Source organism: Saccostrea cucullata, unplaced genomic scaffold (genome assembly GCF_032062105.1).
Source record: "Saccostrea cucullata isolate Sc308-1 unplaced genomic scaffold, CSIRO_AGI_Scuc_v1 ctg427, whole genome shotgun sequence".
Lineage (NCBI taxonomy): Eukaryota > Metazoa > Mollusca > Bivalvia > Ostreida > Ostreidae > Saccostrea > Saccostrea cuccullata.
The window spans coordinates 32,379-154,274 of NW_026927029.1; the positions used below are offsets into that span (position 1 = coordinate 32,379).

The following is a 121,896-nucleotide window of genomic DNA, read 5'->3' on the forward strand; positions in this document are numbered from 1 at the left end:
TGAAAATCGATTTCAGTGCCACAACTGTGACAGAAGTTATGCTTTTATCGAGAGCTTGAAGACTCATGAATCTCGAATGCATGGGTATGTTGACTCCTCTCCTAAAATTAGTAAAAAGACTGAAAACAAAGATGAACTTTACGAATATGTTGTTCATTTGTTTAAATTAGGTGCCCTTCACAAGAACTTAGACACCGCAGTGGATATGGGTGACGGTCACCGATCTGTAAGGAGTGCCAAGTACGAATTACCGATCTATAACAAAACCAACAAAACCAAGTATCTTATAGGTAGCATACATTTGACTGCGTTGGTCTCTGGCACACTACCACCAAACAAACAAGAACAATTAATAACTAACAGATTTGTAAACCTAAGTGGTGGTGTCAACAACAACATGGCATTGGATGAATATGTGGAGCTCTTAAACAGAGACACAAAGCAGGCATGCAGTGGACATCAAACCAAAACAAGCATACTTAAGCATTCCAAGGAATATCCTCATCTCATAGATGCCATCAAACAAATTGACATGATAAATGAAATCAAAAGCAGGAAAGGATTTCATAAACACCCAAGTTACAAGAAAGATGTTTTGAAAGCAGCAAATGAATTAATTGAAATTTCTGCTTTCACTGAAATACCAGGTAGAACATTGACTTGTCGAACTATTGTTTGTCCCAGAAATCCATTCGTAGATGCATACAAAAAACTTCCAACAATGATTTTTAGACATTTACCAACATTGCCCTTCTGTCGCTTGAGAAACAAACATATCTAAGAAAAACTGCATTCTTGTGAATTAAATTTTTGTTAAATGGAGAGAATTGAACTTGATAAAAACATTAAATGAGACAAAGATACACTCTAAATTAATTGTAATTTAAATTTCAATGTATATCATAATAAAATTCATTAACATGAAAAATGTTTAATATAAATTTATTAGCAATCATCATTATCTGAAAAGTTAAAAAATTGTTCAGAGTTTGATTCATAAAAGTATGAAATTGTTTCACTGTCACTACTGTTATTTCCATCTTCAGCTTGGTCCTCTGAGGTGAAACAATTCAAAAGTTTTTCAATTGGTAATGAAATACATTGTCCACAGGTACACAATTTAGAACAAATGTCACAACAGTGGTGTTGATTTAAAGACTTTTTCACTGTTTCCATTTCAGCACCGGAATGGAAATTTTCCATAAGGGTTTGTCGCCTGCAAACATCTGTTCGTAAAAAAGTCTTAACCTCTGTATCTAAAAGTTTACATTGGTAGGAATTATACAACACAACTGCTACAGATGGTAACCCATCTCTACCTATTCGTCCCATCTCTTGAACAAGGTCTGTTATGTTCTAATTCGTTTCACTCAAACGAACATAAATTATTTACAATCAAAACAAGAACACTTGTCTACGTAGGAAATGGAAGCGCTTGCTTGCCAATATTTATTAGACGTATACATTTACAAAAAACAAGTCTTCAATGGTACCGATTCTCTACCTTCCTTCTACAATATATCAAAAATATAATTAATCACACATAACAGTACAAAATGCATTTTTAACACAATGCTTTTATATGTCCTCACTTCGCTGATTAAATGTGCTATTTTTTATAACGTAATATAATGCATGTATGAACACAATTATGCTTCCCTCGCCGCCCAGGAAAAACCATAGATAAAAAACAACATCGATTTATGTTGAAAAAACTATGGAAACCTGTAAGTCCGCAGCAATTGCGAGGTAAACAAAATGAATGGCGGACTCATTCTCACAAACTTACGTACGTATCATATATTATAATGTACAATTAATCGACTAGTTTAAGTAAAACCTATGCAAAATGAATACAAGTTAGAACTATCTGTAAACACATTTCGACTATATGTAGTTAATATGTACCCTTACACAACAATCTTACATTTATATCAAATTTTACATAAAATTATCTAGAGCGACTAAGCAAATTGTTTCCCATCTTTGACAATTAATCTGTTGTGTACAAAACTTTTAATTTTCTTGAAATGAAAACAATTACTTTCTTTATTAAACAAAATACTAGTAAAGGGTTGAAGTAAGAGGGTGGGTGGGTGGGTGTGAATGTCGCAAAGCAAAGCCTTCGAATGAGTTAAAATCGTGATTAAAGTGAATACCTGTTCACCCGTTCTACAGGTATCGACCTTTAAATACTGACCAATAGCTACTGTCGCTATTATTAGCACATAATAAACAAAAGCACGTGTTCCTAGTACATATGATAAATAAATTTATGTTCTAATTCGTTTCACTCAAACGAACATAAATTATTTACAATCAAAACAAGAACACTTGTCTACGTAGGAAATGGAAGCGCTTGCTTGCCAATATTTCGAACATAAAGAAAGAGGGCTCTGGTTTTTCTACAAGCTCAAGAAACAGTTAAAATTAATGTTCATTTATATAAGGAATCTTTGCTAAACATTTTTGTAAATGTTGATCTTTATTGCACTTTCTTGATCATACGTGTGTTTAACAATTTCTGGTGGAAACTTTATTTATTTATCTATTTTTAAGTAAAACTAGGTATGCAATCTTAACTATATTTGTCCAAATAAATATAAAGCATTCAAAATGTTTATCCGATTCTTGTGTTGAATATATGTTTGGAACAATGATCCTTTTTAAACAAACTTTTGCAACAAAGCAACCATAGTTTTGACGCTGATACTGGAAATAAAAAACTAGATCGTACTCACTTTGTTCAGGTCCGTTTTGTTATTTCTATAAATGATAAAGAATAAGTATCATAAAATAAAATCGAATCTCCAAACATTATTCGTTCAATTAACTCAATCATCCATCTTAAGCTATCAAACATAAGAAACTAAACAAATCATATCTTATATAGTGTTTTATATTATTGATATGGATTTCACCATTAGCAAGATTTCAACGCATAGATATATTTCTTTCATAAAAGTATAAGTCTTTAAGATTTCATTTTTCAGACATGACAGATGTTATCAGATGTAAATCATCATAATATGCGCTGTTAATACAGTTGTATTTTCCTTCAATTCACTTAATTGCCTATTAAAATTGACCGTTCAAAAAAAAAAAACTTCAGTATATTCTTTTAAGTATATAGAACCATACAACTTATGTCTTATTCTTTTTGGGTGTAGACTTTGATTTTACCATTTGCTAGACTGAACGCAAACATGTATTTCTCCTATACATTTAGGAATTTTAAATAAAACATCTTTACATTCCAAACAAAACAAATGACGATTGTTTATCTTAAGTAATCATCATAATTTTCGCCGTAAAGCATTTTCCTTCAATTTGCTTGCCGAAAGTAAATAAGTTCTGTAAATCAATTAAAATTTGCAACAATCCTTTTAGAATACATGTATATCAAATTTGTATCGCTGTAAATTATTTGCTGGCTGCATCATTCCGTGCACAAGAAATCATCATGATTACATCACTGACAACATACTATTCGACCAGACTTTAACAAGCTACGACGTGCTACACACCAGAAAAATGTTTAGAACTACACTGGCTGCGTCAATACGCACCAGGACTTCCACTGGCTACAACATGCTATGCACCAGGACTTCTACTGGCTGCAACATGCTATGCACCAGGACTTCCACTGACTGCAACATGCTATGCACCAAGATTTCCACTGGCTACAACATGCTATGCACCAGGACTTCCACTGGCTGCAACATGCTATGCACCAGGACTTTCACTGGCTATAATGTGCTATGCACCGGGACTTCCACTGGCTGCAACGTGCTATGCACCAGGACTTCCACTGGATGCATCGTGCTGTACACCAGACACACCCTGAAAACTCTACTTGCGTCACATACGCAGCAACATCAACTTACTAACTTCACTGGCTGCAACGTGCTATGCACCAAGAACATAATTATAAATCTACTAAATGAGGCATACTAAGCACCAGGATTACTAAAAAGATCACTGTGCATTAAATGTATCTTATATACTGAATCTTCATGTGCAGTAAAACCAAAACTTCATAACTGTGCAAAAATATAACTATTTTATAAACTTCTATTACGAAATACAATTAAGTACTGTTTTTCCATTATACTATATAAAGAATTTTTCACATGTAATTATTTAACGACTTTTAGATCACTATTCATTTTATATTCTGCGACAGTGTGCATGGATATTATTTTTATAACATTTTAAATTTCTTACGCCTTTAAAGCGGCATTTCCATGTACATCTGATTTTCTAATTTTAAACGAAGCAGTATTATATTTAACACAGATAAAGTATAATCACAACCGTTCAATGTTCAATGTAGATACAAATACAGGGTCTTGAGCCTTTAGAGCGGCATTTCCATGTACATCCGATTTTCTAATTTTTAACGAAGCAGTATCATATATACAAAGTAACACAGATAAATTATAATCACAACCGTTCAATGTTCAATATAGATTCAAATACAGGGATATAAAAACGTCCCTCATTCAAAATTTATAATTCATTACGATTATTTCAAAATAAAACCTAAAATAATAATAGTTAAGATATTCCTATTTAAGACGTTCTGGTATTCCAAAAAAAAAAATTATATATACAATTTTATGCTTGTGTGTTCTTGAAAACTTAGACTGCTATCTATACACTAAGCTAAATCAAAAAGCTCCTCGACACGTAACAACTTCAACCGACGTTTACTTGTTTTCAAATATCGCATATCTTTTGAAAACAAACTGCAAATTAAATTTTATTTGCGTCGTAGTGCTGATGAGTGAAATCTAGTTTGTTCAAGTCGTGTCCAAAACAATATGATATGGCTAATTATAAATATCAATACGTTCACAGTTGAATCAAAATTTGACTGTGAAAACCTGAACACAATCAATCGTATTCCATATAACCTCATTATAATATTTTACTGAAATATATAGTATACTCGGATATTTATCATTAGACCAGAAAAGAAAGTCAACAATATAAAATAAAATTTCTTAACTGTTTGAAAGCTTTTTAAAAAATTTCAAAGAGATAAAATTAATCCAGAGCTTTTCCCTTCTATCTTTCATTTAATAACGAGAAAATGAAATGATTTCATTTACAAGCAATAGGCTTTTGTATTTTTGATTGATAGTATTTAAAATACATCTATCTTATATCTAGAGGTTTTATCTAGAGTTTGTTGTTTTCCATGTGAAGCTGAGTGTGTTGCAAAGAGAATCTGTAAAAATTAAGCTGAATTATAATCTCCCGACCTAATTTAACTTAGTTGAGATATCAAATCCAAATCAGTCTTTAAGGGTTTGTTAAATAAGCATACATGTACATATGTACAAATGCATTCATACAGTATATCGAAGCCTGCTGTAGATTCTAGCTACCCTCTCATAATCATAAGCGAAATCATTTATCGAAGTGGTACATATTCTGTTCGTTTAAATGAATGTCATACTGCCCTATAAACAATTAAAAAATGGTTTGTATATTCTCCATCATCATGATACTGATTGTATAATTATTATGCTGACTGTTAAAAAGAAAAAATACCTGCGTTATGCTTTACTGTTTACAAGTTATAAATTTATATTGTATACAATAAAATGTTTCACGTAATAAAGTGACTTGAATTCAATTGTATTCAAAACGTTTTCATTATAAATAACTTAAGTATTATCGAAAATACTTATCTTTTACTTCAATGACCATTATGTACTCTCTGCTTATGGATGTAAAATCTGTTGAACTGTTCAGGCGATTCTGGACCTTTGTCTTCCGATGAGCAGTGGAAAATTCTAAGAAGATAGACATAGGTGAAATAACTTATCGAAAAGGTATCTTGTCTGTGTTTACTTTCATTATGTACTTTTATTTTTACAATAATAAACGGGGGATAAATTAATGCCGCGTTCTTGAACTTGAACCTTAATTATCACCAAAAACTGAAAACATTATTTTTAAAAACTTATCTTCCGCTTCAATGGCCTTTTTTTACTCTGTTTATGACTGTGAAATCTCCTTTGACTGTTGATGTAACGAATGCTGGACTTCTCGTCTTTTGTTGAGCCGTGAAAATCATAACTTCAGGTATACATGTACGTATCTAAGGTTTGAGGATTCTCGGTCTGCATGCGCTATTCTGGATACTTCACCACGAGAACTGTGTTTAATGAACCGTCTCTGTATTTTCGATGGTAAACTGAATGTTTGAAGAGAATAGATGTCTTTGTCGAATGCAATGCCATATAAAATTTGTAGACTGGTTGTATAGAATCGACTTTCCAAACAGGGATGGGCCCGTCTCCGTACAATTTTTGTCATTAGGAAGTGTACGTCTGAATGTCGCAAAGCAAAGCCTTCGAATGAGTTAAAATCGTGATTAAAGTGAATACCTGTTCACCCGTTCTACAGGTATCGACCTTTAAATACTGACCAATAGCTACTGTCGCTATTATTAGCACATAATAAACAAAAGCACGTGTTCCTAGTACATATGATAAATAAATCAACATTTACTGGGGGTCCATAAATTATCACACTGTTGCAGTTTTTAATGTCAATACCCATGCCAAGGGCATTAGTTGCTATTACTATTCGAAGGGAGTTGTCATTACAAAGTTTGTCTATTATTTCTGATTTGCAGTGGGATGGAGTTTCGGAATGAAACATTTCCACAAAGTTAGCACTATCAGGAATTTCACTGGTTAGAAAGTTATACATCAATGAGACATCTTTGATTGTGTTGCAGTAAATAATACACCTTGGAAACTTAACTTTCAGGTTATTTAAAGCTTCCATAACCCAAAACATAGCGGATTCCATAGAATTTGGAATCTTGTTGACAATGAATTTAATATTTTCCTTATTTGGTGACAGTCTAATAGATTTTATAGTTTTTTTATCAATACCCAATACATTAAGCACTCTTTTTTCAATAATTTTTGTGCAGGTAGCACTTAATGCTAATAATACAGCATTTGGAAACATGGAGCGCAATTCTCCTAAGTGCCGAAACCATTTCCGAAAAGCTTCCTCTTCATTTCCCATTCCTCCCCTGAAAATAATCCAATTCTCTCTTTGTAATATATTTTAAGTTTCTTTGTCGTTTATTTACATAGGCACATTTAAGGACAGATGATACAAACAAAAAAAGGATGCCTGGATTGGAATAATTATATTTTTAGCTCACCTGAGCCAAAGGCCCAAGTGAGCTTTTCTAACATGAAACAAGTTGTTATTTTCAAATTCTTTGACAAAAATTTGTTCGTATAATCTGTCCTTATTGTTAAATGTAATATAATATTAAACAATCTTTTTCGTAGTGCAAGTTTTTCAAAAAATGTATTTAATTTTCTTCTAAAATATGATTGATACCACACAGTCTTTAAATTCATCTTTATTTTACACATAATCACACTTCATAAAAAACATACCATGTGGCAATAGTATGGAATTCATCAATAACAATAAGACTGACATCAAGTTTCTGAATGATTTCCCTCCTTTGCACATTTCCAACGAGCAACTCTGGTGACCCATAAATAAGATCCACATCACAATTTGATATTGCAGAATCAGCTTCAGGAGAACTACCTAATAAAATATTTATTGAAAGGATTTAATATGCCTACCTGTAGTGCTAAAATTCATTGAGGTAAGTTAATGATCCTAGAAAATGTATAATATTCTGTGAGTGTAAGGTGATTTGTAATTCTTGTTAAATCTTCAAAAAATATATATCCATTGTGACAAAATTCAATGCAGATTTACCTTCTTTTTTGGAAAAAAAAATCATTTATTTAACAATTTAAATTTACATCCCATTAGGAATATTAGATCCCAAATGGGCTGTCATAACCCATTTTGGCAATGGATGCTAAACTTTTGCACATGACATCAAATCAAATGCAAACAGACAAACAAAAAAAACCTTCACTTGTAAACTGTACTTTGACACTAAGATATGTCCGACCAACCCAGTCTAGTAAATGACTGTTCCATGCCATTGGCACAGGCGGATTTAGATGGGACTTTTTATGTCAATACATAAGATTTATTAAATCAGGTTTTGGGGGGAGCGCCCCCCCCCCCCCGGATCCGTCACTGCATGCATTTACATGTACATAAATAGTAAAATGTAGGTTATCTTGGGTCATTGGTCGAATTGAGAAAATAAAACTATTAAATGAAATCACATTTTCAGTCTTGTAAAGTTAGTGTCAAACCCTGCTAAGTACTTTTAATTAATTAATTAAAAACATACCTAAATATTCTGCAGAAACAAGTGTTGTTTGTTTCAATTTATTCACTTGGTCCTCCATTATGGACGTTAATGGGCAACAAACTATGACTTTGCTGTTCTTCTTTTTACTCCAATCATCACCAAGAGCCCGAATTACTGGTAAATAAAGTTGATATGGGAGAGATTTTCCATACCCGGTAGGTAAAATAGCGAGGCAATTGTTATTATTCAGAATAGTCTCCAATATTTCGACTTGTTTTTCTTTAAGACTGTTTATTTTTGTTTCTTTCAAGACGACATGGAAAGCACGTTGATAATCCGCCATTTTCATTCTAATACCGACCGTTTTCTAATACGTGTTATCTGATTGGTCAATATTTTCTTATGAATATGCAGACTCAAAGTTCACTCAGAGATTGACCCTTATGAGAGTTCTTCAGACCCTACTAACGAAGTGATATAGTAGGGGCTGGCTTTAGTCAGACTGCAAGGGGCCAGAATGTCACATCGTTGACGCTTTATATCTCGAAAAGGGGGATATTTTGATAAGTAATATTGAACAAAAGATGGTCAGAATAATGTTTTAAACAATATGCACACTTTGAATTTTTGTAAAACGGCCCCATTAAGGACTTGTAGGAGTGGCCCCTAAATATTTCCATTTAGCATGTCTCCACAACGAATAGAAATCTCTGAATAATTGTTGAACAAAAAATCTTCAAAATCACAAGACCTTTCATTTGATATCAAGAAAAAGGGGCTGAACCCTCAAATTAGGGGCTCAGAGGGGCCAATATTCTTTTATCTATAACTGTAATGATCAATATTTTTTTTATACATTACTGGGGCAAAAGTATTCATCTTAACGATTTGCAACAAATTATGATAATATTTTTATCATATTTAACGTAATTAGGGGTCGCAAGGGACCAAAATGCTATATTTTTTATCCTTTATGTCTCGAAAAGGGGGAGTATTCTCATAAGCCTTATCAAACAAAAGAAGTTCAGAATATCGTGATAAAAATGAGAAACTTTAACTTTATAACTAGGGAAAACTCAATGTCATTCTCTTTAAACAAATATCTCAGTCAAAATCACATCTCATCTTATCGAGAAATTCAACGGAAGACCTACTCGTTGCTTGCAACGAGATCTCATCTAGTTATTATTATTATCCTTTTTACTTTTGTACAAGTTTGAGAAAAAAGACCTTTGTTCATCCAGAATGGCAGACCGGTCTGCAATATGATTACCATCTGAGTTAATTAATTCAGATATTGTTTTATTTACATAATTTCTTCTTTCTAATTTACAAAAGTATTCAGAATTTTTTTCACCCATTTCATACCAGGTAGCTTTTGAGCGTAACATTAAAGCCTCTATATAGTTCGACCTAGAATTTTGTAAAGTTTGTTTTTTTTCTTCAAGTATCAAAATATCTTCTTCTTTTCCTGAAATATTGACTTTTTCTTCCAAATCTAAGATTTCTTTTTCTAATTTTTTCCTCTCTAGTTTTTGTTTTTTGGACCTTATGGAAGAATATTCTATTGTTAAGGATCTGATTTTCATTTTCAAGACTTCCCAGAAAAATTAATTACTTATACTAAATTGAATACTCTCCCTTTGTTCAATATCTCCTGATATCATATATTCTTTCCCAACCGATATTGTTTTTACTCTGTTTCTTATTATTATTATTATTATTAAGGTCTTCTGTCTTCACGGAATTATTAAGGTCTTCCGTCTTCACGGAAGACCTTATAGTGATTCTACTGTTTCTTATTATTATTAAGGTCTTCCGTCTTCACGGAAGACCTTCTAGTGATTCTACTGTTTCTTATTAAGGTCTTCCGTTTCCAACGGAAGACCTTATTGTTTTCGTTCGGTTTCTTTTTCCCTATTATTATTATTATTATTTTTTTTCTTACCGATTTTTGTGCAAGCCAGTTCTCGGAAACGGCTGGGTCGATTTTCACGAAACTTTCAGATCTGATAGATATTGGTCTGAACCTTATTGGAAATTTTTTATAAGTACGTCGTCACTTCCGGTCGTGAGATATGGACGATTTACTGATTTTAAGAGGGTCAGCTTGTCCGGGCAATCACTAAAAAACGAATGAAGATATTGAATTGAAATTTTCAGTGAAGATAGAGGAAGGATTGGTAAATTGCTTTTTTGAGTCTATATCTTTCCAGCGCAAAAGGCGTTGAAGCTCGCTTGAGCTCGTTATAATTATTATTTTTCTGACCATCAAATTTTGTGCGCGTGATTTCTCGAAGACTACTGGATTGATTTTTATGAAATTTGCTGGAACAATGTGTTGCTATCTGCAGTTATTATATCCTGGAAATTTTTTGGAAATTCCTCTCTGGTGCCAAGTTACGGACAATTTTCTGATTTTAAATTGACATCTTGTTCGCGGATTATCTAAAGAACGGTAAAAGATATCACTGTGAAACTTTCAGGGATTATAGATCGTGATAAGTACTATCGAAGACGCGATCTTTTGTACGTCGTCTCTACTTCCTGTCGTAACGGCATGCAAAGAAAAAAGTCAAATTTTTGAACTTTTTTGTTTTTCAATATTTTCAAATCATATTTGTATGGTTGATAAAAACATTTCTCATTAGGCTGAATATATAATTTGTTTGTAAATTGATGAATTCGAACCCGAGATATTAACATTCAAAAGTCTGAAGCGGGATCTTAATGGCGGCGGTCTCTGTCAATTCCGACATTTCGCAATAGGGGTTTACAGAGGCAGCCGAGCGTTTGCTTGAACGAAAGTAACATAAGGAGCAATGAAATGTGTAGGGATACTTGGATTGTCACGTCGTAGGTTCGTTGCAATTCGGTGTCAAACTACATTTACTATCCAAGGTCTACTTACAAGTCTTCTTTAATTGGTTTTGGTTGTTTCTCAAAGTAGAAATAGAAAAGAGTTAATGTGCAAATGAAGTACAATATCTGTATCTTTTGTTTTGCATCACGGTAACACATAGCTTAAATCATAGTTATAATAAATAGTTTTTCAAGAATGTAGTAAGTAAAAAACGTGACTACTGTTTTCTAATGCACACTTGTGTCATATTAAATCAATAGGAAGGACAACTGTTACAATAAGAAAATATTTTATTTTTAAAGATAACAATTTTTCAAAGACTGTTTAATTGACCTATATAAACATTTAATTTTCTCAATGCAAATTATTGAACATAATGGAATCTTATTTCTTGACCCTCGTAAGGGGATCGAGGCATTTTTTCGGTGAAAATTACCACCTTTTTCATGAAAGTGTAAGTAATCGGAATAGTCAACTTTCGTGATTGAAAATTGAAAAATTAACCATTCATAGCTGTTTCACTGCTTTAGTGTTATTTGCCTATATACGATTGATTGATTGATTGTATACTGTTTAACGTCCCTCTCCAGAATATTTCACTGATATGGAGACGGCACCATTGGCGGTGAAGGGCTGCAAATTTAGGCCTATGCTCGGCACTCAGGGCCATTGAGCAGGGAGGGATCTTTATCCTGCCACACCTGCTGTGATACGGGGCCTCGGTCTATACCGTCTCATCCGAAGGACCATGAACATTCCAAGAGAAATTCGCTAAGATTTACTCGTTGCGTTTGGCGCGAAATTATGAATAGTGACCCTTCTTTCATAATTCCAAGACAGATTAACTGTTGCAGAATTATATGTACATACAAGTGAAGTAAGAGTAGTTGTTCAAATAGCGTAATCGATAAGCGTATTGGATTTACACGCTAGTGACCCGTTTTAATTACCAGTGTGTCCAAAATATGTTTAATCCATTTTCAGCTCGATTTTATGGGTTATTTTTCGGAATCGGACGGAAGACCTACTCGTTGCTTGCAACGAGATCGTTTCTAGTTATTATTATTATTATTATTATTTTTTTCCCCAAAATTTTGTGCAGGCGATTTCTCGAAAACTGTTCGGTGGTTTTCTATGAAACTTTCAGGAATTATGCGTCATTATATGAACTTTGTTCATCAGAAGGAAAATTTGGAATACTCACCTTCGGTTCCAAGTTATTGACAGTTTTCTGATTTTAAAATGGATTTTTGTCCCCCCTTTTTTACGAAAACGGTCTAAGATATAAACTGGAGACTTGTTAGAGATAATAGATGATGACTTTTAGATATGTGAAATCACCTTTTCGTGTGTCGTTAGTACTTCCGGTCGCTAGCGGAAGCGAATTTAAAAAGTCCGTATTTTCTAACTTTTTTGTTTTTCAATATTTTTCATTTATTTTTGGAATGTTAATAGAAACCGTTCTTATAATGCTAACTATATAATTTGTTTGAACATTCATAAATCCTAACTCTAGATATTAACATTTAAAAATCTGAAGCGGGTCCAATATGGCGGCTGCCTATGTCAACTCCGACATTTCGCAATAGGGGTTTTCAGAGGCAGCCAAGCGTTTGCTTGAACGAAAGTAAATAAGGATAAATGAAATGTAAAGGAATACTGGGATTATCACGATGTAGTTACGTTGCAATTCTGTGTCAATCTAAGTTTAAATCGATGGTCGTCTCAAACGTCTTCTACAATTGGTTTTGGCTGGTTCTCAAAGAAGAAAAAGAAAAGATTAAATGTGCAAATGAAAAACATACCTACTATCATTTGTTTTGTGGAAAAACAGATCTTAAATCATAGTTACAAATAATAGTTTTAAGAAACAATATCGATGTATATAGTAAGTATTAAACGTATCCACTGTTTTGCTCATGCACACTTGAGTCAAATTAAACTATTAGGAAAGACAAACATAGTAAAACTATTTTTTTTAGAAGAATTGAGTTTATATTAATATTCTTGTCTCAAAGATGGATTTAAGTTATTGAACATAAATGGTATCTGATTCCTTGGCCGTCTTAGGGCGACACGTGCTTTTCGGCGAAACATTTCAACCTTTTCATGAAAGTTTAACTAAAAGGGACAGTTCAGTATGGGGATAAACAGAAAATTTTTAAAAGTAAAAAAATTATAGCAGTTTCGCTGATTTGGTGTTACTTATCTATTTATGCATAGAATTTGTAAATGTGTTGAAAACAATTTCTTTACCTTGAAATTTTAGCTATTAGAACGTTCTTTTTTATTTCCATTGAAGCTATCACACCTATTTAATTGGACATTCCAAAGAAAAGGCGCGAAGATTTACTTGCGGCATTTGGAGCAAAATTATTAATAGTGACCGCCTTTCATTATTCTAAGACAGATGTACTGTTTCAGAAGTATATAAAAGTAGATTTAGAGCTGTGGTCCCAATAGCGTGATAGTAAGCGCTTTGGATTTTCATGCTGGCGACCCGGGTTCAATCCCCTTTGTTTCCATGAAAGTTTCATCACTTTTTCAGCTCGATTTTGCGGGGTTTTTTTTCAGAATCGGACGGAAGACCTCTCGTTGCTCGCAACGAGTTTCTTTTCTAGTTATTATTATTCTTATTATTATTCTTTTTTTGACAAAATTTTGTGCAGGCGATTTCTCGAAAACTATTCAGCGGTTTTTCATGAAACTTTCACAAAATATGAGTTATAATATGAAGTTGTTACTTTCGATGCAAAATTTGGAAAATTCGCTTCTGGTGCCAAGTAATGGACAATTTCCTGATTTTAAAATGCAATTTTGTCTCCCCTTTTTATCGAAAATGGTTTAGGATATGAACTGGAGACTTCTTGGAGATGATAGATCATGACTTTGTGGTTTGCAGAATCAGCTTTTCGTGCGTCGTCAGTACTTCCGGTCGTTACGAGATGCAAATTTAAAAAAATCATATTTTCTAACTTTTTTGTTTTTCAGTATTTTTCATTTATTTTCGGCTTGTTTATAGAAACCCTTCTAATAATGCTTACTATATAATTTGTTTGAATGGTGATAAGTCTAAACTCTAGATATTAGCATTCAAAAATCTGAAGCGGGTCCAAAATGGCGGCTGTCTCCGTCAACATTTCGCAATAGGTGTTTACGGAGGCAGCCGAGCGTTTGTTTGAACGAAAGTAACATAAGAATAAATGAAAGGCAAAGGAATACTTGGATTGTCACGTCGTATTTATGTTGCAGTTCTGTGTCAAACTAACGTCTTCTATAATTGGTTTTGGCTGGTTTTCAAAGTAGAAAAAGAAAAGACTAAATGTGCACATGAAATTCGATATCTAATATCTCTTGTGCATCGCCGAAAAACAGATCTTATACTCATAAGTAATGCTTTCTCAGAAAAGAATATCAATTAATTTTGTCAATATAAATATTAATATTAACCACTGTTTTTCCTATGCACACTTGTGTCATATTAAACTAATAAATTCGACAAAAATAAGAAAACGTTTTTTTTAAAGATCGCTTCATGGAGTTTATTTTAGCATTCTTGTCTCAAAGACCTGATTCAAGTTATTGAGCATAAACGATATCGGATTCCTGACAGTCGTAGGGCGAGCCATGTTTTCCGGCGAAACTTTTCAACCTTTTTCGATTAACTATTCGGGATAGTTCACTTTGAGGATAAACAGGAAATTGAAAAAAATTCATAACCGTTTCACCGCTTTAGTGTTACATGCATATGTACAATATGGAATTTGTGAAATGTGTTAAACATACTTTCTAAACTTCGAATCTTAGGCTATAAGAACGTTCTTTTCTTTTAATTTCATTAAAGCTATCACTCCTATTTAATAGAACATTCCAAAGAAAAGGGGCGAAGATTAACTCATGGCGTTTGGCGCTAAAATTTGAATAGTGACCCGCCTTTCATAATTTTAAGAGAGGAGCACTGTATCATTGATATATACAAGTAGATTTAGAGTAGTCCCAATAGCGTAATATTTAGTGCGTTGGAATTTCATGTGGCGACTTTGGTTCAATCCCCCTTGTGTGCAAATCTTTTTTTTTACTTTTCAAATCGATTTTACGTTTTCTTTCCGGAATCGGACGGAAGACCTCTCGTTGCTCGCAACGAGTTTCATCTAGTTAGGGTCTTCCGTCTTCAGCGGAAGACCCTTCTATTATTCTTCGGTTTCTTTTTTACCTTTATTATTATTATTATTTTTATTCTTTTTTCTTCTTACAAAATTTGTGCAGACGATTTCTCGGAGATGGCTCGTTCGATTTGCTTCAAATTTTCACAGTCGATGCGTTGTCATCTGAAGTTAATTCCGGCAAATTATTTTTTGGAAATTCACTTCCGGTCGGGAGTTATCGCCCTTTGATCAAAATTTGGAGGACCTCCTTGTCTGTGATGGAACTCAAAAACGGCTCAAGCTAGAAAGCTGAAATTTTTAGTGAGGATAGAGGACATGTTGCCATGTTGCAACATGGTCAGGATATTTTCCGGAAGTGCCTAGTATGGAAGCTCGGTAGGGGTCAAAATTTAGGACACGTTTTATGAGTGATTTTTTGAGACATTTTGTATCATATCTTTTAAAATATAAATATTTTGTTAAAACATACAGAACAACATTTGTGCAAAATATTAAGATCTTTAATATGATACCAAGAAAAATGTGCTGACTCATCAAATTAAGGACTGAAAGGGGCCAACAGTTTTTATTCAATAACTCTTTTAAAGTCAATATTTTGTTATACATTACTGAAGCAAAGATCTTTATCTCAACCATCTACAACTATATATTATGGTTTTTATGTCGTATGGTACATAATTAGGGGCCACAAGGGGCCAGAATGCTAAATCTTTGATGCTTTGTATCTCGAAAGGGAGACATATTTTGATAAGCAATATTGAACAAAAGTTGTTCAAAATAATATTCTGAACAATATGCAGCCTTTCATTTTTTGCTAAACGTCCCATTAAGGAGTTGAAGGGTTGGCCCCTAAAAATTTCTTTTTCTAATATCTCAAAAACGAAAAAGAATTTCTGAACAATTGTTGAACACAAAATGTTAAAAATCTGAAGTGCTTTAAGATGAGATCCCGAAAAAGGGGCTGGGCACTCGAATTAGGGGCCAAGAGGGGCCAAAAGTCTTCAATTGATAACTCTTTATCAGTTAATATTTTGTAATACATTACTGAAGCAAAGATGTTCATCTCAACCATGTACAATTATATATTATGATTTTCATGTCGCATGGTACATAATTAGGGGCCACAAGGGGCCAGAATGCTAAATCTTTGATGCTTTATATCTCGAAAGGGAGAAATATTTTGATAAGCAATATTGAACAAAAGTTGTTCAAAATAATGTTTTGAACAATATGCAGCCTTTCATTTTTTGCTAAACGTCCCCGTTAAGGAGTTGAAGGGTTGCCCCTAAAAATTTCTTTTTCTAATATCTCAAAAACGAAAAAGAATTTCTGAACAATTGTTGAACACAAAATGTTAAAAATCTGAAGTGCTTTAAGATGAGATCCCGAAAAAGGGGCTGGGCACTCGAATTAGGGGTCAAGAGGGGCCAAAAGTCTTCAATTGATAACTCTTTATCAGTTGATATTTTGTAGTACATTACTGAAGCAAAGATGTTCATCTTAACCATGTACAACTATATATTATGATTTTCATGTCGCATGGTACATAATTAGGGGCCACGAGGGGCCAGAATGCAAAATCTTTGATGCTTTATATCTCGAAAGGGAGAAATATTTTGATAAGCAATATTGAACAAAAGATGTTCAAAATAATGTTCTGAACAATATGCAACCTTTCATTTTTTGCTTAAGGTCCCCATTAGGGAGTTGAAGGATTGCCCCTTAAATATTTTTTTTTCTAATATCTCAAAAACGAAAAAGAATTTCTGAATAGTTGTTGAACAAAAAATCTTCAAAATCTGAAGAGCTTTAAGATGATATGAAAAAAGAGGGCCGATTCCAAAAATTAGGGTCCGTTAGGGGCAAAAGGCCGATTTTTTAAAGTCTTTAATGACAGATTGTGGTAAATCATTATTTTAGAATGAAAATCGCAATCAAAATCTTATCTCATCTCATCAAGAATTGGACGGAAGACCCACTCGTTGCTCGCAACGAGATCTCATCTAGTATTCTTACTATTTTCGTATTGACCAACTTTTGGAAATGACCTTTGTCCGGTCCATTTCTCCAGAACAGCTGAAGATATGAAAGTTTACTGTGTCAGATATCATAGATCTGGACTTGAAGATGTGTCGAACAACATTTTTTCCGTCGTCAATTCTTCCGGTCGTCACAGAAAAGGGGATTAAAAGTCGATTTTTTAAATTTCTTTGTCTTTCTTTCTATCTTTTTCTGTGATATTCATGGCATAAGTAAAGGCCCCTATTTGCTGATTTTACGTATAACCAGTTTCTTGATTTGATAAAGAAGGAATTAAATTCTTTGAATGTCTAAGAACTTTTGCAAACGTAGGTTCAACGTTTCCTTAAACACTAAAAAAATATTTTTTTTTCCCTCATAAATAGACTTCGCGGGGGAAAACCCATTGTGCAATACCCAAGTGTGCAGGTAAAGTCTTTGACGTCGCGATGGCGAAAGGACCGGTAGAAAAACTTCCATGGTTCAATTGAGACGAGATTTTAGTAAATAAAGTGTGTATATTATATATATCATATGTGTTCATCTTATCCCCCCCCCCCCCATTTCTTTTTTGTGAACTGTAAAAGACCTATCTCCCACCTTTCTCACATATTGAAATGAATGCCAATTCGGCTTTAATTTTTTACATTCTACATAAACTGACCTTGACATTTACATAACAAGACACTCTTCTTAAAGTAAAGAAAATGATAGGGCTTAATTCTTTTAACAAAATAATGGTAATTTACAAGTCTATATTCAAGACCCCCCCCCCCTTCCCGGAAGCGCGCAGACAGGTAGACTTCGCAGATGTAACATCTACAACGTACAAGTAACGTTTTAAAAGTTTCATTCATAAAAATCAGTTCCCCTGATGTCATCTGATAACGTGCCATCATTCATTCTTCCTATGTTTTGTTTGTAGAATTTATAATTATTTAATTTATTTTTTTTTATCTTGAGAAAATAAAGATTTTCAGCTGCATTTATTAGCATTCCGCGTTTTCTTGTATATATCTATTACTTGCAAATGAATAATGTCATTAAATAATACAGAACAAATCAAACTTTATTTCCATCTTTTTTTATTTATTCAAAGATTCCTAGATCCGCTCCAATAGTTGCGCGATGCCCTCACCGCTACTGTAAACAAAACATTCATAACGCCGAAAATGTCCATGATTCCGCTGAACTAAGAAAGTTTACACGTGGTTTATCATCTCACAACAAACATCAGATCTATCTAATGCAGGATTGCTCGAGTTAAAGAGGAAAATTCAGGAATTATTTTGCGTCATCCATATTTTGCCGTGAACCTATGCGACATTTTGTAATTAAGGTCTTCCGTCTCCAACGGAAGACCTTCTTGTTATTCTTCGGTTTCTTTTTCCCTATTATTATTATTATTAAGGTCTTCCGTCTCCAACGGAAGACCTTCTTGTTATTCTTCGGTTTCTTTTTCCCTATTATTATTATTATTATTATTCTTACCGATTTTGTGCACGCGATTTCTCGTAAACTACTGGACCGATTCTCATGAAACTTTCACATCTGATAAGTAATGATCTGATCCTTATTGGAAATTTTTCTCGTCGATGACGTCACTTCCGGTCGTGAGATATGGACAATTTTCTGATTTTAAAATGCAATTTTGTCTTGATTACTTAGCGAAAACTGTTTAAGATATGAAGCTAAGATTAATTGGAGATGATAGTTCATGATTTATAGCGTTGCAGAATCGCCTTTTTGTGCGTCGTCAATACTTCCGGTCGAAACTGGAAGCGAATTTAAAAAACGCAATTTTTCAACTTTTCTTTTTTAATATTTTTGTATCAGAATTGAATTAAGACCCCTTTTCTGAATCCAAATATGTAATTTGTTTGAAAATCGACCGAGCCAATCTCGAGATATTTGCATTTGAAAACGCGAAGCGGCGATCCCGATGGCTGAATGGTTAGCGCGTTGGATTGTCACGCGGGCGACCCGGGTTCGATCCCGCTTGTGACCAAAAAAATTTATCACTTTTTCTGCTCGATTTTTCGATTTTTATTAATTTTAGACTATTTGCAAAAACATATTTTCAACTTTTAAGTATATCTTACGTAATAAGGGGTCACAAGGGGCCAGAATGCTAAATCTTTGACACTTCATATCTTGAAAAAAGGGAATATTTTGATAAGCAATATTGAACAAAAGTTGGTCAGAATAATGATCTAAACAATATGCATACTTTGAATTTTTGTAAAATGGCCCCATTAAGTACTTGTAGGGGTGGCCCCTAAATATTCATATTAAGTATATCTTCTAAACAAAAAGAAATCTCTGAATAGTTGTAGAACAAAAAGTCTTTGAAATCACAAGACCTTACGTTTGATATCAAGAAAAAGGGGCTGACTCCTCAAATTAGGGGCTCAGAGGGGCCAGAAGTCTTTCATCTTTAACTCTTTAATGATCAATATTTTGTGATACATTACAGAAGCAAAGTTGTTCATATTAACGATTTGCAACAATATATTACAATATTTTAGTCATATGTTACGTAATTAGGGGTCACGGGGGGCCAGAATGCTAAATCTTTGACGCTTCATATCTCGAAAAGGGGGAAAATTTTGATAAGCAATATTGAACAAAAGATGGTCAGAATAATGATCTAAACAATATGCATACTTTGAATTTCTGTAAAATGGCCCCATTAGGGACTTGTAGGGGTGGCCCCTAAATATTAATATTAAGTATATCTTCTAAACAAAAAGAAATCTCTGAATAGTTGTAGAACAAAAAGTCTTTGAAATCACAAGACCTTTCGTTTGATATCAAGAAAAAGGGGCTGACTCCTCAAATAAGGGGCTCAGAGGGACCAGAAGTCTTTCATCTTTAACTCTTTAATGATCAATATTTTGTGATACATTACAGAAGCAAAGTTGTTCATATTAACGATTTGCAACAATATATTACAATATTTTAGTCATATGTTACGTAATTAGGGGTCACGAGGGGCCAGAATGCTAAATCTTTGACGCTTCATATCTCAAAAAGGGGGAAAATTTTGATAAGCAATATTGAACAAAAGATGGTCAGAATAATGATCTAAACAATATGCATTCTTTGAATTTCTGTAAAATGGCCCCATTAGGGACTTGTAGGGGTGGCCCCTAAATATTAATATTAAGTATATCTTCTAAACAAAAAGAAATCTCTGAATAGTTGTAGAACAAAAAGTCTTTGAAATCACAAGACCTTTCGTTTGATATCAAGAAAAAGGGGCTGACTCCTCAAATAAGGGGCTCAGAGGGGCCAGAAGTCTTTCATCTTTAACTCTTTAATGATCAATATTTTGTGATACATTACAGAAGCAAAGTTGTTCATATTAACGATTTGCAACAATATATTACAATATTTTAGTCATATGTTACGTAATTAGGGGTCACGAGGGGCCAGAATGCTAAATCTTTGACGCTTCATATCTCAAAAAGGGGGAAAATTTTGATAAGCAATATTGAACAAAAGATGGTCAGAATAATGATCTAAACAATATGCATTCTTTGAATTTCTGTAAAATGGCCCCATTAGGGACTTGTAGGGGTGGCCCCTAAATATTAATATTAAGTATATCTTCTAAACAAAAAGAAATCTCTGAATAGCTGTAGAACAAAAAGTCTTTGAAATCACAAGACCTTTCGTTTGATATCAAGAAAAAGGGGCTGACTCCTCAAATTTGGGGCTCAGAGGGGCCAGAAGTCTTTCATCTTTAACTCTTTAATGATCAATATTTTGTGATACATTACAGAAGTAAAGTTGCTCATATTAATGATTTGCAACAATATATTACAATATTTGGGTCATATGTTACGTAATTAGGGGTCACAAGGGGCCAGAATGCTAATTCTTTGATGCTTCATATCTCGAAAAGGGGGAAAAATTTGATAAGAAATATTGAACAAAAGATGGTCAGAATAATGATCTAAACCATACGCAAACTTAGAATTTTTGTAAAATGGCCCCATTAAGGACCTGTAGGGGTGGCCCCTAAATATTTATATAAAGCACATCTCCTAAACGAAAAGAAATCTCTGAATAGTTGTAGAACAAAAAGTCTTTGAAATCACAAGACCTTTCGTTTGATATCAAGAAAAAGGGCCTGGCCCCTCAAGTTAGGGGCTCAGGGGGGCCAAAAGTCTTTTATCTATAACTCTCTAATGATCAATATCCTGTTAAACATTACTGAAGCAAAAGCATTTATCTTTAAATATTTGCAACAATATATGATAAAATTTTGATATGTTATGTAATTATGGGGTCAGAAGGGGCCAGAATGTAAAATCTTTGATGCTTTATATCTCAAAAAGCGGAAATATTTTGATAAGCAATATTGAAAAAAAGATGGCAAGAATAATGTTCTAAGCAATATGTATACTTTGACTTTGTGTAAAACGGCCCCATTGAGGACTTGTAGGAGTGACCCTTAAAAACATTTTTATTTAACATATCTCCACAACAAATAGAAGATTCTGAATAAGTCCTGAACAAAAAATCTTCAAAATCACAAGACCTTTCATTTGATCTGAAGAAAAAGGGGCTGACTTCTTAAATTAGGGGCTTAGAGGGGTCAAAAGTATTTCATCTTCAACTCTTTCATGATCGATGTTTTTTTTTTATAAGTATCCATTATGAGAAGCAAAGATATTCATCTTAATGATTTGCAACAATACATTATAAAGTTTTGATCATATGTTACGTAATAAGTGGTTGCAAAATGCTACATCTTTCATGCTTTATATCTCGAAAAGAGGGGGTATTTTTATAAGCCATACTGAACAAAAGATGTTCAGAATATTGTGATAAAAATCAGAAACTTAAAAAGAAATGAAGGAAGACTTTATGTCATTCTCTTTTCACGAATATCTCAGTCAAAATCACATCTCATCTTATCGAGAAATTCAACGGAAGACCTACTCGTTGCTCGCAACGAGATCTCATCTAGTTATTATTATTATTAAGGTCTTCCGTCTTCAGCGGAAGACCTTCTTGTTATTCTTTGGTTTCTTTTTCACTTTTATTAAGGTCTTCCGTCTTCAGCGGAAGACCTTCTTGTTATTCTTAGGTTTCTTTTCCACTTTTATTAGGGTCTTCCGTCTCCAGCGGAAGACCCTTCTATTATTCTATTGTTTCTTTTTCACTTTTATTATTATTATTTTTTTCTTTACACATTTTTGTGCAGACGATTTCTCAGAGATGCTTGGGTGGATTGACTTGAAATTTTCAGGAAAGATGTATCATGAACTAAACCTTATTCATTTTTTTTATTTTTCGGAAAATCACTTCCGGTCGGAAGTTATCGCCCTTTAATCGAATTTTAGTGACCATTTTGTCCGGACAAAAACTCAAAAACGACAAAAGCTAGAATGTTGTCCTTTTCAGGACTAATAGAAGACATATTGTAGTTTTGCACCTGTACTTTCAAATCTTCCGGAAGTGCCTAGTATGGAAGCTCGGTAGGGGTCGAAATCTAGGACACGAATTATGAGTGATTTTTTGAGACATTTTGCATCATATCTCTTAAAGTATAAATATTTTGTGAAAACATACTGAACAATATTTGTGAAGAATGACAAGATCTTTCACACGATATCAAGAAAAAAGTGCTGACTCATCACACTAGGGGCCAAGAAAGGCCAACAGTTTTTAATCGATTACTCTTTATCAGTCAATATTTTGTTATACATTTCTGAAGCAAAAATGTTTATCTCAACATTTTACAACTATATATTATGATTTTAATGTCGTATAATACATGATAAGGGGCCAAAAGGATGCTAAATCTTTGACGCTTTATATCTCGAAAGTGAGAAATATTTTGATAAGTAATATTGAACAAAAGATGTTCAAAATAATGTTCTAAACAATATGCAACCTTTCATTTATCGCTAAACGTCCCCGTTAAGGAGTTGAAGGGTTGGCCCCTAAATATTTCTTTTGCAAATAACTCGAAAACGAAAAAGAATCTCTGAATAGTTGTTGAACAAAAAGTGTTCAAAATTATAAGAGCTTGAAGACGAAATCAAGAAAAAGGGGCTGGGCACTCAAATTTGGGGCAAAAAGGGGCCAAACGTTTTCAATCAATAACTCTTTATCAGGTAATATTTTGTAATACATTACTGTAGCAAAGATGTTTATCTCAACAATCTACAACTATATATTACGATTTTTATGTCGTATGTTACATAATTAGGGGCTACAAGGGGCCAGAATGCTAAATCTTTGACACTTTATATCTCGAAAGGGAAAAATATCTTGATAAGCAATATTGAACAAAAGATGTTAAAAATAATGTTCTAAACAATATGCAACCTTTCATTTTTTGCTAAACGTCCCCATTAAGGAGTTGAAGGGTTGGCCCCTAAATATTTCTTTTGCTAATAGCTCAAAACCGAAAAAGAATTTCTGTAAAGTGTTGAACAAAAAATGTTTAAAATCTTAAGATCTTTAAGATGAGATCCTTAAAAACGGGCTGGGCACTCAAATTAGGGGCCAAGAGGGGCCAAAAGATTTCAATCGATAACTCTTTATCAGTTAATATTTTGTAATACATTTCTGAAGCAAAGATGTTTATCTCAACCATCTACAATTATGTATTATGATATTTATGTCGTTTGTTACATAATTAGGGGCCACAAGGGGCCAAAATGCTAAATCTTTGATGCTTTATATCTCGAAAGGCAGAAATATTTTGATAAGCAATATTGAACAAAAGATGTTCAAAATAATGTTCTAAATAATATGCAACCTTTTTTTTTGCTAAACGTCCCCATTAAGGAGTTGAAGGGTTGGCCCCATAATATTTCTTTTGCTAATAGCTCAAAAAAGAAAAGAATTTCTTAACAATTGTTGAACAAAAAGTGATCAAAATCTTTAGAAATTTAAGATGATATGAAGAAAAAGGGCTGATTCCTAAAATTAAGGGCCGTTAGGGGCCAAAAGCCGATTTTTAAAGTCTTTAATGTTCAATGTCTTTTTACACACACAGATTGTGGTAAATTATTATTTTTGAATGAAAATCTCAATCAAAATCTTTTCTCATCTTATCAAGAATTGGACGGAAGACCCACTCGTTGCTCGCAACGAGATCGTATCTAGTTATTATTATTATTATTCTTATTTTTTAGACAAATTTTGTGCACGCGATATCTCAAGAACTATTCATCGGTTTTTCATCAAACTTTCAGGGATAATGCGCTCTTATATGCCATTATTAATTTTGGTAAAATTTTGGAACAAGTAGCTTCCGGTTCCAAGTTATGGCCATTTTTCTGATTTTAAAATGAAATTTTGTCAGTTCGAGATCTAAAGAACTACTAATGATATGAACTGGAGACTTGTTAGAGAACATAGGGCATGACTTCTAGATTTGCGGAATGTCCTTTTCATGTGTCGTCAGTACTTCCGGTCTCTACCGGAAGCGAATTAAAAAAATTAAAATTTTCAACTTTTTTGTTTTTCATTATTTTTCTGTGATTTTTATAGGGTTAATAGAGACTCTTAAATGAATGCGAAATGTGTAATTTGTTTTAGAATTAAAAAAGCCAATTTTGAGAAATTCGCATTTAAAAATTTGAAGCGGTGTTCCCGATAGCGTAATGGTTAGCGCGTTGGATTTTCACGCGGGCGACCCGGGTTCGATCCCCCGTGTGACCGATATTTTTTTACGACTTTTTCAGCTAGATTTTTCGTTTTTTATTTCAGAATCGGACGGAAGACCTCTCGTTGCTCGCAACGAGATCTTTCTAGTTATTATTATTTTTCTTCCTGGGAAAATTTTGTACTTGAGTGATCTTGTAAACTACACATCTGACTAAGGTAAAATGTTTTTAGGGTTAGTAGATATGTTATGTAGATTTGCCGAACAAAGGTCATTTTGCGCGCACGTGCTTGCAAGAGCGTGCACGTGCAACACTTGAAATGACCGATTTAATTGATATAGGCATAACTTTTCACATTTTTGATGAAATGCTTTGAAACTCATATTATAAGGATATATGTGTGGCATAGACAATATGACATGGTCAAAATAGCAAGATCTCACGCGCATGCACGTGCGCTTCGCTCTGATTGGCTGAAACTAAAGTCTCTATATCTTTCTTGTTTTTTGACGAAATCCATTGAAATTTTGAACATAGCCATGAATTAAGATTTCCTACAACAGGATATATAGCAATTATCATGAAAACACGTGCATGCACGTGCGCTGCAATCTGATTGGCTGAAACTTTAAATAGCTATAACTCCCTTGGTTTTCAACCAAACAGGATGGGATTTGGCACATAGATATAATGAACTTCTACTAGAAGGTATGGTCACCATGCACATGCATACTCGTGCGTGTACGTGCGCTGCAATCTGATTGGCTGAAATTTTAAACAGGTATAACTCCCTTGGTTTTCAACCAAACGGGATGGGATTTGGAACATAGACAGATGTAATGGACTTCTACAAGAAGGTATGGTCACCATGCTCATGTATGCACGTGCGTGCACGTGAAATGGGTAAAATCATAAATACACTTGAATGAGCTTTTTTTTTTATACTTTTGGATTTAATATTTAAAATTTAGCATATTAAAATATATAGATTGTGTAAACAATATCATATGTCATTACGCAAATGCATTCACATGCGCAAGTGTGCAATGATAAAATTTGAATGAACATGGTACGCTTCTGGGTAAACGTTGTTAAAGTCTCAAATGCATAGAGTTTGTCTTATTTAATTACGCTTACAGGGAATATGACTATAAAAGGGAGTTGGGGAGCGTTTGGGGAACATCTGTAACGGTCCCCGTTACAATTAGCACTAGTTGTTTCTGAAATACATTGCTTTACTTTTTCTATAAACTCCTTTTCATGTAATAATTGACAATTAAATTTTCAATAACCTCTTCCTCTATTACTGTCATTTGTTTTGAATTTTAATACAATTGCTGAATGATCTGTTCTATACCCTGGGATTATTTTGGTATCTAATACTCTACTAAAAATAATCAGAAACAAGAAAATAGTCAATTCTACTTTGAATAACTGGATTTGATCTTCTCCATGTGTATTGTCTAACTTCTTCATTCCAGATTCTCCATGGATCATAAATTTCAAGTTCGCTTTTTATATTCTTTATTACTTCATTTGCCTTTGGATTATTAAGATTTTTAACATTGAAAGTGTCAAGTTCTTTATTTTGGACCACATTCCAATCCCCACACATGAGGATTGACATGATTTCTAATTTTGTAATTTCTTCATAAATATTTTGAAAAAATTCTGGATTATCATTATTTGGACCATACAAATTTACCAAAGTAAATCTCAAATTATTTGCTGAAATATCCATTATGATATATCTACCTGAAGAGTCACATTTAACTGAATGGATATCTAATTCAAAGTTATTTTTGAAAAGTATTGCGACACCAGCTGAGCTGCTTGTATAACTACTAAAATAGGATTTGTAGCCCCACTCTGATTCCCATAACCTTGAAGTCTCATGAGTACTATGTGTTTCTTGAAAACAAACAATAGAGATATTTTTTCTAACCCAATTAAACACATCCCGACGTTTTTGGCTGTTAGCTAGAAGAGAAACCTCTTACATTCATACTCAATATACCTAACATTTCTACTTTGTTGGTCATTTTAGTTGTCACATCACATGTCATAAAAGTTTTCATTCTTATTAAACATTCTTATTTCTTACCCAGTTAAATACATCCCTACATTTTTGACAATTTGATGAAAGTCCTCTAACATTCATACTTAAAATATTTATGCTCACAACCTTTGACATGTGTAACCAGTTAGTCCCTACATTCTAAATCAAGTAAAGAACTGATATATTTGAAAGACATTGAGAACTCAGATAAACTGTCAACACTAATATTCTGATTAATTACATCTATTAATGGAAAGTGCACACACAAACATACACACACACTCAAACATAGAAAACTTATACAAAAAGGTAATAACTTTTTACATGTTTTAGGCATACCTCGCCTTTAGGCAAATGTCACCCTTGTCCTCCTCCGAGCTCCTCCTGTTTGTGGACCATTCAAATAATATATTTATCTTCCAAGAAGTTTTTTGTCAATATCATCTGTCACATCCATCCTGTGTTGATTCCCCTGTAAGTCCAACACATATATATATGTCCATTATAATACCACACACTATCCACGAAATGCTGTCTCTTTTCTGCCCTCAGTTTTCTCAGCAGCTGCGCGTTCATGTTGGTTATGTGATCCAGCATTATAAAGTCCTCTTTTAGCTGTTCTCTCTTTACAATCACTGATCTCCTCACCTCACTACTTATGAATTTTATGATGACAGGTCTTGGGTGATTCGTGTCATTCGAAGGAATTCTGTGGATTGCCAGAATGTCTCCTGGATCCAAAGTGACTCCTCCCTTTTCTGCCACCAGCGCACATAATTCCTCCTTTAACTTCTGTCCCTTTCGTTCTGGCCAATTCAAAATTTTGATGTTATTTTTCATGGAGTATTGTTGGTTCATATTTGCCATACTGATGGCTGTACTGGCTACTCCATTTATTTCTTTCATCGGTTTTTCCAGGGTAGTGATCCTGTTTTTCAATTGAGAAACATTATCCATGTTAGTGTCATTATCCATCATTAAGCTGTCAACCTTGTCAGAGAGCTGTTTTCTCATCTTAGAGAGTTCCTGGCCATGGCTATTCTTATTTTCTTCCAGATCCTGACTCATCTCTGTTTTAAGTTCCTTTAGCATCTCCTCCTTAATTTCCTCTTTGGTCTCCTCCTTTAGCTCTTCCTTCATCTCCTTCTTTAGCTCCTCTTTTACCTCCACAATAGCACTTTTGACAAGATCTTTTATGTCATCCTTGGTCACTTGTTTCTTAAGGGTTTCTTGTATAGAGGTAAGAGTACATTTGATGTTCTCCATTTCTGAATGATCATCCTCTCCTGCTGATGAAATTCTTCTCTGTTTTGTGGCTGGCTTTGTGGACACTATCTGGCCTTTGACCTCAGCTGGGACTGATGATAGTGACAATGAAGATCTGCTTTTGTCCATTATCTGTTTGGTGATTGATCTTCCAGCTTTTGTGTCCTTTATTTCCTTTGTGGCCATTTTAAGGGTCCTCCACACCATGTGACCTGTGACGTATATAGAGAAAAAATACTTTTACTTCCGCCTTTATTGAGAAAATACATGAACGAATTGTCCTACCACCGTTTGTAAACAATAAACACATGGCATGATGATCACGGAGTTACCGATGAAAAGGATTGCGGTATTTTTTTTAATAAAAGAACAGCAGACGTCCTGGATTATGTTAATAAAGATATTAATTCCTAGACAACAGGTACCGGTGGGTATGACGAGAAACGTATAGGTTATTTTACACTTTCAGGCTAATCAACCGAGTCTGTTTTTGATAGTTGAACATGTTGAAATTTCGGCACACTAATTTGTACGTTTCAATAATACATTATCGCATTGTGTGTTTAAAAATATTGATAAAATAGTGTGCGGTTCTAGTTTTCCTCTTTTATTTTTGTCCAGATCAGTGGCAAGTATATTACTAAATAATAGTATGGTGACGTAAGCGGAGACTTGCCAAAGTTTTTGAGTTCCGAGCAACAGGAAAGATAACTCCAAAAAGGAACTTTGATACCAGAGATTTTGAAAATGTTTTTTATACATCAGTGCATTTAATTTCAATTCAATTTTTGATGTAATCTAATTCATTAATGTTTCTTCTCTACAAAAGGAGTCCTTGTTGATTTTTCTCGTGATGTAGTTCAGAGAAAATGAGTTTTATGTACCTTTTATAAATAAAATAAATTTCTGTAAAAAATGTGTTGATCGATAAAATTAAGTTTTTATGGTTATTCTGTGAGCTTAAAAATATACGAAAGGGTAAGACAATTTTTTTGTGCTAGGTATAAAAACGCCTTGGGAAAAATTTCTTGAAACTTGTGAAATAATTATTTTAAAAAATCAGTTTAAATTACATTTTAATCCCTGGACAGTTTTTAGCTCACCTGAGCCGAAGGCTCAAGTGAGCTTTTCTGATCACATTTTGTCCGTCGTCCGTCTGTCCGTCTGTCTGTCCGTCTGTAAACTTTTCACATTTTCGACTTCTTCTCAAGAACCACTGGGCCAATTTTGACCAAACTTGGTACAAAGCATCCTTGGGTGAAGGGAAATTTAAATTGTTAAAATGAAGGGACATATCCCCTCGCAAGGGGAGATAATCAAGAAAAGACAAAAATAGGGTTGGGTCATTAAAAAATCTTCTTCTCAAGAACCACTGGGCCAGTAAAGCTGAAACTTAGGTGAAAGCATCCTGGGGTAGTGTAGATTCTAAATTGTTCAAATCATGACCCCCGGGGGAAGGGCGGGGCCACAATGGGGAATCAAAGTTTTATATAGAATTATATAGGAAAAATCTTTGAAAATCTTCTTCTCAAGAACCACTGGGCCAGAATAGCTGAAACTTATGTGGAAGCATCCTGGTATAGTGTAGATTCTAAATTGTTCAAATAATGACCCCTGGGGGAAGGGTGGGACCAAAATGGCCGACCAAACTTTTACATAGATATATATATAGGAAAATTCTTTAAAAATCTTCTTCTCAAGAACCACTGGGCCAGTAAAGCTGAAACTTATGTGAAAGCATCCTGGTATAGTGTAGATTCTAAATTGTTCAAATCATGACCCCTGGGGGAAGGGTGGGGCCACAATGGGGAATCAAAGTTTTATATAGAATTATATAGGAAAAATCTTTGAAAATCTTTTTCTCAAGAACCACTGGGCCAGAATAGCTGAAACTTATGTGGAAGCATCCTGGTATAGTGTAGATTCTAAATTGTTCAAATAATGACCCCTGGGGGAAGGGCGGGACCAAAATGGCCGACCAAACTTTTACATAGATATATATATAGGAAAATTCTTTAAAAATCTTCTTCTCAAGAACCACTGGGCCAGTAAAGCTGAAACGTATGTGAAAGCATCCTGGTATAGTGAAGATTCTAAATTGTTCAAATCATGACCCCCGGGGGAAGGGTGGGGCCACAATGGGGTATCAAAGTTTTATATAGAAATATATAGGAAAAATCTTTGAAAATCTTCTTCTCAAGAACCACTGGGCCAGAATAGCTGAAACTTATGTGGAAGCATCCTGGTATAGTGTAGATTCTAAATTGTTCAAATCATGACCTCCGGGGGAAGGGCGGGGCCACAATGGGGTATCAAAGTTTTATATAGAAATATATAGGAAAAATCTTTGAAAATCTTCTTCTCAAGATCCACTGGGCCAGAAAAGCTGAAACTTATATGGAAGCATCCTGGTATAGTGTAGATTTTAAATTATTCAAATCGTGACCCCCGGGGGAAGGACGGGGCCATTATAGGGAATCAAAGTTTTACATAGAAATATATAGGAAAAATCTTTGAAAATCTTCTTCTCAGGAACCACTGGGCCAAAAAAGCTGAAACATATGTGCCCATGGAAGGATCATGGGGTAGTGTAGATTTCAAAATGTCTAAATTATGATCAGTGGGGTAGGGTGGGGATACATTATGTATAACAAGGGGGAAATCTGGTAAAGAACAGAATGGTCAAAGCTTCTCAGGTGAGCGATGTGGCCCATGGGCCTCTTGTTAAAGGTTGATATGCTTGTTAAAAGTAATGCTCAATAATATGAGAAAATAAGCTGTGGGTGTGTGGAGGACCCTTAATGCTCCAGTAAAACAGGTGTACAGGTGAACACAGGTAGAACACAGGTAGACCAGGTTAACACCAGCAATGAGATGAATACTACTCAAACACTACTCAGGACCTTTTTTCAATTTTGAAAAAAGGTAAAGCAAACACTTATTTCACTATTTTTTGGCAATTAATTTATTCTCTTGTCTAACACAAACAAGTCAGAAACATCTGTGACAATTTTCACATCATAAATATCACTGGAAATATCTTAATTCCACAAAAAACAGGAGAGCTCTGAAACACACCTCCTCACTCAACAAGCATGACCTTGACCTCCCCTGTTGTCAACTTTAACCTTCACCAAAACTTTTGAACCGTAAGAGATAGAGACTTCATATGTGGTATGCATACTCCTCTAATAAAGTTCTTTCAAATGACATCAAGGTCAATGACCTTGTGACCTTGACTGTGACCTGTATGCTAAAAATAGCTTTTTCAACTGTTTGTCATAACTTTTGAACCATAAGAGATAGAGACTTCATATTTAGTATGCATACTCCACTAATAAAGTTCTTTCAAATGACATCAAGGTCAATGACCTTGTGACCTTGACTGTGACCTATATGCTAAAAATAGTTTTTTCAACTGTTTGTCATAACTTTTGAACCATTAGAGATAGAAACTTCATATTTAGTATGCATACTCAAATAATAAAGTTTCTTCAAATGACAACAAGGTCAATGACCTTGTGACCTTGACTGTGACCTACGGTATATGCTAAAAATAGCTTTTTCCACTTTTTGCCATAACTTTTGAACCATAGGAGATAGGGACTTCATATTTAGTATGCATACTCCACTAATAAAGTTCTTACAAACAACACCAAGGTCAATGACCATGTGACCTTGACTGAGACCTATATGCTAAAAATAGCTTTTTCCACTTTTTGCCATAACTTTTGAACCATAGGAGATAGGGACATCATATTTAGTATGCATACCCCACTAATTAAGTTCTTACAAACAACACCAAGGTCGATGACCTTGTTACCTTGACTTTGACCTATATACAAAAAATAGCTTTTTCGAACTTTGTTGACGCCGGGCGCATAGTGTTTCACAAACACATCTTGTTAGCTCACCTGAGCCAAAGGCTCAAGTGAGCTTTTCTGATCACAATTTGTCCGTTGTCTGTCGTTGTCGTTGTTGTTGTTGTCGTCGTCGTCGTTGTTCTTGTAAACTTTTCACATTTTCGACTTCTTCTCAAGAATCACTGGGCCAATTTCAACCAAACTTGCCACAAAGCATCCTTGGGTGAAGGGGATTCAAGTTTGTTCAAATGAAGGGCCACGCCCTTTTACAAGGGGAGATAATTATGAATTAGAGAAAAATTAATGGCATTTTTAAAAAATCTTCTTCTCAAGAACCACTGGGCCAGGAAAGATGAAACTCATGTGGAATCATCCTCAGGTAGTGTAGATTCAAGTTTGTTCAAATCATGACCCCCGGGGCTAGGGTGGGGCCAAAATGGCCGACCCAAGTTTTACATAGGAATATATAGGAAAAATCTTTAAAAATCTTCTTCTCAAGAACCACTGGGCCAGGAAAGATGAAACTCATGTGGAATCATCCTCAGGTAGTGTAGATTCAAGTTTGTTCAAATCATGACCCCCGGGGCTAGGGTGGGGCCAAAATGGCCGACCCAAGTTTTACATAGGAATATATAGGAAAAATCTTTAAAAATCTTCTTCTCAAGAACCACTGGGCCAGGAAAGATGAAACTCATGTGGAATCATCCTCAGGTAGTGTAGATTCAAGTTTGTTCAAATCATGACCCCCGGGGCTAGGGTGGGGCCAAAATGGCCGACCCAAGTTTTACATAGGAATATATAGGAAAAATCTTTAAAAATCTTCTTCTCCAGAACCACTGGGCCAGGAAAGATGAAACTCATGTGGAATCATCCTCAGGTAGTGTAGATTCAAGTTTATTCAAATCATGACCCCCGGGGCTAGGGTGGGGCCAAAATGGCCGACCCAAGTTTTACATAGGAATATATAGGAAAAATCTTTAAAAGTCTTCTTCTCAAGAACCACTGGGCCAGGAAAGATGAAACTCATGTGGAATCATCCTCAGGTAGTGTAGATTCAAGTTTGTTCAAATCATGACCCCCGGGGCTAGGGTGGGGCCAAAATGGCCGACCCAAGTTTTACATAGGAATATATAGGAAAAATCTTTAAAAATCTTCTTCTCAAGAACCACTGGGCCAGGAAAGATGAAACTCATGTGGAATCATCGTCAGATAGTGTAGATTCAAGTTTGTTCAAATCATGACCCCCGGGGCTAGGGTGGAGCCAAAATGGCCGTCCCAAGTTTTACATAGGGATTTATAGGGAAACCTTTTAAAATCATATTTTCAAGTACTTCAAAGCTATGATTAGTGATATTAATATGGAATCATCTTCAGGTACTGTGGATTCAAGTTTGTTAAAATTCAAGCCCCCCCCCTGTAAACTTTCAGTTCTGATATGTGCTTTTTCCTAGCCAATGTGCTCAGGTGAGCGCTGTGGCCCCTGGGCCTCTTGTTTTTTTCTTCTGATGACAAGGTCAAGATGATTCAGGTGAACATTTTGGTACAAGGTCTCCTTCATTATTTTCAATGATCTTTAGATTTTTCTTTGTTAACAGGCAGACGATGAGACTGACCTCAACTTGTTAACAAGACTGGAGATTTATAAAGGACTAACTACTGTCTAACCTGAAATCTTTGGTAAGTCAGTTGTATGTCAAGCTTGAGACCTTGTGTTATGTGAATTAAATGAGATTATGACACTCTTGAATTTCTAGTTTCTTTTTTTGTTAATTGGTAGGGGTTTATGCTGGCATTGATCCTGTTTCCAGAAGCAGCTTGCCATGTTTCTGTGAGAGTCCAAAGAGATCAGCTATAACCTGAAAATAAAGGTAAGATACAAGCTCTGCAAACTCCTTCTAATCTGTGAAAATATGTTAGCCTTTTTCATTTATTAAGATTTTATCAATATTTTTTTTGATCCCTCGTGATTTGTTATCTTTACAGACAGACTGCCATCAATTTTGTTTCTTTGACAGCAGACAAATATGCTTCAACAATAGTGCAGAGATTAAGGTATCTCACAGAATTCAATGGACTGTGCTGAGTACATTGTTATCAGAAAGTGATGGACACATTAAACAGCTTACCTCACAGAATTCAATGAACTGTGCCGAGTACATTGTTATAATAAAGTGATGGACAGCTGTACACAATAAATATCTTAACTTGTAGGATTCAGTGCACTGTGCTGAGTAACTCTTATCAACACAGTGATGGACACACTTAACAGCTTAACTCACAGAATTTAATGGATATTGTCTGGGTACGTTGTTATTACAAAATGATGGACACAGTAAATAGCTTGACTCCAGAATTCAGTGGACCGTGCTGAGTACATAACTCATAAAGGATAACTGTCCTGACATATTCACAGCAGATCACTTAAAGTTAACTTTGTTAAATTTGTAATAAGGCATTTGGAGAATGCTCAGAGTGCTACTACATTATTGTCCATCTTTTCATATACTAAGTTATTTTTTCTGAATGTTTTCTGTATCTGAATATTATATTTTTAAATTAAAAAAAAATTCTTATTAGACTGGATTTTAAAGCAAAAATATCAAGAGAGGTAAATCAGAGATTGTTGGAATATCTAAGCTTAAGAGAAAGGGAGGTAATTTTTAGCTCACCTGAGCCAAAGGCTCAAGTGAGCTTTTCTGATCACATTTTGTCCGTTGTCTGTCCGTCCGTCAGTCTGTAAACTTTTCAGATTTTCGACTTCTCAACAAGAACCACTGGGCCAATTTTGACCAAACTTCGTACAAAGCATCCTTGGGTGAAGGGAAATATAAATTGTTAAAATGAAAGGCCATGTCCTCTCAAAAGGGGAGATAATCAAGAAAATATAAAAATAGGGTTGGGTCATTAAAAAGGCTTCTTCTCAAGAACCACTGGGCCACTAAAGCTGAAACTTATGTGGAAGCATCCTGGGGTAGTGTAGATTCTAAATTGTTCAAATCATGAACCCCCGGTGTAGGGCGGGGCCACAATGGGGAATCAAAGTTTTACATAGAAATATATAGGAAAAATCTTTAAAAATCTTCTTCTGAAGAACCACTGGGTTAGTAAAGCTGAAACTTGTGTGGAAGCATACTGGAGTAGTGTAGATTCTAAATTGTTCAAATCATGACCCCCGAGGGTAGGGTGGGCCACGATGGGGAATCGATGTTAAACATAGAAATATATAGGAAAAATCTTTAAAAATCTTCTCAAAAACCACTGGGCCAGAAAAACTGAAACTTATGTGAAAGCATCCTGGGATAGTGTAGATTCTAAATTGTTCAAATCATGACCCCCGGGGATTGGGCGGGGCCACAATGTGGAATCAAAGTTTAGCAAAGAAATATATAGGAAAAATCTTTGAAAATCTTCTTCTCAAGAACCACTGGTTCAGATAAGCTGAAACTTATGTGGAAGCATCCTGGGGTAGTGTAGATTCTAAATTGTTCTAATCATGACCCCCAGGAGTAGGGCGGGGCCACAATGGGGAATCAAATATAAAGAAATATATAGGAACAATTTTTGAAAATCTTCTAATCAAGAACCACTGGGACAAAAAAGCTGAAACTTATGTGGAAGCATACTGGGCTAGTGTAGATTTCAAATTGTCTTAATTATGATCAGTGGGGTAGGGTGGGGTCACAATATGTATTACAAGGGGGAAATCGAGTAAAGAACAGAATGGCCAAAGCTTCTCAGGTGAGCAATTTGGCCCATGGGCCTCTTGTTTAAAATCATAGGATTTGCAAGTGAAGTGAGGGCAAGTGTGTTTGGGGAGGGGGCACTATCTAAATGAAAATCCTATAGGCAGCAAAACAAGAGGCCCAGGGGCCACAGCGCTCACCTGAGCACATCTGGCTTGAATTTATCCCCCCCCCCCCTCCAGGCGTTCATCATTTGAACAAATTAGAATCTACACTACCTGAGGATGATTCCATATAAATATCACTAATCATAGTTTTGAAGTACTTGAAAAAAAGATTTTGAAAGGTTTCCCTATATATCCCTATGTAAAACTTGAGTCGGCCATTTTGGCCCCACCCTAGCCCCGGGGGTCATGATTTGAACAAACTTGAATCTACACTACCTGAGGATGATTCCACATGAGTTTCATCTTTCCTGGCCCAGTGGTTCTGGAGAAGAAGATTTTTAAAGATTTTTCCTATATATTCCTATGTAAAACTTGGGTCGGCCATTTTGGCCCCACCCTAGCCCCTGGGGTCATGATTTGAACAAACTTGAATCTACACTACCTGAGGATGATTCCACATGAGTTTCATCATTCCTGGCCCCGTGGTTCTGGAGAAGAAGATTTTTAAAGATTTTTCCTATATATTCCTATGTAAAACTTGGGTCGGCCATTTTGGCCCCACCCTTGCCCCAAGGGTCATGATTTGAATAAACTTGAATCTACACTACCTAAGCATGATTCCAGTGTCCTGAGTTTCATCTTTCTTGGCCCAGTGGTTCTGGAGAAGAAGATTTTTAAAGATTTTTCCTATATATTCCTATGTAAAACTTGGGTCGGCCATTTTGGCCCCACCCTTGCCCCGGGGGTTATGATTTGAACAAACTTGAATCTACACTACCTGAGGATGCTTCCACATAAGTTTCATCTTTCCTTGCCCAGCGGTTCTGGAGAAGAAGATTTTTGAAAAATGCCATTAATTTTTAACAAATTCATGATTATCTCCCCTTGGAAAAGGACGTGGCCCTTCATTTGAACAAACTTGATTCCCCTTTACCCAAGGATACTTTGTGGCAAGTTTGGTTGAAATCGGCTCAGTGGTTCTTGAGGAGAAGATGAAAACGTGAAAAGTTTACGACAACGGCAATGCCAACGACAACAACGACAACGACGACAGACGACGGACAAATTTTGATCAGAAAAGCTCACTTGAGCCTTCGGCTCAGGTGAGCTGAAAAGGTAGGGGCAGGGTGTCCTACATTGATGCAGTGCAGAATGTTCATAAACTTGTTATATTTATCATGATAAAACACAAATGACACCTCTTGCAAATACAAATCCTATTTTAAAACATAGGTAATCAAAGATTACGAAGCTCACCTCGACGAATGTTACCAGTTTAAGTAATGCAAATCTCACATAATATTTTCTTAACATTTAGTATTCATCCCAACAACAATATTCTTGCAAGTTGTATTTAACCCCTTACATGGCATATACACATTTCTACGCGTGTAGCGTGAAAAACATATATAGTGTAAATAAATATTCATAACTGTTAATACTGCAGATATCAAGGACTTCAAGTTCATTCGAATTGATCTGTTTCCAAAACTTTGAGCTGGTCTCTTGTATGGAAAATAAAGGTCAGAGCCAGCATCCGAAGCAAGTCTGATAGTGTCCATCCTTAGATACAACATCCATGCAAGTTTGGTTCAGGTAGAGCTTATAGTTACTTGGGAATGATAATGTAGGTCAGATCCAGCATCCGAAGCTAGTCTGGTAGTGTACATCCCTAGATACATCATCCATGCAAGTTTGGTTCAGGTAGAGGCGTATAGTTCCTGTGGAATGGACCTGCTCCATAAACTTTTACCTGGTCACTCATCTGGAAAATGTAGGTCAGATCCAGCATCCGAAGCTAGTCTGGTAGTGTCCATCCGTAGATGCATCGTCCATGCAAGTTTGGTCCAAATAGGGCTTATAGTTACTTGGGAATGGAAATGTAGGTCAGATCCAGCATCCGAAGCTAGTCTGGTAGTGTACATCCCTAGATACATCGTCCATGCAAGTTTGGTTCAGGTAGGGCTTATAGTTCCTGTGGAATGGACCTGCTCCATAAACTTTTACCTGGTCACTCATCTGGAAAATGTAGGTCAGATCCAGCATCCGAAGCTAGTCTGGTAGTGTACATCCAAAGATGCATCATCTATGCAAGTTTGGTCCGGGTAGGGATTATAGTTCCTTGGGAATAGACCTGCTCCAAAAACTTTAACCTGGTAACTCATCTGGAAAATGTAGGTCAGATCCAGCATCCGAAGCAAATCTGGTAGTGTACATCATTAGAAGCATCATCTATGCAAGTTTGGTCTGGGTAGGGCTTATAGTTCCTTGGGAATAGATCTGCTCCAAAAACTTTAACCTGGTCACTCATCTGGAAAATGTAGGTCAGATCCAGCATCCAAAGCAAGTCTGGTAGTGTACATTCCTAGATGCATCATCCATGCAAGTTTGGTTCAGGTAAGGCTTATAGTTACTTGGGAATGGACTTGCTCCTAAAACTTTAACCTGGGATGCCAATGCCAGGGGTATAGCATTAGCTCATCTCGACTTTGTCGAGGTGAGCTAAAAAATTAACATCCAGTAATGTTAATACATTTGTGCATGGATATCGACTTCATATTTTAGATTTATTTACCGGTACTTCGAAAATTCAAGAGGGGAAGGTGAGGAGGGCTAAGATTGACAAGCCAAAATCATGAACTTCATGTGAACTCAGTGAGTACATAATGTAGTATACTTTTTGTTTTGTCTGTTTAAAGTTTATCCTCTGAAAAAAAAAATACACACACAAAAAAATGCATCTGTTAATTTGAATTTTATTCACAATTCATTTACAGGCTGGATGAATAAAATTTTCTCAAATTAAAAAAATTCAAGATTAAAAAATGTTTTAATACAAGACTCTTCAACATAAATTGTTTATTAAATATCAATTTGACTTACACTGAAATTTCAAATAAATAGCAATTTTCAAAGGGGAAAAATACAGATGGTATCAAAAAACTCTTAAAACCCATTAAGGTAATTTTCTTTCATTAAGCTGATGGCCACTCTTAGTCAACATTTGGTTTCCTTAACTGCATCAATTGTAAATTCCTAAAAAAGTCATTCCACATAAAATATTTTAATATACATGTACTTAATTTACATAATACATTGTACAAATAGCCATTATTGACATGTAAAACTAAAACATCAAATGCCAGATTTCAAACTGTCACTGTCTGTTCATCTTTAGATCAAAGCTGCATTCAGTCTCCAACTAAAAATTTCTGTGCTTCACATTTCTATTCATCAACATTCACAAATCTTCCAACAATGGTTGTACACTGATGGTTACTTCCAGGTACAATCTGTACTTTACTCTTTACTTAACAATAGATGTACACTCCAGAGTACATGCAGTTATAATTTGTACTCCCCACTTAAAGCATCCAGCTTTTGTAAGAGAAGTTGAGCTCCTCTGAATGTCATTTTCTTCAATGAACTTCTGATTCCAGACAGCTGACTAATTACTGTGTCTGTTATTTCCGGATGATCCACTTCTAACAAGCTATTAAAAAAAATTCTCATTAATACTATTCTGAGGAACATATTTATTTACATGGAGAAATCAAAGTACAGTTAATTCTCGATAAACCGCCACCTTTTGTAATTTAGAAATCATGGCGGTATAATTTGGAAATGAATTGAATTCCCAATTTTTCAGGACACAAGAAGTAGAGTTTCTGTTCTTAGAAATACCATTTAGCGTTTCTGTTCTTATAATTATATGTACATGTATATAAACATATTTCTAAATTTGAAAATACAAGTAATTTTTTAAGTACAATTTCATTAAAACAAAATGTGCAGTTATGAAATAAAGACAAATACATTTGTATGCATGTAAATCGGCACGCCTGATATCAAAAAAAAAAAAACATGCTGTGTTGATCGTCGAGATATATTGCTGACAGTACGTAAAATGATTTCTTGAATTAATTCATTGTTTATGACATCATTCTTAATGAAACGTTCACAATTTATACCTTATAATTATTTTTTAAGCAAACTTTGCATTGTTTAAAGCAGAGATCATCAAAATATTATCGTATTCGGCGTACTTTAACATCTACCACGAAGTCGTGCCTAAATGATTTTTATTAAACAGAGAAAAAAAATTATTAAAACAGTTCATATTAAAATTATTGTTTATTTAATTCTTATTTAATTGCATGTACTTTGTCTGGCTTTGCATGCTTTACAACAGGGATAGCGTCAACCAATTAGCCGCGCTTCACTGACCGCATGCGTCTGTGGCGGTATATCGAGATAATTGACACTTAAAAATGGATGTTTGTTGTGAAAACAGGGTGGCGGATGGCGGTATGCGAATTTGGCGTTATAAAGAGAATTTTACGAGGGTTGATCCAAAAGTTTGTGGAATTTCTTTCTAATATTTTATTGCGATTTGAAGAAAGCAAACAACGTGCATATTTATAATAAAGAGTCATAGTGCAGCAATATTGGAAAGTTTCACTACATTCCAATCACCACTGAGGTCACACGAGCTTTCTGAAAATGGATAGTTGTGAAACCCGGGGGAGACTTCGACGTAACGTCAAGTTAGATATGTCATGTCACGTTACAGAAGCATCTCACCTTAATGTCAGATACGAATATGTAATTTTACAAAATACTGCCCTCTTCATCATTTTTATTTCTAAAGTAAAGCCTGGCTATCCTTTCGCTCCAAGTTTTCTTCATTTTATCACTCTTATTTCAAAATACTGCTCATCTTTCCATATGATGTTCCAAAATTAGTAGCATTGTCAAGAACGGATCGTCAGCCGACAACCTCCATTAACGCTTTTCATTTGTCTAGGGAGATAAAGACTTAAAACAGAGCCTCCAGAAGGTAGCCACACCTTTAATCAACGTCCAAGGAAGTTATATTTTTCTTAAATTTCTTATGCCACTGAAAAAACCAGTAACTTAATGCATTTTCCCCAGCCAATGTCAATAACATACGCATTTAAGATAGAGTGAACCCGGGATTTTCACAAAACTTATGACTTGACCGAAATTTGACGTTGTCTAACGACTTAAAGATGAACAATAAATCATCAACTAATACACTAAATATCAAGTAAAATCAGTACAACTCTCACACAAAGGTTTATTAAAGATCAAGCAATCGAAATAATGGCATAATTTTCGTTTTATATACCACACAGGTCGGTTTTATTCTCGTTTCACTTATCAAGAATTAAATTGATAATAAACGCGTTAATGTCTCCCCCGCATTTCCAAACAACCGTTTCTATGGCAACTGCCATGGAGTTACTATCATAAATATTTAAAACTTTATTTCATTTAAAATATTCAATAAGTGTCTATATTCTCATTTGTAATTTTCAACCATTTTCACTTATAAATAAATAAATTATGAAGAAATTCCACGAACTTTTGGATCAACCCTCGTATATAGTAGGAAAAACGTTCTTAGGAAATCATGGCGGTATTGCGAAAATGGCGATGAATCGAATGGCAATAATTCGAGAATTGACTGTATTTTAAACATATTTGTTCATGTACCTTCAAAGTTAGTTTTGATGTTCTCATAGATAGCATAGAAATACATGTACAAATAACATGAGAATTAAACTCACAATAGAAGTGTAAAGCAGCCTCTGTTACATGCGGCCCAGGACTTCAATGATCCCTCCTTAAGTGTTCTCAGTAAAACCTGAGAGAACAGCACTGAAAATACAGGAGAATAGCTACAGACAAGGTGTATAAAAAGTAGCATGAAGGATACAATGCATGCCAGAACATCAGACTTACAACTGCTTTTCAGTGATATTTTAAAGTGTGTAAAGCCACTGAATACTCATAAATCACATTAATCATAGATAATAATGAATGTCAAAAAATTAACTAAACAAAGATATTTTAAATCTAGGTAATCAGGAAATAAAAATGTTAGTTTCAAAGAAAATTTAAAAAAAATTATTTATCTAATAGAAAATAAGAAAATGCCCAATTAGGGATGTCATCCTATCCCTGTTTATATTAAATGTTTCAGTGTCATGTGACACCTACCTGGCTGTCCTGCATGTATCCTATCCCTGTCTCTCTGTATTAAATGTTTCAATGTCATGTGACATACCTGACTGTCCTGCATGCATCCTATCCCTGTCAGTATTATATGTTTCAATGTCATGTGACATACCTGACTGTCCTGCATGTATCCTATCCCTGTCTCTCTGTATTAAATGTTTCAATGTCATGTGACATACCTGACTGTCCTGCATGTATCCTATCCTGTCTGTATTATATGTTTCAATGTCATGTGACATACCTGACTGTCCTGCATGTATCCTATCCCTGTCACGCTGTATTAAATGTTTCAATGTCATGTGACATACCTGACTGTCCTGCATGTATCCTATCCCTGTCTGTATTAAATGTTTCAGTGTCATGTGGCATACCTGACTGTCCTGCATGTATCCTATCCTGTCTGTATTAAATGTTTCAATGTCATGTGACATACCTGACTGTCCTGCATGTATCCTATCCTGTCTGTATTATATGTTTCAATGTCATGTGACATACCTAACTGTCCTGCATGTATCCCATCCCTGTCAGGCTGTATTAAATGTTTCAGTGTCATGTGACATACCTGACTGTCCTGCATGTATCCTATCCCTGTCTGTATTAAATGTTTCAATGTCATGTGACATACCTGATTGTCCTGCATGTATCCTATCCCTGTCTGTATTATATGTTTCAGTGTCAGTGACACTTACATAACTGTCCTGCATGTATCCTATCCCTGTCTGTATTATATGTTTCAGTGTCATGTGACATACCTGGCTGTCCTGCATGTATCCTACCCCTGTCTGTATTAAATGTTTCAGTGTCATGTGACATACCTGACTGTCCTGCATGTATCCTATCCCTGTCTGTATTAAATGTTTCAGTGTCATGTGGCATACCTGACTGTCCTGCATGCATCCTATCCTGTCTGTATTAAATGTTTCAGTGTCATGTGACATACCTAACTGTCCTGCATGTATCCCATCCCTGTCACGCTGTATTAAATGTTTCGATGTCATGTGACACCTACCTGGCTGTCCTGCATGTATCCTATCCTGTCTGTATTATATGTTTCAGTGTCATGTGACACCTAACTGACTGTCCTGCATGTATCCTATCCCTGTCACGCTGTATTAAATGTTTCAGTGTCATGTGACATACCTAACTGTCCTGCATGTATCCTATCCTGTCTGTATTATATGTTTCAATGTCATGTGACACCTACCTGACTGTCCTGCATGTATCCCATCCCTGTCACGCTGTATTAAATGTTTCAATGTCATGTGACATTCCTGGCTGTCCTGCATGTATCCTATCCCTGTCTGTATTAAATGTTTCAGTGTCATGTGACATACCTGACTGTCCTGCATGTATCCTATCCCTGTCTGTATTAAATGTTTCAGTGTCATGTGACATACCTAACTGTCCTGCATGTATCTTATCCCTGTCACGCTGTATTAAATGTTTCAGTGTCATGTGACACCTACCTGACTGTCCTGCATGTATCCTATCCCTGTCTCTCTGTATTAAATGTTTCAGTGTCATATGACCAGCAGGATGCTCTACAATGTGCTGGTTTTCTAAGCTGCCTGCTACAAATGGTTCTGCAGCAATTTCAGCCACTGCTCTCATGGCATCACTTGGGTCACCTGAAGAATTTTACAGAAGATTGATTTGATATACAAATTAAATCTGCAGATTAATAACATACACTGTATAGGCTTGAAGATTTGACATGTTATAAAGAGACATAGAGAATTATTAAGGTATTCCAGAAACTTTTTTCTCTAATACACAATTTTTGACAAAATTCAGAAGAATTTGGAATTTTTTTTTTTTTTAAAATTCTGCTGTAGGGGAAAAAACAGCAATGCAGTTCATTTTGTGATATGTATTTTCTCTGCTTTACTTGAAGAAACTTACCCAGAGAATAGTTGAGAATAGACAAGATCAGCAGTAGTGAGCCATTCTCCAAAACAAGATCTCGAGCATGGTCTACAATGAACTGTAGAAAAGGCTGAGACACCATCGTCAGCAACTCTCTGTATCTCAGAGCAGAATCTTTCTTACTGAAAAGAAAGGTAAATCATTTACAATAGGTTCAAGTAAATTGATTCTTTATTGTCACCTTGCAGAGTGCTGATCTTCCAATTCAGAATGTCACATACATGTACTTCCTACACAAAGATATCATATGCAGCACTTCCATAAAAGTCAACGAAAGAGTCATTCTGAAACTCTATGCATGAAAAAGAAATTAAATTAGACATTATTTACTTTTAGAGGGTAAAAAAATATGTAAAAACTGTTGGCAATAGTGAATCTTATACAAGGTATTAAATGACATGGAAGCAAAATATAATTTCCATAAATTCTTAAGCTTTTTATATGCAAGTTCCATGTTTGCTACCTTCCTCAAACACTTAAAATATAGTTAAAATTCACACCTCATAGATATTATATTATACATCTGATCTACATACCCCATAGAAACCATGACATCCCCTCCCCCTTGATTCCTGCTACTAGGCTAGATATATAATGCCTACTGAATGCATTTTATAAGTTCTGTTACCTCAAAGCTAGTACATTGTTCAAGATTGTAGGTCTATGTTGTAGCTACATCAGTGGACACAACCCGAGAGGTCAAGTGAAATTCAGGCATTTAATAACATATTATCCTTGATTTTAGTGGTTTATCTTTATGGAAATATATCCCTGATATTTTGGACTTAGGACTCTTGTCTCTTACCTGTGTGGATTGCTGTCCCCCTCTTTTAAAACTCGTACAATGTCTGGTTGGAAGAAATGGGGGTCTCTGGGACACAATAAATACTGGAGAACCTTCCTGCCATGTTGGTTCTGACCAATGTCATGTAAATTCTTGAATATTTCCTGCAAAATCAAAAGTATACTATACTTATTACGAAATTCTTCAGAGTCATTTCATGCCTTAATCACCACAACCTCCTACAAATATTTCATGCATTGAAGCCTAAAACACACACACAAATACATGTACTTATATTTTAAAATCAGAAAAGAACATGATTGAACTACTCAACAATTGGCATAATTACAAGGTACATAAAGAATTCACTATTAAAATACTGATGGATTCAGATTTCCTACCTTTCTCTATTTTTTTTTTTAAAATAGTATCAGAGGGAAATTTGTTATGTATCAATTCATCTTTGTTATGTGGCTAACGTTATTTCTACCTACCTCCAAGATGATTTTGCCCACCAGTTTGGTATCATCCACCACATCAAATAAAGCTATCAGCACCAAATACCCATACTCATCCTTACAAATCTTGGCAACATGTGTTTTGAAGCTCTTCATAATCACTTTCCTGTCCTGAAAAATGAACATTTAGATACTGTCATTAAATGATATACAAGTCTGATTTTTCCCTGTATAAAAAAAAAGTCATTTTATTAAATTGACATTGTATGTGAAGGATTTATACTACACTGCAATTTTAAACTTTTTTTTCATGTTATGGTAGATATGTGCAAAATATCTAGTATCCTGTTCCATTACAAACATGAAATGATTGGGGGGGGAGGGTATTGTGTTGTTGTAGACATACCTTACTGGTCCCATACCACAAGCAACACATGGCTGCTCTAGCTCCCTCCCTGGTGTGGATCATGTGTACAAGGTGTTCTCTTAATGACTCAATCATATCCTGTAAAGCAGATAAGAAATCATTAATAAATTACAAATAAGAATAACAATTTTATCTACTTAGTAAAGATTGTCATTATTAAACCCACATAAATTTGTACCAAACAAGCAAAGCTTACCGATTTCATTTTCTCCTTAGCATGAACAAAGAATTCATGGAAGATCTTGTGAACCATGGAATGCCCTAGTATTGTTCTAGAGGAAAAAAAGTATGTAATTGAATATAACTGGTCAACAACTAATGTGATGGAACTTGTACATCATAATGTATATTCACTAACCTTCTGAACATATCAGGCATGCATAAAATTCAACATGTCTACATCGTCCAAATTTTTAACTCACTGTATGTGTACATGCTATCGTACAAATTGTCTGTTCATTTTTAAAAGTTTTCACTCACTTATCAATCAATGGCAGCAGTGCTTCCTTCATGTTACTCAGAATCATCTCTTTTTTGTCAGGCTGGACTAGTAACAACTGATCTAAAGACTTGATGTCAGGTGTCTGTAAATATCAAATTGAAAAAAAAAAATTTTTTTATACGCACAACAGTTTCAATAATATCTAAATGGATGTTAATTAATGCAGAACTCACCCTAGTAAAAGAGAATTTAACAAATTAGATATAAGATGTAAATTTGAGTAACTACAAGCCTACCTTAAAAAGGGTAAAACTAGGGCCATAAAAGTCTTCTAGAAGAGAAAGTCTCTGACTAGCATTGGCGTAATCATTATATGCCAACTCTACCACCTCAGAGGCCTCCTGCAATATACATGTATATACAATATATGCTGATGTTTTAAAAGGAAGGGCTATTACTTGTATGCATGAAATTGACAAATAAAACATCAACATGCTTGACTTTCATAGAAACAATACAATTCTACTTGATACAATTAATTGTTACAGATATGAAAAAAAGTCATTCCTGATGGATAGACTTATTTTTGTTTTCTATTTTAACCAAATATTTCATTTCTAATAGAGACTTGGTTTCTTTTTTACTTAATATTGTCCATCTAAATTACATGTATTCATTCCTTGACTAGACAATATGGACTTACAGCATGTCTAACTAGCTTTCTAACACTCCCATGAAAACTTTTGATTACTGCATTTTTCATTGGCTTTGACCTAAAAAAAAAATAAATGAAAGAATTATCTCATTAAAATTTGCTGCCTTTGCATGCAAAAAAAAAAAAAAAATTGAATGAGCCAAATGTTTCTGGTCTGTTTGAATCACTTCTCACAGACTCTTCGCCTTCTATTGCAATTTAGAAGCGAGAAATTGTTGATATTCTAAATAAAATACACACATAATGCAACCGACAAAATAAAAGATATTTCAATGCTGAACTATTGAAAATTGTTTACTGTGCAAATGTCAGGCAATAAATATTTATTGGGCTGTTACCCAAACACTGTGTAGAGAACTGTCATATTATTATCTTGTTGATTGTCGATCATTGTTTACGTAATTCAGGGATCAACACTAACTGTTGTCCGATTGCCCAGGACAAGTTAATTCTCAGTTTTGCATTTGGACAAGTCAAAACTGTAGTTCACTTGCCTGAAAGACAAGTGAATATAAAAGTTAATGTCTATCCCTGTAATTTTTTTTTCTCTCCAGAACACAGTTAATAGACATCCTATAGCTTTTGCCTTTAATTTCACATAAGACTATTACCATAATTTCGGGAATATAGGTCGATACTTTTTTTCTCAGAACCGCTGGGGTCGACCAATATTCAGAATCCGACCTATTTAAGGCTCAAGTTTACGAAAAATGCCCCCAATTCAGTAAAATTTACGCCAATTTCCAAGCAAATCTGTGCCACTTTCGTAATTTTTTTGATTATTTTCACAAAAAAATTAATGCTCCAGTAAACAATAAAATATTTATTCTATAGCTTTCTTACAAAATAAGTTCCATTAATTATCTGTTGATGACAAAGGAAAACAACGTTGCTATATCTATTAAATACTTCCTCAACGTATTATCCATTAACATCATGCGGTATCCATCTTGTGAAGTTAGGAAGTCGCGATCGTGTACTAAAAGTAAAACCGCAACCGTATCAAAATTTAAAATACGGAAAATTTTCACGATCACAACTGTTGTGTTTTTACCATTTATTAGTAGCGATAAATTGAAATAGTATATCAAATATTTTTTATTGTCTTATGTTTATTTAAATGTAAAACGAGTGAAATAATCAATTCAATTCCTAAATTTAATTAAAAAAAAGAAGTCATTACGGTTTTTTTTAAATATTAATTAATTATTTACCGGTATACACAGATTGGCTTCTAACAGAATTTTAATTGTCTGACAGATAAAGGGAGTTACCGTACACTGTGTACACAAAGGTGTTTAACACCTGTGTTCACTGTTGGTTGAGGCAGCCAGTTTAATGCCTGCGGGGCATGATGGCAGAGGCATGTTCATCATAAGAAACCCACGTGCCATTATAGGGTATTAGTGTTGGACATCATTGAACAAACAATGTCGTGAAATTCATGTTGAAAGTCAAATTGTGAATGTACTCTCAATTAAAATTTATAAATTAAACTTATAGAGTGTTAATATGATTTCAATTCTTTACTGTTGCTTGATATATACATTCAGTGGTCATTTGCGTGTTTTAGCAAATCCCTGGAGAAGAAAAATAAAAATGGCGGACATCGAAGTAATTGTCGTCCACCGGTAAATAATGTTTGAGTAAAATTTATTAGGAATGTGTCCAAGTTGTTCTGAAATCGGAATTACTATTCTTTGGTCTCGGGTATCTCCCGATTTATAGCTGTAAAATAATAACGTATTTACGTGTTATTTATGCCTCTGATTTAACAACTGTGTGAAACTACGGAGGCATTGAACAGGCAAGTTGGAGAAAAATAAGTAGTTACACAATTCAAAGAAGTTTTAACTACATTTTTTTTACAAAACAGTATTTAATTGCTGTACTCATTAAAATACCTGTTTATTTTCTTGATACGTTCATGTCACGGAATAACCGATAATTTTAGGGGTTTACCTGTTCTGATACGTTGTATCTGCGTTAAAATCTGAAGAAAACGGGAAACAAAGCCTCGTCCTATATAGTAAGTTCGACCTATCTTAGGATTTTTCAAAATTTAAGGCTGAAAATGAGCCTTTCGACCTATATACCCCATCGACCTATATTCCCGAAATTACGGTAAGAGCTATAATTAATGATAAAAATACCGAGTAATTCATTTAAAGTTCTGTTTCTTTTTACCAAAGGGTAATGCATATTTCAAATTCTTTATCAAATTACTTACCCATAGATGAGAAATTTTTTCACAAGAAACTTTGCATACTTTGACTTGGACATTAAGACTATTTGATCTGAAAATAGAGGCAAAAATCAAAATATTTCAAATTTAACTTTGATTGAACGAGAAACATTCTGATGCTTGGAACTTTGAATATCATATGATTTATATATTAAATGATATATGTATGATATACATACATATGTATTCATTTTAATGTTTAAACAAAGTTGTTGGCATCTTAATACAGAATCTAAGAGGGAAATGATGATACATGTAGCTGTTGAATTCAAAGTCCCCCTCCTTTTAAACTGAGGAGAATTGGAATGACAGTGCATACCTTTGATCTCCTGAAAAACAATTTCTCTCTGTTCTGGTGATCCGTACTGTATTAAACACTGGAGGACACGGGCTGTGTCATGGGCAAAGGCAAACTGGTAAAATGGTCGAGAAAAATTCTTAGTTCAATACATGTATGTGAAACATGCCTTATCAATAACTGGGTAAAACGTGAATATTTTAGAAGTAAATTAATTTTTTTTTGGATTAAGATACATCTTTACTTAATCAAAGAATTTGAAAGCCTTTGATCAGTTTTAAAGAAGATCCAATAAAAAGACTTCTATTGAAAATTGATTTTGTATACAGTCACTGAACATGTGTACAAGCTCTTAAGGATGAAACTGAATTAAAAAAAGACTCATTTACACAGTTTCAAAATATTTTCGCACTTAATTAAGCCCTACCTCTTTCATGTTGCCTTTGACCATTTCAAGTAATTCATTACACATAGCCACCTTCTCCTTTTCAGGAACATCTTGTCTAAAAAATAGCAATAATTTGGAAAATGACAAATACATTTAAACTTCAAATCTTAAACAGTCCGAACCACTTTTCCTTTTAGTATTTCAACCTGGATATCTAGAGTATCTTGGAGTATCCCCCCTAAAAATTTTTCTGTCTTAATAAATTTCAAGATAAAGAGATTTGACACTTATATATCCTTTAACTTATATATTTTTATTTTGAAGATGATTTTCAGCTTTTTTAATGGAGAGTTACATGTTTAAGTGAGAATGACTTCCACATAAAAACAAACCTTCGTAGATTTTCCCAGATTTTCTTGGATCTTTGAATTGCTTCAAAATTGTTCTTGAGCATTTTCCTAACTTTCTTCCTTTCTTTAAATGGCAATTCTTTTAATTTTGTCTTTCTTGATTCTGAAATGTAAGCAATAAATAATATGAATTACTTTTCATAGCTGTAAATGTTATATGATACTGTGCAAAACATGGGTGCACCACTTTCTTGACATTTAACATGCTTACAAGTACATGTATGTGTCAAATTCAAAGTTACAATTTGGAAACAAGTTCCAAAAACTTGTATAGTCCTCTCTCATGCTGGGTATGTTCAGTATTACCTGATTTTTCTTCCATTTGGGATTCATCAAGTCTTTTTTTCCTGGCTCCAAGTGTAGTACGACTCTCATGAAGTTGTTTCTTTGTTTTCAAAGTCCGAAGTTTTCCAGCTGCATTACTGGCTGCTCTCTTAATCTTTACCTGATAAATCAGAACATCTTCACAAATTGTTGATAAGGAAAAAAAAACAACAAGAAATTGAACTGTATGTTAAATATTGGATATTTTATGTAAATAATCAATCTGGGAGAAAGCATTGAAAGAAAATTTTTTTAACAAGTTTCCACCCAAAGGAGTACCTTCATTGATTTTCTCCTCTCCAGTGGCTGGGGCTCTTCCTCTGGTATATTGGCTACAGCTGGAATGTTTTCTACCGACTTGTCAGACTCTACTCCTTCTGCTACTTCTCTGATGACTTCTGGTCGGTTTTGAAGCACGAGCTTACTGCTTTTCTTCCTATTGAACGACCTTTCTGCACCATCAGGCTGACCTCTGGCTTTCTGTACTGCCTTCTCCCACGTCATGTCATGTCGACCTCTCGGATTCCTGAACGTTGTCATCATGGACACGTCTGACACTGGTGCAATGGCACTGATCTGGCTTAGTGTGTCTGGTGTATCAGTAACGTCCAAAGAGGACAAATCTGTATCACTATACATGGATTTCTTTTTCTTCACCATGTGCTTTTTCTCAATAACTTCAATATTATCTTGCTCCACTTTTTTCTTCCGTTTTCTTGGTGACTGGGCCTCGAAAGAGTCATCATTGTCTGTGTTGGGAGGGGCTCTTATCTTGGTTGGGGGTTTATGATACAGACTGTCCCCTTCTGGGTTGCCCCTCATGCTAGTCTGTTTTCTATTTTTACTTCGTGGAGGACGTCTCTTTGTTCGGGTTGGCTCTTCTTCAAATGACGAATCTTCCATTTTGTATTGCATATGTCTATTAAAAATATTTTTATTAGGCCTATTTAACATGTATTATTATAATGAATCTGATTTTCAATATTTGAAAAACAGATTGTCAGAATATTATGAGAATATTTAAACTGAAGACCAGTGATTGAGAGAGTTAAACATGTTTACCGTCGTAAAAACAGAATTATCAAAGATAAAAAATACTTAAAAGCTTGCAAATTAAATGAATAACAAGGAACAAAGACATAAAATACAATGAAACAGCCGTTGTACCTTCTTTGGCTTGGTCTGTTTTCAAAAGCCCTTTCCCTCGTGTGCGTGTTTTGAATCTGTAGTCGTAAAACAACTGGAAAAAGTCATGGAGTTATAAAACCGTTTTGATAGGTAAAACTTACAAAATTTGACTAATTCTTACACAGTTTTATCAATAATATTTTTTCAATTATTCAAATATTATTTGAAATATTTTGCGACAACCAACCTTATTATTAGATAATGTGTACATTTAAACTTCGCGTCCTTTAATAAAATATCTAAATATCTTGAAACATATAAAAAATTAAATAATCAACATGAAAAAAGTTCAATAAATAAATTTGTATTTTTTTTATTCTAATGACTATAATATTGCATACTGGTGACAACCTTCATCTTGGAATGAGTTAATGCTTTATTTTCACTTTCACTTTATCTGTCACGTTAGAGTTGTATGAAATTTTTGTTCAGCTTCTACCTAATAATTTCAACGGTACAAGTAACGATGATTTCAAAAACATTAAGAACAATAATTATGGGACCTCCAGGTTCTGGAAAAGGCACAATATCTTCTAGAATCGTGAATGATTTCAACCTGAAACACTTATCAAGTGGTGACCTTTTGCGATCCCAGATTCATAACAAAACAAGTAAGCATTGTTTACATACGAATGTTTTATCAAACTGTGGTGGGTATGTTTCATGGGTAACTCAAAGAACAGGGGAATATCATTGTTTTCATGATGGATAATTCCTATCCCAGTCCTCGAATTTACAAGTTATAGTAACTGTAAATGCAAATTGTATATGTATTTGAATATTTATTTTTGTTATTTTTTTTTTTTAAAGAGGAAGGCTTAGAAGCTAAAACATTCATTGATAAAGGTCAATTAGTTCCTGATAATGTTATGGTTCAGCTAATTCTGAATGAACTGCAGAAACTGAAACATGATAGTTGGCTTCTTGATGGTAAGTGAATTTCAACAAAATTAACAATTTCACCTTTAAACATGTCAAAAATGGATATTAGTGTTATAAATAATTACATTTATCAACAACTGTTTATATTAGAAACATTTAAGAAATTTTAATTAAAAAGTGGTTAAAATTAAGGTGGTAAATGATTGCACTTGTCAATGACAGCCTCTTACATCTACATTTTAGCATTGCATATTGTTTAACCAAGTATTGTGTGTTGAAGGTTTTCCAAGGACTGTGCCCCAGGCTGAGGCTCTTCACTCCAAGGAACCAGCTGATGTTGTTATTAATCTTAATGTTCCGTTTGAAATCATAATGCAGAGATTAACGGTCAGATGGACACATGCTCCTAGTGGCAGGATCTATAATACAGAATTTAATCCTCCAAAAGTTCCAGTATGTATTTAAAAGTATTGAAATATTCTTATATTGCTTAGTAAACATTCTTTATTATTGATATTTTTAGTGAAAGAAATTTTTTAAGCAATTTCCCCTTTTCTCCCTAAAATTCTTATAAAGATTTCAAACTATTTTATTTCCCTAGTAGAAAGGTCCATTTGTTCATATTCATGAGTGACCTAAAGTGCAAGGTTTCAATGAATTGATCTGAGTATGTGGTATTTTACTATATAGCAATATTTCTAAATTAGGAGTAACTGATGGACTTATTTGTTTGTGTTTGCAGTAATATTAGATGAACCCTATTAATGTCAAAGAGACCAATTTTTTAAAAACTGAACAATTCTTTTCCCTAGGGTAAAGATGATGTGACAGGTGAAGATTTAATACAAAGGGAGGATGATAAACCAGAAACTGTAAGGAAGAGGCTGGAAACATATCAGAATCACACAGAACCAGTGCTTAACTATTATAGGTAAATAGTAACCAACTACTATAGGTAAACAGTACTTAACTACTATAGGTAAACAGTACTTAACTACTTTAGGTATACAGGACTTAACTAGGTATTCACTGAACGTAACTAAAAGGTAATTTGAGCAAGTTCAAAAAAAATACCCACCCACCACCCTGCAGATGCATTTTTAAGTGCCTATTCACAAATGAGTGAATGTAGAAATTTTAAAAAATGTATAAATTTAACTTCTGTGTTTTATATATTTGTACACAAATATATGAAAAATATAAATCCTTGTTATTCTGCCAAAAAAGGAAATATGTGCCCATAGATCTATTTTCAAAATGTCTAAATTACCCTCATGTATTCCCTATCAATTTGACTAAAAAAATGTTCTTCTGAAAGTCTATAAAAATTTCCAACACCACTTTTATTAGCCTTGCTCATGGATCATTTACCATATTCAATTAGAAAAATATTTTAATTTTTTTTTGCGTGTGAAGATTACCATGTAGAACATGAACTTAATTCTGTCACTACCGGCATGATTTTCATGAAAAAGTTTAATTTTAGCGCTTCAGCCTGTAGATTTTAATTTGCCGTCGTGAAAGGGTTGTTAGTTCATGTATTTTACCTCATGAATTTGTTTGTCTTCAGTAAAAATGAAATTTATTTCTTATATTTAAATTATTTTCTAGGGTAAAGATGAGTTTCCACAAATTATGCCATTCAACTGTCATTTTTAAAGCAAAACAGTTTGCACTATAGTTTTGACGTCAAGTGAGGTATTTATAGGTAACCAGTACTTAACAGTGGTAAACAGATATTCATGCTCATCCATGGTAGCAGCTTGTTCATGAGAAAATGAACAAAATTCTAATTTGTAAGGAATGTTAAAGACAAATAAATGGAAATGTAAATATTCTAAAATATGTGTACAAACCTACCAGTATACTGTGCATATATCAATGACCTCATTTTCAAGTTATGCAATTATAAACTTTACTTTAACAATTCTTTTAGTATTATATATTTACGCCTAGTCTGTTATTCATATTTGAATATCTCAATCTAATAGTTATATATGTGTATTTTTAAAAAAAATATTTCAATAGGAACCTCGGAATCCTGGAGGAATTCACAGGAAAATATTCCAACGAAATATGGCCAAAGGTACACAAATTCCTATCAACAAAGATTGAACCACTTCAGTATACTGTTTACAAGTAACTCCTCTATATACCTCTCTACACTGCTTTTAATTTTATTGCCTGATTTTGTTTGTTGTTGATTGTTTATGATTCAATATATGGCTGTGCCATTATGATTATATTCATTATTACTAAAAATTTTGACATATTTACTTTTATATTTGAATTGCATTTGCACCTTAGCGATTCATAAGCATGAGTTTTTCCATTTAGATAAAATTTGAAATATTTGTAATATTAAGTTTTTCTAAAGATGAAAATATTATGTACAAAATGTACATAACAAACATGTATACATTTTTTGTAATTTCACATTTCCAATATATACAACTCATATGCAATTCATTTTCTTTTTGTTAAAAGTTTGTTTTAATATACAATATACAGTAAAATACATTTATAGAAAATGCCAGGGATAACTCATTTCGATTTGCTATTTCCTGTAAATATAACACATTATTCTTTAAGTAAATTGCATGTTTTTAAATTTCAAAAAATAAAATCACTTGGCTGAAAATGTAAATTCATTATGAGCTTCTTTGCTGTAACTGTGTTTTACATTTAATGTATAATTTTGGCAAGTGTAAAAAATATTCTGATCGAAAAATGTTAACACATTTCAATATCTTTGAGCATTACATTTTGTCTGTTAATCAGCTTTTCTTTATGTTTACTATGATATTATTATGGTACTATTCTCTATACAGACTTACACCAATTGTTTATATGATGAAATGATTTTAATATAATTCCTTGTTATTCTAGTCAATTTGTAAGATTAAAACTATTATTGCTGACAACACTGTGTCATTGCTGCTGGTATCTTTTTTCTGTCTGAAAGTTGTGATTCCTCCCATAAACATGTATATGGTCATACTAAATGAAAGAAAGATTGCATGCTGAAAGACACACACACATCCACAGACACAATTCATAAATTATTATCACAAAATTTATATTCTTTCTAGACAAAGTGAAGACATTCAGCTAGAAGTGATTGAACAGAGTCAGAGTGTGTGTAGATCTTTTTAATTGGAGGTAGAAAAATGAATAATGGATGAGTTCATGAGTGTGAACATCCTTTAGGGTCCTTGCACAAAGACATTGATTTTCTGATTGATGTACATGTATATCTCTTCTGTAAGAGTGTAATTATGAGTTCAATTTATTTTTTGTTCAGTCTGCATCTCTTTTTTTAGAGCAGAGACATATATACCAAGTACACTTAGTAAATACAGCCTTGGTTTGTAGAACTTTCTGTTTTATACAAAGAGGTTGAATGGCACATCATGTGAATATTAAATATTAAGGAATTAATGCTGTTAATGAGGAACGGGATTCATTATTAAAGTAGTCTCCATTATATGCACATAAAAACACACAGTTATATTTTAAAACTCTAGGGACAGTTAATTGTATATTGTTAATCAACTATTCATTGTATCATTTTGATATTTCAATACAGCATAGTAATAGCAAAGAATGAAGAATATATGACTTTAGAATAGGAACAAAAGCCTTTTAAAAGTACTGAAACAGCAAAACACAAAATTCAAATCAAAATTCAACAAATTTTTACAATAAAAATGATGACAATCTTTATTTACTATTTTTTTAAATGAAATTTCTGTTTGCCATGGTTTATAAATGTTATACAATACTTTACAGGAAAAAGTTTTTTTTCAAAGTTTAAATTCTTTCTCTTATTAAATCATGTGCTTTTGCAAGATTTATAGATTTTCTAGAATGGTATACTTGAGTTAATTAGTTTTACCAGGAATTTAATCTTAAAAAGCTTTGATTGTTAAAATAAATCTGAAATAAAAGATCACATAAAATTACCACTGTACCCCCGTAATAGATATCTTAATTCTTTTCATTTCAGGTGTTTTATTTGGTTTAAATAATGACATTCCTATACCAAAATTTTGGTTCAGCAATGCAAATCAAATTCTGCTTTACTGAATTTCCATTTATCATAATTTTAGTATTTACATCAGTAGTTCATGGCTAGTTTATAACGCCATTGTTTTCTTTGTATGATTTGTATCCAGATGAAAATGAGAAACCAATATGTATTATGTTCTGAAACTTTATATGTAATTCTTATGGAAAATTTTCATGTGTTATATCAGGGAATGTTTTTGAAAACTATTAAAAATTAAATATAAAATAAAAGGTAATGAAAGTTGTCTTTTCTCGTTATTGTGTGTCTGCTCTCTCTCTCTCTCTCCCACTTCTTCCTCCCATCTCTCTGCAAAATCAAATTATTATCCCCTCGCAATGGGGTTGGAGATGTAGAAACGCGCTAATGTGTGTGTTAGTTTGTCCTTGTGTGAAACGGAAGTAACGAAATATGCATCGGGACCGATGTCGAATGCTGCCTTGATTTATTGATTTGCTAATTGCGAGGGGATGCTACGTTTTCCTGTGCCCTTGTTATCATTTTTTTGAAAAATTTTATTATACCAAAGTCTGGTGTATGCTTCCGTAAGCTGGCAAATAAAAGAATGAAGATGAAAATAACTTTTTCTCCATTAATAAATCTGTGTGTTTGTAGGATTATTGATTCTTGGTAACTAATCCCTGAAATCTATAGACTGTAACCATATTTATGAATAATTAAGGAAACAGTTTTTGCTAATTCAATGTGATTTTATAAAAACATATCCTTTGAGGTTAAATAACATATCGATTGATGGAACTTGATTTGAGGATAGATTAGTATAAAGATAATAGTTCTGTTTAACTTGTTCAAAAGTTTTTTTATACCTTATTTTTATTTACATTATTACAGTTTGTATAATAGTATTTTGAAATATATCTAGTATTTATTGTAATCAAATAACGACATGTGTTTTAATTGAAACATTGATGCCTCCGTATGGCAACATAGCGAAGATTTAACTTTTCATAAATGCAGATTAAATATGTTGGTATCCATAGTACCCCAAGCACCACCTGTTCAAAAGTTATGACCACGAAAAAGTTTTCGAAAGGTAGGTCAAACTCCAAGGTCAAGGTTGTTGGTTTCCCAAGAAAGGTCTTTTAACAAGGATTACATACGTGAAGTACGAAAGCCATAGCCCTAACCGTTCAAAAGTTTGGCGAAGGTTAACATTTTGAAAAAAAATAGGTCAAATGTCAAGGTCAAAAAGGTCTTGTCACAAGGATTAATGTGTGAAGTATGAAAGCCCTGGTCATTACCCTTCAGAAGTTATGGTCAAGGTTTGTTTTTAAAAAGAAAGGTCTTCTAACAAGGATTACATATATCAAGGTCAAAGTTCTTGATATCCAATAAAACGTCTTCTCACAAGAATTACACATGTGAAGTATGATATCCCTGGCTCTTACCGTTCAAAAGTTATGGCCGAGGTTAAAGTTTTTTTTTAAGTACTAAAGCTCCAAGTCCAAAGGTCATTGCAAAGTTGTTGGTATCCAATGAAAGGTCTTTTAACAAAAAATACATATGTAAAATATGAAAGTCCTAGTATCTATGGCCAAAGTAAAAGTTTGGAACTTTTTTGTAAAAGTGTGTCAAACTCCAAGGTCAATTGGTCAGATTTGGAGCTGCCGAAGGAAAGGTCTTGTCACAATTAAGAAATACACATGTGAAATATGAAAGTCATATATAGCTCCACTATATAAATAGTTATGGACAGGGTTAAAGTTTTTGCCAAGTCAGGGCCAGACGTGTGATGCTGAACACGACAAAAACAATCTTAATGCATGTGTGACCATAAAAATATAAACTGCCCCACTTCCTGTAGTTATTTAGTATTTGAATACCTGCAATTTTTTTTTTATTAACAATACAAATATGTATATGTATTATAAAACTACAGAAATGAGATATGGCTATAAATACTAAATAAAACGAATTACTAATCAGTAGTTTGTGTAAAAGTGTTTCAGACTCCAAGGTCATCAAGATTTGGAAACATGGATAATTTGCATAACGGGAAAAGGTCTTGTCACAATTAAGGAATACACATGTGAAATATGAAAGTCATAGCTCCACTATATAAATAGTTATGGACAATTTAAAGTTTCATTGTGAAATAAAATTGTAGATTTAGACTTTAAAAATGTAACATAGACTATAATCACATGAGGACTTCCATGCCAATTTCAATAGTCGGGACCATAAAAATATAAACACAAGGCAGTGTAAATTTACATGCATATTTGAATACCTTAGTGTCAATTTTTTATTAACTATACAAATATGTATATGTATTATAAAAAAACTACAGAAATGAGCCATGGCTATAAATACCAAATAAAACGAAACTCAAAGAGTTATCACAGAAAAAAAAATTAGAAATGGAAATATTTTACAAAGAACGACAAAACGGCAATATAATGAAGGATTGTGGATTAAATGCCTGTCAATTAACACGTTAATGTCTTTGCTTTACATCGATAAATACGAAATACTAGTATTTTTTGTCATAATCTCTTTGAAAAGATATCAAGACAAAGCGTACTGAAGATAAAGTGCAATTTTATTTCAATAATGCAGTTCTAAGTAACAATTTAAAGCTTTTGGAGAAATCTACCCGGTCTCCATACATCATGGATAGGTACTTTTGATATTCCCGGCTACCATTAAACCATCGTTTTCTGAAATGAAAGGAAATTGATGGGATTAAAAGATGTGATATAATCCAAGCTGGATACCCCCAGAAATAAATAACGTTTTACCCTATGTTTCATATAAGATAAAAAGGTATTCCAGCACAATGTCATGGTTGAGACGTAAACGCTTCTGAATCTGGCCGGGATAAAGTGGAAATTAATATATTGAGCTGGCGGCCATACACAGCAATCTACCTACAAACATAAATCAAAGAATTTAATCAGAGGAGAGTGGGTAAGAAAAAGAATTATCAAATTCTCTTTTAAAATAATTTTAGGATTAAAAAAAAGTTTACTGTTACAAGGTTAAGACTTTAGCACTACAAAGACTCAATATTTTAAGGATGTTTTCTGGTGAGAACTTTTCAATTTGGCACTTGAATTCCATGTATTCATCTTCTGAAAAATAATGCATCAGCGCAGTTTGTTTTGTTCTATCATATACATTGTTTTGAAATTTCTTACCGAGTATACTGCTATAAAGTTAGTCGTAATTTCATTCAGGGCACCGTTTATTCCCCTTCCCTCAAGTAGACCCATTCCTGAAAAAAAAATTACATAACCCTTTGACTTTATTTCAGTACCCGTAAAGGCCGTAACAACAGTTTCAAAAGTGGAGGGGGCTTCCCCAAAAAATCTGACAAGCATTAAAAATCGAAAAAAAAACCTAAATAAATGTCCAAATCTTAGTATTTGCCAGTGCTTTATCTTGCAGCAGCAAAAAGTCGGGGGTGGGCGGGGGTTAATCTAAAGGAAAATATACTTGTGCAAAATACTATACTTAGAAAAAGGGGACGGGTCCACCTGCCCCTCCTCCCCTCCCCATCCGTTCTACGGGCCTGCTTAAATACATGAAATATATGAAGATGACGAGCAGTATTCAAGCTTATAAGTCCAATAAACAATACAAATCAGGAGCAGAGCAAACACGAACCCCTGGGACATCAGAGGTGTGGTGTCTTTTATTTTAAGCCCAGCGGGATATGTCGTGTCAACATATGAATGGAAAAAACCATTGGTACTTGACAATACATTGTCGATTCATCTAAATGTCGAGTTGAATGCCACAGCAAGTGTTTTTCTTTTCAAGTATAAGATTTCGAACGAATTCTGCTTCACATGACTATAAAAATAGGTTTGCTTATAACGGGACACAGTTGTTACCCATGGGAATTCCGATAGTGTTGACCCGAACACAATTTTCTGACAAACGGGTAGACAATAATGAATTGTCCATGATGTTTTGTGCTCCGTGTGTACGTGCGCGTATTGGGGGTGGGGGTGGGGGGGGGGGTGGGGGTGTAAAGATAACAGGACATGTCACTTTTAGTATAAGGTATAGGTCGCCATAATGAAATCCAATCTAAAACATAAAATGTTTTTTTAAGTTTAACTGCCAGGCAACCTTTAGTAGATTTTCGGAGAAGAGAATGATCTAACTGCTGTTAAAGCTTTTGTAATATGATTATAAACAGTTCAAAAAATATATCGTCGAAATGGCAAAATAATAGGATTTTTTTTTTTATAGTTAAGGAAACCGTCAATACACCTCTGATTAGTCCATGAATATATATTTTAGTTTACTTACCACCGAAAAATAGACAGGTAATAAAAGGAGTGAAAATTATTTGATCCACGCCTATTTTCTTAAGCACAACTTTCGGACCAGATCCAAGAACTAGCTTGTCAGCAAGTTTGGAGTACCACAGGTGTCCAAATGGACCAATCATCAAACCCATGAGGAACATTCTACCTTACAATAAAAAGTCAACGGCTAATAGAGAAACCTTGATGTACATCAGATTGAGTGCATAAGTATTCTTAATAATTTGAAAGAAACACTTTTGGTAATATGCAAGGTTAAGTTTGCTCGCTCACTGAAATGGTTATTTTATACACGAATTGTTAGCGGTAAAAATATTTCTTTTAGTACATGAACATTTATACATGTACATTTACCTGTTCGATATATGTTAAAATGTGTCCCCGTAACTCCTGTCCTGGATGCATATTCGATCTCCACATGTTGTGTTATGACGTCACCTAGTCCAAGCAATGTCCCACTAGTTACAGTGTTAGTTATAATTAGGTACTTAGAAAACAGTTGTTTGAAGAGAGAGGACATCGTTGTTTTCGTGTCAACATCATGGAAGGTTCACAAGAGGTCCAGCTCTGCTTATCTTTCTATGCTTATCGGGAATTAAAGACGTGAAATGTACTTGTTATCGCGTTTCAGCTATCTTTTGATGATAAATATTGTTGAAATTGTTAAATATATAATGAGAAATTATTTTGTTATTGAAAACACCAGGCGTATGTAAAGGGAATTTCCATGAACAGGACTAGAATATGGTTTGAAGTAGTACATGTAACTACAGATAATCTTCGTTTTCATTATCACATGAATTCTTCATTTCTCTGCATCTTGCGAAATTCAGAAATGATAAACTCAGTTTTGATATAAATATACAAAAATAAATTCAAGAAATGATCATACAAATAAGGGCTATTCGTGTTCGCTTTATCTGCATGAAATGGGGGACACAGCAACAACATAACAGTAAAATGTAATTTTGTGCGAGGCATATAAAGATGGTGCTATTTTGAAGGACATCCTCTCCTCAATATACCCTGTAGACCCCGGCTTTTTCGACTTCTCTCATAAATTATCTTTAAGTAGCATACATTTGCTATCTTAACCAAACCATCAATCCGCATAATTACATAAAACAAACATTGCTATAACTGATAATATGCCGTCAATATATCTTATTGTCGACTTGAAGGGCAGACCACAGGATTGTTTCCATCTTTTCATGTAAAAGTTTTTGCATGAGATTCTGCATCATGCAGAATTCTGCTTCATAGATCCGCTAATAATGGTGCGCAATTGGTACCCATTGGTAATCCGACAAATTGTTGGAAGGTATGATAAAAAACTTTACAAGATATCTAGTAAAATTCATCCTTTTATTTTTGATTTGAGATTGGGAAAAGACCTACAATAGAAAATCCAGGTTGTCAGCAATAAGTGTCTACAATAAATTTGCGGAATATGTTAACAGAGAACTATAAACCATAGGACGCTCTATAGCTATAATCCAATTAAGACCGAGCACTGAAACAACATATACAATGGATAATTACACTCTAAGAAAACCTGCCAATACCGTCACCAGACAGTCTCTGGGGTAGAATTATTAGGCAATCGGTAAAGGGGTAGTCCGTTATAGGGATAGAGGGGAACAAAGGTAAATGGATTCGAACAACTTGGAAAAAAATTGGAAAGTGGAAAAGAAAACGCCAAAAACAATCATTTGAAGGAAAATGTGACAGCACTATGTTTCTGAAGGAAGGATGTGGATTTGAGTCAAAGTCAGTCAAAGGGTGCTCTGACTGAGTTCACTCTTGTGAACATGGATGGTCCCTGTAAAAGAAACATTATGTATATGGTTTCAGGATTTTCGCCGACTGACCAACATAGTAAACAGGAAGTTGAGGAACATTTTAGTTAGCAGTGCTAATCCTGGGTGTCATTTAGTTTGCGCCATTCAAAAAATATAACTGAATAAAACAAAGATTTGGCAACTGATGACAATATCCGTGAAATTGGAAACCCAAAACAATGACTACCCCTGGAAAGAAAAGCCCATTCTAATTAAATACCACCATACCTATTTCTTCTTCATTGGTAATAAAAAGGGCTTATAACCGTGCAGACCTTTAAATTCTTTTTAGGTAATATTCTCCACAGGTTTGCCTGTTTGGAGTTCTATACCCTAGGACGACACCGATAACAATGACCACCGATCCATTACCAGAAGACGATAAACAAGGTTTGTTTGATATACTGTCACGTGATGTGTTACCTGCCTAAACACTATTACCTGCGTCAATCGCTTGAAAAAAGGAAAAATCCAATTTTTGTGACCGGCGATTTAAAAATGAATTAAATTATTTGACAAACAAATCAAGCGAAGAGATATACGTTTTCGACTCCAAAGGACCCATCGAAGAAGAGGTAAGATTTTATGTTCTATGTATCTCCTTCTGTAGGTCCCTGACAGGTAAATTAAGTCTTGGGGAACTTGAATCGTTACCAACTACCTGAGTTTATCTCAGAACGTGCATGAGATCGACAGAAATAAAATTACTCAATGAAAGAATGAATTCAATTTGAAGAAAATGTTTAGAATAAATTTAAGAATTTAGAGTACGGTATGCGTTTATATTTTTGTGATTTATATAAAATGGGGTTAATGGAATAATGCTTACATCATGTTATATCAAAAAAAGTGTTAAATTGCAGATTGTTCATGCTTTTACCACGGGCTCGTAAAACATACTAGTAATCAATCGAGGCTAAGTGAACAGCAAAGTACCCATTAAACAAATCAATACCCCTTTGGTACGTAACTAGTTGCATATATAGTCCTAAATGGATTAACGGTATTTGAATGGCTGTTTTAAATGAACACCGTTGATCTGATTTTGTTACACAAAAAGACAATTAAATTTTACGATGTACATTCCAAGGACATTAATTATGAATAGAACTGGAAAAAAATATGTGTACTTGCTGTGTGTCTAAATTAGGAGTCCTACGCCCCACCCCGGGGCAGTGACATTGAGAGAATGGATCACATACGTATATAGGTATTTATAAAGTTTAAGAAAGTTACAGAATTTTTTTTTAAATAATGATAAAGAATATTACAGGATCATGTACTTATATAGGCATTTATAAACCTTTAGAAAGTTACGGAAATTTTCTTAAAATAATATAAAGCATATAACAGAAAAATTATTTCGTTTGCTTTCCGACCTGTCAACCAATAAGCCCTATCCAGCAGAGTTAATAAGTTATACAAATTTTGTCCTTAGTATCTAGGGTTTATGTCCCTATTTCCTTTTGTGAAATGTTAATCGTTTACTTTAAGGATTTTGATTACGATATTTTTCTCTCTGTTATTTAATATTTCTACACAGACATTAATTCTCAGAACAATTTTTGTTGTATGTGTCTGTCTAACGCTGAACTACACCTATAGACTCCGTTGATTAAGACCCATTTTCTCCTGAGTCATGACTAAAAGATAAAACAAAAAGAGAAGAATCAATTATTGAACATCTTTGCTTGATGGTTATCTAAAACGAGGCCATATTGAGGTTTCTTGAATAAAAATAATAGTGATGTGTCAATTTCAAATTACCCCATCTATCTTCGGAGAATGAGGTTGAGAAATTAGAAGTTATATATATTGAGAGCAATTATAAATGGTCGAATTTACATGCTCTTATATTAATTAGGATTGTTTTTTCATTTATCAATCGATGGATGAAAATTTCAGGGTTAATGGATTCTTATTACTGGTGCACTAAATTTTCTCAATTCATTGGATATATATAATAAGATATTATAAGTTTAAAATATATTTGCAAGAATTTTCAATTCAATTATTTTAATACAGATAAGATTACCCATTTTCGAACACAGGCCCCATAATTCTTAACATTCAACATCGGAAAGGAAGGGAATGTCAGACCAGGCAGGAGCATATTCCCCATTTTCGAAACAGCACGTTTCCAAACTTATTTCCCCCCTAAAATATTTGATAGCACCTCTGCGAAACAGCTTATGAAATAAAGTTTTTTAAGAATTAAAGACATATCATAAATTTTAAAAGAAAACCTCGGCGAAAAAAAGGAAGTATATATAATTACAAGGCTGGGGCATATTCTTGCATTTTTGCAAAACTGATAACAAAAGAAATGTCCAGTAATATTAATATTTTTTTTACTTAAAATATTTGATAGCACTCTCACGAAATAAATCAACCCAACTTTGCATTTTATGAAAATTAAACAATTGAACAAATCAACATCTGAACAGTTAACATAATCTACTACGAAAAGATCAATGATGTAGACAGTACTGACAGTTGTGAAAATAATTGAGTATTCTAAAAGAAAAAGTATAGTAATTTTTTAAAATACTTTATTTTAAAATACTTTTTAGGAAGTGAACTGATTACAAATATTTTCTTGCATATCAAATTTTGTAAAAGTTATTTTGGTATATTTACATCCACTGAATATTTTCTCCTTTATTTCTTAAGAAACCCCATTGCGTTCATCACTGCATTAACTACATAGTAGGCAAGTCGCCTGTACAGATTTCTTAATCAGTGGCTGTTCCATCAATGAAACTACAAAAGATTTGCATCATTAATACAATAATTAATCTTTTTAATCCTACTTTAATTGATTAAAACAGATATAAATATCAACAATAAAATGATTTTTTTGTTTGTTTTCCCTTTCCAATGCGTAGAATTATTTTTTGGGGGGTGGATGTGGGGGTGGGTGTCGCTTTCATATAAAATATTTTCTTGCTTATCATATTTTGTAAAAGTTCTTCCGTTTAAATATCTTAATTTTCCTAACTATCATCTCCCCTACAACATACCGAGAAAATTAACAAAGTTCACATAAATATATAGGTCATAAAATGATAAAATGTCGGATTTTTCCTTTACTAAAATGTCATAAAATCATAACCATCCCAAGTTATTTTATGAATTTTAAAGTAGGTCGATGTAAAACCATAAATACCGACTCTAAAGTGTCATTTCTAGTTTACATTATAAACTAGTATACATTTTATGTACATATACTAAGTCTACAGGCATATAAATGGTTCTTTTTCTGCGTAGAATGATGAACGCAAAGGTTTTCCAACCATTCAGATCAATATTCATCTAAATTCATTTAAAACACTATCACATTATAAGACAATTCTTAAATCTGCACAACATAAAAGATGCATGATAAATTTCGTCAAACCAAATAAAATATCAAATGTAAAAGTAGATGTATATACTGAAATTATGTAATAAAAAATCTGATTTTATCTCTCTTATAATATATAGTGGGGTATCACTAAGGAATGTGATCGACCATTTATCATGTCTACGTTAAAAGCTGTGACCAAATGTTTCAATTTGCTCCAACGCTTTTTCAAATTATAAATTTCGTCAAACAAATAAAATGTTATCAAACAAAAAGCAGTTTAATGATATTCTAACATTTAATCGAAAAATCAGTGTTGTGAAGCAATTAAATTCTGGTCACGACAAAAACGTATAGAAAAAAACAGTCAAATTATAACAAACGCTTTCATTTATATTACATTTTCGAAAAACAAAAAGCAATTTTCATTTCTGTTTCCTAGAAAAAAAAGATGTGAAGTTTTTTTTAATTAGTCGACAAAAATTAGAAAAAAAAATAGTATATAGTCTAATTGGGGGATATAACTTCAGAAGACTGACAGTTTCGCTCTGTGTTAAAGTTTTCATTTATATACCTCATGCGTAAACATCAGAGTATTTGAAATTAAGCATAAATTGTGTGAAAATTGCAAAAGTGGAACAAAATTGTGATAAAGGTGACACAAATTTTGGCGAATTATTTTGACAACCGCAAAAACATTATCCCGGAAGCTCTTTGGTTGATTGCAAATCGATAGACAATTCGTGTACACAAGATTAACATGTACAAGTTTATTTAAAGAACAATCGCAGTTATTTAACTTAATCTATTGATAAAGGTAACTGTGTCGGGTTGGCAGTAATACATGGTAATAGGAAGGTTGAAAAGTTCCAGGAATGTCAATAAGAAACGGGACTTATTGAGGTGAACTTTTTGCTTTGGGATTTGTCTTAGAATCCAGGTATCGTACATGTAAATTGTAAGATGAAACACTTTTATTTCTCTAGAGAATAATCGGCTTACAATGAAGTGGGGGTTTTTCTGTGCTTTTATTTGCTACAATTTTTCAGGTGAATCTAGAAAAATTATCAGTTTCAATGAGTTCACTCATATGGCAAATGTTAATGATTTCAACACAGAACCTTTTTTTAAATTAAAGAATAATCTGAGACTTTTTAAAAATTAAAAAAAAGTCAAAGAATCGTTTTGATTTAACTGGCTGTCCAAGCACCATCTTTGCTCTGGCTGCTAAATTCAATTTTCATATCTGAAGGATAGATTACTCTTCAAATTTACTTTGGAGCTTTATCAAATCCATTCTGGAACAAACCTAATGAATTTCAATGATGATTGAATACTCACTATACCCTAGATGCTACTAACATGAAGAAAATTTCAAGCCTAGCTCGAATGAGGCGCCAATCATGGAGATATGGTAGGTGCTGGCTTGTAGATTTCTCTCTGCACACTGGCACAAGGCCATGACAGACAGAGATATGCATAATTTTGGCACCCACTACCTAACGGCTGTCATCTCGTAGTGCCGTATTTAAACGAGGCATAAAATCATACAATTGGAAGTCCAATATCGCCAACATCGTAAGTGTGGCCGGTATGTGATTACACTTCTATCTCTTGTTTGTCAGATTTAAATAGGGACATTACTCTCTTCAGAGTAGATCAGTGAGTTTGCAATATTCCCTAAATGATATCTGTTCTTAGTGCAAAAATCTATGTCAGACTCTCTTTAATTACTTAAAAAAAATCAATGATTTTATGAATCCAGCAACGTATCATCAAAGTTACGCTACACGCTGAGTAAATATCATATCTATATCACCGAATGTTTTAATATTCCGATCTAATTAATCAATGCTACATGGTTCTGCATTATAGACACAGTAAACGGAATAAAATAACAGTACTTTGATGACAAAGTATAGATTTAATGTGAGGGATGTTTTAGGGGATCAATAAGATTTTATTTAATTCTGATGGACAATACGATTCGAAAACTCTTGAGGAAGTCATTGGTGTAACATTATAAGATTTAAAATACTTTCAGTTCTTGTAGTTGAAAATAAAAGCATACGACATTGTGGAACTAATTGGTCGAGTTTAATTCCATCTCCCTTGACCCATATCACTGAAGTAGAATGCTGCTGAATCAGTTGTGTGATCCGGAGTTTAATACAAGATATGAAGCTCAACATCCCACGCCTTTAAAAACAGAATTGTTAATAAGCATTACAGTAATTATTTATACGTTAAAATTTTTGTAATGTACGAGTATATTCATTAGAAATTTTTGAAGCATTTCAAAATTTTAATTTAAAAGCTTATAAAAACAGGTGGAAAAGTCAATGGTACCTCTGCAGGTGGCAAAGTCAATGTTCTAGTACATGTGTTCTCAAAGCACGACTGCCCACCTTTTATAAATAAACGTTTTTTCAAGTTAAAAAGTAATATGTTTTCAGCAACTGTGTACACTAAATGTTTGAGAACAAATGAAAAATTTTTGAAATCGCCAAAGAATTATTTGAATTTATAAATTAAAAGTTTTATTAAATTGGTAGTACAATTGCCTGTAATTGTGTACGATATTTACAAACGAGTTTGATGGCAAAATCCCCCACATTTAAGATGTATTGTCAGCGTTTAAATTTTAATCTATCATTCCAAATTATTACATTTGTAGGTATTTGCATAAAACACTTTCAAATATTGTGAAATAATTGGCATTTGTTAAGAATTCTGTGGATCTGTTCAGGGTATTGCAAGACATCTTTTAATCGATAGATTCAGTCAACGACTGATTAAGTTTTGTTGACGTTTAGCATTAGACTCTTAAAATGAAAATTCTATTAAAAAATAAAACTATAGAAAAGTGCTTTAGATCAGTGACTTGTGATTCCAAAACAACAGCAGCAAAAACAAATGAAACTTAAAGGAACCGTAAGGACTGAGCTCTTAAAATGATACCCTCGCTCCCATATGTCTATAATGACAAAGGTTAATGTTTCTATTACTGTAACAGCGTCCAATCAAAACATTATGTGGCCGAAATTTAAAACGCAATGGCACTGCATTGTATGTAACAATCTAAAAAGTAAAGATAACAAAGGGTGATCGATGTAAAAAAGTTCCACGAACAATACAAATATGTGAAGTGGGCATAAAATACAGATCCCTGTAAGTTCCAGAGGTGGGATCAGGTGCCAAGGAGGAGTAGGCATCCACTGTTGATGACCAGTCACATCCGCCTTGAGCCTCGGCTATCTATTGACAAATAGACGTATATATCCGTAGTTAATTCAGTACAAAAACAAAGGTCTTACAACTGGTATGAGATCAGTCAGCAAAAATACGACGCAACGATAGGTAATATTGCTAACTAGGTCTAATAACAACCATAAAATGGTGGACTATTACTACATAAATAAGGAAAGTTGACGAAAGAAAAGTCATCTCGTTTGTCATACAATTTAGTTGTTAACTAGCCTTTGTCGTCTATGGTCAGTAAAACATCTAGATGTGAAACAGATGTGGCAGACCCTGTGGTGTATTTTATTTGGAGTTTAGTGGGATATATGGAGTCAATATGCGAATATAATAACTATAGTTAATTGATATTGATAAAACACCGTCGATATGTCCGAATTTCGAAGTGATGGCCACAAGTGTTGTCCTCTTCTTCTAAAGATGTTTTCGAATAATTTCTGCTTCATAGGAAGATAAAGTAAAGGAGCACAATTAGTGCCCAATGGGATTCCAACAGTTTGTTGGAAAACTTTGTCTCCGAAGACTACATAAATGTAGTTAATGAGGACCTCCAGTATCCTTTTAATATCAACCTTAGAGTGTGTATTGGAATTATGCCTTGCTTTTGAAATTTGGTTTAGCTCACCTCAACGAGCATGTGAGCGTCCCAGGTTAAGGTTAAGCAAATAAACTATGTCCATACATGCATGGGAGAAAGTGGAATATACAGTTTAAACAAAGAAATGACAGATTAATGTTTTTGGAGCAGGTTAACATTTTTGGTCACAGTTTATGTCGTAACTATAAGCCTATACAATTTATGTTAAGGTTGACTACCGGGCTTGCCATTTCTTCTACATGAGTGAACAGGTTAAAAATTTCCAATTAACTATAAGTCTTATGTGAAACATGGATGATACATCTAAGGATGCAGACCCTGTGGTGTACATTTTAGGTTTGAACAGGTTGAAGTTTTTGGTGCAGGGATATATCCAAGTAACTATAACTATGTTACCAAACTTATGATACATAACTATAGTTAATTGATATTGATAAAACATTTTCCGTGAGCAGGTTAAATTTTTTTGTGCAGGTTTCATTTCCAAGTAACTATAAGCCCTATGTTGACCAAACTTGCATGGATGATAAGGATGCACACAAGTGTTGTGACCTTCATTTTCTTGAGTGAACAGTTAAAGTTTTTTGAATAATTTCTGCTTCATAGGAAGATACAAAAGAAAAGATGCTGAATCTGACCTCCTTTTTGTGGATTGAAAATGTTGTTTTTAGCATGTTTCATTTCCAATTAACTATGAGCCCTATAAGGAGAACTCCAACAGTTTGTTGGAAAACTTTTCGGATGCTGAATCCGAAGACTTTTTTATATAAATAAAAGTAGTCAATTTGACAAAACTATAAGGCTTATATAACATTGTATAAACCAAACTTCCTTTTAATATCAACTTCAGAGATTTTGATTACATTTTCATGAAGAAGAACTAGTTTAAATTTTTTATGTAGGTCTGTTTCAAAGTTCCAAAATTGCTTAAATATTTTCATTTTTGGAATGTACACTTTTTGTTGGTTAATTGTGTGATTTTGCCTTACTTAAAGACAACATTCGTTGAGGTGAGCTCTGTAATCTCTGATTACCTATGTTTATATTCATATGAAGCAGAATTTGTAATACTAAGTAATCTTATACGTGAAAAGAAGAAAACACTTGCTGTGGCTTTTAGCTCGACAGTTAGATATATCGACGACGTATTGTCAATTAATAATGGTTATTTCCATTCTTCTATCGATACGATATATCCCGGTGAGCTTGAAATAAGAAAAAAAATACCATAAAGTCTGAGACATCTGTTTCATATTTGAATAATTTTACATGAAAAAGACATTAATGTTAATAAGCTTTATGACAACGAGATATCACTGCAACTTTTCAATCATCAACTTGCCTTCCTTTAGTTGCTGGAACAAGAATATCAGCAGTCTCGTTTAAAAGTCATCATATTGTAAGATCTTCGGTCGATACAATGACACAGTCAGCAAATACAACTTATCATTAACCAAATACTGACTGACGTTTTTCATACTAAGTGTTAGGCCATTATATAAACATTGGACTGTCGACAGATTTTTTTCCATTATTTCACGATCATGACAAGGATCGCACAACGAGTGGGACCGGACGGCAGGGGATGCTCACTTCTCCATGGCACCTGATCCCATCTCTGATGTTTTGGAGGTCCGTGTTTGCTCTACTCCTATTTTGTATTGTTTCATGGACTTTTGAGAAGGAATACTGTCCGTTACCTCCATATAATCCATTTTATAGTACATTGTAAAACACAAATGTTTTTTCTTTGCATTCAATTGTAAGTTGTGAGTTGTGTCTCAACAAAAAAGATATATTTTACCTGTAACAATCTTTGATAATTTGTTAAGAGAATTTACTGAATAGATCAGCTCTTTTTTCGTTACAGATTTGCTGAATATGAAGTGAGAGTCCACACCACGTGACAGTTGTCATGGGATCGAAACCGTCCACACCACAGGACACGGTGCAGCGCTCGTCTTCGGCGCCAAATGTAAAGAAATCACTTCAAAACGGGGTTTCCCCGTCAGGCACAGACACACCCTCTAGTTCTCGTAACCCACCCAAATCTGCTGCACCCACTGTGAGTGTTGTACCGTGGCTTAAGTGTAATTAGAGGTAGATTAAAGGAAATTTAATGTAGCTTGACAAAATATCTTCTTATATGGCATCTGATCCCACCTCTGATGTTTCAGGTCCATGCTTGCTCTGCTCCAAAATGTGACTTTGGAGCTTGAATAATGTTCATTATCTCCATATATTTCATTTACATATAAATGATAAATGTGGAATTTTTAATTGTAATTATAAAAAAAACTACCTCTAGTTACCAATGATTTATGTTGCATCTTTATGATTTATATATTGCTTTCAATTTCTCTTCTTTATAGTTTCTTTTTTGTTCCACGTACTTTTTGTTGCGTCCATTCATGTCGTTGTGTCATGCACAATGCAATCTGACATTTAAACAGTTCGCTTCCCCCTCTCTCACATCGTAATAGATTTTTTCATTTAGATCCACGATGCGGAGCGTGACACATTATCTTTGTACAAAAGCTTACATCCTGAACACCATCAGAACATGAAGCACAACCAGTTGTCTAATATATATATATAAAAAAAGAAAACCAAACAAGGCTAAAAAATTTCCTTCGCATTTTGTCAATACAGTGCACGCTGTTCCCGTAGTTTTAAATGTTTCTTTGTTGTACAACCTTGAGTAGCTAGGCATTATATAGAAATCAACTCCCAGCCTCTTAGTGCTTTTGCTTATTTTTTCTTTGTAAATTAATGATTTTAAAGCTTGTCTTAACTTCATTAGCTGTAGTGGGTTACACAATTCTTGCTTTGTCTTCCAAGTTACTGGCAACAAAGAATTTTTTTTAATTAAAATTTAGCCTTCATTACGGTAAATCAGTTTTTTTTTTTTTAAAAGAAAAGATTTATATGTTTACTAAAATCTACCACTTGCAAAAAAAAGTCGATGAAATATTTTCAAAGAAGAGGGAAGCAATACGTTGAACTCTCTCCGATTAGCGGCGCCTATTTGGTTTCTATTTTGGCTTGAAAACGATCAAAGTTTTTGTGAGCATCTTTTTGTTACTAGTTCATAATTATACATCGAACATTGCACAGACAGTTAAAAAGATTTTATTTATGGACCTTTCCCTGGAGGTTAATAAAAATTTAGTTCCTTCACCATTTATTTTAATTTTTAACTCTCCTAAATATTTATGTCGACATGAATAATAAATTAGAAAGTTTAGAACATATCCTGTATTCCTTTAATTATATGTGCTGAACATTGCATGTTGTACATGTATATAAGATTGTATACTGCATGTACTAGCTTTGCTGAAATTATAAAACAAGTGTCCTACAGATGCAATTGTTGTCTTGTGTCATTTCTCACATATTATTTTTATCATATGAAAAAGCTGCAGCATGACTATTTTGAAATTTTGAAATAGCCATGTTGCAGATTTTATTTGATGAAATGAAATATGTCAGTAGGACACTTCTTTCAAATGTTGCGTCTTGCCAAGTTTCTGAAGAGTAGTTTACATTTTTAAAGTAGTCCAGCCCTAAGTGATAATGGATAAAATCTATTTTGAGTACTTAATGTGTGTATGAAGCATATAGGGAAACGATTTAGCTTTATGCTGTACTTTGTAATTTTGTAGGTGTTTAATTAAAGGTCTATGCTGCTTATGATTGAATGCTCAAAATTGACCAATCATTCATACAAGATACTACATACCTCACTTAAAAATATATTTTGTCAAGTACAGCTTCTTAATCTTTGGTTCCCATTTTTTTGATCGAATTTTTTAATTTTATATCTATATGGTGTTTTAACGTGGTGTTCAGATGAACTCTATATAAACTGCATGCATTCTAGAGAAAGTAAAATTTAATCAATAAGTCTTATTTAGGATTACGAATATTTGCCGATAGTGCGAGTGTATAAAAAGAATATATATCAATTTAATATGTTCCAATGACCTCTTATTGACTGACCTAGCAATGCTGTATATTTATTTGTTAATGTTCCCTTTAATTCTAACATGCTAATCAATTGTTGCATTATAGATAAAAATATAAAAATGAAATATCATTTAATTTTGAAGATTTAAACTTTTTTTGTGATGAGAAATATCATCAAAGAACTAATTAAAACCAATATAATCTCTGCAATATTGTATTTCGATAATCTTGTATGTGTTATTTTAGTGATATTGACTCGAACAACTGACTGAACTTGTAAATGTAACTTTCGTTGCTGAGAACACGATAAGGTCATTTCTTTCATTTTGTTTCTTATCAATAATTTGAAGGCAATTCCGATATGAAATGTTATGGTTTCCAAGAGCTTACCGTGGTGGTAGTTATTGAACATAACTGATATACAAGTATTTCTAAACGAACACATTTTTGTCAAATTGTAATCCTTAAAATCAAATTCCTTTTCATGTTGGTAGGTGGTTCTAACAGACGCAAAGCATTATTTTTAACCCTGTCTTTAAAAAGGTTACAAGTATGACATTATTATTTTACACCAGCTGAAATCCACCAAATAAGAAAAAAAGTGTTTGAGGTGTCTAAATATGCATAATGAATTACTAAAATTGTGAGTAACAAGAATTAAACAATTTTATAAATGATTTATTTGAACCTTTCAGAGTGGAAAAGATGACATAAGAAGCATTTCACAAGGAACAGATGATGAAGAGGTTGTAACAAGAGGGTGTTTGGTTTTAGGTTGAGGGCGTGCAGCACAAGTAGAAATGCTTCGTTCAACTTTCCTTGAATGTGTAGATTTAAGGAAAAACTCAGTTGTTCGTTGCATTTGACCTTCTACACATGGTGGTGTTTTTTTATCCTTGGTTTACTCTGATGTGCACATTTCCTTTTATCTTTACCACATCTTTCATAAGCCTGGTTTTGGTATGTCCCTTTTCTTATACATATAGATACTAGTAGTAGTAATATTGCGTGAAAGTGGATATGATCTGAAGTTTAAACAGTTAAATGGAATCAAAACAAGAAAAGCTGAACTCATTGTTATTTCAAACGAAAGAAATCCATTGTATGACTTTCTAGGGTTCATGGATTTCGTCAACAGCGCTTTCTCTCCGAGTTCTGTTTTCACATAATGGCATTTTTCAAAGCAAATTTGGACTAGCTCGAGGAAAGGTTTACGGAAGCGCTGGTATATACGTTATCCATATGGATTTTTCCTTTGTGTTAAATCAGAACCGCCTGTTGTTTTTTTTTCATACGACTTATAATATCAATAAGTTCCCATTGATTTTAGCATCAAAATGATTGTCATCCGATAAAATCTGTGCATTTCAACATAAGCTCCTGTTAGGATAATGTCGGGAAGTACCGAAAAGTCCATTAAGTCCAAGGTATGACCATTTTACTGATTTGTTTTTAAAATAAAATTCGATTTCTTCATCTCTAATAGGTATAGATTTTCTGATAACTGTATTTGACCACTGTCAAAGTAATAGATGTTGAATTTGGTTAACTCAACCAAACATTGTGACATATAACATAGAGGATATATACTTTACTTTGAAGACCGATTTTCTGCATTGTCGGATACCCACGGGTGATCTTGTCTGTTACTCATAACATTTTCTGAGGTCAACTTCCCTAACTTATATGTCATATGTCCTAATCAGATGCATGTTTTTTTTAGATACTTATACAAACTATTTCTGAAACTAGGCAAGCTATTGATACACACGTTATGAAATAAGAATATCAACAATCTCGTTTAAAGTCATCTTTTTGCAAGTTCTATGATTACAATGGCTTTGTCAGCAAATACAAGCTGTCATTTAGTCAAATGCTGAATGACGTTTTTTTTTCATACATATTGTTAGGTCTTTATTACCACAATGGATTGTCCACAGAGTTTTCTCTCTGATGTTTTTGCTTACTCTTCTATGGCACCTGATTCCAATCTTAGAGGTCCCTGTTTGTTCTGCTTCTGATCTGTTGAAATTATCTAGGCTATACAGCATGACTGCTGGTAGTTATTGTCACATTTTATCAATTATTTGTGCCCCTATCATGACCCTGACCTCACTATTCTTCATTTTGCGTTTAGCTCGCTTGAGAGAAAAAAGTTTTACATTGTATAGTATTTCTTCAATTTTTTTGCCCTGGAAGAAATTGTTTGAAGCAATTCCAAGATGCTATAATTTTTTGTCTTTCTCTATAACTTCGACCAAAGTATATTCGTTTTAAATCTATCTGATTTTTAGAGAAACAAGTTCTAGGTCGTATAGCACGATCTTCCATCTTACTTTATATCGCAACTGATAATGTTTTTACCTTGACTTCCCAAAGATATACTCTTTCTGACTTTTAAAAGATGTTTTTATTACACTTAATACTCTGATACAAATTGGCGAGAGCAATTCAACTGTTTCTTATTTTTTTCGACCTTGACATTCCCTATGACACTGGACTTATGTCTTCTTCATTTATGAATCTTTTATCTTGGATATCAGTAAATGCATAATCATGGACTTCTATAATATGCCATATATAAAAAAAGTGCCTCGATCGGGGGGTATTTTCCTGATGTGGAAAATTCTGTATAATCCTTGTTTTTATAAAATCATTAAATTTGTTTTGGGACTCAGAGAAACACCTTGATCTACCAGGCCATGTTCTGAATCAATATTGATAAATATCAATATATTGATAAATATTGATATCAAATAATGTACACAAAAGCTGCAGATTCTTCAAAGGTTAAATTACATAAAAAAGTCTCCATCAGATGAAAACGATTAATGATATAATGGATTACGTACGGAGATTTAAAATGAAAACTTTTTATATGAATGCATCGTGTTCGATTAGATCTCAGCAGCAGATCTTTAATGAAAAAATCTGCCGTTGTTTACATTTTCCTATCAAAAATTTATAAACATATCGTGATTACCAGCTTATTATTCTTACGTGACATTAAACATTCTGAAAATCCTATTCAGTAGCAAAATCAATTTGGTGTAATTATATTTTTCAATTTAAAACCTATAAAGGGTACATGTAAAATATTTATTTTTCTGTGTTTCAGTTCAGAGAATTGACGTCCACAGACAAATGTCTCATCTTTGGATCAATTTCTCGTGTTTATTTAATGTCTAAATTTTTTATTTAGACTTTACTTCTTTACCGTGAAACTTTTGGCCAAAGAAAATATTTATAAAATGACTCGTGTTCAGTATTTGATTCATAATTTTTCTAGACAATTTAAGAAGAGATTATACTTCGGAAGTTAAGCTCTTCGTCGTATACTGGTATCTTTTCGTTCGTCAGGCTTTCTTTAAGCAAATTTTCAAATCAAAAACTTGGTACAGACGTAACTTGTATATAAGATTCATAACTGTGACAGTATCTGTTGATTTCTGATTTCGATTAAATCGAAAAACCACATGATTATACTGAAATATAATCCATGAAATTCAAAAATGCTATAACAAAACCAAGAAAACAATAAAATACTAGTATCTTATTATGGTAAAACCCAGAAATAAAAAAAAAATGGTACAGCTCCAAATGCAAACCTGATGATATAGAATATTCCGAGTTGGTATGATAGTTTATGCTGAGACTTCGTTTGAAAGACCCAATGTAGAATGGCAGTTTTATTGGAAAAGTCATTATTGCTGTGTCATCTTAAAAATGGATGATTAGTTTTCTGGTTTCTGGAAATGGTTTTTTTTGGGGAAAAAAATCTCTAAACTGATTCTACAAGTACACCATCGTTTATAACAACACTGGTTATTGAAATATCATGGTGCAGGGAAATTAAGATGTAGAATTCACATCTAAAATAAAAATCTCATAGCAATTATTTTATACAATATTACAGGGGAGAAAACCGCCACCCTATCATAGCAGACAGATCCCCCCGCCCAAACCGCCGAAAACCCTAAAGGATGACATCTTCAGCTTGGAAAAGTACAAGTTTGTTGATGATTATGTCCTCAATGTAAGTATACGTATTTGCATTTAGTTGTTGGCTTTTGATACGGGGATAAAATAATTTTTACAGCACATTATCTTGCTTTTCGAAAATTTGATCAAATTGTAAAAACCATCACTTAACCTTGTTTTGCTAAGATCTTTAAAAATCCAATTCCATGGTTCTCATGCAGTGAAGAATGCACTTCATGCGTTTCCAGGGTCATTTTAGCCTATGCATTAATTCTTATGCTTTTATGAATTACTCTATCTTTTCTTAATTGTCTTCAAGCTTATTGTATTTATTTTTCAGGCTCCCCCTAGGCTCCTTATGGGGTCATTTAAGGAACTCATCCGATACCTGACGGCAGAAGAGGACTGGGATGACGTCGCCAAGGCGCGCGCCATTTTCCGATGGGTGACAGCTATTGATGTTTACAGTCTCAAGGTGGACAGCGACCCTCCCACGCACTCACCCCTGGAGTACTTCACCAAAATTCAAAAGAATCAAGGCAATCATGCTCATCTGGTGTCAGGATTGTGTCAGTGAGTAATATCATTTGACTGTAATATTCCTCAAAAATATTTTGTCGGAATGGAACATCTTTCTATAAAAATATATTGAAAATATTTTAACTCTATTTTTCCAACCTAGGTCTAACAATGTTTGAATTGTTTTTGTAGAATGGCAGGTCTACCTTGTGTCATAGTAAGTGGCATGAACAAAAGTGCTGCATATGAAATCGGCAGTAAGTGTGAAAGGAAGAACATGGGTGCCCAGTGGAATGCCGTGTATATCAAAGACGACTGGAGATTCATGGATGCATTCTGGGCCTCAGCATGTGTTGTTGGGAAAAAGTCAAGTGAGTGGACACTTGTTGACAATGACGGTAACGTTACACAAGAGGATGAAGAGGAATCGGAAGGGGAGACACAACATCGTGTAAATGAATTCTACTTTCTGCCCAACCCTGACCAGTTAATATGGACACATTTCCCCGATGAGCAAGACTGGCAACTGTTAGAAAAGCCCATCACAGTCAAAGATTACGAGAGTCACGTGTATGTGAGGGAGAGGTTCTACTACCTTGGAATTAACTTTACACCCAAAAGTGAAACTAAATGTGTACTTACGGCAAAAGATGGAGAAATCTCCCTTCCTTTCTCGTTGCCTCCAGATCGAAGCGAATTCTATAGGTTCAAATACATGCTTTATAAAAACAAATCTGCCGGCGGGAATCAAGCAGACGTCAATCTAGATCGGTTTGTGTTGTTTGAGCATACAGCTGAGAATCTTCGATTTGCATTGAGATTTCCTCTACAAGGAAAATTCAAAATGGACATTTTTGGGCTAGACGTGCGTGAGTCGGACATCTTTGATTTGACCTGCACATATCTCATAAATTGTCCAGAAGCACAGAAAAATTGCCTTCCATTACCAGATTGCCCGCCAATTGGTTGGGGTTTTGGTGGTGATGCCAAAAATGCAGGATTGGAGGCAAAATCTCACGACGGTGCGATCATTATCACAAAGGATGGAAAAGTTGAAATCAAACTGGGTGCACATAAAGACATTCGTCTGCATCAGCTTTTGAAGAATACGATTGTTGATGAAGCCACTCTCAGCAAATATGCAGTGATAAGAGAAGAGAATGGAGAATTCATTGTCGACCTCAGATTACCTCAAGGAGGAGAATACGCATTGAAATTATATGCTAATGAGGACGGGGAAGATGGAGAAGCTGGCAATGTCTTAAATTATCTCGTCAAATGCAACGAGAAGAACCTGTCGAACAAGCCATTCCCCAACATTACTGATGGCTTCATAGGCAAAAAATCAATTGCTGATGCTTTGGGTGTAAAGGCCTTATCCCATAAGGATAGTAAACTTCATTCAAAGGACGGCAAATTAAAGTTGGAGTTCCAGGCTAAAAATAATATGGAACTTGTCTGTGAGCTTCACAGCAATGACCCTAATGCAACAAAGCACATGAAAGTCTATCCCAAGGAAGTCAATGGCAAGTGGGTATTCGATATCGATATGCCTATAGAAGGGGAGTATTCGGTGAATGTTTTCGCCAAAAAGAAAGGCGATGACAACAAGAGAATTTATAATGTACATTCGTACATGATTCAGTCGGATGGGCATGCTCTAGAAGATGGCGAAGATAATGAATCAAAAGATGGGGATGACTCAAAAGAAGAAATCAAAGTGGTCACGGAAACAGTCCAGACGTCAGAGAAAGAAATCCTTATACCAGTACCTAAAGGTTTTGACAACGTGGTCGCCTGCCTTCATAGAAGACATGCAGACGATCCTCCCAATGCCCAAGAGCTAGAATTCATGGAGCAAGACGGCATGAAACTGTTCAAGGCTACATTCGATGAGTATGGAGAGTATATAATGGATCTGTACCAGAAGGATGAAAATGGGCAAGTGAAGAACATAGCAAGGTATCAAGTCAACAGGAAACCCGCATCAGAGCTGTATCAAGATGACGCACGATTGTTGATGGATCAGCTGCAAGCTGACATGAAACACAACCGCGAGGAGGAAGAGCACAAACAGGACGAAGCCGATAAGGAGCTGGGCGCTCTCAAGAGAGCCATTCAGAAAGCAATGGACTTAAAGGACCCAGGGATGCTGGAAAGGAGCATTGCAGACTTTGAAGCAACCAACCCTCCAGAGAATGATAAACTGTTACTGAAGGCAAAGAGGCTTTTAGAGCTTCTTAGAGCCAAAGAAGGTATGAACAAATGCTTTTAAAAAACTACTTGAAAGTACGGATACACAATATTTCCTCAAATTGTAGAAATAAGGACTTTAATTTTTAACAATAAGGATGAGAAGAATGGGGAAAAGAATTCATAAATGAACTTATTTTAACAAAGGTATGAAAGAACAAGTTATTTATTATGAAGATGAATTTATTTTTTTTAGAGCTGAATACTGCATCACACAACAGAAGCATAGATGATTTGGACAAAGCAATCGCCCGCGCCAAAGCCGCTAACTACGATAGTCTTCTGGATCTTCAGATTGTCATGGCAGGTCGTCTTAGGGATCAGCTGCATAGAATCGAGAGACTCCGCCACTCCGTCCTTAATATGGACAACAGAACCATCGCCGAGATCCGCACCTACGGCAATCCGCCAGATGGCGTTCACCAGTCACTGCAAGCTGCATTCCTGTTGATAGGACATTCCAAAAAGGATGTGAAGGTCAGGTCAATTTAATGTAATAGACATTTTTTTCGATAGGCCTGAATTTAGCAAGATATTCAACAACTATTGGATTTCAACAAACGAATTTTCCTCTTTGAGAAACCAATTTTAAACTTGTATGTCAACATTATAAAGGCAAAAATCTTTAAAATATTCAAATAAATTCATATAAAAATCACAAATTAAAGGAAGTTTCTGTTAAGATAAATTTGTTCTTAATGAAAAGTCTGTTACGTATTTGTTTTCCAGAAAAATGTATGTCCGATTTAAGTTTGCAGTTCAACAGTTTTATTCATTGGTGCTTTTCATTCAAGTTATAAAGTTAAAACGCTCGCAAGTTTCCGTCACAAAAATTTAATTTTGACATATCTTAATTTGTTAACAGAAATAGTGTTGATATTGACATTAGCCAATCAGATAGAAGTATGCAAGGATTTGATTGAACAGCAAACGCACATGGAAAAAAAATAATTGAACATTTTAAAATGCAATATTTATGTTCTTTTTTTTCATTTAAAACATCTTAAACAAGGACGCTTGAATGTGCAAAGGGTGTCGTGATAAATGCAACTATTAGTTGCAATGTGCTTAGTTCGTTGAACGAGTAGTACCACAGTTTTAACAAAATTAGGGAATGCAAATTTAATTCTGTAAACTTTAATTATTGATCTCTCTTCATCTGTAATTTATCTGTGCAAATTGCTCGGCAGAAAGCAGTTACTAGGGTGAATGAATGCAGATTACACGATAAAAGCTAGTTTATAATTATGTGATTAGACTTAGATACAGAATTGATTTCCTATATGCAGGCCATTCATGAACAAAACGATCTCAATGCATTTTCAATTATTTCTACCTTTATCCATTCAGATATTTTGTATAAAGACTAATTCCGTCCTAGTAACAGCCTCAAAATCACAGGAAAGAACAATTATAATAGCTTAGAGATATGCCAATATCATGGGAACCATTACTGAATGTAATTTTTCCAATCAAAGACAAGTATCTATTGAGAATTTATATTGCAGGTTTGGAAAACATGCCAGAGCATCCTGGGTAAGACAGGCCGAGAGTCAGTCATGCGTCACATTTCGGGCTTTGACCCAAAAGACTGCTACCTTGATGTAGCTCAGTCAGCTAAGTTAGTGATTGAACCCTACTCACTTGAGCAGATCCGTGACGTCAGCGCAGGGGCTGCAACCTTTTTTGTTTGGGTGAGTTAAGGAAAATTTTCAAAAGAAAAAAGATTGATACGAAGGATTTGCTCTCAACCCTATTTTTACCCATGTAATGATTAGTTATGGTAAAATGTAGGCCTATCAAGTTAATTATCGTTCATAATATTAAAAGAAATATTTTAATCCATATTTCTAAATAGGCTAAAGGAATGATTGAAGAAGTTGAGGCAACTGGTGGAGCTGAGAGACCAGACGATAAAATGAAGGACAAGTCCACCACTAAAAAGGGAAATGCAGCGGGCGCAAAGAAAAAGAAGAGATAGAGTGCACTATCCAGAATATTATGAATTTAAACGGGAACGGGATTGGTTGTGCTAAGAGACATCAGTATTTCTCTGATAGGAATCACATGATTCCTTGAATATTTCTGCTGATTTTTAGACGGAATCACGTGATTCCTTGAATATTTCTGCTGATACCTAGATGTGGTCACGTGATTCCGTTTATTAGTTTTTTTTGAAGTTTGAGAGAAGAATGGTTGAAATTGTTTACATGACGTGATAGGGTTGAATCTGACTGTTTTTTTCTTGCTTATATGACTTGTAAATATCAAACCAGGATTAATATTTTATTTCTTGCTTACATTGTTTATTTATCTTGAAGTTTGGCACATTGTATTTAGTTTAAATAAAGGGTATGGAATAGAGATTTGTTATATTCACGTACATTTTTCTTTACTACAGCAAATAAATATAGCAGTGCCAGATACGTTGGGTATATATAAAACGTTTGATTTGATGGCATATAGGCTTTTCAGTAATCTTACTGAAGATTTGATTTATTTAAGCCACTAAACAAAAATGTTACAATTTGTTTATTGAATACGTCAAATTGTTGTATTTTGAGATATATTGAACATTTAAGATTTTTGTTGTTAATGGCAAATTAACCTTGATTAATTATTGATAAGATCGAAAGTAATTCATTTTTATTACATTGCCATAAAAACGTTCATACAATTCACTCCGTCCAGTTGTAGTTTTTGCACAAATCTTTTGCAGATCTGGAGTTGGTTTGTTATATAAACACTTAATATACAAAATTCCGTCCAAATTTAATTTTACTTTAATTTAACTTAGACATTTTCTGTTTTGTTACTTATACATGTAGTTTAATAAATACATCATCATTAATAGCATTGTGTTGTTGATATTATGTAATAGGAGGTAGAAATGTTTTGAATTTTCAAAACAAAGTAATTTTAAGATTACAGAAAATGAAAACTGTGACTGGCACAAGGTAAGAAAAGGATTTCAAATCACTTGCAAGAACATGCTCTACGTATGAACAATTTCTAAAAAGAGGTAAATTATTGAACAATGAAACAAACAACAATAAAATGAAACTCATAAATTTACTTACCTTTTCATTGGTCATTTGCAAAACTAATTTGTTTTAAAAGAATCTAATAGTACATACAAGTACTCTGAAGTTGATATTAAAAAGATGCTTGCATTTCTAATTGACAATGTTTTTGGATAACAGGTCTTCCAACAATCTATTGGATTTCCCATAGTGCCAATTGCGCCCCGTTATTGCCATACCTATTTTTGTATTCATATGAAGCAGACTTTGTTCAAAATTTTTTACGTGAAAAGAAGAAAACACTTGCTGTGGTCTTCAACTCGACATTTAGATATATTGACGAAGTATTATCAATTAACAATGGTTATTTCCATTCTTATGTCGACACGATTTATCCCAGAGAGCTAAAAATAAAAGACACCACAGAGTCTGACACATCTGCTTCTTATTTAGATCTTTTACTCAAAAAAGATCTTTATGATTATCTAACAACCAAGTTTTATGATAAACATTATGACTTTAACTTTTCAATCGTCAACTTCCCTTACCTATGCAGCAGTATACCTTTGTCACCTGCATACGGAGTTTATATCTCTCAGTTGATTCAATACGGAAGGGCTTGTTCTACGTACAAACGTTTGGTCAGACGAGGTATGTTATTAACAAACAAGTTGATAAAGCAAGAATATCAAAATTCTCATTTAGAGTCACCATTTCATAAGTTCTATGGTCGATATAATGACATTGTCAGCAAATGCAATTTATCATTAAGTCATATTCTGACTGACTTTTTTCATACTGATTGTTAGGTCATTATTTATACTCTGAGTTGTCCACGGATTTTTTCCCGTCATTTCCCGATCATGACAAGGAACATACTGGAGTTGTAACCGGTCGACAGGGGATGATCACTCCTCCATGGCACCTGATCCCACCTCTGATGTTTTGGGTGCCCGTGTTTGCTCTGCTCCTAGTTTGTAATTTTTAATGGACTTTAGAGCTCGAATGCTATTCCTTATCTCCATGGCCTCATATTTCATTCAATTCAATTCTAAGAAATGAAGCTTGTTATAAGTGTATGGTAACAATGCTCCCCAGTCTGGGTTAGATACCTCCTGTCTGTTTCTCTCTTCATCGTTGTGAGGAAAAAGTTATTGCAGAAAGGCTTGTTTGGGATAAAACTGGAATAGTCGCAGACATGTATGACTGTGCTTCTTTACTTGATCAACAATGCTTCATTTTTGTAAAGTTTGATAAGATCTAACATTAAAATAATCGATAGCATTACAATTGATTTCAACATTCATTTTTTTTTTATTTTAGAGGCCTTTTTATTTTTAAAATTTAGCAGAGTTGAATACTCCATAGAAACAAGATTATTTACCTTCTCTCTAGGGTCACTTATTCTCATTTGTTTCAATCATTTAAAGAGAAAATTAGGGTTAAGAGGTTTAATTGTAGAAAGGACATGCCTATGGATTAAAAGTTTTAAATGAATTAAACAGCCAAGTATATCAATATATGTAAGACAAGCAAACATATGTTTACACTTATAATGGAAAGGTTTCATTGAACAAACCAAAATGGAACAAAAGACGATAGTCGAGTTGCGGCAACTTATTTCGCCACCACGTGGTATTGACGATGTGATAAAGGCATTCTTGATACTTTTGGAATATTCCCAAAATGACGTAAAAGTAAGAATAAAGTTATCATCAATAATACATTGTTCTTTTGGTATAACTAAAAAAAACCACATCATTCCTTAATCTTCAAAATTTTATTAATTTCTACGTAAAAAAAATTCATCTTATAATAAATTGCTGAATAATAACAAGTTAAAATTGTTATTAACACCTCTACTTAAAACATGTAAAAACCAGAAAGATACCATTTTTTTTAAGGACTGGAATAAATGTAAGGGTGTTTTGTCCAGAACCGGGGATAAATCAGTGATGACTAAAGTGTCTCACTTTGACCCTCTATACTGTTCCCCGGCAACTGCCCAGAAATCAGAGGATTTGTTAGCACCGTACACAATAGAAATCGTCAGGAATAAAAATCTCTACGCTGCAAAAATGTACACATGGGTAAGTTTCTTAAATTCTGTAGAGCCTATCATTTTGTGTTCTATTTACATGTATTGGAATCATCTGCATCTCACGTGACACTTCGAGAAATTTGATCTTCAATTAATGTGTAAACACTTATTATATTTCAGAATTATTTTCTCAAGTAAACCCACTTGATACAAAAGCTATGTTATTTTTAATCTATATATCTAGATATAACGTTATATTTTACTTATAAATTGACTTTCTATCTATCAATCTCATGAATGTTTTATTTGTTACATTATATGACTTCATTTTTTTTCTATAAAATATTATGTAATAAGTATCATTTCCAAAAGACAATTGCATTTAGATTTATGTAACAGTACTTATATATCTATTTTATTGTGAAATAAAATTGTAGATTTAGACTTTAAAAATGTAGATATAGATTTCAATTTCACGAGGACTCCCATGCCAATTTCGATTGTCCTCGCCCACTGACGTCAAACACAAAGGCAGCCGCACGAGATTTACATGCATATTTTTTTTAGATAAATGCATGCATAAAACTTAGCTCCTGACCTATCGACCTGTTTACATTGGTTTTTAACTTTCAAAGAGTTATCAAAGAAAACAAAATCAATGAAATAGAAAAAGTATTATTTCAAAAGACAGTTGCATTTAGACTCATGAAACAGTACATAGCTTGGTTTAACCTATATTTGAACAGTTTCAGACTGAAAGTACCGAAATGAGCCCAAATTCTATTTTTAATGCTGCCTAACTTAGCATTTTTTTGGTTTTTATTTCTCAAAGACAAAATCAATGATAGAGAAAGTGAAGTCGAGCGGTGGTGTTCAGAAATAGCCTTGACAACGATTTCCTTAACGAAGAAGAAAAAAGAAAGGGACATGATTTCTTTGGACAGTACTGTGATGAGAGATGTATTGGGGTACAAACAAACAAACGCGGATATACTAGTATTTCTTGTGTTGAACAAACAGAACAATCAACCCTCTATCAATATGGACATGTTTAAACTTCAGAAAATCAGATTTCAGGTTATGAAGATGATTCTCAGAAAGACGTCTAAGACATTTGCACTATCTTCTACATGCACCAGGGAGGAAAATGGGAGATTTCTCAAATATGAATTATGAAATTCCATTGTCAACTTAATTGGAATTACTTATGAAAAATTATTGTAGTTTTTACAGATATTTTGAACAGACTCTTCCACATTTTACGCAAGGCTTCATTTTATATAAAAAAAATATCCTGCTTGTATTACATGTAGATTTCAGATTGTATCCTATGGCTTGTTGTTTCTTCAGTTGTTCATTTTATGCAATGTTGTCATACATTCATACATTCAAAGATGTTGATCGCATGAAATAAACCATGGTAAGATACATTTCTGGCAGTTGATGGAAAAGATGTCATTTAAGAAATAAACAACGTTATTTAGTGAACATGGCGTTATGAATAGCAATTGCGCTAGCGCATCATGGAAAATATGCCAGCAGAGCTATTGCTATTCATTTCGCCATGTTCACTAAATAATCGTTGTTTATTACTTATATTTGCATTCTTTGATGTTGTCAAGAATATCAGAGGAAATCCTGACTTACATAAGGACGCAGCTTCTTCTGTCCAGTAAAGAAAACCATATGGCTTTAAAATTACACCTGCAAGGCTGATAAATCACAATTTTATATATAAAAAATTCTCTTAATTTTTGTATTACAACGTTATTGAAATCCTCTGACAAAAATCAATAATTTTAACACTATGATAAAAATGAGAATGCTTTTTTCAGTATTTTTCTGTGATTTTTTGGGTACTTTTTCTATTTATTTTTTCTTGAAATAGATATAGATCTACTAGTTAAAGAAATTTTCTCTTTCTGAATGTTATTACCCAAGTGTGAAGAGTTATTGTTCTTTGTACAAGTAAGCATGGTACGAAAAAATAAAAAATTGGAGTTCTATTCAATTTTTAAAAAGTTTTATATTACAATTAAATACATTGACCAAAACAAATTTTTTAAAGATATCAAACAGCAATTTTGAATTGTTCTGAATTTCTTTTTTTCCAAAAAATATTATTAAAAACTTATATTTATGAAACAATATATATACCATACATAAATGTAGTGGAGCTTGTTCTACACGAGTGAGATAGAGCAATTGCTCACATACCAGAAGCAGTTGCGTCTATAGACCTATGAACGCAGTTGATGGCTACACACTCATAGTGGGAGAGAGCAGTGGATATGCAGATATAAAACAATATTTAGATTTTGGAGACGAGTACATCTCTAATGTTATAATGACAAAGGAATAATCTTTTTGATTTTATGTTTTAGTTCTGGGCAAAATGTTGTGAAAAAAGTGGAGTATGAAACGGATATGAAAAATAAAATTTCGATATGGTACGACTGAAAATATTAGATTTTTTTTTGGAGAAAATTGGTATAAAACAGGTTAGAAAACCATTGAAAATTTATTCCCTTTGGCGATTGTATTGTATTTTCTTTTAAAGTCTACTTTTCGACAAAACTTTTAATGCAGTACAATAGCGTTCTTTATATTATGGCAAAATACCTTTCAAAAATTTTACAAATGTGAGAAAAGCAATGAAGAAAAATGTTCTCTGTTTTATTTACCATTTTATTTTGAATATAAACAATATGTATCTGTGTATTGTTAAATACTCGTACATAGTGTTCATAAATTATTTTCAATATAATAAACAAAATATCTACGAAGCCTACAGCAAGTTCATTCAAAGCGGAATTTAGAATAATGAATGATTTATGCATTGACTTGAGGATGTAATTTGAGTGTGTTTCAAGACTATAAATGACTCTTCTGTACAGTGGCTTCAGTACCGACTTCATCATTATTTTTAATAATGATGTAAAATCACATATCATCGTGGGGTCAAATGTTCGACGCTTGGGGTGAAAATTTTGGTTCGTGGGGATTTGATTGCTAGTTGGAAAATGTCTATTTGTAATGCATATGTTTTTATCATTTCGTGGGGGGTAATAAATTCGTGTGTCTCTCCAAACCTCGAAAGCAGCGAAAATTAACCCCTAACGAAAACTGGTGATTTCACATTATCTCTCAATTGAAAAACAACCACAGGTAATAAATCTATTACTCTATGAAAGAACTTAAATGCAAATGACGAACCGTACTTTAAATGTTGAAATTTCGAAATTGGAAAACGCTTATATTTAATTCCCTACTTACTCATTCAGTTTTGGAATTTTCCTTCTGAACAAGACTGGGATATCCAATGTTGTTCAATATTTGTATATAAGCATGTACCTATATACATAACTGTTATACATGTACATGGTAGAGGTTTGAAGACACCGAGAACAGATTGTTTAAAGGTAGGTCGAAATATGCTTTATTTACTTCAGTCAATTATAATCTTAAACACAATGGCATTTGCTGTTTTATGATACCATGCATTGCGGGCGTTGTGAAATATTTATACGACCTCCTCCGGTCAGAATTTATTGAGTACATGTTATTTTTAAAACATGATGTTATTTTATTTACAGCGGCTTATTTTCAAAAGACATTCTATATATGTCCAACATGACAACAGTGACTAAAGGAGATATTATTGAGTTAAAAGCATTACACAACCCCCCTGCCCTTGTAAAAACCGTGTTAGAAGCCACCGTTTTACTTCTGGGATATACTCCTGCCGAGGCAAAAGTAAGTGCATTTGAAAATTCATATTATCGTTATAGTCTTATACATGTATATGTAATTTTTTATATGCTGATTTAAGAAGGTATACGAAATTTAGAACCCTTATTTGAGAAAAAATGCATCATTAATTAAAGAAAATGTAGTGATCTTGAATTTTTTTTTTATTTGTGTGGGTAAATACTTGAATTTATAAATTTAATGACTTGCTCCATTAATCAACTATAAAAGCACATCACGAATTCAAAAAATTAAATAAAATTTACCTTTAAAAGTTGTTCATAGTTCATCTATTACACCTTTCATAAAATGACCGTAGAGTACGACAAAATAAGTTTATAAAAATGTGACAAATATTTATTCATGCATTTTCAAATTATTTATCTTATAATTTTAGTACTGGAAATTTGTTCGGGGACTTTTGAATGATCCTACCTTTTTGAATAAGGTGAATAATTTACAAGCTGAAAATTGTACCCCAGAATCAGCCAAACTAGCCAAAGATTTGCTACAAGATGTAACTGAGGAAAAGGCCTGTAAAGTTAGCATGGCAGTATCAAAATTAGCTACCTTGGTATGTTGAAAGACGTTACAGCTCAATCGAATAATATTGAAGATATTTTTATTCAGAAATCAATAGATATTTAAATCATTACTTTTTAGGCAAAAAAGACGGTGGATGATTGTGAGTCTGCAGGGAAACTTAAAGACCCGTCCTGAAAACAGAGCACCTCATCCTTCAATTCATCTAGATTCAGAAAAAAAAAATCTACAATCAGCATGCATTTTATAATGTTTTTAAATGTAAATATTGGGGAAAATTGTTTTTACTCTGTTTCTTATTATTATTTTCTTATTATTTTTCTTCCTGGGAAAATTTTGTCCGCGAGTGATCTTGTAAATTACACATTTTTTTTTTAACTTAGGTGATTTAATTTTTTTGGGGGGGGGGGGGGGGTAAGTAGGCATGTTTTAGATTTGACGTGTAATCAAGGCACATTTTGCGCGCATTTTGCTTGCAAGAGCGCTCACGTGCAAAACTTAAAATAACCAATATATAATGGATATAACCGTAACTTTTCTATTTTGTGACGAAATGTTTTGAAACTTATAATGCAAGGGTATATTAGTAGTATGCACAAGATGACATGGTCAAAATAGCAAGATCGCACGCGCATGCACGTGCGCTTCGCTCTGATTGGCTGAAACTAAAGTCTCAATATCTTTTTTGTTTTTTGATAAAATCATTTGAAATTTTGCACATAGTCATACATTAGGGAATTTACAGCCTGTAATATAAGATTTATCATGGAAGCATGTGCATGCACATGTGCTTGCAAGATCGCACGTGCAACACGATAAATGTCCAATATAATTGATACAGACGTAACTATTAAAATTATTGATGAAATGCTTTGAAACTCATTTTATAAGTATATATTAGAAGCATAGACAAAATGACATGGTCAAAAAAGTAAGATCTCACGCGCATGCACGTGCGCTTCGCTCTGATTGGCTGAAACTAAAGTCTCAATATCTTTCTTGTTTCTTGTCATAATCCTTTGAAATTTTGAACATAGACCAACATTATAAAGATCTACAGCATGATATATAAGAATTTTCATGAAAGCATGCGCATGCCCGCGTGCTGCAATCTGATTGGCTGAAACTTCAAATGGCTATATCTCCTTTGTTTTTTGACGAAATGCTTTGAAATTTAAAACATAGCCATGCATTAGGATATCCTACAATATGATATAGAAAAAAAATCATGAAATCACGCGCAGGCACGTGTGCTGCAATCTGATTGGCTTAAACTTGAAATGGCTATAACTCCCTTGTTTTTCAACCAAACTGGATTGGATTTAGAATAAAGATAGATATAAAAGACTTCTACAAGAAGGTATGGTCATCATGCACGTGCATGCACGTGCGTGCATTTGGAATGAGTGAAATGAAAAATACCCTTGAAAGATTGATTTTTCTTACTTTTGGACTGAATGCTTTAATATATTGTATAGTAAAATATGTAGATAGTGTAGACAAGATGATATGATCATAAACATGCATTCACATGCGCACGGGTGCAATGCTAAAATTTTAATATAATTTTATCCTTCTGAGAAAACGTTGTTAAAGTCAAAAATGCACAGACTTTGTCTTATTTACTGAAGCTTACAGGGAATATGGCACCAAAAAGGAGTTGGGGAGCGTTTGGGGAACATCTGTAACGGTTCCCGTTACAATTAGCACTAGTTTTATAATGTATTTTATTATGTAAATATAAAAATGAAAAAAAAGTGTACATTATGCATTTGTTTTATTTTTTACTTGCATTCTACAAATTGTAAAATAAAATTGAAAATTACATCAATTTTTTTTTTTATTTATTCATTTATATTTTTTGGGGGGGGGGGGGGTAGGGGTCGTTTACCTGACGTGTATATAACATGTCAGGGCACACTTCTGAGTAAATTTTAAATTTCTACGATATTTGCACGATGACACAAGAATGAATACAAGTTATCGCCAAAAATTTATATGGAATAATCTTTATCCATTATTATTTCTAAAAAAAATCCTTAGACAGCTGGATATTAGTCAAATACAAAATTACTATAAATGACGATAATTAAACAATTCAGAATTTTTTTTTATTGAGAGCAGTGTCCATGAGAAAGGATAAGGATTACTCTTTTTTCATTGAAACTCCTTAATTTGAAAAAAAAATCTGCCTGAATTCATTTCATTGTGATCTTTTAAGACTATTCTTTTTGAGATATGCTGCACGATTTTTGCCGAATTTTTATAATTATAATTTACTGTTCTGATTGGCAACTCTGAAGTCCTCAGATAATTGAAATTCTTTCTGTTATCAGAAATAAATCATTGTAAAAATGAATATAAAATTGATTGAAAAATAGAATATTTCTTTTTTACTTTGTTCCTAATCTGCATATGTATACATACAATTTCAAAATCGGTACAATTTTTTAGGTATATTTAAAAGTAAAAATCCAAAACTATCACAAAAACACATATACTGCAAGCGCTTTCGCCATGTTTGGCTATTCAGGCAGTTGAGTTCATATAACTACCTGAAGAGCCGAACATGGCGAAAGCGCTAGCAGTAAATGTATTTTTGTGATATTTTTTAGATTTTTGCTTGTATATATACATATACAGGTGAATGTAAGTGTGTAAAATGGGGTAAAGGAACAGTGATCTATCTTTCAAAAATCAGTTTATTTAAAATCTGTAAACAGGACACAAACACAAACCCCTAGAAATTAAAGAGGTGTAAACAGGTGCCTAGGAGAGATAGGCTTGATTATGTTGAAATGTTATGCCCACCATGAGTCATATATATTTATCAAGTAGATGGAACATTCCTTAGTCAAATCTAGTACAATAATAAAGGTCTAACAATTAATATGTAGCAAGTCAGTTAAGGACAGATGATACAAACAAATTTTTTCTTTGAAAAAGATTAAATATCATGTCACAAGTTTAGAAAAGTGGATGGTTCTTAGATTTTGTTCTCCTAAGAAATGGAATATGAAAAACACTTGGAAAATATTACTAATATTTCAATGAAAAAACAAATATAGACAAATCACATTCAGTAAAGGTTTACAGGTGAAAACAAATTTCATAATATGTTATCTTGGTGCTAAAAGTGTAATATAAACTGAAGAAAAATATACCAAGCCAGGTGAATTTTATTAGGAAAAGCTAAACTGTAAAAATCAGCCTATGTGATATTGCTAATTTTTTGTCATTTTGTTCCTCCTCTTCAAATTCAAAAATCAAAAATCGATACACAGAATTATGTATCTTAGTGTAGTCTACTTGTGTGCCAAGTTATATTGAAATCAGACCAAAACTGTAGGAGGTGTAGCATTTTGAACGTATTTCACAGAAATTTCTATTTTTAGTAACCACGGCAACACCGTTCATCGAAATCAAAAATCGATATACAAAATTATGTATCTTAGTGTAGTCTACTTGCGTGCCAAGTTATATTGAAATCAGACCAAAACTGTAGGAGGAGTAGCATTTTGAAAGTATTTCACAGAAATTTCTATTTTTAGTAACCACGGCAACACCGTTCATCGAAATCAAAAATCGATATACAGAATTATGTATCTTAGTGTAGTCTACTTGTGTGCCAAGTTATATTGAAATCAGACCAAAACTGTAGGAGGAGTAGCATTTTGAAAGTATTTCACAGAAATTTCTATTTTTAGTAACCACGGCAACACCGTTCATCAAAATCAAAAATCGATACACAGAATTATGTATCTTAGTGTAGTCTACTTGTGTGCCAAGTTATACTGAAATCAGACCAAAACTGTATGAGGAGTAGCATTTTGAAAAATTGTTTACAGACAGACAGACAGACGGACGGACGCCGGACGCATTACTATCGCATAAGCTCTTCTGGTCTCTGACCAGTAGAGCTAAAAAATGACAACAGTTACCAAACATCATGTTGACGAAATTAGGACACTCCATGCTCCTCCAGGCTTGTGAAAGACACTTGTGAAGCAATCATTTTATTACTTGGGTCCTCTTCTACAGATGCTGATGTAAGTAAAAAATATCTTTCATTGGTACATTGATTAAATACGATTTGCGTTGGTCCTTAAGTAAAAAGGGAATATAAAACGTTCCTTTGTGACTAAAATTCTCTTTCAAAACAGATGAGGCATTTTTAAAATATCACATTTTAATACATGTTCACTGGTGTTGAAACATACTCTTTTTAGTACATTTCTTTCAGAGCTGGAAATTAGTATATTAATATATTATATTGATATAATATACATTATTATATTAATATATTAGTATATTAATATTAATATAGTTCGAAAAGTTTTGCAAAAACCAACAGCTGCCCCAGATTCCTTTTTAACTCAGTTGAAAAACTTTCACCCTGACAAATGCAACCCGGCATCAATAAGCAAAGCGAAGGCTTTGCTTGGAGATGTTACAATGGAACAGGCAAAAAACGTCAGTTTGGCGACCTATCATCTAGTTGCCTGGGTATGTTAAAATTAAATACACTTAAATCAAGCGTGGAGAAAATAATCCTGCGAGATATTTAACAGCAAACAATCACTCGATCAATTTCGGGTAATGAAGACGTATTTTATCATAAATCAAAAAAGGCACATATCTTGTTCTCAATTTAAAGGAATATTTATCATGAGCTAAACTTAAATTAGGGAATAATCACATTATTTTTTTTTACAGTGGGAACAATAGACTTATGCAAATATTTATATATTATTTTTGTCCTTTTTAGGCAATAAAATCGATAACAGACTGTGAGTTAGCAGGAAAAGGCCCTTCTTGAGACTGGAACACTAGAAAAATAATCAAATACAGAGACCGACATTGACAAAGATCATCAAATATCATTATTGGCACGGGCAATTTTTATAACATTTTCTATAACTCTCGTTTATAGAGGAATGGAAATATTATATGCTTGTTCTATCCAAGTTTTAAAAGATTTTTGAACGAATCATGGAATAATGCAATATATAAGTTATGTTAAAAAAATAAATTATCAGAATAAATGGATGGTGCTAGTGTTTGGGATTTTTCTTCATATAAGAAAATCAGAACAGAAAGATATATAAAACCATTATAAATCTAATTAAAACAATTTAACCACAAACAAAGTAAATAATAAATGCAAGAAAAACAGTCTTATTGCCTCAACAAGAAGGTATATTGCTGCACGATTAAAAGGTTAAGGTCATCACGTTTATTATAAAGCTTTGAGGTTAGATTACCGATAATGTCTTTTTCAAGTAAAATATCCAAACATGAAACAGATATTTCAGACTTGGTTGTATTTATTTTTATCTCAAGCTCACCGTAATATATATCGTATCGATGTAAGAATGAAACAAGATGTGTTTGTGAAACACTATGCGCCCGGCGGCAACAAAGTTCGAAAAAGCATATTTTTAGCATATAAGTCACAGTCAAGGTCACAAAGTCATTGATCTTGGTGTCATTTGAAAAAAACTTGATTAGTATAGTATGCATATCAAATATGAAGTCTCTATCTCTCATGGTTAAAAATTATGGTGAAGGTTCAAAAAAGCTAATTTTAGCAAATAAGACACAGTCAAGGTCACAGGGTCATTGACCTTGCTGTCAGGTGAAAGGGCTTAATCAGTGGAGTATACATGCCAAATATTAATTCTCTATTTTTCTTCGTTCAAAAGTTATGGCGAAGGTAAAAGTTTGCCGACAAAAAGGCTATGTTTAGCGTATAAGTCACAGTCAAAGTATTTATGTGTACAATCATAATGTTTTTAACAAAATAGATTTGCAAATACCAATGATGAGAAAAGTAAATTTGTGAGTTCCAGTATCATTGAAAAAAAGTAGCTGTTAATGATGTCCTAAAGCCTGAACTTTAATTTATCATTAGGAATATTTGTATATAAAGTTGACAAGTCGTAACTTTTATATTAAGTTATGTCACTCGTCAGCTTTTTAGAAAAGTTCACGCAGAACCTCTCACTCCAAAACTATTCATTATAATTCAATTTTTATAACATATTATAATTTAACAACGTAAGTTATTCAACTTTCAATGAAAAAACTGCTCAAAAATCCACAAAAGAAGCAAGATTTATGAGGAACTATTTCTTTTGGTGGAAGGATATTTAGCAGGAAATTCTCCAAAACTGCATATTTAATATCTAGGAACTTTAGACTCACATACTTTTATTCGCAGAATGTTTTCCGTTATGATACGCTACTAATATTTAATAAAGGTCTCAATTTATATATTTAGAACAAATTTGACAGTTCTCTCAACAAACTTTGCCGAGAAATAAAGTTATCTTATAGAAGTCAAGATAAACTTTTCACCGTTTCTTGCATGAAGAGGCTTGGTAGAACATTTACAGGAACACTCGATGTATCTTTGTGTGAAAGGATTGTTATGAAGTCTTGGAATTCAATATAGATATGGTGATTCAAATTCATTTTAGTTGTTTGGAATATTGAAAATATTCAAAACTAACAGATGGTTTTGAAAAACAATTGTGTATTTTTTCTTCTGTAATTGATGGAAAGGATTATACTTTAGATAACTTGATCATTGCCCTGTTGGAAATGCGTTGATTTTGAGATGAAAAGAGTTACATGTGAACTAAAATAAGAGCAGATCAAACATGGATCTCCAAAACATCTGAGGTGGGATCAGATGCCATGGAGGAATGAGCATCCTCTCCTGACCGGTCTGATTTTTTTTTCATTTATTGCCTTTTGACCTTGAATTTAGTGATATTCCAAATCCAAACTTCAATAAAACTAATTTTAGGGTTCGATCGAGTTTACATCCTCTTCAGAGATTTGTATTGTATGTTGTTTGAAACCGATCGCTTTTCATTTTTTCATCTATAACTTTTAACGCTGAAAAGTTCAAAGCTTGAATGTTCCGATCTTAACAAAAACGAGAACACATTGTATGCAGATGATAATTTATAACCCAACCTAACGCTACATAGCTATTGCAAAAATCTTTATTAATAAATATCAGAATCCTTAATCTATTTAAAGAAATACCAAATAAAATGGTGATCCTTACTGAACATAAAAAATAAAGATGACTATAATTTATAATATTGCAGTTTTATGAGTAAAAGGTGAAAAATACTAAAACAAACGCCCTCAATAGATTTAAATATATAAAATTATGTAAATTAATTAACCGTAATAAAAGCATGCAAAGGTGATCATGGTAACTTTTGTGATAGATAGAAGTTATGCAGCCTTTTAATATTGATTTTTGTATGCAGGATTGACAGGGCAGCTTAATAAGTTACACTTTTTTTTTTCAAAAATTCATTTTTTATGAATAAAATTTGTAAAACTTTTATTTGCATTGGGATCTGTTCAATATATGCATTAAAAGCTCTGATTCTATGATCATGAAACATATTAAAAACAAATGTGTCACGGTATATATGTATTTACCAAATGTCAAAGTGTTAATGATTTAAATGAACAATCCATTCCAACCAATTCACTGCTTACTCGTAAGGTGTTTAAATTTACAAAGTAATCTGGAATGCCCAGTTTAATTTTTAAAATTAATCTCACCGCTATTGATCTCAGTGGTCTGTCTCGTATATTTGTTTTCGGTTTGTTTTGTTTTTAACCTAATTGTATATAATGGATTTACTAAAATAATAGGCACTCACATCCATCAAAAACAATCCAGGTCTATCATAGGTACGTCAATTTTTCTGCATTTTAAAAAAGATTTTTTTCGTCCAGAATTTTTTCTAGGCTTTATATAGGACTAGTATTACGAAGGAAAAATTAATGTGACCACTAATTTGTTCACTTACTTAAAAATAACAAAACAAAAACAAATAAAAGCCCCAGTCTTAAAATCAATTTTCGTCTTTATTCAGCAAAATCATGACAACAATTACCAAAGCCCATATTGCTGAAGTAAAGTCCCTCGCCAAACCTCCACAACTTGTGATAAATAGTCTTGAAGCTGTCTTTCTGCTACTTGGATACTCTTTTGCTGAATCTGGGGTGAGTACAATTTATTTTTCGATATGAATGACTCTATCGGCTTAGGTACGGGTCTTATTGCGTGTTTTTTTTTTATATACTTCAATTAATTATTCGACTTCTTTAAATTTACAAACATAAAATCAGGGGTGGGATAAAACCGTTTGTGACAAAGTGAAAAAATCCAATTATATGACCGGTCAGCAGAGGATGCTCATTCCTCCATGGCATCTGATCCCACTTCAGATGTTTTGGAGATCCATGTTTGATCTGCTCTTATTTTGTATTGTTTTATGGACTTTGATCTTGAATACTCTCCGTTATCTCCATATGTTTCAAGTAAATGGATTAGTGATAAATGCCAGACTTGTCTTAATTTAGCTAAAATAAGAATACAGTCTAGAAATTAGGGTAAGAAATATCAACAAAAGATTGGTTAAAGGTTTTGCTGAACCATGATTAGTAATGTATGTTGAACTAATATTGATATAAATAACTGTTGAAATAAATAAAATTAAGTATCTGCTGAAGTTATTGATACTTCAACATTTTTATTTCAGAACTTCGATTTAACGAAGAAGCTTTTAGCAAAAACCCCGGAAATCATTTTGAGTGAGTTGAATGAATTTCAAGCTGGAAAATGTGATCCAGCATCAGTAACAAGAGCCAAGATTTTACTCACAGATGTAACAGTCGAGAAGGTCAAAGAAGCCAATTTTGCTGCATCCCACTTTGTAAATTGGGTATGTATCTTAACATATAAATTCAGAGGTGTATCAATTAAGCATTAAAATATGCATTCAGTTATTATTCCTTACATAATTTATTATCATTTACTATTTGTGTTTCTCTTTATTTCATTTTATAATTAATTCTTTAAGGCGCTAAAAGCTTTGGAGGAGTGCGAGGCCGCCGGAAAACTTCAGAACACTACTTGATGCGTCATCAGTAAACATACAATATACTCTATTACTAAGAAGTACTCATCGATCGTTAATATTGTTTAATTGATAAATGTATTGATTTTAAATAATGAATATTGTTTCAAGATGTGTTTAACCTTTGAAGCAAAGTGTTTGAACCTGAATTTGAAGTAAAATGATAATTAGAATTGCTAGAAGTTCAGAAGTCAATTATATTTTAGAAACCTCTGCATGTGAGAGAGATTTATCTTGATATTCAAATATTACATATGAATAATGGTATTAAAAATTCCATAACAGATTCACACATGCATGATTAATAAAAAATGTGCTCAGTACTTTTCTTTGTAATTTGTTATTTGCCATTTGAGTAGAAACTCTTTTAAAAATGCCACAATCGATTTATATAAAATGAATATGAAACCACAAAATAGGATCAAAGCCGAGAAAAGGAGAAATTAGTGCAAGTATTTTTTTGAAATCATCGATTAGTTTTATAAGTCTGGTACTTAAATTGTAAAATTTTACCAACATTACGCATAGCTATAGAACTGTAGCGGTATGGTTTTTTCATTAGTCTTTGACCATAACGCTACAGATCCCGTAATGCAAAAAAAATGTTGCAAATTAGGGCCGAAGACTTTGTGCACTATTTGGGAGAATTTCTCCACTTCCCAACATTGATAAATCATCTCCCTTTCCCTCCATAATTCTAGACACATTTTTAAAAATAACCTGTATCTTTTTAAGTCTGTATCTTTTATACACCTTTATACTCGTCTCTATAAGCAACAAGAAAACATTGATGTAACCATCAACTGTCGCCCGGAAAATATATAAAGTAAACTATGGAAATGACTCTTGATCATCAAACCGCTTCGATATGAGTGAAAAGGCATGCGTCTAATTGATGGAGACGATAGTCGCGAATATTTGGAAAACTTATAGTCGGATAAATGTTAAACAAAAACGATACCATTTTAAAGCCGCTTAATCCGAAACAGGCACATATTATCTTACACAATAAAAGTTCTCCATTACATAGATAATAAATAAAAATAAATTATAGATTGATTTAATAGTTTATTACAACAATCCTTGCTTGGAAAACATAGATCAAAAACCTTATTGACAAACAGAAGTTCCTAACAGGAAGTTAAGATCTGTTGTGAAGTCACCTTTGCAAAAAATAAATTTATCGGTTTTATCTAATTATGAAGATAATTCAAACCCGAGTATTTTTTCCATTTAGTAGAAGCCTAAGTCATTGAATATAATCCTTAATAATTCTTATATTAATATGCATATTTAAAGAATAAAGGAAAATCAGATATTTATTTTAAAGGAAATTTAGTAACGAAGGCTAAAATATTGTCCGTGTACAGGTATAAGTACTTTGTTGTGAAAAAAATGCGCGGGTTCGTTCTTCATGAGATATACATGTAAGCGCTAAATTTAATTTTTCGAAGGTGATTTCATGCGATATCAACATAGGATTATTTTTTGTGTGACCTAACAAAAATTATTTTTTTAACTTTTGAATTTTGATATCTTTTGAAAGAAAAAGACTTTGGGGATATAATTTGACAAAAAGTAAAACAATTTATGGACAATTATTTTTCAAGAAGAAAAAAGGAATATATTTTTTAGCGATTAGAATCGGACCAAGCGGCTTTAAACTTCAATTCCTCGAGTAAATGTTGGCTGCATAAATTACAAATTTTAGTTATACACATGCATCACCTATATTCAAAAATGTATTTAATTTTCAATTTTAGAATATAAAACACGAACTGTGCACAGTACGTTTTTATGCGAGAAGTAAAATTCGATGTTCTAAAAAAAGGGACCTGTCGTTTTTTCGATAATAAATGATAAACAACTTTATATATTAGATATGAAAAACTTATATATTTTTACAGATCCACTTTATGGAAGTAAATATATTATGTATCTCGTAATTTATAAAGGGAAAGAACATTCTGATTAACAATCTTTTTAATGTTTAGAAAACCTTTAATTTTGAATAACTACTCCCACCCCATCCCCATATACCAACACTTAAACTTATATGTATAGAGCAGCCCGGTCCTCCGGGCTGCAATAACTAGTTTGAATAATAGTTTTCTGCAATCCCTCAAACAAGCCAGTTTATTGCCTGTAGAGGCGACTATAAAAGGTTGAGAGAAGGATAAAATATACAAACTGGTTTAAGAGTGTATCTGGAATAAGAGGGTGAAAGGCAGATGATTTACCAAACTAATACTAGTACTAAAATATAGAAATTGTAACATATAGAATTGAAAAAAAAATATAAGGTCCATACATGCAAAGTATTAAAAATTTATTATTATTCTAGACAAAAGCCCTCACTAAGAAAAAAAACCCCACATATATTTTAAATTTAATATGATAGCATGCTTATAAAGAAATATAATATATATTCATAAGAAACATATAGCTAACGGGAACTCAAAGTCATTATTTGTTCTGCGTTTCCCTCCGGCGTTGCTCTTTATTATCTATAATATTATTATTCTAGAATTTAAGAAGGTTGTTTAAAATTTATTTTATCGAGGTCTCTTAAATATACACAAGTTTTGATAGCAGTGGACTACATTTAACACGAATCAGGCACCAATTTTGACCTCACTTTTAAATGTATAGAATATGATTGATGATTAAAGTGGACAATCCGAACGATTCATTCTTACTCACAAGGTATTTTAAATTTTTGAGTAAAATGGACTGTCCAATATAAGATCATTTTTCTACACAACAGGCAAATACTTAAGTAATAAAAGCATTTGCATACTAGATCTAACAGAGGTAAGACAAATTTACATCAATAAGTAAAATATATTAAATTGGCGGGCTTCGTATTGTATGCTGAAGCAGAAAATTATGCTTCGACTTTTAAACTTGATCTTTAATTATTTTTTAAAAGATTTATTTTTCTTTTTTGTTCAGTTGTAACATGACAACATTGGCAAAAGCGGATCTAAGTGAGATAAAAGCACTCGCTTCCCCTCCACGACTTGTAATAAATACACTTGAGGCTGTTTATCTTCTTCTTGGATACTCAGCTGCAGAAGCTGGGGTGAGTACATTTAAATTCTCCAATAATTGAACCTTATCATTCGGTGATGTAGTTTATTACATACATATACCAGATTGAAATGATAGGATGTCCCGACAATTCACAATTTGACACATTCTTTACAACTGAATGAAATTTAATGAGACTTACTCGGAATCTTGATTGCAAGAGGCCATCGTTCTCCTCTTATTTTCCATGCCGATGAGACAAATGTACTGGGATTTCCGAAGCAAAATCTGGACAATTTTGTCCCTTTTAGTATTTGGCCATTGGGCACCCATCATAATCTCTAGCTCCTTGTATATGAGAGAGAATCTCTATTACATATTGCTGTTTTGCGCATTTTATTTTACGTTGTGTTCTGATAGATATTTGTTATTATATTTATAGAGAGAATATTTTTTGTCAACTAACAAGACAGGACCCCAAATAAGTTAAAATGCATGAATTTGACCAAAAAGTTAAAGTATCATGGAGATAAATTCAGCAGCTAATTTGGTTTTTAGGTGACATTAGGGATGGGAGAAACCATCTTAAAGACAAAAAGTTCTTGTTTTGTCCATGGGACTAACATATAAAATATACATTGTGTAAGGTAGAAATGTAGTAAATCTTATCAATGAAGCATTGGTTTCAGGTACGAAACTGTGATTATAAATAAGTTAAAATATTCAAAAATTAATAAGATATGTGTAGCAGTATCTAGTGGAGAAAAAATATTACAGTCAATTTTTTTTCCATTTCAGAACTACCAATTCATAAAAAGGGACTTGGGAAAGCCCGCAGACACCTTTTTAAGTCAGTTGAATGGTTTTCAAGCGGAAAAATGTGATTCAGCATCAGCAAAGAAAGCCAAAGCTTTGCTCATAGATGTTACAGTAGACAGGGCTAAAGCAGTTAGTTTGGCGGCATCCAAATTGGTGCTTTGGGTATGTTCCTGAATATATTAATAATAATATTTTTTTTTAAACAGCATTTAATAATATAAACGATGCATTTAAAAACTTAAATGTATGTGTACAAAAATCTTGTCAAAATAAAGTCATTAATGTCTTTTAATTGTATCTTAAAGGCTTTGAAAGCGCTGGAAGAATGTGAGACCGTCGGAAAACTTCAGAACAGTTCCTGAAATTTCAGCAATCTTAAAATGTCCAATGATTTACAAAAAGATTATTGCTGTTATATATTGAATGTCAAATTCATGAAAATGTTTGATATACAACCAATTGTAAAACATTACTAGTCAGGTTATAATTTCAATATGCGTCTTTAAATCAATGTTTTTCATCTTCCATTTTTTATTTTCTTGAAATTCATTACACAAAAATTAATGTGTTTCTCAAAGACACATACGTCTTATAGATATGCATTCTTGTAAATATCTGTACAATACGTAAGTTTTGGTATATTATGATATACATGTAATTGTATTTTTTAAAAATTATCATATATTTGTGTACATCTCAGGAAAAAATCAAAATTTATCATTTAATATAACAAATAATGACTGTAATGGCAGTTTATGGTAAATGTTGAAACAACTTGAAATAAAAAGAAAAGTTTGCTTTAGATTATTTCCTTGTACTTTGGTGAAAGTCGTTTCATTTTCTTGATATTAAAGTTCAGACTTTGTCTTTAATATTCATATTACATAATGTATGTATATGTGTGTGATTTTTTGTTGTTATCTTATTTCATTTGTATAATAAAAGCAAAGTATAAATGGTTATAATAGTATTTGTAAACATTTCAAGAACAATCAAAATTTAATGTAACCAGGCATAACAAGGCAATAATTGTAATTGACGGTTTATTGTTATTTTAAAAAAGAAATAAATAAAAAGTTTGCATTAAATCATTTGGAGGTTTATTGTTATTTAAAATCATTTCAGCTTCTTGTTTATTAAAGTCTATATTTAAACAACCAATAGATTGGTAGAATATATCACCTGACCTGAATCTGTCGTAATGAATTTGAAGAACATGTAGTTGTTACATAGTCTGTGGCTAATCAACAGAAAATTTCAACCTGACAATCTGAAAAAAATATGCCATTCTCGTGCAAAAAAATAGATAAAAGGATAAGTAGTATTTGATATGTATTATTATTATAATCATACATATTTTTATCTAAAGATATAAATTATACCAAAATTAACAGAATGGCAGTGGCTTAAGGCACAGTAAACAAAAACATATTAGTCTCTAAACAAAAAAGGAATTTAATGCAAATGGGGCACCGTAAATATTGAATTTAAAGTTATATATAAAGACTAAATAGGGATTATCTAAAGTGATGCCTTTCTTTTTCTGTTTTTGCGATCTTTCATGATTTAAAATGTAATCGGTTATATAATTTTCAAAGAGAGTGGAAAAACACTTGTTATGAAATGAATACTTTCAACACTCAGTCTATCAGTCATCAGAGGTAAGTCCTTTTATGATCAACTTTGTTGATACGTCTCCGATGGCATTTCTACGGAATCCTATTGGTGTATAAAATTCCAAATATTCGAAAGAGCAAAATTTAAATCGAACACTTATTTTTTGTCTTCCTATTGTTTTCTACTTGATGTGTTATTATTAGTTTAGTCGTTTAGACAACATCAACATATGTTTCTTAGAATAACAATGATTGATCTCTGTCACAAGCTGATAAACACATCACTGTATATGGGTGCAGAGCTTTACAATTTACAGTTTCTAGCGTATCTGCAATCATAAAGAAATTTATCCAGATGCTTTTTCTTTCTTTCTACGATGTTAGTCATTATTTTGCATGTCTTCCACGCTAAGAGATACATGTATTCCCCCATGATGCCTATATTAGCCGTGCAATGCTCAGCTGTGTTATCTGTCGCCATATCTCAAGAGTAAAGTAAATTTTGTGGAAGTATTTGGCGATCTGAAATGCTTTTCTGAAGAATATTCTAGGCATGTTCAATTAGGTTGTTGTCAGAAGTCTATGCGCTGAATAGTTTCTCCGAATAAGTTCCTTGCCCGAATTATCAACGATCGACTACCAAAACGGCCATGCCTAGAAATGCAACAATCAACATATCTCTTACCCTTTGTCCACTATAAAAGTCATCTGTCATCATAAAAGTGGGCATGAATCAAGATTGAAAAGAAGAAATGACGTTGTTGCCAATTTCTGTGGTCTGTTGGCCATTTCTGTTCTCCTCTAATTTTAATTGGGGCCTACAGCTATCCTACAAGTCTGTTTCTAACCGTATTAGTAGAAAGAGATAGACATAATTGCTTCCTACTTTCTGGAAGTCAGTGTTTGGCTTAAAACTGCACCTTAAAGCGTTGTCCTTTGGCACCATTGGTCATAGAAAGGTCCTCATGGGCTATAGTACTGTTCCGACGTTCTGATTTGAACTACTGATATTTCTTGTCTCTAAATACCAATGTTATGACTGATGACACTTTGGAAAATAAAAAATCTTTCTATAATGTATCATTGCGCTTTTCTTGCTTCCATCATCCCTACTGCTCTTGTGACGTCAGTTAATTAAGTTCATGCACCCTTTCTCTGCGTCTAGGCATTAATCCTACCCCTTTAATAATAATAACTGACTTAATTCCGTTCATTCCACTTCGTCTTTGTTCACATTTTTTAACGAAAAAAAAACCCATTGTATTGACAAACAGAAAATGTTTTCAAGAAGAAACTTTTATTGACAGGTATATATACAGCCACAACATGACATCCATAACTGAAGAAAATGTGTCTGCAATATTATCCCTCTGTTGTCCCCCTCCTCTTCTAAAACATACACTGGAAGCCATCTTTATTCTCCTTGGATACTCTTTTACTGATGCCAGGGTAAGGACATTGTTAAATTTAATGACTACAGTCTATATTTGATGTGAAAACTAGATACATGTATATAAAAAAAACTTAGATTTAACAAATCAATGATACATCATTCAGACTTGATTTAGTTTTGAAAAAGAGGAAAAAATTACTTCAAGAATCAAAACCTTAGGAAATGAATTTAAAATTTTGTGTCTTAACTGGATTTCAAATTTGTATTACAAATTCTTTAAAAAAATATACATATCGGGATATAGCAAATGATCTACATACAATTTTTTCATCATTACAATAATGAACAATAATGAAAAAGAAACATCACCAAAACACCAGAACAACAGAATAGAAACTGTGTTTATCAAATGTGCATTATTTTTTAAAAAAGAAAAACCTTTCTTATTTTTAGAACTGGAAATTTATCAGGGAGCAGCTATCGCAACCTACCTCAGCTCCAGATTCATTTTTGAACCAGTTAAAGGAGTTTCAGGCCGATAAATGTGATCCATCCTCAGCTAGGAAAGTCAAGGCTCTGCTTAGTGTTGTCACGGTAGATTCGGCCAAACAAGTCAGTGTTACAGCAGCACAACTAGCGGATTGGGTATGTTGACAAACATAAAATACTGGTTAGTACATGTTTTTCGGTTTGAAATATAAAGAAACATAAAGAACTTCGTCTTATATTTATTGACCTATCAATTTTATTATACATTCAAGGCAATAAACGCATTAGAGGACTGCAAAGCAGCAGGAAAACTCCAAGACTCTTCTTCTTAGCAGCATATGGGAGGTAGTGTCCGGAAAATATGGCAATAAAACATTTTCGTTGGACTTCCTAATGTTGCTAGAACTACAATGTATATCTTAACCAATAAAATGATGAATGTTTCACATTATTTTGTTATAAGATGATAAATGAATCTTAGTTCTTTGTTATCCACCTAAAAAGATTCAATGTTCTGGATAAACTATCTTTTTCAATTACGTATTTTCAGTGAAGTAATTTTAGAGGAAGAGGCGAAGTAGCTCTTGATTGAATTTTTGTGTACAGTGCGTTTATCAGGTCTGACAACACATTTTTTGAAATTCGAGACAAGCCATATTTTCCCAACCATCCTACTTAATGTTTTAGTGACAGAAATACGAAAAAAATATTGTCGCTATAAAAGAGAGATAACTCAAACCTGGATAAATATTATTCAAAGTGTTAAGGAAAAACGGCAATATATTTTGAAAATACTCCCAATTATAAAATAGAAATGCAAGAATAGTTTCATTCTGTAACGTGATACAAGGGCGGTTTGCTGGTCGAACGTTAAAAATTTAAAGGTCCTGCTGCTCTCTCACGTTTTAGTTGGTGATCCATGATGATCCATCCTCCCAAATTGTAATATCTCTTTTTCAAAAATGTTTTTTGTTATCTTGATCATCATTGCAATTTGTATGATTATGAGATCATTGAATGTAGTGTATGCGAGTGTGAATATGAATTCTATATTATTTTATTCTTTTCTTTTCATGAAATTTAATTTCAGCTTCATTTTTTGATTTAAACAGTTCATTAATTAAAAAGATTCTTATTTTTTATTTAAAATTACAGTTTAGAATCTACACTTTAATAAAAGTTTGAAAATAAAGTATACGTTGACAATTATGTGTTGTGGTATATTTTGTAGATCTACACTTTAATAAAAGTTTGAAAATAAAGTATACGATGACAATTATGTGTTGTGGTATATTTTGTAAATACGTGTGTAAGGTTTGTATTTATATATTTATTTACGTTTTATGTTGATCAAAATTTTGATATTTTTAAATTTGATCATTGAATGTAGTGTATGCCAGTGTGAATATGAATTCTGTGAATTATAACATTTCAATGTCTTTTCATAAGGAAATTTCTGTTGATACATCATCAACGTACTACTCGTTAAAAAATTGTAGAATTTGTTATTGTGTTTTGATTAATTTTGGAGATATAAATTTTACAAATGTGTAGTTTAAAATGGTATAAAACTACATAAATAAGGAAAGAAAATAAGCGAAGAAATGTTAATGTCATAATGTGTATCAAAGGGTTTATTTGTTAGTTAGTTTAATATCAACTTGCCATTCCTAGAACATCCAAATATGAAACAGGTGTGCCAGAGTCTCTGAAGTCTTTTATTTGGAGTTCAATGGTATATAAAGAACCAAAATGTCATGTTGATCTTAACAGGGATAATCTATAACATCAAATTAAGGCTTATCAGTTTTAAAGACAGTCTCTACTGAAAGAATGTATATGGAAATCCAATGAAATGAACATATAATAAAATGTCCAAATTAGGGAGGGGATTCTTTTCATCATTTATTATATATGAAAAAGAAACAGATTCAGGAAATCAATTTCACTTAGTGGTGGATTTAACTGAATCAAAATTATTTTGAATATCCCTTCATAAGGAAATTTTACTCCACTACCGTAACAAACTTTAAAAAGGATATTTTGCTAAGAAATACATATTTCTTGATTTTAACAGAAGAGAACCTGTAAACCTTTTATTGCATTTTTTCCGTATCTAAAGAGTACTGTCGGAAAACTTTTTTTTTACAAAACGAAAATTCGTCGCTTGGTTTCTATCATTTCATTCTGAAACCTTTACCTTCATTCTTTTGTACAACTAGGCCATAATGAAGGGAACGACAATTTTTCAAAATAATGTCATTACTAAGGATTTATTGACATAACATTTCAAATATTCTGTCTGGTGTACCTGATACATATAGTCGGACCAGCATACAATATTCTGTTTCATTTGAATAGCTGAAAATTCTTTACGGCTAAACCTTCATTACATATCATTTAATATTTGATTTTCATTATGATGGATTAATATCGATACTTAAACTTACACCCAAAAGCAATAAACTTTCGAAACCCATTGACTGCACTAGTGTAAATGTAAAAAGAAAGTTTAGAGAAAGAAATGTGCAATCAAACATAACGAATTAGAAAACCAAAAATAACACTCAAATGATTCAATGTTGAGAAAGAAACTTGGCATAAAAGGCATGATAAATGTAACAGGATCGAAAGATTTCTGTGTGCATTTAGAAATTTTCCATTATTTCTTTGGTGAGGTTTTCTATCACGCGAGTGTTAGGAACAATAAGTAAACTTTGTTTACACTAGAGAAATGAATGCAGTGTAGAGTGCTGATCAATTTTAAATTCTCTTAAATGTGCTGGATTAAGAAAAGGGGGTATGATTTAAAGGTCCGGTCAAAGACAGCATAAAACAATTAAAACAGTTCTTACGTTATAACCTATCGATAACATACAAGACAAAAAGGAGTGTTCAATGCAGTCGATTGTAAATCCACCTAGGGGTTGATATGAGAGAGTCTATACGCGTGGAATTATAAGGTAATATATCATTACGTGTTTATATAAATTGTACAAGGAAATTCTAATCTGTAAAGATTTGTTTTAGCCGTTTATGTACCTTTATTGAAAAAAATGAGGACGTCTAATGGTTTTTAAAATTGATCCATCTGCTCCAGAAAGTTCATTCCATCAGGATTGAAAAAGAATAATTGTATTGCTAGATCCTATTCATATGGGATTAAGATTTTTGTTATTTTTGTCTTTTATTGACATGCCATAAATCCTTTTATTAAAGGAGATATCCCTCTGAAGTATTGTCAAATTTAACTGTGGGATTTTGTAATATTGCTAACATTTGTTTTAAAGCCTCCGTTCTATTCAGAAGGGATTATAGGACTTCATTTTATGACTTGTAACAAAATCATTATATTTTTATTTTTATATACATAACTACGTCGTGTGGTTGTAAACTTCAGATGACACCACCATTTTGAGTTTTTAATTCTGCTGTGGATAGAACATTATATAAAACTACCCAATCATGATGTCAGTTTTGACGAAGGATGACTTGGAATCGATGAAGACTGACTTTGAAATCATAAAGACTCTACTAAACCCTCCAAGAGCCGTTCAAGAAACACTGGAGGCCGTGGCTTTACTTCTCGGTTACCCTCCCCGACAAGCTGGGGTAAGTACAAAATTCATATTGAAATCAAATTCTGTCTCCATTCGTTTTCAGTTTTGTTAAAGCTAAGTAATTGTCTCACAACAAGCTAACAACTATTTCTAAACATGTCCACACTTAGCGATTTGTTTATCTGTTCACGTGCCAATTAGATATATCGTTCACTGTGCCTTTGCATTAAGACCCAGCAATTTACTGATTACATGATTGGAGGCTTACACGGGTACACAATGCCAAATATGTTCACAGTTAGATCGTAGAAACAAGTTGCTAAGGTTGTAAAAGTCATATTATTTGTAGAGCTATATAACTCTTTGTGACTTGCTTTTTTTTTTTACATCCAATATTCTATCTGGATTTCTTTACATCTCTAAAAATATTTATTGCTAGTTTAACTAAGTTTTTTGCAAAGTTACTTAAAGTCTGATTTTGATGGTACGAATTTAAATTATGCTTATTTTGATGGTTGGAATATGCATTTCTGTTACCATAAATTTTACCTAAATAAACCTTAAATTCTCTTAACTCTGCTTTATGATCGCTAAAGAGGTTGAATGTACGAAAACTATACAAAGATAACCATGCTAACTAATTTAGTAAACGCATTCTAATAAAAATAGGCAGAAGACAGAAATTGTAAAGAAAGAAACTTTGGAATACAGTATATTATGATATATGATGTTAAGTATTAAAAAACATAATCTGCTATTTTTGTGTGTGACCGATCGGCAGGGGATGCTCACTCCTCCATGGCACCTGATCCCACCTCTGATGTTTTGGAGGTCCGTGTTGACATGCTCAGCTCCTATTTTGTATCGTTTATGGACTTTGATATTAAATACTGTTTGTTATCCCCATATCCCTCATTCTGTAAAAAAGTGAATGACTCGAATCATTCAGAATTCAAAAGTTGGAGTCAAAGGTGGAATCAAAAGTGACTCCAGCGAACATGTTTTTGTTTCATTTTCATTCCCTCGCAATGGATTGCTTGGGATATAGCAATGCAATTGTGTGTTTGTATTAGTGTGTGTCATGTCCTGAGCGAAACGTGAAGTAATTTGCATCTGAATAGATGCTGTCTTGATTTATATATAAGCTCTTTTTCGAGGAGATGCTTCGCTTTGTAATGCCCTTCTTTGTATATTGTGAATTGTGTACAAAATTTGTAAACATATTTTCTTTAGAATTGGACTTTTGTACAACAACTTTGCAAAACTGGCCGTCTTCAAATTCAGATGCAGGAATTCCAATGTGAAGACGTGAACTTGAATTCTGTAAAGAGAGCTAGATGCCTTCTTTCTGCCTATGACAGAGATACGATACCCGGAAAGTGTCATGCTATACTAGGCCTGTATATATGGGTGAGTAGAACCACCAGATTAGGTAACAAAGTTCAAAAACTGTAGTATTTTAGAACTTTTCAAGCCATTATGATAACTTCTTATTCTATTGTGTTATTTAAAAAAAACAACGTTCTTCTCTTGATCGAAATGTTCAGAGTTCGACCTTAAACTGAGTTTGCATTAAGACTTAAATGCTAATTCACTATAAGTTCTGCATAAGAAAAAACTCATATGTCTTTCGAATGAAGCCTTACTAATGGAATCTGCAAGTCTCAATTAGTATTGGCAGAATTAAAAGAAAGAAAATATTGTGAAAGTCCTTTTTAAAGGTGTGATTCGGCACTTTCCTATTTACTGTATATTATTGAATCTCACCTCTGACGTTTCGGAGGTCAGTGTTTGGTCTGCTCCTATTTTGTATTGTTTTATGGACTTTGATATTGAATACTATTCGTTATCTACATATCCTTCCTGAAACACTAAAATTATTTCATTGTGACAACATTTTTGAGTCATATTTGATTATCCAAATGTTAGAGTTATCGTTTACTATGATTTGTTTTCTAGGCTGAAAGTGCTGTCTTAGAAGTAGAGAATTACTTGGAAACAAGGAAGGAATTGATAAAAGAAAGAAAATTATCCAAAAAGGACAAAAACAAGATATAAGAATGTGATTTAGCAAACTTTCTTCAAGCAATCTCAAATATTCTAGTCATATTGATGGTCCATGTTGATGTATATGATTGTAAACTTTGTATTAACTACCAACCAACAGTCATGATGTGTAGTGATTAGCATCCGTGAGGAATATTCTATAATAATGTAGTAGTTTGATTGTAACAAATTTAATGTCGCTGCGATTATATTCATCATTGCCAAGTCAAGTAATTTAAAGTCGTGGTCATTATTTTAACAATCTTATTATATGAAATTACATTATATGAATATTAGAAATTGTTTAAATTCCATGCCAGTTGTAAGGAGAAGAACAATATCAGCTATTTTTATAGTATAAATATTTGAAAAGTTTCTTTTAGTTGAAAATTTGTAATATGTTCTATTAATAATGGTAAGCGAAAGCATCATATCATATATAAGGAAATAATAACATATCCTACTGTTGCATAAATAAATAATGCAAACAAAAAATCAAGGTTTATGCCTTCCTATAGCTGCTTCTCGTTTCATGGGCTTCATAAATACTCCTTTGGGCCATGCATGGTTTCAATTATTTTACAAATAGTGTGTAATTTATTTATGAGGAAGAGACATAAAGTTGAGGATGGCGATAAAATGAGTTGATTAAACAGAGTTTCTATAAAGTATTCATACCTTATTTCTGAAGTTTGATCCAGAAGTGGTCACTTGTCAACACTGAAACCTGAAAGGATATGAATGGTTAATCATGGAATGTGAAGATATCAAATCGTACTCAAGCTTAAAAATTTAATGAAAGGAAAACTTGTGTGTAGCAGAACATATAGGATCACTAGGATCAGTACTGGTGTGGCGGATAATTTATTGATTGTATGTTGTTTAACGTCCTTATCGAGAACTTTTTGCTCATATGGAAAAGCCACCATTTGCCGGTGGAAAGCTGCAAATTTTGTCAAATACTCGGCACTTGTGGCCATTGAGCAGTGAGGGATCTTTTTCGTGTCAGCACTCACTGCGACACGGGACCTCGGTTTATACGGTCTAATCCGAAGGACTGATTAACTCCTTACTTTGCGACTCTAGAACACAGACGCTCTAACCACTGCGCCAGTGTGACGGAAAGATAGACACCCCTGCCTACCGGTTACATTCGCCATGATGTCTTTTTCTTGATCATGTTAACACTATTAAATACCTGCCAAATAAAATTGTATTCAAGTTAAAATAAACATTTGGTATTAAGTTGGGTTGTATATACAATCATGGTAATTGTAACGACCATAGAATTCGAATGATATTGGCGTTAAAACGAGTACATGTTGAAATCCTGTTCCATCAACTTATTCAAAAGCCAGCTTTTGTTTTCATTACACACAGCTCATGCTTTTATGTAGATAATGGAAATATAACCGGCAGGTGTGAGCGGTCGGCAGAGAATGCTCATTCATCCATGGCATCTGATCCCTCCTCTGATGCTTTGGAGGTCCATGGTTGCCCTCCTATTTTGTAAAGTTAAATGAACTTTTGAGCTCGAATACTGTTCGTTATCTCCCCATAGTTCATGCACATGAAATTCCTACATAAACAAAGAAAGTTTAGTACAGAAAGAAGTGTTAAATTGATCAAATCTATCATAAAGTTTAGTTGTTTAGTTGGGGTTGTTTAGTCCTCCATTCCATTCCGTCTCTTTCTGAGTATACCTGTGTTTCTTTGCTCCCAATATGTATTTTTCAATTGATCTTGGATCTTAATTACTGTTCGTATTTCATAGTAATTTTGCCGTCAATGACTCTCTCTTTTAAAATATCTAAATAATTCAAATACACTGAAGCTGATATTAAAAGGACGATGGAGTTCCTTAATGACACCATTAACATATTGTATGTAGTCTTTGGACACTAGGTCTTCTAACCAAATTGTTGTAATTCCAAATAGGAACTAATTGTGTTTCTTCATAATCTGGTCTGTTTTTATATTCCTTTGAAGCAGAATTATTTTTAAAAAATTAACATAAGAAAATACTATAGTGCTTGATGTGGCCTTCAACTCGACATTTAGATACTAGTATATTGACGATTTAATATCAATTAACAATAGTTTCCCCCATTCATCTGTCGATGCGATATATCCAAGTGAAGTTGAAATAAAACCAGATTTTATCACACCTGTTTGATATTTAGATGTTTTATACGATAAGGTCTAACTAAAACATATTGTCATTTTTCTTATTTGTGACGTAATATCCTAATATCGCCTACAAATGATGATTACATATCCCAACTGCGTTACTCGAAGGCTTGCTTCACAACGATCTAGTAAATACATGTAAAGATGAAGCAAAACAAACTTTCAGGATCTGTTTTACAAAAAGATTAAATGTTATTTTCCACATTCTTTGTGCGCATTATGAAGAAAGAAATTCCAGCAATTGGCTCTGTATTCTAGTATTCAAAGGACAGAAAGTGGTTCTACTTAAGCGAGTTCGAAAGCAGAAGGATAAAACGTACTGTTGCTTTAAAATGTAAGGTGACCTATGATCCCTCTGATGATATACAATACAAGGTGACCATTGGTCTCCCTAATGATGTTAAATATAAGGTGGCCTATGGTCCCCCTACTGATGTACAATGTTAAGTGATCTTTGGTCCCCCTATTGATGTACAATATGAGGTTACCCATGGTCACCCTTTATTACTTTCATGTTTCTGCTAATATATATATATTAGAAAGTTGATCTTCGTAAAGTTATGAATATGATTATTTTGGAGTAAGACAAAGAAAATTGTCTATCATATAAAATTCAATTAATATATAAGGTGACCTGAGGTCTCCGTATTGATATAGATGAATTTACTTTTGTGCCTTTAATGCCTGGAGAGTTCCTAGAATGTTTTATTACTACGCAAAATGACGAACTATTTGCGGGGGACCCCAGGTCCTAGTTCAGCGTACGTTTTATCCTTCTGCAGTTCGAAAGCCGGTGTAACGACGAAAAGTGACCCCCGTAGAATATTGACCGGGGGTCATTTTTCTACGTAGAAATTTGACCCACTGATCAATATTCTACGTAGAAAAATGACCCACTTTTTCGTAGAAATTATGGCCTTGGGGTCGTTTTTCTCCGTGTGCATTGTCGAAAAATGACACCATAGAATAATGACCCCTTGTCATTTTTTGATGCAAAACATTCGTTTTGGTAGGAATATTCTCGTTAGGCGAATGCTTACGGGTAATACCAAGCAGCCTTATGATATGATGTGTTCATTTCTAAAAGAGTTTAAACTTAAATAACGAAATCAAAGTTATACTATACCTTATAATAATAATACAAACTATTTTATCCCCATTAAAGGAAAACAATTAATATACATGTATAGAAATTTAAATGTTTTAAGGCTATTAGAGCAAAGATATGCGCATTCATGGATTTGTTTATTACATTTTATACAGTAAGTTTCCATAGTTGGCATTTAAGGAGGTTGAATCCTGCATCAAATTTATCAATTATATTTTTAAAATTCATACACACAGCTTTATTAAAAATCAAAACAAAAAGTGGGGGTAAATGCGCTTCTTTTGTCGCTACAGAGCATTTAATTTGACCTTTTTGCATTGTAAATATGTCGAACTCAAACCAATTTTGTAACGTTTTTCCTCCAATATTTTTTGTTCAAATAAATTATTGTAGCAAACACAGCGAGACAATGTTCTCGCGAAAATTTAATTCTCGCGTATAATAGCATTTATATAAGCAATAACCACAATTCGTGAAAATTTTGTCTCGCTAATCAAGAGTCAATGACTTATCTCGCGAAAATAAGTTGTCGCAAAAATTAAGTGATCTACACCACTATGAGAGATATGAATTTTCGTATTTAAGGTGGCGAGTTTTGATTGGAGAGAGTAACGTGGTTGTAACTCCTAATAAATCCCTTTTAGCAATGAACATGTACATGTGCGTGTTTCTATGAGGCGCCGTTTTGGTTTTTACTGCCAAAAAGTGAAATCACCTGTTCGAATAGGAGATACCACCTATTTGAATAAGTGATATCACTCATTCCAATCGAATAGGTGATATCACCTTTTGGAAATGAATAGGTTATATTAACTATTTAAATAGGTCAGATCACCTATTCGTGCTGAATAGGTGATATCACTTATTCGAATAAGTGATATCATCTATTCGAATAAGTGATATCATCTTTTTGATTTGAATAAGTGATATCACCTGTTTGTATCTCTTACAACAATAAATAATGAATGCTCCCTAGACTACCTAGATTTTCACTGGAACTAAGAAAATTCGGGCTGCTCAGTTATCAATTGTATTTTAGTTGAAGACTTCTTAAATACCTTATGGATCCCTTTAAAGTTGTATAGATTTTGTAAATTTTACCCAGCTGGGGTGCAACAGAATGGTATAACACTGACTCTTTATAATTTTAAGGGGGCATTTTCTCTATAGAATATTTATCATGCGTTTTTCACGATTTTTCATTTTTCTTATTGTATACATGATAGATAAGTGTAATAGATTAATTTGTGAGCAAAATCAAACTAGAACTTCTACTGGAGTGCTTAAAACTAAATGCGACGCTGTAATTCATTGTCTCCAAGAACGATGAGTTATAAAAGGAAAGTGAACGTAAATGAGATTTAAAGACCTAAAGCCTTGGGAACAGTTGTTATTTCATAAATAATTTGAATAGGTGATATCTCCTATTTGAATAAGTGATATCACTAGCTATTCAAAATGTTCCGGTGATATCACCTGTTTGAATATTGAAGTAATGGCATGACTGACTAGGAGTTCATCTTTATTTGCAAATTTAGTGTTTAAGAAAATCTCAGAAGAAAGAGGGATGTTACAGCAGCCATTTGTCAGGTATCTGTGGGCTAAAATGTGTTGAAAAGGGTAGCTTTTTAGTAAATTTAAAGATATCTGTGAAGGTTGAAATATTATTCATCTTCACCCAGATGTAAACTCTTTTTGCCCGTTTTGGGTGAATATTTTTATATCATTATAAAAACGTTCTCTATGTGTATGGTATTTCTCGTATACAGTGAAAAAGTATTTGTTTTAAAGCAAAATGCATACAGATATATGTAAGTATAAATTTAAGAGCTAAGAGAATTGAACTTATATGGGTAAATTACATTGCTTTTCTTGCTTCTATGCTCTCTTTTTGGATTAATAAAAAATGTCAAAAATAAATTCAAATGGTTAAAAGTGCTAATTTCGGGGGGCTTCCCTACAAGTTCATGGTTATCAGAAACATATCATACCATTTTGAACAAAACCTTTGAATGAGAGAAAAAAAACACCTAAAAATATAATGATAAATTTAGACTCCTCGTTGAATAAATATTCACTGGAATTCTGCGAGCCAAAAACAAATCCATACCAGATACATTGATTATGCTGCTTCTATTAAGATATGCAATCAAATACAAGTTGGAAAGGAGTACTGTACATAAAAAATTTCCCCTCCTTATATTTGAAAGTATAAGAAAAATATATCAGGAGATACAGATATAAGGTTTTATAGTATAGTCATTTTTCAACGTGTGTGGAGCAAAAATTAGTGGTCTGGAATGGTTTTCTATGCACACGGAAAAATGACCCTACTTGTCGTAGTCAATATTGACCCTGGGTCATTTTTCTACGTAGAAAAATGACCCTAAGGTCAATATTCTACAGGGGTCACTTTTCGTCGTTACACCGGCCATGACTGAGAGTAGAGAAGTGGAGGGTGTAGAAACATTCACTTTCCTTTGAGGCGTATTAGCAACAAAGGCAAGATCTGATGGGGATATTACCAATTAATTTTAGAAATCGTCAATCGCAATTTAGAAGGCAAAGGAAAGAAGAAACTCATCAGTTTGAAAATACTCAATTCAAACAAAATTAGAATTATAGAACAGCTTCGTCATGTCAGTTCTAATGTATTGAAGCAAGACAAATATCGGAAAAATCGGAAGGAGACAATAGAACATTGACCTTTCCAGAATAGACGCCTGAGAAAATCCTGAGAGTCAAATATCAAATGAAGAACTCCATCATAGACCGGTGACAATGACAGCAAGTGAAATAACAATTCTTAGAAAGTGGAATTGGGTTAATCATGTACTAAGGATGAGGCACATGAGAATTTGAAACATCGCACCGATATGCCATCCAGATAGTAGGACGGGAGTAGGTCGACCGAAATCAACATGACAAGAAGAAGAACACACGAGTACAGCTGAGTTTGGAATAGTGGGAGTCAACAATATTGATTGATTGTTTGTTGATTAACGTCTCTCTCAAGAGGGACGTTAAACAAAATACATTCAACGGGAGTCAACGAGAGCAAAAACAGAGGCGCGGTGGAGGCAGTGTATTTGGGCGTTATCAACAGTGCCAGATGGAATGAGGAGAATAGGTGAGGCGAGAAAAGATCTTTTTTAAAGATGTCAAAATTTTAAATTTAAATCTTTTTCAGCAAAAATCATTCTTTACGAATAAATTGTATATGCAAGATTGCTCTTAAAATCACATCACATTCCCCAACATTTGTTCAATTTGACTAAATTTCCAGTGCACCATGTATTTAATAATCAATTTGAAGTAAATGTTAAACTGCATTAATTGAACTTAATAATCATTATAGTTTTAAAGTTAATCATGGTAGTTATGAACATCCTTATTCAGATAAAATTTGTTAATTTATTTATAATACATGTACTCGTTTTCCGTTTTAATGGCTCTTGGAAATACGATTATAAAGGCAGCCTGAAATTGATTCAACGAAATCTTAGAGCACTGTTCTGCCAGTTTTCTGTTAGACCAGTATTTAGGTCGACCAGTGATACGATGTAAGTAATAATTATTCCTTATTCTGTCCTTCACCCCTAAAACAAAAATATAGTTTGAGGCAGTAAAATTTAAATCTGAATAGATGTATGTATAATACTCAAATGAAAAGATTTCCTTATTGTTTGGAAAAAATAAAATGTATAACATAAGTATATAGGCATGTTTCTTTTTCTTTTATCTTTAACAGTTTCACAGAAAATGGTCATTACAACCGTTGGTCTCACGGTAACATTCATTTTTATCGGAAACTTTCACATAAATGATGCTTTTAAGTTGACTAAAGGTAGGAATAGTCAAGAACCCGTCAATCTAATTCGCCGGGAAAGAAAAGAAACCGCAAGAACGTTTGAGGACCCAGCTTGTTTCTCCACTCTTAGGTCTGATGGGATAGCAATGGTAAATTATGGAATAAATCTCATCAACTCTTCAATAAAAGTATCTGGAAGGTTTTTTGAAGCACTTCAGGACCTATACCTTACCGACGACTACGAAATTAAAACTGTTATTTATAATAACCTCATAAATTTTGACTGGTATTCTGCGATAAAATTGAGAGAAAATATGGATCTTGATTTAGAAGCATCCGTCATTTCAATGTTCACCAACATGCCCTTCTATAAGGTAAACTCCAACTTACGAAAACACAAATGCGGAAAAATAAATCTGACTGAAGAAGCCAAAAATCTGGGTCCGTTTAGCGCTTATTTAATGGCTGTACTGATGTATTCTCCGGCCCTAACAAAAGAAACAAATCCGACCTACAGAGAAGTTAAATTTGATGAGGACATACTTGACCAATATGAGATCGGAACTACCTTTATTTGGACGTCATTTACACCTTCATCCATGTATGATAGGAAATTTAATGGAAATGTGGAATTTGTTTTCAACAACTCTCGATCGTCTCTGTGGAGTCCTAGACGCATTGAAGAGATTGCGTTTAACGCCGAGGAAGAAGAGGCTTTGTACCCCCCTGTGGCAATGTTCAAAATTACTGAAAAAACGGTAAAAGGGAAATCTGTATATGTCTATGCTGATCTTGTAAACGAAAATTTTTAAAATATACAGGTAGTGTCTGTTTATAATCAATCAAAAGAGATGAAAAACATTTAATTTTATATAGAGGTGTTAGAGTTCTTTATAAAATACCAACTATACTTATTTTGCATTGGTTTTGTTCGCTGATCTTCCTGGAACAAAGGTCTATAAGTCAGACTGTTTCATATTCACTGTACGTTAAACTACATGTATGTACTAATAATTTATAAAGCATGTGAAATAATTACAAATGGCATCTCTGGTAAACATTAATCAGGTTATAAAATTTAAATATGAATCTACATGTATAAGAAATATTACTGATTTATGAAAAAAAGTTTGTTTGCGTTATTTATCCTTAATAAAAGACTGTTTTACTGACTAGGTCATTGCATCAACCATAGCACTGGCAAAATAATGTCTTAAAATGTGACTGTTCATGTTCTTGTTTCATCAGTTTCATCAGTATCAGGAAGATATAAACCCCATTTGCAGTTGATAAAGGTATATCGCTACATATGTAAGGGATTAAGTGGACAATAGACAAGTCGTTAAGTTACCATTTATGTCTTAATCTAGAAAAATATCCAATAATAAAACAACTCTCTGTGGTATCTTTTATTTCAGGTTCGCTGGGATACATCGAGTCGATATATAAATGGAAGAAAATATTGTTAATTGATAATACTAGTACATCATCGATATATATCTGATTGAAGTCCATGATTTCTATTTTTTTTATGTATAAGGTTCTGAATAAGTTCTGTTGAAAATGAATACAAAAATAATTTTGCTATTAACGGGTCCCTACTGGTATTCATCGACTTTCCGGCAAATTGTTGGAAAATCTTCAAAAACTACTAATCAGTCAAAAACTTTTTTGATATCTACATTAGAGTAACTATTTGTATGTGAAACCAGAATGGTTTTAACAAAATAGTTGAGCAAATCAGAAATCTAAGTAAATATGAGTTCTATTTCTGTGATCTCAAAAAGCCTGATTCTAAATTTATCGTGGGGAATGGTTGGATAAAGACTTTGTCTGAATTTTGCTAAAAGGGATAAATCCTTGAAGGGAGAGGGTATTGGGAGTTGGGATTGAAGAGAGTTATCAGGATAATGTTAAGAAGGGTTTTGGGTATTATTACATTATACTTATAATAAATTATACACATATGAAAAATCACAAATCCCTTGGCATTAAGTAAAATACCTTGTGATTTTCGATTTAGTATTTTATATCAACAGACATTTAACATTTAACCTCGTGCAAAGGTATTTGTAGCTTCTCGGTGTACTACTTTGTATAGATATTAACTTGAAAGATTACAAAAACTTTTTGCTTGAAATATGTTGAAATATGTTGAACAGGTCGGAGAGAATACTCGAAATCGGGTATTATCCGTGAAATCGCGTATAATACTCGATATTAGGGTATCGATGAATCCGCGAAATCGGGTATAGGAGGTGTAATCACCTAATAAAACTTAAACAATGGGATGGCGCATGTTGCCGAGTTAACTTTCATCTAGATACACATGTTTTCTAAAGGTATCACTAGGCAAGTAAGAATTTGGGCGTCAAGATTAATGCGCTCGGGACAACAAATACCCGTGGAGCTCAGTACATTTCATGATCTGCACACAAAAAGGCGTTCGATTTGCTTTATATTTTTCCTTATGTTGTAGTATATGCATCTTCCTAATGTTCATTCCTAACACAACAGAATTGTAAAGTATCAGAATGTAGGAATTTTAATAATTCCACATCAACACGACAAACATGAACAATTTGTAAATAAATCAAATTATACGGAAACACATTTCACACACCAAATATGATGCCATGTATAAACAAGGGATTGTCTATCGTATCTAATTATGCGTCATTAATTACTTTCACATTCATCTTGTGCATAAAATCAAATTTATTTATGAATGTATAAATAATGTAATGATAAAAATGTCTAAAATTTCGGCTAAAAGAACCCTCTTTCTCTTTTTTTGAAAATCTTTTCTTTTTTATTTATCATTCAAACATATTTGCAGAATATGTCTTAACATTTTAGCAGAGACAGTGATAGTTTCAGGAATA

General features: G+C 33.2%; 12 protein-coding genes across 19 annotated transcripts; 9 read left to right on the top strand and 3 right to left on the bottom strand.

Annotated features, from left to right (window-relative positions):
• Positions 1–845: 845 nt before the first annotated feature.
• Positions 846–8,579, bottom strand: LOC134273310 (ATP-dependent DNA helicase RecQ-like). The gene is made up of 4 exons (XM_062755505.1): positions 8,276–8,579; positions 7,446–7,605; positions 6,523–7,066; positions 846–1,356 (listed from the first exon to the last, which is right to left on the bottom strand). The coding sequence occupies exons 1-4, from the start codon at positions 8,577–8,579 to the stop codon at positions 946–948; spliced, it is 1,419 nt and encodes a 472-aa protein (XP_062611489.1). The 3' UTR covers positions 846–945.
• Positions 8,580–38,841: 30,262 nt separating this feature from the next.
• On the bottom strand, positions 38,842–51,739 carry LOC134273318 (pumilio homolog 3-like). Its single transcript, XM_062755525.1, has 18 exons — positions 51,589–51,739; positions 50,701–51,340; positions 50,404–50,542; positions 50,080–50,200; positions 49,727–49,802; positions 49,321–49,414; positions 48,987–49,053; positions 46,745–46,814; positions 46,338–46,442; positions 46,080–46,183; positions 45,796–45,871; positions 45,579–45,677; positions 45,209–45,343; positions 44,736–44,878; positions 43,907–44,052; positions 43,471–43,632; positions 41,554–41,644; positions 38,842–39,452 (listed from the first exon to the last, which is right to left on the bottom strand). The coding sequence occupies exons 2-18, from the start codon at positions 51,334–51,336 to the stop codon at positions 39,305–39,307; spliced, it is 2,412 nt and encodes an 803-aa protein (XP_062611509.1). The 5' UTR covers positions 51,337–51,340; positions 51,589–51,739; the 3' UTR covers positions 38,842–39,304.
• A 280-nt stretch (positions 51,740–52,019) lies between these two features.
• LOC134273320 (GTP:AMP phosphotransferase AK3, mitochondrial-like) lies at positions 52,020–55,924 on the top strand. Its single transcript, XM_062755526.1, has 6 exons — positions 52,020–52,220; positions 52,420–52,539; positions 52,772–52,944; positions 53,304–53,422; positions 54,520–54,630; positions 55,584–55,924. The coding sequence occupies exons 1-6, from the start codon at positions 52,025–52,027 to the stop codon at positions 55,645–55,647; spliced, it is 783 nt and encodes a 260-aa protein (XP_062611510.1). The 5' UTR covers positions 52,020–52,024; the 3' UTR covers positions 55,648–55,924.
• A 3,197-nt stretch (positions 55,925–59,121) lies between these two features.
• LOC134273321 (mpv17-like protein 2) lies at positions 59,122–61,425 on the bottom strand. The gene is made up of 5 exons (XM_062755527.1): positions 61,216–61,425; positions 60,845–61,009; positions 59,722–59,798; positions 59,323–59,451; positions 59,122–59,241 (listed from the first exon to the last, which is right to left on the bottom strand). Exons 1-5 carry the CDS (start codon positions 61,379–61,381, stop codon positions 59,227–59,229), a joined length of 552 nt encoding a protein of 183 aa, XP_062611511.1. The 5' UTR covers positions 61,382–61,425; the 3' UTR covers positions 59,122–59,226.
• A 1,525-nt stretch (positions 61,426–62,950) lies between these two features.
• Positions 62,951–83,482, top strand: LOC134273317 (uncharacterized). Of its 6 annotated transcripts, none has more exons than XM_062755519.1 (9): positions 62,951–63,277; positions 71,778–71,972; positions 74,572–74,625; positions 77,793–77,912; positions 78,198–78,430; positions 78,569–80,631; positions 80,826–81,106; positions 82,138–82,323; positions 82,488–83,482. In XM_062755519.1, the coding sequence occupies exons 2-9, from the start codon at positions 71,823–71,825 to the stop codon at positions 82,608–82,610; spliced, it is 3,210 nt and encodes a 1,069-aa protein (XP_062611503.1). In that variant the 5' UTR covers positions 62,951–63,277; positions 71,778–71,822; the 3' UTR covers positions 82,611–83,482. The 6 variants fall into 6 exon arrangements, with proteins under 6 accessions (XP_062611503.1, XP_062611506.1, XP_062611507.1 ...); XM_062755522.1 differs by having other exon boundaries at positions 71,778–71,882; XM_062755520.1 differs by lacking the exon at positions 62,951–63,277 and adding an exon at positions 66,871–66,988.
• A 1,753-nt stretch (positions 83,483–85,235) lies between these two features.
• Positions 85,236–87,050, top strand: LOC134273324 (uncharacterized). The gene is made up of 3 exons (XM_062755531.1): positions 85,236–85,349; positions 85,557–85,742; positions 86,526–87,050. Exons 1-3 carry the CDS (start codon positions 85,236–85,238, stop codon positions 86,574–86,576), a joined length of 351 nt encoding a protein of 116 aa, XP_062611515.1. The 3' UTR covers positions 86,577–87,050.
• Positions 87,051–88,910: 1,860 nt separating this feature from the next.
• On the top strand, positions 88,911–90,222 carry LOC134273300 (dynein axonemal heavy chain 10-like). 2 transcript variants are annotated; one of them, XM_062755489.1, is made up of 4 exons: positions 88,911–89,115; positions 89,290–89,449; positions 89,841–90,017; positions 90,107–90,222. In XM_062755489.1, exons 2-4 carry the CDS (start codon positions 89,318–89,320, stop codon positions 90,161–90,163), a joined length of 366 nt encoding a protein of 121 aa, XP_062611473.1. In that variant the 5' UTR covers positions 88,911–89,115; positions 89,290–89,317; the 3' UTR covers positions 90,164–90,222. The 2 variants fall into 2 exon arrangements, with proteins under 2 accessions (XP_062611473.1, XP_062611474.1); XM_062755490.1 differs by lacking the exon at positions 88,911–89,115 and having other exon boundaries at positions 89,164–89,449.
• A 7,681-nt stretch (positions 90,223–97,903) lies between these two features.
• On the top strand, positions 97,904–98,967 carry LOC134273301 (uncharacterized). Its single transcript, XM_062755492.1, has 3 exons — positions 97,904–98,029; positions 98,569–98,751; positions 98,890–98,967. Exons 1-3 carry the CDS (start codon positions 97,907–97,909, stop codon positions 98,944–98,946), a joined length of 363 nt encoding a protein of 120 aa, XP_062611476.1. The 5' UTR covers positions 97,904–97,906; the 3' UTR covers positions 98,947–98,967.
• A 2,938-nt stretch (positions 98,968–101,905) lies between these two features.
• Positions 101,906–103,291, top strand: LOC134273302 (uncharacterized). The gene is made up of 3 exons (XM_062755493.1): positions 101,906–102,031; positions 102,778–102,960; positions 103,104–103,291. The coding sequence occupies exons 1-3, from the start codon at positions 101,909–101,911 to the stop codon at positions 103,158–103,160; spliced, it is 363 nt and encodes a 120-aa protein (XP_062611477.1). The 5' UTR covers positions 101,906–101,908; the 3' UTR covers positions 103,161–103,291.
• Positions 103,292–105,725: 2,434 nt separating this feature from the next.
• On the top strand, positions 105,726–106,739 carry LOC134273303 (uncharacterized). The gene is made up of 3 exons (XM_062755494.1): positions 105,726–105,863; positions 106,261–106,452; positions 106,569–106,739. The coding sequence occupies exons 1-3, from the start codon at positions 105,741–105,743 to the stop codon at positions 106,626–106,628; spliced, it is 375 nt and encodes a 124-aa protein (XP_062611478.1). The 5' UTR covers positions 105,726–105,740; the 3' UTR covers positions 106,629–106,739.
• A 2,307-nt stretch (positions 106,740–109,046) lies between these two features.
• LOC134273304 (uncharacterized) lies at positions 109,047–112,550 on the top strand. Of its 2 annotated transcripts, none has more exons than XM_062755495.1 (4): positions 109,047–109,259; positions 109,697–109,908; positions 111,090–111,266; positions 111,816–112,550. In XM_062755495.1, the coding sequence occupies exons 2-4, from the start codon at positions 109,762–109,764 to the stop codon at positions 111,912–111,914; spliced, it is 423 nt and encodes a 140-aa protein (XP_062611479.1). In that variant the 5' UTR covers positions 109,047–109,259; positions 109,697–109,761; the 3' UTR covers positions 111,915–112,550. The 2 variants fall into 2 exon arrangements, with proteins under 2 accessions (XP_062611479.1, XP_062611480.1); XM_062755496.1 differs by lacking the exon at positions 109,047–109,259 and adding an exon at positions 109,366–109,431.
• A 6,133-nt stretch (positions 112,551–118,683) lies between these two features.
• LOC134273305 (uncharacterized) lies at positions 118,684–119,859 on the top strand. The gene is made up of 2 exons (XM_062755497.1): positions 118,684–118,763; positions 118,952–119,859. The coding sequence occupies exon 2, from the start codon at positions 118,963–118,965 to the stop codon at positions 119,821–119,823; it is 861 nt and encodes a 286-aa protein (XP_062611481.1). The 5' UTR covers positions 118,684–118,763; positions 118,952–118,962; the 3' UTR covers positions 119,824–119,859.
• The last annotated feature ends 2,037 nt before the right edge of the window (positions 119,860–121,896 follow it).

Coding starts and splice junctions, on each gene's coding strand:
- LOC134273318 (XM_062755525.1), bottom strand. CDS start 51,336: ATGCAATACAAAATGGAAGATTCGTCATTTGAAGAAGAGCCAACCCGA. Junction 49,803..50,079: donor ATCTGGGAAAATCTACGAAG/GTTTGTTTTTAT, acceptor GCTATTTTTTAG/ACAAGATGTTCCTGAAAAGG. Junction 49,415..49,726: donor TCAAAGGCAACATGAAAGAG/GTAGGGCTTAAT, acceptor CCATTTTACCAG/TTTGCCTTTGCCCATGACAC.
- LOC134273305 (XM_062755497.1), top strand. CDS start 118,963: ATGGTCATTACAACCGTTGGTCTCACGGTAACATTCATTTTTATCGGA.
- LOC134273303 (XM_062755494.1), top strand. CDS start 105,741: ATGACATCCATAACTGAAGAAAATGTGTCTGCAATATTATCCCTCTGT. Junction 105,864..106,260: donor ACTCTTTTACTGATGCCAGG/GTAAGGACATTG, acceptor TCTTATTTTTAG/AACTGGAAATTTATCAGGGA. Junction 106,453..106,568: donor CAGCACAACTAGCGGATTGG/GTATGTTGACAA, acceptor TATACATTCAAG/GCAATAAACGCATTAGAGGA.
- LOC134273310 (XM_062755505.1), bottom strand. CDS start 8,579: ATGGCGGATTATCAACGTGCTTTCCATGTCGTCTTGAAAGAAACAAAA. Junction 7,067..7,445: donor TTCCATACTATTGCCACATG/GTATGTTTTTTA, acceptor GATTATTTTCAG/GGGAGGAATGGGAAATGAAG. Junction 1,357..6,522: donor TTTATGGACCCCCAGTAAAT/GTTGATTTATTT, acceptor GAAACGAATTAG/AACATAACAGACCTTGTTCA.
- LOC134273304 (XM_062755495.1), top strand. CDS start 109,762: ATGATGTCAGTTTTGACGAAGGATGACTTGGAATCGATGAAGACTGAC. Junction 109,909..111,089: donor ACCCTCCCCGACAAGCTGGG/GTAAGTACAAAA, acceptor TATTTTCTTTAG/AATTGGACTTTTGTACAACA. Junction 111,267..111,815: donor TACTAGGCCTGTATATATGG/GTGAGTAGAACC, acceptor TTTGTTTTCTAG/GCTGAAAGTGCTGTCTTAGA.
- LOC134273321 (XM_062755527.1), bottom strand. CDS start 61,381: ATGTCCTCTCTCTTCAAACAACTGTTTTCTAAGTACCTAATTATAACT. Junction 59,799..60,844: donor TACCTGTCTATTTTTCGGTG/GTAAGTAAACTA, acceptor TTTTTTTTTCAG/GAATGGGTCTACTTGAGGGA. Junction 59,452..59,721: donor ACTTTATAGCAGTATACTCG/GTAAGAAATTTC, acceptor TTATGTTTGTAG/GTAGATTGCTGTGTATGGCC.
- LOC134273320 (XM_062755526.1), top strand. CDS start 52,025: ATGAAATTTTTGTTCAGCTTCTACCTAATAATTTCAACGGTACAAGTA. Junction 53,423..54,519: donor CCAGTGCTTAACTATTATAG/GTAAATAGTAAC, acceptor ATATTTCAATAG/GAACCTCGGAATCCTGGAGG. Junction 54,631..55,583: donor CTTCAGTATACTGTTTACAA/GTAACTCCTCTA, acceptor TATTCTTTCTAG/ACAAAGTGAAGACATTCAGC.
- LOC134273317 (XM_062755519.1), top strand. CDS start 71,823: ATGGGATCGAAACCGTCCACACCACAGGACACGGTGCAGCGCTCGTCT. Junction 77,913..78,197: donor TTGATGATTATGTCCTCAAT/GTAAGTATACGT, acceptor TTTATTTTTCAG/GCTCCCCCTAGGCTCCTTAT. Junction 78,431..78,568: donor CTGGTGTCAGGATTGTGTCA/GTGAGTAATATC, acceptor TTGTTTTTGTAG/AATGGCAGGTCTACCTTGTG.
- LOC134273300 (XM_062755489.1), top strand. CDS start 89,318: ATGTCCAACATGACAACAGTGACTAAAGGAGATATTATTGAGTTAAAA. Junction 89,450..89,840: donor ATACTCCTGCCGAGGCAAAA/GTAAGTGCATTT, acceptor TTATAATTTTAG/TACTGGAAATTTGTTCGGGG. Junction 90,018..90,106: donor TATCAAAATTAGCTACCTTG/GTATGTTGAAAG, acceptor ATTACTTTTTAG/GCAAAAAAGACGGTGGATGA.
- LOC134273301 (XM_062755492.1), top strand. CDS start 97,907: ATGACAACAATTACCAAAGCCCATATTGCTGAAGTAAAGTCCCTCGCC. Junction 98,030..98,568: donor ACTCTTTTGCTGAATCTGGG/GTGAGTACAATT, acceptor TTTTTATTTCAG/AACTTCGATTTAACGAAGAA. Junction 98,752..98,889: donor CATCCCACTTTGTAAATTGG/GTATGTATCTTA, acceptor TAATTCTTTAAG/GCGCTAAAAGCTTTGGAGGA.
- LOC134273324 (XM_062755531.1), top strand. CDS start 85,236: ATGGAACAAAAGACGATAGTCGAGTTGCGGCAACTTATTTCGCCACCA. Junction 85,350..85,556: donor ATTCCCAAAATGACGTAAAA/GTAAGAATAAAG, acceptor ATTTTTTTTAAG/GACTGGAATAAATGTAAGGG. Junction 85,743..86,525: donor CTGCAAAAATGTACACATGG/GTAAGTTTCTTA, acceptor TATTTCTCAAAG/ACAAAATCAATGATAGAGAA.
- LOC134273302 (XM_062755493.1), top strand. CDS start 101,909: ATGACAACATTGGCAAAAGCGGATCTAAGTGAGATAAAAGCACTCGCT. Junction 102,032..102,777: donor ACTCAGCTGCAGAAGCTGGG/GTGAGTACATTT, acceptor TTTCCATTTCAG/AACTACCAATTCATAAAAAG. Junction 102,961..103,103: donor CATCCAAATTGGTGCTTTGG/GTATGTTCCTGA, acceptor TGTATCTTAAAG/GCTTTGAAAGCGCTGGAAGA.